The 144179-nt window shown below is 43.2% G+C and overlaps 1 protein-coding gene and 1 long non-coding RNA gene across 5 annotated transcripts; one reads left to right on the top strand and one right to left on the bottom strand.

The window, feature by feature from the left end:
- Positions 1-31632: 31632 nt before the first annotated feature.
- On the bottom strand, positions 31633-39430 carry LOC125129804 (uncharacterized). Its single transcript, XR_007135562.1, has 4 exons — positions 39336-39430; positions 35870-35967; positions 35524-35673; positions 31633-31825 (listed from the first exon to the last, which is right to left on the bottom strand). It is a non-coding gene; the product is annotated as an uncharacterized LOC125129804 (long non-coding RNA).
- SLC22A15 (solute carrier family 22 member 15) lies at positions 39111-131199 on the top strand. 4 transcript variants are annotated; one of them, XR_007135561.1, is made up of 12 exons: positions 39112-39365; positions 56609-56821; positions 87245-87377; positions 88538-88702; positions 95419-95548; positions 100322-100537; positions 104825-104965; positions 108800-108885; positions 124455-124575; positions 126585-126661; positions 129527-129715; positions 130036-131199. XR_007135561.1 is itself a non-coding variant. In XM_047784924.1 (12 exons), the coding sequence occupies exons 1-12, from the start codon at positions 39279-39281 to the stop codon at positions 130123-130125; spliced, it is 1527 nt and encodes a 508-aa protein (XP_047640880.1). In that variant the 5' UTR covers positions 39114-39278; the 3' UTR covers positions 130126-131199. The 4 variants fall into 4 exon arrangements, 3 of the variants coding, with proteins under 3 accessions (XP_047640881.1, XP_047640880.1, XP_047640879.1); XM_047784924.1 differs by having other exon boundaries at positions 39114-39365; positions 100322-100420; positions 126585-126657; XM_047784923.1 differs by having other exon boundaries at positions 39115-39365; positions 126585-126657.
- Positions 131200-144179: the final 12980 nt, after the last annotated feature.

Raw genomic sequence — 144179 nt, 5'->3', positions numbered from 1 at the left:
TAAGCAAAATAACCCTTCTTAATGCAAAAAGGTGCTGGGGCATGACGGGTCTATAATGCGTTAATGCACAGGAGCTGGCCAATCTGGGCCTCATCATAATAGAATACGACGGCGTTGACGGCCCAGGTCTGGTTGAAAGAGACATGAGAAAGGGCTTGGTAAGAAGGATGTATAACTAATGGAACAAAAAGTAGATTTTTTGAGAAACTCAGAAGACAACAACCAATCTTCATCTCTTTAAATAACGTTAAAACTGCAAGTGGAAGAGTGTCTTTGATTTATTCACACACCTTTAAAGCTAGACACAGATGACTTGGGGCTATAGGCTGGTTTACTTTCTCTCCTGGTAATATTTTATGCTTCATAACACTTATTAGAAATTCTGCTCTTTTTTTATCTTTGTCAGAGAAAACTAAACTTAAAATTATGACACAGGTCCAAGGCCTGTAAGTAATTATTTTTCATTTAAAGGAAAAACATCCCTGTGACTGATGGGCAGTGCCTTCTCTCCTCTTTCCTTTGTCTCCCATGTGCTTTCAGACCGCCTCCATCTCCTCGGTACAGTATCTTAGTCAGATTCAGATATATTCATCTGTAGTGCCTGTGGCTGTTAAGCAAATATCACACTGATATTTGAAATAGAAATGATGCCATCAATTGGAGGAGAGACTTTAATATAAAGGGAAAATAATTTCTCATGAACATGACCCCTCTTATTTCCTTCGCACCTCTGTGTCTTTGCTAAAGCCTGCCTCTCTTGCCTCTCTGCGGTTCTTCCCACCCTCCCCCTCTTTCCCTGGGATCTCTGTAGGATGGCCAGGGGACATGGTTTTGTTCTAAGTTCCATCTCCTCAGAAGAGCTCTCCCCCCGATTCCCTATGACACAGAGACCTGAACTCCTCACATCCTTATTATGGTCTACACTTAGGACTTAGCCTGCACTGCCTTATATGTGAGACGTTGAGGCCTCTCCAAGGAGATAAAACTCAAAAAACCTCTGGCTGAGATAAGAATTACCAGACCCTTATCGCCTTACCTGTCTCATTGTAATGGCTGCAAAATTCTCAAGCCCCCTCCCCCTTGAGCAACCTGGCCAACTCCTTCCTGCCCCCTACTGGGAAAAGTATGTGGCCCACTCCTGGCTCTGTCCCTCTGGGGGCCTTAGACACCTCCAACCAAACAGCACGTGTATCATAAGACCCCTCTTTCCCTAACCAATCAGTAAGTCAGCAGGTGTATCCTAAGACCTCTCCTCTCTCCCCGGGTTATAAAAACAGATATGACCATGTGCTGGGGGTCAGCTCTCCCTGATCATCGGGAAGTCATCCTGCTGCCTGTCTCTTATCTCAATAAACTTATCTCCCCCGCCCCTGCTCTGAGTCTGGAAATTCTTTTTCCAACCCACACACAGACCACAACATTATATCCTTGCTGATATATTTGTTATGTCTTTCTCTATCATTTCTGTCATAAGTTCCAGTGGGGAGAGCCTATTTCCCCTGCTTCTGGGCTCTTCCATTTTTACCTAAGGTTTGGCGAAGATGATTGCAGCCTGTTGTGTCTACCATAGCTGGCTTTCCTTTTTAAGGCCTTGGATCTCAGCATCTCTTGATGTGCTGTGATTTTTGTATCAGCCAGGAACCCATCCCTGCGTTTTGCCTCCCATACTCTGGTGCACAAGCCTGCTGCTCAGAGAAGGTGGCTTCCACCTTGGGATGAAATGAGTCGTTTGCTTCCATCAGAACAACTGCCACAGCATGGTGTCAACTCACTCCTGCCTTTGGTAAATTGAGTTTGTCAGCGCTCAGCCACACAGCTGAGTGAAATGTTGTGTGATGCGGGGCTGTCTCCTGGGAGAAAGAAACTGGCATAAACCACATCCTAATGGGATCCAGAAACAAAGAAGCGTGAATGAAGTGTTAATTGCATTCATAAAGACATTAACAAAGGAATTAAAATGGCAGCAGCTTCCGTCCTGACTCAAGATTTACAGGAAAACATGTGACCCCAAAGAATGTTTTAACAATAATCATCAAAGTTTATTGCTTGCCCACTGCAGAGATGACTCTCAATAAATATTAACTTTTCAAAGAACAAACATTTTTTGTTCATTATCTTGAGTACATTAACTAGCAGACAGTTTAATCCATCCCACCTCCAGCTCTCTTCTCGCTCCTTGCTGCCTTTATATGATTTAAGTTTCCAAAGAATCAAGAGGCATTTTCAATGCTGCTTCATTAACCATAAGGATGTCTGTTAACAGTTTGAGCCTAATCAATCCTACAGTTCTTATTAGAGCAAAATGCTCATTATCTGGGAGATTTTTTTTTTTTTCTTTTTGAAGTAAAATTACAAGACTGGAGATTTTTACAGTCCTTGAATATTCCTGATATCATCAGCCATGTAGGCAACCTGGGGCACTCTCCCCCTGCCCTTTGGCAGGATCCCCAGCTGCTGGCAGCAGGGCTAAACTGGCAATAGGGCAGAGGGCTGCTTTTGACTAAAGATGGGTCCCACTGATGAATATCGCACCCGCTTAATGAAGTCAAGGCCACGGACTCACGGCCTTTTATGGTTCATCTCCTCTCACTCAATTTCACCCTCAGAGACCACACCACTAATCCTAGCCAGTCATATTCTATGTATGCAACTGGTGACTCAGGGACTAGATAAAAGTACATGAATCTCGTCTAGAAAACAGTGGCCAGAAATCTCTGTATACAGCGGGCTCAGAGCTAAAAAATATGTTCACAGAGCATCTCCTGTAGTATAAGCAGCAACTCCAGGAGATACATAGAGCAGATAATTCCACTGTCATCCTCCACATAAGGAAAAAAAAAAAAACAAAAAAAAACTGCAGGAAATTAAGGAAAGTCCTGGGATTAGAATTCAGGTATTTTTGATCATCAGACTGCTCTTTCACCACCGGAGGCTAACCCTCTTGGGATCTCATTTGATTCTCATCTGAATCCTGTAAAATAAGGCAGGCTGTATAAACAAGTGAGTCGATTTGCCAGGAGCCAGTGGAGCAGGTGCTCTTAAGCCCCTGCCTTGAATTTGGCTGAACCCCCAATTACCTAAACAACTGTATTTTTCAGTCTAGCCTAGATCGTTGATATTCATGGATGGTGGCAGATTTCAAAGTGATAAAATTCTAGTCTGTTGTAAGGGTCTGGGCTGATCCACCCAGGTCAGTCAGAGGAAGGGGACTTAGAAATGCAGTGAACATCTCAGGAGTGCTCACTTTCCGGTCATAAGAATCAGACCCACTAATTCTCTGGTTGCTTCTGATTTTGTTGAATATATTGGGAGCATTTCCTTTTGGACATGACCTCAACATTAAATTTTGGAATATCTCAAAATTCCTAAAATAAAAATTCTTGGGTTATATGTTGCTTTGTGTTTGTTATACTTAGTCTCATATCTATACTACAAACACTCAGAAGACGATTGTCTTTATTTCTCATTAGAACACATCACCAATAATACTTGGTGCCATAATCTTTACGCCAGTTTAGTGCCAGTGTAGACCTGCCACCAAGTTGGTTATGAGTCTAATCCAAATAGTATCTTCAATTATCTAGAAGTAATTAGTAGTATTGTTTGCATTTACTTTATTTGTATTTTTGTAATTTTTGTCTTGATTATAGGGCTCTATTATACCTTTACATTGCTCCTAAGATAAAAGACTATAATCAAATGCAATCTTGTCTAAGGTGAAGAATGGATGCAAAGATTTATAATAAATGGGAAAAAATCAAAATGAGCAGTTGGTCAGTTGTGGATTCAGTCTAGGCAATTGAGGTTAAAGCCTTGCTTTTAATTTTTTCATCAATAGCAGAGGGGCTGAATATTTTTCGTTGGAACTTCTTGCATCAGAATGTATCACTTTCATTTGCCTAAAGATGTTGACCAAGGATATGAAGGAGTCTGATGCTGTAATTATCTACTGGTGTTCACCTAGGTAATCATCTGGTAAAACATTTAGTTTTTAAAATTATTTGCATCTTCTTGTTTGAATACTGAAGAGACCCACCATGATGCTACCTAAATACTGGGCTGGGGTAGAGGTGTGGGGGGTGGAGTTTCAGGCTTTTATTCATTCTATTTATGTCAAAGTTAAGAGAATTAGCTCATGCTCACAAGTCAGTTGTGCTGTTATCATTGGGTAATCATTCTGATCATTCATTATTTTTCATTCTTGGAGATCCAAATGGATGAAGTCATTTTATAGGGCTGTACTCTTCATTATGGTAGCTATTAGCCAAATTAAAATTAATTAAAATCAAAAACTAAGGGAGTTCCTTGGTGGCCTAGTGGTTAAGGATCTGGCATTGTCACTGCTGCGACTTGGGTCACTGCTATGGTGTGGGTTCAGTCCCTGGCCTGGGAACTTCTGCATGCCACAGGTATGGCCAAAAAAAGGTAAAAATTAAGTTCCATGGTTCCAAATTAAGTTGACCAACAACGCTGGTCACCTACGTAAACACATTTTGTGGTGTAGCTTTCTGGGTTATGTATCTTCAAATCATCATGACTACATTTGTGGTTAGTGGCTACTGCACTGGACAGTGCCAATTTATAGAACATTTCTGTCACCATAAAAATTTCTCTTGGACAAAGTTCTTCTAAAGTAAAAGACTGAAATCCAAGACAAGCCATAGAAATGCATCCTATATCCAATTATTTATTTGTAGAACAATATAATCTAAGTTACAGAGGCTTGTAGGATGAGGCTGCTGGGGCCTGGGCATGGGGGAGGAGGTGGCCTGAATCTTCCTTCTCAAAGCATGAACTGGCCCTTTGTGTCATGAGAGAGGATGAGCCAAATCTCTAGAGAAAGGGCAGGTGCAGATAAGCCATTTCCATTTTCCACTCCTGCAACTCCCAGAACCTTGAGTCCAGACCTGCCGCCAAGTCCTGCTTGCACAGAAGCCCAAACCAAAGAGTGTTTTGGACTAATTTTCTGGACGTTATTTCTTTGCAAAATCTAGCTTATGGCTTTGATTAAGGACTTCTTTTTTTTTTGCCATGAATTTAAATGAATCTGAACCTAGCAGTGTTCCCTACCAGCCATGGCATTTAGCATAGGCATTAACCAAAAGAAATAAGGCTTTGGGCAAGTAAGGATTATCACAGAGACTGAGCAGTGCAGTTCAATGTTCCCGGACTGGATGTCTTTAAGTGAATATCATTCATTGTCTCCTTGTCATTGCCGCTGTGCAAGTAAACCTATTCATAGACCGAAGTTCTTCCTCTGAGTTGGAAAAGGTAAGGACAGTCTCCAGTGTTTCTTGCAGAAGCCACTTTTAAACTTGTAAAAACTTAAACTTAATAAATCACCAATCCCATCCTTTTCTCCATTATATCTTACTAGAACAATCTCTACTATATCAAGAAAGAGACTGAGTCAGAATGTTTTCATAAGATTGTTTAGTCATTCGCAAAAAACACATGGGAGACAATTCTCATTACTTTTATCACATACTTCTTCAAAGCGGGCTTTGGGGAAACATGTTTTATATTCTTAGTAGATTGTAAGTCCCCTAAAACTGCTAATAATACATATTTGCATCCCATACGGTACCTGATTCGGCAGGAGATGCTCAGCCCCTTGCTTCAACTCCAAATATTTATGGAACAAATATTTGTTTCCATCAACAAATATTTATGGAACATACTGAGGAATGAATAAGGAGTTTATGGGTGACAAATTTGTCTAGCTTGGTAGCTTTCAGCTGATATCTATAAAAATTTGGGGGGCAGATGGGGAAGAGGTGCAAAATTTGGGAACAAACACAGATTGTGAGCTGATTGAAAGTGTATCACTTTGAAGCTTCCTTTGAATTTCCATAGGGTTATGATGGGACAGAAGACTTTTTTCAAGGGCAACTGTGTCTCAATTGAGGTTCAGAGATGTGCATTCAGTCTTTCATCTCCTTTACAGAACTTCCTTTCTGACATTCTTCCTGGAAGTAGGAAACCTAAAATACTGCATAAATTTGTATCATAGTGTTTTGGGTTGATGGCTGAGGGGCATAATAATGGAGTTGGCTGACACTGAAAATTATTTACAGAAAAACCTTGAAATCCATCCTCATCTTCAACATTTCCAAGATAAGAGAATTGTAGATATATGCTGAAGAACCATAAAAGGGAGTTTAGAAAGTAGAACCTCTTTGGGGTTTTACCAATACCGATCACCTACGTAAACACATTTTGTGATGTAGCTTTCTAGGTCATGTATCTTTAAATCGCCGTGATTATATTTGTCTCTTGTCCCAACAGTTTTTCTGGTGTCTCTCTTGCCGAAAAGGTTTCAATTAGAGCCTGGAAAGGGTTGATACAGAACTCTTGCATGGTGCTTGCCAACATGGGAATTGGTTTTAAACATGGCTGTTTTTCATCCAAAAAAAAAAAATCCCCCTTCCTGCCCTGGAGTTAGAAGAGATTAGTCTCAGACAGGCGGTTAGCTGATTTTTAATGTCAAAGAAACTTAATTTGCAAACTCGTTAGAAACTCTTTAGTAAAAGCTGCCTAGTAAAACAGATGATTAATATTGGTAAGCTCCTCATTTGCATATTAATTAGTCTCCATACTCAACTAATTAAAACTGCACTGCCTTTTTGAGGACTTCCTTCTACACTGCTGATCTTGTTTCTATGTATAAGCATGTATTTTAATGAAAATAAGGGTTAGTGATTATGTCTGTACTTTTCTAATGTACTAATTTTTTTCATCTGCGACCCTTAGGATCCCTTGAGAAGTTATAGGACCATCTCTAGGTAGCCATTTCATTGGCCCACAGAGCACTTTTTTCCCCAGGATATATGTCCTCCTTCAATTTTCGAGGGAGGAAAATAGTTGGATTATCCATGACTGGTAACAATCGGAAATAGGAAAGGCAGAAAATTGTATTTCGGTATTTGTTTTCAATATTTGTATTTCTCTGTAATATTTCAATATTTTGTTTTCCATATTTGTCTGGCTCTATAAAAGTACACTTCTGGTACGGTATTTTTTACATTTAACCTTAGCTGCTCTAAAATTTAGTCTACTTTTTAACTAAAAAAGTTAATTAGAAAATTACTGAGTAGGAAAGTAGGCTAATCTAGTTCCTAAAATCATGCACAGAAAACCAAGTTATTGGGCGTAAGACCTTAGCTTGTATTGGTGAGAGCCTATTTCCATTGTGGGCAAAACAAAACCAACTAAACAAATAAAAATACCTATGAAAATAAACAATCTTTGAGTACAGTGCTCTCAAATGAGATTCAAGAGAAATTATATTAGTCCCAATCAGGCAACATTGGCCAAACTGCTAGACTTTTCTCTCAGCTACAAGAACCAAAACCAAAATGCAGTGAGTGCCTGTCTCAGGCATTTTCTCATGACACCTATCCCCAAATTGAGTTAGATGTCATTTTAAGGTTCTTCCAGAGCACTGTTGATTACGCTTCTAATAGACCACATATTATAGTACTATCATCATATCTTCACTTACACTCTTTACTGGATGATTCTCCATAGCAAGGCCTCTATATTGTTCATTATTATATCCCCCAAGAGCTTATCACAGTGCTTGTGATATAGTACGTACTAATTAAGTAATTTCTGGATAAATGGGTAAACAAATAACACATGGATTTAACAATAAACACATTATGTGTTTTATCTATTACTACGTAACAATAACCCCCAAACTTAGAGACTAAAAACAATGTTATTTCTCATGATTCTGAGAGTTGGCTGGACTCTTCTGCTCTCTCATGGTGAACACCATTGTTCCCTCATGGTGCTGCATTCAGTTGTGGGTCTTCAGGGGTTACACTCAGCTGGGATGGCCAAGAATCTGGAATTCTCTCTCCATATGTCTTTCATCCTCAAGTCAGCTCCTAGGCGCTCCTACCATGGTAGCAGTAGTGTTCTAATCTATCCAGTGTCTTATGCCTCCTTTGCAGAACTTCCTTTCTGACATTCTTCCTGGCAGTAGGAAACCTAAAGGCATTGTATGAATTTGCACTGTATTTGTTGTAACCTCCTTCTAATATGACTTCCCCTTCTGCAGAGACTTAAAATGATAAAATCTATATTTATCAGACTCCCTTGCAGCTAAGGTCCCTGACGGCTTAGCTTCACCCCATCAGATGAACAGTATGAGAACTTGGAAACTAAGTCTAGTGGGAAACTAAGTCAAGTGGGAGCTTGAAGGGCATTAAAGGGCATCAGCTTTTGCTAGCATGGATAACAGCAGCTGGAGCATGGCTTTGGGGACAACAGTCGTGGTTGGAGTCATGTCCCAAGTGCATGGCTTTGATGATATGATCTCAGAGTCTGCAGCAGGTGTGGCACCTTCTGGACTCTTAGCATGTAAACTGTAGCAGAGGGAGCGGTTCCCTTGGTGGGCTGCTTCAAAGGTGATGTTTGAGAGGCATTTTTTGTGAAGATATTGCCTAATGCTCACCTATCTAGCCCTTTCAGTACTTTTGCAGGCACCAAAGTCCTTTTCTGTTTAAAATAGCCAGCATAGTTTCTGTTTTCTGCACCGAACCCTGATAGGTAGATTTCCTTCCAAAATTATAATGAGGTTTCCATGAAACATTTTATGTAAGAGTGATTGGCACATAGTAAGGACTCATTTTCTTCTCTTATAATTTGTATATACAAAGTCACAGATGAAACATCCAAATGTTTTGAAAGATTTTGATGACTGACTTTTTCCTCTGTGTCTCTTTCACTTAGTTTTCAGTTGGCCTGTAAATACAATCTTTAATCAAAAACCTAGAGTCACACCATGTACAAACAGAAATGTAGAGATGCAAAATACATCCTTCTCTTAGTCCTTTAACAAAGGTTTATTGGCTATATAATAAGATTAAGTGTCTGATCCTGACCTTGGGCAAATCATTTTAGCTCCCTGAGCCTCAGTTTTCTCATTTAAAAAAAAAAATCAAAGAATTGGACTATATCATTTCTAAGTTTTCTTTCTTCCTTTCTTCAGAATTGTTTGTTCTTTATATCACTAAAAAATTAACTCCCAATTTTGATCTGCACACATGCAATTTCAGTTTGTCTCAGGGCTCTAGGCTCCTCTAGTGGTTTGGAATTTTGTGAGAAGAATTGACCATGTGTTTTTATGTACTCGTTATTTCTCAAAGCAGCCAGGACCACCACTCCCTTATCAATAATAATATGTTTTCTTGACCCAGAGAATCATGGATCTAAGACTCCTACACATAATTCTTCCTTCATTTTCACATTTAAGAAAGCACTAGCTTCATCACTGGCAACATTTAGTGAACATCTATTTATTATATACTTTGTATTTTCTTATGCACAAAGTATTGCATACTTATTTTCTTAGTGCTCATTTTAACATCTGCAATGCTCTATGTACTCTTCTGAGATGAGGAAACTAAGGCAAGAGAGAAGATAAGCAGGTTGCCTAGGGCCACAGAACTAGGAAGTAGCAGCACTAGACTTGACTAGGCTTATTTGAACTGAAAGCCTCTTAATCACTGTAGTAGATGGCCTCTCAATAATAATAGTGATGCTAATAATAACAAGAATTTTGAAAAGTGTCGTTTTAGATAACTTTTATTGAGCACTTACTATATGCCAAGTACTCTATTTTTTTATTCTTATTCTGAATTCAGTCTCAGAATTTATAGCCTAAATCCCATTGTAACCTCCGTTTTATAGAGGAAGAAATGGAAGAATCTCTTTTTTTTTTTTTGGTCTTTTTTTGTCTTTTTAGGGCCACACCCATGGCATACGGAGGTTCCTAGGCTAGGGGTCCAACTGGAGCTGTAGCCGCTGGCCTACACCACAGCCATAGCAACGATGGATCTGAGCCATGTCTGCAACCTATACCACAGCTCATGGCAATGCTAGATCCTTAACCCACTGAGCAAGGCCAGGGATCAAACCCGCGTCCTCATGGATGCTAGTCGGGTTTGCTAACCACTGAGCCACGACAGGAACTCCTGGCGTTAAGAATCTTAACCAAAGTTGTTCAGCCAGTCATTGGTGGGGCTGGGCTGTGAGCTTATGGAGCCAGAGTGGTCCTACATGTCATGCCTCCTGTTTCCTAAAATAGAGATGGTATTGAGGGGAACATCTTGACTCTGCCTTAATTTGTGGAAAAAATCAATTGTTGGCATAATTAAAAGTCATGTAAGTAACAAGCACATGACTCACAACTGCTTCTGCCCATCACTGTGCCATGACACCAGGACTGGGAACCACTACCAGAGGCTTGTGAGCTCAGAGGGACTGTGTATGTGGTGTGGACACACAGGCTCCTCTTCACACTGGTGCATGAGGACTGAAACCACCCTCTTCATCATCCTCCCAGAGCTACAGAGTTTCTGACCCTCTTCCTTGCAAGGCGGTGGTGGTTCTGGGAGACCACTTTATATTTTTGTTTTCAACATAATTTGTTAATGCTATGTAGTTGTGGGTTTCAAATTTATTTTGGGGGGAAAAAAGTAGGGCCAGTAAAGGATCTGAATCAATCTTCTAAGTGAAGTAGATGCTGGCTCGAATGGATACAGAGAAAAATTATAAATCCAAGCAATTAATTATTAAACACCAACAGCCAAGGATAGTACCTGTGGGCAGAGAGGCCCTCTCCTTTGAGGAGGTAAAAAATAATTGCAAGCACAGAGTCACTGAGATGTCACACTGGGAAGCATGGGGTGCACAGAGCAGTTGTTGTTTTCCGTTGGCTGAGCCACACTGAAAGAAAGGTGGAGATCTAAGAAGAAAGTATTTAAAAAACCCCCTTGGGGAATTTCTTTAATAACTATGCATGAAAGGGAATAAGTGATAATGAGAGCCAGGGAGAAAGGCAGTAAAGGATGTTTACTCTGGGCTGCAGGGAGCTCCATGAGTCCCAAGGCTTTCAGGCCCTGAAAGAGCACTGGTATGGCACATAGTAGGTGCTCAAAAATTATTGAAATAACCAGAAGTCAATGACTGTTTGAGAAAAGAGGAAACTTTATAAATATTATTGAAATTGTATCTGTTATAGATGGAGTGCTTATGAGTGCCACCCCCACCCCCTGTCACGTTCATATGTTGAAGTCCTAACCCCTGCAGTGTGATGGTATTTAGAGATGTGGGCTTTGGGGGGGTAATGAGATGACATCACAGGTGTGGGGCCCTGGTCCAATGGGATTAGTGCCCTTATAAGAAGGACACTGGAGAGCGTGGGTTTACTCTCCCTCTCCCTCTCCCTCCTCTCTCTTTCTCTCTCCCTCCCTCATTCTTCCTCTCCCTCTCCCCCTTTCTCATCTTCTTCCTCTTCTTCTCCCTCTCCCCAGCTACACAAAGAAGAAGTTATGTGAGGACATAGAAAGAAGAGGGCCATCTGCAAGCCAGGCAAAAGGTCCTTCCCAGAAACCAAAAAGCCTGGCACCTTGGTTTGGGACTTCTCAGCCTCCAGATCTGTTAGAAATAAATATCTGGTGTTTAAACCACTCGGCTCTGGTATTTGGTTATAGCAACCTTAGCAGACTAAGACAGTCCCTATACCCATACCCGAGTCCTTATATATCTTCGAATTGTGTTCTACCTGGGAATAATTATACCATAGTATCCACATTATACATTACATATACATTTATATGTATACATTAGTCTTTTTAGTGTTTTGTTTTTAAATAAATAGTTAACTCTGAATGTAAAATAACTTCCCAGTTGAATGAATATCATACTATTTTCTATGACTCAGAAGTCCATGTCCAAGAAGAAGTTGGTATTCAAATTTGGGGCCATGCATATGCACCCTGTGATATATGGACAATTGGCTGAAGGGGATTTGCTGTATAGCACAGGGAGCTCTACTCAATATTCTCTGATAATCTGTATGGGGAAAGAGTCTGAAAAAGAATGAATATGTGTATGTGTATAACTGAATCAGTTGTACAGCAGAAATGACCACAACACTGTCAACCAACCATACCTCAATAAGACTTTAAAAAACAAAGAACAAGAATACCAGAGGAGTTTCCTGGTGGCATAGTGAGGTAAGAATCCAGCATTGTCCCTGCTGTGGCTTGGATCTCTGCTGTGGTGTGGGTTTGATCCCTGTTCCCGGGACTTCCACATCATGCAGGTGTGGCAAAAAAGGAGGGAAGGAAGGAAGGAAGAAAGAAAAATAGAAGGAAGGAGGGAAAGGAAGGAAGGAAGAAAAGACTAGAAAGAGGGGAAAACAAAACAAACCAAAACATGGGAACATCACCAGGGGCCTGCCGTCAATGTGGAGGTACAACACGTAGGCCGCGTACCAAAGAACTTCTGGTTTCTACAGTATGGGTAAGGCACAAACCCATACTTTGCAGCTCACTTTCTCTTGTTTTCTCTCTCTTTCTTTCTTCCTCGTACTGGGCCTCTGGGACACATAATAGATTGAAAAGCAAACAGAGGCCACGTGGCCCCAAGATGGGGTGTGCTGGCCATAGGACGGGGCTTCCATAATAAGCACTTTTCAGAGGAGGTTCCCGTCCCCAGGGACCTGCTTCCTGAGGTTGAGTTTCTGGGTTGCAGAGCATCTGCAGATATATTTCTCTCTCCCACCGTCCTCCTCGCAGCGAATACAAATCGTTTCTGAACGTCAGATAGAGGAAGTACTAGCAAGTCCCAGCTATGAGAGGTCTTGCTTCACCTGTGGGAGCAGTCCTTTCTGTGGGAACACACAGCCAAGAGATGATAGCTTTTTCCAAACTCTATCCTAAGGGTTAGTGTCTCCTTGGGAAAAAGGTATCATAATCAAGTCGCTGAATTCTGGAGACAAGGGTCAATCTAATCTCTACTTACTGACTGTGATCCTCAGGACCTCCTGAGACTTTCCCCTGTTCTGTCAAATGGGACTAAGACTTTCCTCCCTACCTGCCGTGGTGAGTTGATCTCTGAAATGAATGAGGCACCTTCAGACATACAAAATCCTTCCGTAAGACATAATATTCTACACCAGTGGTGGGCAAACTCTGGTCCACAGGCCAAATCCATCCCTCTGCTTGTTTGGTATGGTCTTCAAGCTAAGAATGGTTTTTACATTTTTTCTTTTTCTTTTAGGGCCACACCTGCAGCATATGGAAGGTTCCAGGCTAGGGGTCAAATTGGAGCTATAGCTGCCGGCCACAGCCACAGCCACAGCCATGCCAGATCCAAGCCGAGTCTCTGACCTACACCACAGCTCACAGCAGTGCCAGATCCTTAACCAACTGAGCAGAGCCAGGGAGAGAACCTACATCCTCATGGATACTAGTTGGGTTTGTTTCTGCTGAGCCACAATGAGAACGCCTACAGTTTTAAATGGCTGAGAAGAAGACTTTATGACATGAAAACTGCATGAGATCCATATTTCAGTGGCCACATGAATGAGTGTAAATGCTCATTTGCTTATGCATTATGGGTGGCTAATTTGACACTACCATGTCAAAGCTGTATGGCCCCCAAAGCCCAAAACTTTTGCCATCAAGCTCTTTACAGGAAAAGTCTAGCAATACCTGCTCCACCCAGTTTAAGGGATCCTTCTCTTTTTATTAAATGGATGCACTTTAACTTACATGATTCTTAATGAGCAACTGGGCCTGCCACTGAGGCCAAGAAGGATGAGAGCTGCCCTGGCCATAGTGTTGGGCATGCCCAGGAGCTCCATATCATCTGGCAGAAGTGGTGTAACATAGAGCACAGGCTGGACAAGCCCTCGAGATGTAATAGTCACACGAGCAGGTCCTTCTCCATGGCTGATCTTCTTCGCTCCATTCCTATGGTCTTAGGTCAGGAGAGAGGAAAAGCAAGCCTTGTTTAGAGGTGGCTCTGTGTGATTTAGTGATACCAGTGGAAGTGGATGGCACAGGATTACAGCCCCTGCTCAGGGTGGCCCTGAGGGACAGTCAGGAAAGAAAATGAACTCTGGAAAGTGAACTTTGACGGAGACACTAGTGTCCTTTTCTTAGGAGAGATGGCCTGAAGTTAGACTCTATTCTTTTTCATAAGCAGTAACTGATCCTTTGGTTGGATGCTCAGGGGACAGGGAAGGCACAAGATTGGAGGGTTGATTGCAAGAAGGTTTGGAGCGGTAGGTGGAGGACCCCTGAGAGTAGTCTAGAAATGTGAGACTATCAGTGTCTCATGTACATGTCTACCCAGAAGAGAAAGATTTTAAGCATGGAGAGGAGATTACCTACTCTATGAATTGTCACCCTCCTCCCCCAGATACCCCCAGGCTTGTTCAAAAGGCTCATGAACAACCATCACTGGTCATGATGGTAAAGTCAAGAATTTTGCTAGACTTAACATCGGAGACTTCTCTTCTGTTCTGATGTTGGCTTTTGCCATCTCTGAGTGCCTAACTTGCTCTGTGTTAACCAACTTGGGATCCTAATACGGTACCATCTTCCTCAGGGGCCTGGCCAACCTCTAGTAACACTGGACTCTTGCCTTCATGTGGGAAGGCAGAACTTTGTCCTCCCTGGAGTAGATCTGTGCTCTAGGTTGAGACATGTTTTCCGTGCCCACCATGCTTCTAACTCCTAGTTTTCGGTGGACGTAATGGCACCCAACTCATTGTCAGGGCATCCCACACAGCCCTGGTTCTGACCAAGGAACTCCACTGAAGGAAAGCAGTGGGATTCGCAGGACTTATTCCTTATTATCCTGAAGCAGCTGGCCTTAGAGAATAGTGATGACAACTAACATTTGCATGCCAGGCACTAGTCTAAGAACCTCACATATGCCAGCTCATTTCACCCTTGTAACAGCTTCCTGAGATAATTACCATTATTATATCAATCCCTAACAAGAGGACACTGAAGCAAGAATGGCTAATAAACTGCCTCTGGTCAATCTGTTAGTGAAGGGGGGACTGAGCTTTGAATCCAGATGGTAACCAGCACTGTACACTGCCTACAACAGAGGCGGAGAACAGTTCACCAAAGGCTTAGGATGGAGCCTCACTAGAAGCAAAGCAGGAGAGGTTGCAGCATGGTCCTAGGAGGTAAACTTTATTCTCTGAACCAATGGACAACTTATGGTACCATTTCTGTCATAGAAAGAGTGTACCTCAGGGAACTATATTCAATGTCTTGTAATAACCTATAATGCAAACGAATGGATATACGTATGTATAACTGAATCACTTTGCCGCATGCTTGAAACATTATAAATCCACTATACTGCAATTAAAAAATTTTAAATAAAAAATGAAAAAAAAAAAAAAAGAATCTACCTATCTGGGAATCAAGAAGGTGGAAGTAGGAGTTATGCCTCACTCCCACTTAGGAAACTCTGCTTACGTTCCCCATAGCTCAGGGCCCTGCTGACACAGAGGAGATATAATCTAAGGGAGGAACAGTGTGGGGGATAAAGCAGTAGTCCCACTGAATTTAAAGCTGAGTCTGTCACCTGGCCATTCATGGATTCCTCATGTCAAAGGAACAGGCAATGGTGGCGGGGCGGGGGGGAATGTGTTCTGATGTAGTCAGGGCTTTTGAGCTCCACTATTTAAGGGGGATATATCAGTTAAGGTGCATTTGGCCTTAAATGACTACTGCAGCAATGCATTTCAAAGTGACCTAAGTCGTAACAGCCTAAATCGTGGAAAGTCTGAAGGAAGGAAATCTCAGGGTGGAGTTAGTGGCCCAACAGTGTCATCCAAAAGCCTGGCTCTCCAACCCCTCATTCCTTCCTCTTCAGCTGCTTGGTAATGTGTCCCCACATGGTGCCAAAATGGCTGCTGCAGAGCCCAGAGGGAGGGAATGAGGGAGGCAAAGAGCCAGGGATGAAGAGGCAGAGCACAGAGGATTTGTAGGGCAGTGAGAACACTCTGTATGGTACAATGATGCTGTCATTTTACATTTGTCCAAACCCATAGAAGGCCCAGCATCCAGAGTGACCCCTAAGGTGTAGGCAGTTCCGTTGGTGTGATCTTGGTGTGACTCTATCTCACTTCCATTTGTTCCCGGTCATTTTCTGACCCTGACTTTCCAGCTTTCCCAGTGAGTCAATGAGCTTCAAAATACCTCTTCAATAGATCTTTCTTTTCTATTTAGATTTGCAAGAATCGACTTTCCTTGTTTGTGGTTAAGAAATCTGATGGATAGCCTGGCTGTTGCATTTGTTCATTGAACATGAGGTTTTCTCTCTTTCTGTTGTTGCTCTCTTTTGGGGGTTCTCAGAGGGTTTCAAAAGATGGCCAGAGAGTAAGTATACTGTTACTAGAATGTAAGCCATATATACCAAATCTCTGCATTGTTTTAATAGCCTTCCCTCAGTAAAATTCAGGGCAGACAAGTCCTGAAAGGTATCCTGGGAAAAGGGATAGAGCCGCTCACAAATACCATTTATCGAGAGCTTCAGAGGAGCCAGGTGCTCTGAAAATACTTTAGTATGGATTCAATTCTCACATCTTCCCGAGAGGAAGACATTACTGGTTGTCTGTGTCCTGCAGATAAGGCAGCTGGTTTGAAACTTGGTCACACAGGGGACAAATGACCCCTGTCTACCTGACTGGGTTTCTCCAGTGTTGCAGGTCATGATTTTCATTTTCTTAGGCTGTCAGAAATGAACGTGACAGACTTGACCCTACCACACCTCCAGAGTCAAAGTTAATATCAAAAGCATCTATCTTGGAGTGCATCCAAAGGATTTTGTTCTGGAAGGACCGCAAAGACATTGATCACTTTTTAATGTAGAGTAAGGTCAGTGGCACAAATGCTGAGGTGACCTGTAAAGTGTGTCTCCGGGCAATGAAGTCATTTTAACTGAACTTCACCTGCCTTGCCCTGGACTCATTTACGGTGCTTGTCCACCCACACGCCCTCTGAGAGAAAGTGCCACCTCCTCCCAGCCCCTGTAGCTGAAGCTGACACTTGTTATACGAATTGCTGATGGGCCGTGGACAACGTGCCCAAAGGTCACCAGTTTGTAGACTAGCCTGTGGCTTAGGCAGCCAGTCTTGAAAAGATGGGCCATTCCAATAGCTCTCCTGGAAACTGGGAACTGGGAACCAGAGAGATTGCGTGATTTAGCCATGCAGCTGAAGGAAGAAGGATGCTCTGATGTCAAACTGCTTAAAATATCACCCGAGGAGTTCCCGTCGTGGCGCAGTGGTTACTGAATCCGACTAGGAACCATGAGGTTGCGGGTTCGATCCCTGGCCTTGCTCAGTGGGTTAACGATCCGGCATTGCCATGAGCTGTGGTGTGGGTTGCAGACGTGGCTCGGATCCTGCGTTGCTGTGGCTCTGGCGTAGGCTGGCAGCTACAGCTCCGATTCGACCCCTAGCCTGGGAACCTCCATATGCTGCAGGAGCAGCCCTAGAAAAGGCAAAAAGACAACAACAACAACAACAAAATAAATAAAATAAAATATCACCCTAAAGCTAATGTCATGAGGAGGCAAAGTCTATGCTCTGTAAAATAGAGGACAAGGACGTTGGTTGGTGGGAAGAAGAAGAGTATGTGGACACAGACACAGAGATATTCAGAGAGAGAGGGAAAGAAAGGGGACGAGCTAAGGGGAGGCAGAGGAAGGAAGCAGAGATGCTGTGAAAGAAACCTGGCCCTGGGGCTTCTGGGATTTTCTGAATTTCCCTGGAAACTTTGGTGGATCTCTGTTCCTTACAATTGCATGGGCCTGTTTGAAACTTTGTCATCAACGTTTAAAAAGGAAGTTTATGAACTAATTTATCTCTCATCTTTTTAGTTTTATCCCTCTTGTGACCTAACAAATCCAAAAGCTGGAACTAAGAGAAAAGTGAAATGGAAAGTGAGAAGTTGGGGGACCCCACAAACATAAAAACCAGACTCTGAATGAGAAAATTTGATTATGCTGTGCTGAGACCTGGGCTTTTATAACCTCTCTGTTCCCCTCTGTGGATAAAGTCAGAACTGAGAGCATTATTCATCTCATAAATTCTGAAAGCAGAAGGAACAAGAAATTCTTTCTTTTCCTCCTTCCATTTCTTGACTATGAACCAAACACATCAATCCACTTCTTTACAAAAGATTTCTATTTCTTTTTTTTTTTTTTTAAAGATTTCCTTGGAGTTCCCATCGTGGTGCAGTGGAAATGAATCCGAATAGAAACCATGAGGTTGCCAGTTCGATCCCTGGCCTTTCTCGGTGGGTTAAGGATCTACCGTTGCCGTGAGCTGTGGTGTAGGTTGCAGAGGCGGCTCGGATCCCGTGTTGCTTTGGCTCTGGTGTAGGCCGGCGGCTACAGCTCCGATTCGACCCCTAGCCTGGGAAACTCCATATGCCGGGGGAGCAACCCTCAAAAGATAAAAAGACAAAAAAAAAAAAAAAAGATTTTCTTTCTCTGATTCAACAACCTGCTACCTGCTCTACTTAAGTCCAAGGTACTCTGGACACTTGAATCCTTCCTCTAAAATGACAGGCAGGTGGTTTGAATGAGAAAACCCAGAGTGGGAGTTCCCTGGTGGTTTCAGCTGGTTAAGGATCTGGCATTGTCATTGCTGTGGTGTGAGTTTGATCCCCGGCCTGGGACCTTCTACAGGCTTCAGAGGCAAATAAATAAGGGGAGAAAAAAAAAAAAGAGCCGAGTGGCACTTTGCTGTATCATCTAACCCCCACATTTCTCCTTCACACTAATTTGCTTCCGACCAAAGCCGTGTCAGTTAACAAAGACTGAGGGTCCCTCTCCCTTTCTGAGCACATGATACTGATGCCCTGGAACAGCCCAGCTGATGGAGGCACTGAAGATGGTTTCATCTTAGGCCGTTTGGCTTTCAAAGCTCCTTCAGCCAATCCACAGAGAAGAGTCTTCCAGGCTCCTCCCTGTTTCTCTAGCCTCTTCTACGCTGTTGTTTTAATTTGCTTAGCAGAGCATGAATCATGAGTTAGCAAAAGACTGTAGTGCAGTGCCCACGCCCCTGCCCTCTTGACACAAACTTCTAGGGTTCAAGTCTTGCCTGTGTTCCTTACAAATAGATAGAACTCTCTGAGCCTCAGTCTCCTCATCTGTCAGATGCGGATGATATTAGTTTCAACTGTAGGACTGAGTTAATATCTACAACCGGTCCAGGATATGCTCCAAGTGTTTGCTACATCAGTAAACGCACATGCTCCAAGGAAAGGAGACGCCTCCTCCTCAAAGGAACAGAGCTTTGCTTAAAAAGAACTGAATTGTGTTTCTGGTTATAAAGGGAATTTGTTTCCTTGCAGGAAATTTCCACTTGCTAATTCATCTTTACTAGGCTACAGAATATTTTAGAGAAAGTGTTTCGAATTATAGGTAACTTGTTTTTTACAGGAACAAAAAGAAAATATGGAAATGTACCATTTAAGTTGAGGTTAATTAACTGGCAATTTGGAGGATGGAAATCCGTAACAACAACAACAACAACAACAACAACAAAGACTTTGAGGCAGTTGTGCCAAAAGACCTTAGCTGAATCCCAGCTCTGCAAGCTTTTAACTATTTGACCCTTGGAAGGGCCTTCCTGTCCTTGAACGCCAGTTACTGCATCACAGGGACACTTTTCCCCAGTCCCCAGGGTACTCGTGAGAATGGAGTAAGATGCAGGACATAGCGTGTGGCACTGAATGATGCAATCAGTGTATGAACATGAACTTCAAAGTCGTTTCCACCGAGTTCAGACACAGAGCTCTTTGGTGTTGGGCTCAGGACCTAATGACATCTTCTTTAGGCAAATGTCTACTCAGCTGGCTCATCTGATGGCCTACGAAGGGAGAAAGTCACTGACAAGTGATAAAAAGAGGGCTAAAGAAGGAGAGCATAGAAAATCGTATAGGAATAAGACAGTTTCAAAGTTTAGTAGTCCGGGGTCTTTAGATAAAAATACCCTTGCAGACCTAAGTCACCTCTGAGGGCCTCACTACCTTACAGCCTAACATGACGACTGTCATTCACATGGCCCAAGACTCCTGGCATGTGCAAAGATCCACAGAGAAGACATCCGAAAGATCCCATTAGGGCCACAGGGGGAAGGGACTTGGAGGAGAGAGTCACCATATTGTCTCAGGTCATTTGAAAAATGAGTCTTAAGACTATGAAGGAGAATAGCAGAAATAGACAAAACATTGTAAATCAACTGTAATAAAAATTTTTTTTTGAAAAGACCAGAAAGGAGGACCTTAAAAGATTTGAAAGCAGATTGGGGTTCAGTGGGTGAAGAACCCGACATACTTTGATCCCTGGCTTTGCTCAGTGGGTTAAGGATCTGGTGTTGCCGAAAGCTGCAGCATAGGTCACAGATGTGGCTCAGAACTGGTGTGGCTGTGGCTGTGGCTGTGGTGTAGGCTGACAGCTGCAGCTCTGGACCCCTAGCCTGGGAACGTCCATACGCTGCAGGTCCAGTTCTAAAAAAAAAAAAAAAAAAAAAAAAAAAAAAAAAAAAAATTTCAAAGGCCTGGGGGACACCCTTCACTAACTATATGGGGCGAGGCGGGATCATTTGGATCCTAGTTAATGTCTGCTCCTGTCTGCTGGGCAGAGTACAGTCTCCCCTTAGGCAGGAGAAGAGGGCCCGTGACAGAAACGACAGGCTGGGAAAGGTGAGAATGGTCCCAGCTCAGGGAAGGTCTCCGGTAGAGACACACAGGACCGAAGGCAGGCAGCCCCTCACCACAGGTGGTTCAGTGCTTGGCTGCTGGAGCCAGATGTCTGGGTTCCAACCCACGTTGTCATCTTATTTGCATGACCTCCTGGTTGATCTGACTTAAACTCTTCTGTGTAAAATAAATACCTTACAGCATTGTTGTGAGGGCAATTATGCTGACACACATAAAGCACTTAAAAGGCTGCCTGGCACACGACAAGAATTTGACCAAGGTTAGCTATTGTCACAGCCACGCTTCACATACGTGTTAGTTTCCTGTGCTTCTAACAATGGATGACTGGTTGCCTCAACTCTACTTAGCAAAAACAGTGTTGTGATGGACACGTTCAGACTTTCACTCGATGTGCATTTCTTGAGCACCTAGTACATGCTGGGCAATGCTGTTCTTTGGGCCTGTGCAAGAGTTCGGTTCCCAGACACGTACACTCAAAGAATATGTATACTTGGTTACTTGGGAGTTCCCATCGTGACTTGACGGTAATGAACCTGACTAGTATCCATGAGGCTAAGGGTTCAATACCTGGCCTTGATTAATAGATTAAGGATCCGGCATTGCCATGAGCTGTGTAGGTCGCAGACATGGCTTGGATCCTGCGTTGCTGTTGCTGTGGTGTAGGCCGGTAGCTATAGCTCCAATTTTTTTTTTTTTTTTGTCTTTTTACCATTTCTTGGGACATTCCCGCGGCACATGGAGGTTCCCAGGCTAGGGGTTGAATCGGAGCTGTAGCCTCCAGCCTACACCAGAGCCACAGAAATGCAGGATCCGAGCCGCGTCTGCAACCTACACCACAGCTCACGGCAACGCCGGATCCTTAACCCACTGAGCAAGGGCAGGGATCAAACCCGCAACCTCATGGTTCCTAGTCAGATTTGCTAACCACTGCAGCACGATGGGAACGCCTACAGCTCCAATTTGATCCCTTAGTCTGGGAACCTCCTTATGCTGCGGGAGCAGCCCTAAAAAAAGACAAACCAAAAGAATGGCTTACTTGCTTAAATTCACTGAATGTTGGACCTACTCACAAGTTTCTGTGTTTGCTAGTAGCCTGGGAGGACTCTTGTTTCTCCTCACCTTTGTCAACGCCCCGTGTCATCCAAATGTTTAAAAATTTTCCAATCTGGTGAACGTAGTATTTTAATTTTCACTTCTGTGGGAGAGTGAGATTGAGCATGTCTTCATATACTTGTTAGCCTCTCCTATATCTTTTCAGAGAATTGTCTAGATGTATATTTTGACTGTTTTTCTATTGGGTATCCTGTCTTGCTGTTGTTGTAGATTTGAAGTTGTTCCTTGTACATTCTCGGTATGTAGCACTTGCTAATGTTGGATATTGGAAATATTTTCTCCCAATTCATCATCTTTTTATCATCTATGTTTAGGAGAAGTCCTGTGGTACACTCGGTTCCGTTCCCTACTAGACTGACTTAACCCTCCATGTAATAGATATGGCTGGTCAGGAAAAGAAGTATACCTATTTCTGGACATAAATACTATTTATCTCAGTCTCAACTGTTCTTCTACACACAATGTGCAGCATCCATTAAAAAGTTACAGGACATGTAAAAATCAAGAGGAAAAAAACAGTGCCAAAACACAAAGCAAGCAGAGAATCTGTTCCTAGATATTCAGATGACCAGACCAGACTTTCAATAACTCTGATTCATATGCTAAAGCATGTAATGGGAAGGAGGACACGAAGCAGGAAGGAATTTCAGCAGCGATGGAAACCATAATAATGAGTCCAAAAGTTATACTTTTTTTTCCTTTTTTTTTTTAGGGTTGCGTTGGCAGCTCATGGAGGTTCCTAGGCTAGGGGTCGATAGGAGCTATAGCTGCCAGCCTACACCACAACCACAGCCAGGCCAGATCTGAGCCGAGTCTGTAGCCTACACCACAAGTCACGGCAACACCAGATCCTTAACCCACTGGGCGAGGCCGGGGATCCAACCCGCTTCCTCATGGATGCTAGTCAGATTTGTTTCCTCTGTGCCATGACAGGACCTCCCATACATTCTATTTTTAATTCTTCCAGCTATTTCCCTAAAATTTTAGAGATCTTTTCTTATGTTCATTCCCCCCCACCCCTTGCTCTTGCTCTCTTGCCTTCTCTCTCTCTGTTAGTTTGTTTGCTTTTGTGTCTCTCTTGATTTTGCTGTTTGAGAGTTTGGCAGTTCATCAACCTCTCTCTCACTTCCCTGGCACCCCTAGGGCTCAGACGGAGGGACAAAATGGTTTGCCATCTTGTCGGGAAAAGGAAACTTTCCCCCATTCACGGCTTGACGATCTTTAAGCAGTGAATGCTTTGAGAGAAGTGACCTTCCGGAAAAATATCAAGAAATCACTACAAGCCTTAGTTAAATGCAGCATCTATATGGGCTTAAGAAAAGGGTTAATTTGTTCTTTGTTCAAGTAGATTATTTTATTTTCAGGGGTCTCTTCCTGGCACAGCAGGTTAAATATCTGGCATTGTCACCACAGTGGCTTGGGTCACTGCTCTGGCTCAGGTTCAGTCCTTGTCTTGGGAACTTCAACATGCTGAGGGTATAGCCAAATTAAAAAAAAAAAAAAAAAAAAGAAGGAGTTCCAGTTGTGGCTCAGCAGGTTAAGGACCCAATGTTGTCTCTGCAAGGATGAGGGTTTGATCCCTGGCCTTACTCAGTGAGTTAAGGTTCTGGCCTTGCCACCAGCAGTGGCGTCAATCACAGATGTGTTTAAGATCTAGTGTTGCCATGGTGGTGGTGCAGCTGCAGCTCCAATTTGACCCCTCGCCTGGGAGCTTCCATATGCCTCAGGTACGGTCCTAAAAAGCAAAAAAAGAATATTGCATTCTCTGATAAGGCTACAAAACAAAATGTTGCCTACACTTAAACAACACTGTTACTAACAGGCAGTCATATTAGCATATTAGAAAAACAAAACAAAATAACAGAAGTTCATCGCCTACAGAAGTTGTCACAGCACTGTAAATCAAGCATACTTCAAGAAAATTTTTAAAAAATGAAAAAATGGAACGAGTTTCTAGACACTAAAAAGTTCATCATCTAATATATTATTTGTCATCTAATATATTATAGGTGTAATAATATAATTAGGTATCTTTTTCACTCATTAATATCAAAGTCACACATTATTATGTCGATAGTCACATCCCCTGAAATACTCAGGTTCAGATCAGATATTTTCCATATATATAGATATATCTATATATATATAGTCTTTTTAGGGCTGCACCTGTGGCATACAGACGTTCCCAGGCTAGGGGTCAAACTGAAGCTGGAGCTGCCAGCCTCCACCATACCTAGGGCAGTGTAGGATCCAAGCTGCATCTGTGACCTACACCACAGCTTATGGCCTCGCCGGATCCTTAACCCACTGAGCAAGGCCAGGGATCGAACCTGCATCATTATGGTTCATTAACTGCTGAGCTACAACAGGAACTCCCAGATCAGATATTTTCATATTTACTGAGCTTCAGTTCTACTGCAGTTTTTTCATAGCTCACATTTCCCTTCATTCATTGGCTCATGGTTTTGATATCCTACTCTGGCTCCTTTTATATTCTAGTTGCAAGTTAGGAATTCTTTGAGGCTAGAGAAGAGTTGGTGAAGGAAACGGAGAACTGTACACTGTGGCCACTTCTGCTCTATCATGTTGCATAACTGGAAATAAAGAAACCTGGGCCTGTGGCAACATGACACTGACATAACTTCCTCTGTGTTATTTATCCAGCAGGCACAGAAGGTACCGTACCTTTAGGGCTATACTCGTGGCATATGGAAGTTTCCAGGCTAGGGGTTGAATTGGAGCTGCTGCTGACAGCCTAAACCACAGCCACAGCAACATGGGATCTGAGCCTCGTCTGTGACCTACACCACAGCTCACAGCAACACCAGATCCCTGACCCACTGAGCAAGGCCAGGGATTGAACCCACACCCTCATGGACACTAGTCAGATTCCTTCCCGCTGCACACAATGGGAACTCCTTAACTGCATTTCTGTGATTACTAATAAATTTGAGCTTTTGTTCCTAAAAAAAAAAAAAAAAAAGGAGGTACCATACTTTCAGCCTGTAAGCTTTTTATAAGGACTTTCACAAATACTTGAGACCTGAAAAAAGTTGTCTTTCCAAATGAAAATTACGTGTTCGATATGCTATGGGATAGGGTAGCAGGGCTCCAAAGGGAAAATACATAGAAAGTACTTAGAATGGATACAAATCCTAAAGCCAGCCTTGAACTTCCTGCGAATGATCTGCCACCCACTTTGTTCTTACTCGATAGCTTGTTAACCAGGAGCGCTGGCTGATATGGTGCAATGGAAAATAACAGAGAATTAGAATGTTGAATGCTGAAAGCTGTGGTGGAGACCCTCTATTCAGGTTTTTAAACTGTGCCTCAGATGCAAAAGGCAGGCTGAGGCAGTGGGGCTCTGGTCCATCCTGCCTCTGCTTCTCCTCCAGCTCCCTGCCCTGACTGCTCTCAGAGCAGCCCCACTTGCATCTGTTTAATGTGTTGGGATTGGTAAAGTTTTGCTTGGAAAGGGAGTTCACGGCTTCTGTAAGAAAACCACTGATCTATTCTGACTTCATCATTTTACTAATGAGTGCCTTGAGGTGCAGAGAATTAGAATTACCTAAGGTCTCCCAACTAGCTGAGAAAGCCAGCTTTCCTGAGTCCCAGTTCAGGGCTATTTCTTTAGGCAGAAACAGAGGAGTCCCAGATATAAGGAAACAAATCTATTCCAAAATCTGCCCCTGACCTTGTGCAGAGAAGGTGTTATGCTGTCCTGGGAGGCACGTGGGCTTTGCTAGAGCACTTGTGAGGTGGTTCCATCACCGTTTCCCATGAGCATCTTTCAGGCCAAGGTCACATTCTGGGAGGTGGAGGAGATCTTTTATGAAGGGCTCAGAGAGCACCTGTGAAGCTAACCAGGGGAATACAAATCACCTCATCTCATGTTGCATGGGTTATCCTCTGAGTTTCAGCCCCGAAGAGAAAGTTCTTGTTTCTCATTGAAGAAAAACAAAGATTTCTTAAATCTTTGAAAATGAAAATGTATTGGAGTTCCCACGGTGGTGCAGTGGAAATGAATCTGACTAGTAACCACGAGGTTGCATGTTTGATCCCTGGCCTTGCTCAGTGGGTTAAGGATTGCTATGAGCTGTTGCTATGAGCTGTTGTGTAGGTCACAGACATGGCTCGGATCCTGCATTGCTCTGGCTGTGGGGTCGGCCAGAAGCTGTAACTCTGACTTGACCCCTAGTCTGGGAACCTCCATATGCCTCAAACGAGGCCCTCAAAACAAAACAAAACAAAACAAAACCCCAAAGATTTATTTAAAGAAAAAAAAGCAAAGATTTATAGCTAACAAGAAAACTAAAAAGCAAAAATACAACAAAACCAGAAAGTATATAAAGGTATATAAAGGAGTAAAAAAATGCATCCATGATGGCAAAGGACCACTATTGACTAAGTCAAGTTTTGTTAATCCCCCAAAAGGACCTATAACCCATACAGTAGCCATAAGCCACATGTGGCCACTAAGCACTGGAAACAGGACCGGTTCAAACTGAGATGTGCTGGAGTTGTAATGATACACCAGAATCAAGATTTAATAGGAACATTTTTTTAAAAGAATGTAAAATCTCTCAATAATTATTAATTTTACTGATTTGTGTTAATGACACTATCTCGGGTCTACTGGATTAAGTGAACTACATCATTAACACTAATCTCACTTTTTTGGCTGTTCTTAACATGCCTGCTAAAAATGTTAATTATGGGTAGAGCTTCCTTACCTACCCACTTGCATCTCTAACAAGCATCCTATCCTAATAAATCTGTTTCTTGCCTATCAAAATAAATAAATAGAAATGTTCATTACATATTTAAATACAATGCTTGTATATATTTCTACCCGGACAGCACAGCATGGGGCTGGAAGTAACCAACCCACGCCCACGGCACCCGAGCTGAGAAGGCCGGGGTTCTTTCCAGCAATAGCTTCTTCCCTGCATGTGGTCCTGGCCGAAGACCAAGGTCTCCCTCAAAGAGCAGCTCCAGGCCCTGCACTCATGCTCTCAAATTATGTGCCTTCAGGGTGCAGTCATTTAAAGTCCTTTCCAGGAGTTCCCGTTGTGGCGCAGTGGTTAACGAATCCGACTAGGAACCATGAAGTTGCGGGTTCGGTCCCTGCCCTTGCTCAGTGGGTTAACGATCCGGTGTTGCCGAGAGCTGTGGTGTAGGTTGCAGACGCGGCTCGGATCCCGCGTTGCTGTGGCTCTGGCGTAGGCCGGTGGCTACAGCTCCGATTCAACACCTAGCCTGGGAACCTCCATATGCCGCGGGAGCAGCCCAAGAAATAGCAACAACAACAACAACAAAAAGACAAAAAAGACAAAAAAAAATAAAAATAAAAATAAAGTCCTTTCCAACAGAAGCTGGATTTAACCTGGGGAGATGCAGTTTAGCAGGTTTTCAGGTATTATTATGAAATAATAGTCTAAAGGGCAAACTCCGTGGAAGTTGACCAGTACCACAGAGTCAAAGCAGAAAAGCACAAAAGTCTCACAGTGAATTTCTACTTCCTAAATTGGCAGGACTAGAACTGTGAAGAGTAGAAACATATTAAAACATAGGTCGCTCAGGATTTTTCCTAACAGAAATCTCTGGAAGTTTTTTTTTTTTCCTCTGTCATCTCTAAAACGAACCTTTAATCAGATATTTATTTAAGTTCAGTGTCACTGGAGGTGTCTTGCAAAAGAAACCCCCGACATAGAACAAAACTGAAGTGTTTTGTTGGCTTAGGATATTATTTCTTTTTCTTAGAAACAAAGCGTTGGCCTGTGAGAAATGAGAGGCACTGCATTCAGAGCTGAGTTTGGTTAGCTGTGAAAATTGCCAGTGCTCTGCAAAAAAGAGCAGTTACCAAGAACCTGTTAGAATTCTAAAAACAGGAGTTCCCGTCGTGGCGCAGTGGAAACAAATCGAACTAGTACATGAGGTTGAGGGTTTGATCCCTGGCCTCGATCAGCGGGTTAAGGATCCGGCGTTGCTGTGAGTTGCAGTGTAGGTTGCAGATGCATCTTGGATCTGGCGTTGCTGTGGCTCTGGCGTAGGCTGGTGGCAATAGCTCTGATTAGACCCCGAGCCTGGGAACCTCCATATGCTGAGAGTGTGGGCCTAAAAAGACAAAAGGCCAAAAAATAAAAACAATAAAAACTGAAAACAAACCATACCCAATACAAAAAAATAAAGCACCTTTTTTTTTTTTTTTCTGGTCTTTTTAGGGTCCCACATGCAGCATACAAAAGTTCCCAGGCCAAGGGTCAAATGGGAGTTACAGCTGCAGGCCTACACCACAGCCACAGCAATGCAAGATCTGAGCCATGTCTGTGACCTACACCACAGCTCACAGCAATACTGCATCCTTAACCCACTGAGCAAGGAGGCCAGGGATTAAACCTGCGTCCTCATGGGAATCTCGTTTCTGCTGAGCTGCAATGGGAATTCCAGCACTTGCTTTTTTAAAGAGATGACATGACAGAAATTCAGTTTTGAAATGGACCCATGGTAGGCCGAGTAATGGCCGGAAAGATACAAACACTCTAATCCCCGGAGGCTGGAAATACTCCATTATGTTGCAAAAGGGGCTTTGCAGGTGTGCTTAAGTAAGGATCCTGACATAGGAAGATTATCCTGCATTATCCAGGCAGGCCCTAAATATAGTCACAAGTATAAGAGAAAAGGAGAGGGAGATCTGATTACAGAAGAGAAGGCAACGCGACACAGAAGCAGAAACTGGAGGGATGTAACACGAGCCAAGGAATGCAGGCAGCCACCGAAGCCGGGAGGCACAGGGAACACATTCTCCCCTGGAGCCTTGAGAAGGAACAAGCCCTGCTGACACCTGGATTTTAGTCCCATAAGGCTCACTGCTGGCCTCCAGGACTGTAAGACAGTAAACTTCTAATTCCAGCCACTCCATTTGTGGCAATGTATAATGGCAACAATAGGACCCTCATCCAGGACCCTGGTGTCGTCATAAAATTAACTTAGAGGCCAAATTTTTTTCCTTTCAATCACATTAGTTTTTATAGGCCTCATGCATGGAAAATAGAGATCTCCAAGATAAAAGTCGTGGGAGAATACACATCGAAGGGTTAAGTGTTTTAAGTGGCATTTGCTCCCCCTTCCCCACACACCTTCCTTAGCTTTTATCACACTCTCCATCCTTGGAGTCTCCATCCCCTTGTCCTTCCTTGCACACCCTCTCCCAATATCCTCTACCCCGAGAGTAGCAACACATCCAGGTGCAACTTCAGATGTACTTTTCTGTATGACTTGCCAAACCTCCATAATATTAACCAAAATGATCCCAATTTTCCTTATGAAACCACATATGGTATAATAAATATAACTATCATGGTTTATTATAAATAGTAATTCATTTATTCAACACATACTTATTGAGGACCAGCTATGCCCTAGGCACTGTATTTGACCCTGGCAGAATAGAGTGAACAAGGCAGTGGTCCCTGCCTTCATTTATAGATGAGTAAAGGAGATGGACTAAAGCAAGTAAACATATAAATGCTTAAAAGGACCAACTGTGGTTAAATGCTGTGACAGAGACAAAGAGTACGGTGACAGTGAATAACAGAGCTGACCTCCCTTAGGGTGTGGTGCTTGTGTTGTATAAGGACTCACCTTGTAAAGAGCAAGGTGAGGGTGAAGAGAGCATCCCACAAAGAGAGATGTAGTATACACAGACACAGACACACACACACACACACACACACACACATATATGTGCACATAATGGAATGCTACGCAACCATAAAAAAGAATGATGCTAAGTGAAGTCAGATATCATATGATATTACTTATATGTAGAATTTAAAAAAATGATGCAAATGAATTTATTTAAAAAACAAAAGGACTCATAGAACAGACCTAGAAAACAAACTATGGTTACCAAAGGGGGAAGAGGTAGGGCTAAATTAGGAGTTTGGGAATAACAGACACATACTCCTATATGTAAAATAGGTAACCAACAAGGACCCACTGTATATAGCACTGGGAACTATATCGAGTATCTATTAATATCCTATAGTGAAAAAGAATCTGAAAAAAATATGTATTATACATTATTATGCATATATTCTATATTTAATATAATATAGGAAATAAGAATATATTTAGAAATGTATACAATTGAATTACTTTGCTGTACACCTGAAGCATTGTAAATCAGCTATACTTCAGTATTAAAAAAAAAAAAAAAACGCTATGTATAAGAAGCAAGAAATTGGGACTTATAACAAGGAGAAAAATCAGTCAAGAGAAACAAACCCAGAAAAGAAGAGATAAAAGAACTAGCAGATTAGCAGTCAAGGACTTCAAAATAGGAAGTTCCCCATGTGGGAAAGTGGGTTAAGGATCTGGCGTTGCCACAGCTGTAGTGCAGCTCGAAACTGTGGCACAGGTTCGACCCCTGGCCCAGGAACTTCCACACGCTGAGATTGCAACCAAAACCAAAAGAAAACAAACAACAAAAAAACCCAAAAATTAGAAAAAAAGGACTTCAAAATAGTTATTAGAAATATGCCCATTCATGCATTTAAAGGAAAATATGACTATAGTGAGAGGTGAAGATATAAAAAAAGAAAATACAGCAATCATATCAAGATGTCTTTGTCAGTAAGCACCACCCTCTCACCAAGAAAAGCTATAACCAGCTCTCTGGCCTCTTTTCTGTAAACAATTTTGTTTCATGTAACTTTGTACTTAAAAGGACTTTGTACTTTTTTCCCTGTATGGAAGTATTTTTAAATGGATTTGGGGACCATATCACATATAATTTTTAAAGGAAGTTTAAAGTGACCTTGACAGGGGCTGGGGAAGGAGGGAGGTGGGATTGTGATAGAATTCAAGATGCACTTCTGCCTTGAAGTTACACTGTAGAAGGTACAGGACTTCCTGACCTGTGAGCACAGAGCTGCTGGCCAGGGCTGAAGGGGTGACCAGGTTTGTGTGCCCTGAGCAATGCTGTCTCGGGTCCACCTGCCTGTTGGGCCATCTGAACCTAAGGTCTTGAGCCTTATTGTGGCAGAACTCTCAAAATTGTGGCCATATTGTCTTTTCGCCACTTCTTTTAATCATCCTTTGGGAGCTTTAATGGTGTTTGAAAGGTATGATTGAAGTAAAAAATTAATTAATTCAAAGGAAATTGTTACAGTTCAGGAGCTCACCTAATAGATTGGTAAGCATCTTTTATCAGAGCTATGCCAAGCTGGGGTCACATGAAGCAATTAGGGTGACAGGAGAAAGGCTAGATTCTTAGTTACTGAGCCTGTATTCCCATTAGGGGGGTACAGGTCTCCTGTAAGGTCTCCATCCCTTAAACACTGATCTCAAAGCTGAACTTTCAAATTTGAAATCTCCCATATTATCAGCTTTTCCAAAGTTCATAGATCACTTAATTCCTAAAACACTAGTACCAAGCTTCAACTTTAAAGTTATAAATGATTGGGCATGTTTTTATGCTCTTTAACTGAAAACTTATTTCTGCACAGTCCGTGCCAATAAGGAAATTAGAAATTGTGTTTTTAGCTATTCCCTGGATGAAGGAAAAGAGAAATGAGAGTCTCAGTGGAGGCCACTGAGCTGTCATGCTTCTATTTGGTGCCAGCTGGTCACCTGTTGGCAGGGCCAGAAGGGAGCCCAGGACTAAATCCATCCTTACGCTCTACCCCCAGCTTCAAATAAAACACCTCCACAAGAATATCTCCCCGTGCAAACCACTTTCCTGAAAAGAAACCTTCTCTGCTTAAGTGATGTCTAGTTATCAGCGTGTATGTTGATATCCAACAAATTAAACTTTCAGCTTGAAGCAGTAACTTTCGTTTATATGTTATTTCGAGAGACACCCCATTGCCTTGCAACGAGTGTGTTTTTATCTCACGAACACACAGCTGAAAAGAGCAATGATAAAAATAAAAACATCAACACAAAATGACTCAAATATCTTTATTCAAACACCTTCATGATCAGTTATCTTAATTTATTTTATGCCATAGACATGGCGCTCCTAAAATCTCATTATCTTTCACTTACTTTAGTTCTTCATTTTATCCTCAACGGGCATGTCTCATGTCTCCACCTCGGGAAGAAGATGGTGACGCAAGGGCAACCCGGTCACCGGGACGCTGTCAATGGCAATGACACATCATTAGGAACACAGTCATATAACAGACCAGGCCGAGAATATATCATTAAGAACCCAGACAGCAGATCGTCTTCTTGCAATATCATTTGAAATTAACAAGTACCTCCAAAGGAACTGTTTACTGCTTTGTCTGCAAAAAGTGCTCGGAACAGTAAACCAAAGAGACAAAACATCCTTTAGTGGATTGTTAGGGCACTTAAGGAGGTGTAAATTGTAATTAGCCATATGCCAGACTTTCACAGCCCAATAAGAAAGACGCCTGATGGTGCAGGATCTCCGTGGCCCAGTTTTTCAGGTCAAAAGCAGAACGGCTGTTGAGTAAGGACTAATCCACAAAGGAAAGCGACAATGCTATTCCATTCTCCAGCTTCAAACACAACAGAGGAGAACTCCTCCTGCACGCGTTTGCGATGGCAGTCACGTCGCTGAGTTATTATATACGCCCACCTAGAGTTTCTGGCTTGGGAGACAGGGAGGGAGGGCTCTATTCAGCTGAAGCCCTGTTCTTAAAAATCATGGACGGGGGACACACTCTGTTTACGAAGGAATCAGAGTGAAAATGTGGTACAAAGATAATGTTCCATATTAATATTTCCAGATAAGAAGAAAAGGTTCAGAGATGGAGCCTAAGCCAGAGAGTGGCCTCAGGTAGTAAAAAATAAATAAAACATAAAAAATAAAAACAACAACCAAAAAATAAAAACAAAACCCACAAACTTTGGAGAACTTTGTTTTATGTACTGCTGTGCCAACCAGCTATGTGACTTTCAGTAAGTCTCCGAATCCTCTTAAACATAATATCTAATCCCCTGTAGCCTTAATTTAACATTCTTAGAATGTGGGGATTAGACTCAGTGATTTCTTAAAAATGGCACCCTTTCCAGGACCCTCATTTTCCTGAGATGAGTCATTAACTTGCATTCGGTTTGCCAAAGGTCCTGTGACTAACAAAAAAAATGTGAAGGAAAAAAGAATGAAATAAGGCCATTTGCAGCAGCATCTGGAAGGACCTAGAGATTATCATACTAAGTGAAGTAGGTCAGACAGAAAGACAAATACCATATGATATCACTTACATGTGGAATCTAAAATATGGCACAAGTGAACTTATTTACAAAACAGAAACTGACTCACAGACAAAGAGAACAAATGTATGGTTATCGAAGGGGAAAGGGGGCAGAGGGATAAACTAGGAGTTTTGGATGAACAGATACATGCTACTTTATATAAACTAGATAAACAACAAGGACCCACTGTATAGTACAGAGAGCTATGTCCAATATCTTGGAATAGCCTATAATGGAAAAGAATCCGAAAAAGAATGTAGGAGTTCTCGTCGTGGTGCAGCAGAAACGAATCCGACTAGGAACCATGAGGTTGCGGGTTCAATTCCTGGCCTGGCTTAGTGGGTTGAGATTCCAGCATTGCCGTGGCTCAGATCTGGCATTGCTGTGGCTGTGGTGTAGGCCAGCAGCTGTAGCTCCGATTCGACCCCTAGCCTGGGAACCTCCACATGCTGCAGGTGCAGCTCTGAAAAGACAAAAAAATGAATCCTCATACTTAACAATTTCCAGAATGGTTCTGGGATTGGTGATTTCTCCTTTCTGAGACTGATCCAGTGGACCCAACTTAATTCTCTGAAATCTACTTCAGCTTCCTATTTTCCTAAGGCGGTGGAGATTGCTGGTTTTAATGTAGAAAGCCCAGCTGGAGTTAAGACTCTGGATATGCGGGTTGTCAACATCTTTGTGTAATACTCAACCAGCTCAAGTGGTTCAGGCAATTGCAACAGCATCCAGATTTTCATTCTGGGGAACTTTGAGGCATTTGTCCTTGGATAGGGCAAACTTTTATCCATACTACTGAAGCACAGCCTCAACAGATCGACCCCCATGATCACAGCAAATTCATCATTTCAGTCTGTATTCCCTCGTTGTAGAATTCTCCCATGTAAGAAACAGCAGCAGCAAGCAGCAGTCACAGCAACAACAACTCTGACATTTTCATTAAAGTTGGGCACTCAGGAATGAATTTGTTGAATTAAATGAATGTCCTATTATCTAAGCTCAGTGCCTCTTGGGACAACATGTAAAATCGGACTCTTAGCAAGCAAAACACTCTACTATCTAAATTCAAACATAATTAATGGCTCATTTCCCCCATATTTCATCTCTCCCTGCTGCAACCTCCTGAATTTTAGACCTAACTCTATTCATACTCTTTGGTTTTATTGCTAAGGTCTGAGACATGGAAATAGCCAGTTTTCTTCATCTTTAATTTAGTGCTTCCACCCACTTCAGGGTGGTTTTTGAATGACAGTTGTTGGTTTGGGAGGACAGATGATGGAAAGATGTCCGTCTCACTGCTAATTCCATTTTCTTTTTGCATTTTCTCCCTTTGTTGTCTTGGTCCTTACTCCCGGACATCTGCCCTCAAAATCTAACTTCCTTGTGATCCGGTCGCTCCCATCACATTGGCTGTGTTTGTATCAACTTATTGTTGATGGGGCTATTTGTACGTCGGCTGTCTTTATTCAGATATGTTGCTGTGACATACTAACAATAAATAAGGAGTTATCTCAGCATGAAGGTTCAGGAGGAGGGAAAAATGTTCTTCTGATTTTTCAAAGAGACTAGCTCTGGGTACATTTAGGCTGGTATACAACTCTGATTTCCAAGGGTTTGAAACAACACTTAATATATGTGAAGTCTATTATCATGCATACCAAATTTCAGTAGCCTTCTGGGACATCAAATTATCAATGAAGCAAAAGGCATGACACAGTGGTTAGGTGTGCAGGTTTTATAATAAAGGAAAGAAGATGATAATGATTTGGGTATATTTGCTTCAAAGCTTTATGTAATTTACCAGATCAAGTTAACTTTTCTTCTTCTCATAGCCCCAAAAGTGTGTAATTGCTGGCCATCCCATTTTAGACATTATTTTAATTTCTTGTTATTAAAAAAGCCCCAGATGTTCATTACTCGAGTTATAACATGAAATACACGTACTATAAAATTATGGTAGGAAAGGACTTAAGAAAACCAAAAATGAGTAAAGAATGGTCAGATGGGGAAAATATGCTCTCAAAATGGAACTCTTTGCTAAGAGCCACAGATGCAATACCTTGAGCCTCAGGAGAGCTTTAATTAGCCCAGCTCTTCCTCCAGCGCAGGCTCAGAAGCTCTGGCACAGGCTGTAAATTAGGGCAAGGAAATCCAGCAGGGGCCTGGGTGGGTTAAGGGGGAAGGGCAGGATCTTAAAGGGGCAACGACCATTTAAAAGAGCAATACCTCTCTGCCCCACCATTCCTGTTTTAGGCCCTTCCACCTATTACCACCCACCTATTCCACCATCTGTGTTGCCCACTTCAGTTCATAGTACTACCTCTATTTTCCCAGTTATTGAAACCATAAACAAAGGAATCATTGCTAATCTCTCTCTTATCTCAGCTAATGCAAAATGAATCCCTATCACTTTTTTGAAGATTTTACCTTAGATTTGACTTAACTTCTCCATCCCTATTATTGCCCTGGTTTAAGCCCTCAGGACCTCATTGGGCTCTGCCTGGGCTCTTACAACAGTCTCAACGGGTGTTATGTGCATTCCCCACTGCTGCCAAACCATCTTTTAAAAATCACAGCTCCCCTGAAAAAACACTGCAGTAGTCCCCATTACCTGTAGGAAAAAGTTGAAGCTCCTCAGTACTGCACACCTGGCCTCTATCAACCCGTAGACCTCATTTCTGACACTCCAAGGTTGCATTTGCTGTCCGCACAATCACCAACTGCTTTTAGTATGTATGTTCCAAGATAATGTAAATTAACACTGAAGATAGAGAAAAGTTTCTGGCCCATTTAAAATACATAAACAGTGGGGGCAAGATGAAAAAACCCTATCTCTACTGAGCACTTCATTTATTCATTTAGTATATATATCATAAAATATTGATTTATACTTTTTCACTTCCACACATCATAATATCAAAGAAAAATTTCAAAAATTAAAAATATGACTCTCTTACCAATATAGAATGAACCCTTGTTGATTTTATTTTAATTGATGAAGGAACCAGTAGGGTGGAAAAGCTGGTTCTAAGAACATTTGAGGGACTGGTAATTTCTAGGGAAAAAAAATAAAGATTGCTAGATTAGACACAAAATGAATTAATGTTTAATAGGGCAATGAAGTAATATATTATCTTTCCTGTTAAACAATCATTTATATCTCTACCAAACAAAATCTACAAATTTACATGTAACTACACAGTATTTGGACTCTAATTCATAGCAAATAGTCAAGTCAAACACACTAAATTTTTCCTCCTGAATCAAATAATTAAATATTACCACATTGAAAGGACATACAATTCTCTTCTTGCTTTCTTACTATTTTCAAGTGCAGGATAATTTTTCTTAACAATGAAAGTTTTTTATTAAAACACTTGACATTAATCTTCTTCATCGGTGTTTTGACACCACAAAACACTTCTTGAGTCACCGAACAAGGTTTTCCAGAACATAACACTATGTCCTCCTATGTTTTCTCAGATAAACCATTCTTGGAATCTCATGTAGTTTGAAAAGAGAATAGATAAAAGTTCCAGCTGTGGCACAGTGGATTAAGAATCCAACTACAGCAGCTCGGGTTGCTGTGGAGGTGTGGTTGTTCTACTACAAACTTTGTAGAAAGTGTACAGTTATGTGGACATTAAAACATAGAGTAACTACTAAAATAACGATAATGCAACCTGTACCTCCCAAAATTGCAAAAAGAAATAAGGGCAATATATAAAGGGCCTTAAGACTCCAACGGATAGTCAGGAAGGAAAATAAAAGAAGATGCTAAATGCAAAATGTGAAATGGTAGAAATGATTCCAAATTTATCATTCACAATAAACATAAATGGATTTATTTCACCCATTAAAAGACAGAGACTACAAAATTGGATACACCAAAAAGAAACAAAAATAAAAACAAAAACCTCCTCCCATAACCATTCCTAAAGCACAACAAAAATTAAAGGATGAAAATAAAGGGATTATAAGGAAATAACAAAAAACAGATGCAGCAATACTAACATTAGACAAAATAAAAATTAAGGCAAAAACATTAGAGGAGCTCCTGTTGTGGCACAGTGAAAATGAATCTGACTAGGAACCATGAGGTTTTGGGTTTGATCCCTGGCCTCGCTCAGTGGGTTAAGGATCTGGCATTGCCGTGAGCAGTGGTGTAGGTCGCTGACATGGCTCGGATCTGGCGTGGCCGTGGTGTAGGCCAGCAGCTGTAGCTCTGATTTGACCCCTAGCCTGGGAACCTCTATATGCGGCAGGTGCGGCCCTCAAAAAAAAAAAATCAACAACAACAACAAAAAACAACTTCAAAAAGATAATCATTTTGGAAAATTTTGACTCATTTATTAAAAATTCATATATTCAACAGAGAAAATTCTAGAAATATTATAGACTACTTTAATAAAATTAACAAGGTTGCTCAAATATTTAGAGGATCTTGTACCCAAATAGAGTATTTTCAATACTTTCAGTACACTTTTCTAAAATGACCATGTACTAGGTGCAAGAAAATTCAATTACCAAGATTTAATATCACCTCTGTTCACAAAGCATTTAAATTAGCAATCCATAATAAGTCATAACAACCTTTATTTGGAAAATTTAAAAAATGCACTAACAAATGGCTCACTGGTTAAAGAGGGCATTACAATGTTATGGAATATTTAAAACTGAAGACAACAAAACCACCACATGACAAAACTCATGAGACTGAGCAAAGTAGTTACCTAGAGAGAAATGCATAGCCTTGAATATAATTAGTCTTATAAAAGGAAAATTAAAAGCAAAAATCTAAACTTTGAAGTTATGTAGGTAGTAAAAGAATTATAGACTAGCAAAAATAAGTAAAGAAAATAATTCATATAATCCATAAAATAGAAAACAAAGACATACAAAAAGAAAAATCACAAGTAAAAACTGGTTCTTTAAAAAGTAATCAACTGATAAGAATGAATAATATTAAGAATAAAAAATGAGGCATAAATACAGCTAAAACATGATTTTAAAAACCCTAAAAGAACAAGATGAACAAGTTTATTCCCAAAACAACAGAAAAATTAGATAAAATAGAAACATTTCTTGGAAAAACTAATTCAAGAACAAAAAGCCATAAAAATATGACATGTCTATCTATCTATCTCTCTCTCTATCTATCTATCTCTGTAATAACAAGGCTCATCTTGCAAAATAAGCCAAGTCCAGATGGTTTCAACAGGTTTACCAGGGTTCCCTTGTGCCTCATAGGCTTGGGTTGCTGTGGCACAGGTTCCGTCTCTGGCCAGGGTAACTTCCACAGGTTGTGGTCAGAGCCAAAAAGAAAAAAAAAAGAAAAAAGAAAAAAAAAGGAGTTTTACCAAATAGTTCCAACTCATTTTACTAAACTTCTATAATCTTACAGCCAAATCCAGACAAGAACAGTTACAAGAAAATTAGAGGTCCTTCTCCCTCTCCTAGAGGTAAAATCCTGGATAAGGCATTATGGCTGTTCATCTCTTCTGTTAACTATTGTATTGAGGGCCACAGTCTGGACAGTGGACTACTATGCAGCTGTTAAAATCGACCTAAGCAGGTTCAGAAAAGTGGGGACTTAAAGCAGGCAACCAGCGTCCCTAGTTCCTGTTGCATCTTTTTCCATTTCCAGCCGGGCACACTGCTGTTTATCCTTCAATCACCTTGGCAGCCATCACGTCCTGTCCCACAAATTAATCTTTCAGTTTTTTTGTATTTCCTTCGTACCTCGTGCGTATATCTATAACCAAATACATCTCATGGTTTTGCAAGGATTTGACTACCTGTGACCTGACCACATAGGGTAGCACTGGAAAAAAATGTTGAACACCACTCATCTCTGAAAGATCTAGAACCCATTCCCTCTCCCCTCATTAAACTGATTTGTACAAAACAAATAATGCTGAGCGGTCCCCAGGTCACCCAGCACTCATCGCCGAAGCCGGGGCCGTGGCAGCTGCCCTTTTCGTGGTTCTCCATCAGAGAGATGCCTAAGCCCGAGCCCACTTCCACTTCCTCTTTCCTTTAAGCGCCGCAGACACTCATCCTTCTCAGAAAAAAAAAAAATCTTTAACAGGAAGCGCAGAGGCCCGGGTACCCGGCCTCCCGCCCCGGACTCGCAAGCCCGCGCGGCCCCCGGCCCCGCCCGCGCAGACGCGCGGCCCGCCGCCCCGCCCGCGCACCCACGCCGCGCCGGGCTGGGAGCCGGCGGGGCCGAGCCGGTGCCGGGCGCCGTGGGGCTCGCGCGCTGGGCCCGCCGCGGAGGGCCGCGCCGGAGCAGGGGCGGTAGAAGGGCAGGCCGGGGCCGGGCTCCTGCTGGCGGCGGGGCCGAGGCGGAGCGCGCGGCCCGCCATGGAGGTGGAGGAGGCGTTCCAGGCAGTGGGCGAGATGGGCATCTACCAGATGTACCTGTGCTTCCTGCTGGCGGTGCTGCTGCAGGTGAGTCCCCTGCCGCTCCGACGGTCCCCCATCCCCAGCTCCTGCCCGCCCGGCCTGGGACGAGGCGTACCCCACCCCAACGCCAAAACGCCCCAACGCCCGGCCCGTACGCCGAGGCTCTGCAACCCGCCGAGGTGTGGCGAGCCTATCCAGCCTCCACCTCCACCCCGCGCGGGGGCGGCCCTGGGCGGGCGAGGCGTCTCGCGTTAGCCTGGGCCCCCGAAAGCCAAGGGCGCCGGCCCGCCTGTCAAGGTTTGTGCCTGCCCAAGCCTCAGATCCTTAGGCGCCTGCACCCCTCACCTCGGGTGTGGGTGTATGTGTGGGAGGTACTTAAGCGGAAGAGCTGGTTAGTAAGAGATGCAAAATTCCATTGTTACCAGTCATACGCCGTGAATACGAAAGGGAATTTCTAACCTGTGGCACCGTCACCTTGGAATCTGGAACACAGAGAGGGCCCTTGATCATTGGCTGACAAAAGGGCTGATCTAGAGCGGCCACCTTCAGCTCCGGGTATCTACTTACCTTCTTTTCCTGGATTTGAAGGTGCTTCCTATGCTGGGGACGTTCAATGCTTAGGGTTTATTTCTCTCTGGCTTAAGGTGGGCTGGGACATTCTGCCCAGAGCCTCCTTGGGCTGAGTCTTTTATATGTCGATAGTGCCATTTACAACGTGCGGTATAAAATGGAATCACTTCTTCATTGTACAGGATTCTCAGAGACTTCGTGCACACCCCAGCCTAAAAATGTGGCTTCCATATGCTCAAGGTCGCTACAAACACACTTTGCCAGGCAAGAGTTACTCCTCCTTTGCCAGCTTAAATGGCCCAGTTGGCATCAATTCATTTATTCTAAAGGCCTTTCATTCACAAATGCTTTATTCGTATCTACCCTGCTAGCATAGCATTTCTGCTATGCGTGGGCCCTTTAACTCCTTCCTGCATTTAACAGTTTAACTAGTGTCTACTGTGTGCTTAGCAGGGACTGCAGTCAAAGCCCTTTTCCTGTGAGGTTTGCCTTTCTGGTGGGGTCAGGTGAAGCAGGCAGGCAGTTAAATAATTACAGTTCACATGTGATGATAGTTTTTCTGAGGGAAGGGCAGGGTGGTGTATGGACATAATCGCCAATCCACCAGTTGCTTAAACCTTGTGCAAGTCAACTGCTTAACAGGAAGATGGGGGCCAGGGAGGTAAGGATAGACTAAGTGATTCTCTTTGCCATTACAATGTTTGAAAGTAAAAAAAAAAAAATTAAAAAAAAAAAAGGAATTCCCGTTGTGGCTCAGTGGTTAACGAATCCAACTAGGAACCATGAGGTTGTGGGTTCGATCCCTGGCCTCGCTCAGTGGGTTAAGGATCCGGCGCTGCCCTGAGCTATGGTGTAGGTCGCAGGCGTGGCTCGGATCCCGAGTTGCTGTGTCTCTGGTGTAGGCCAGTGGCTACAGCTCCGATTCGACCCCTAGCCTGGGAACCTCCATATGCCATAGGAGCGGCCGTAGAAAAGGCAAAAAGACCAAAAAAAAAATTGTTTAATAAAAGTTCAGTTGATTTCAACACCAGCCATAAGAATCATTCAAAACAACGCACTGATAGATGAAGTCTCTTCTTTCTCTAGCAAAACAAATTCTCAGTTCACAAATATGTAATATTCTGAAGTTCTTAAAGTGTGTGGTTTTAGCTCTAAGTGTACTCTCCCATGGGGAAAGTATCTGTGCTAAATCACAGAAGAGTACTTAATGCAGAGAAAACAGAATTGTAACCATGATCCCTGATGTTCATATAGAATACTTTTTCTTTGCGAAAATTCTTTTCCTGTTCTAACCAAAATTTCGGCCACATGACTTCCTCTCTGAGTAATCCTTCCTCCTCATTCCTACACTTTGCCGCCTCTGTCATTTTCTCACTTGCCTCGCTAGGTATGCACCGGCATTTATAAGTTTGTTTTGAGTGGAGTGTGGCAGTAAAAAAGGCCACAGTTCTGGGTTCAAGACCTGTTCAATTTCTGTCACTTGCTTTTCCTTATGGTTGACCCATTTGGTTAGAGTTTGGTACCACAGAGATCTAAACCCATGGCCTTGGCTGTTCATTGCACCCTGCCTGACACATGGTCAGTGTTCATCAGAGAAGAATTAGCTCTTAGGGTGTTGGGACTGAATGATTGACTGTTATCTCGTAGGTGTGAACTGAGGAGGTGCCCTGTAGCTGTGCTGATCCCCAAAGAGTAGATGCCCAGATCCAGGCAGAAGTGAATTCTTCCCAGCTGTTAACTGGTTACGAGAACTCAAACTGCCAAAAGGTCCTAAGGTCACCCAAAGCTATCCTGGATATGAGAGTGTGGTGCCCCAAGGACCATACTACCCGGTCTGCTATCGGACCTGGCTTAGACCAGGGGAGCTGGCCTGCAGGGTGAGGGTGCTGGAGCATCCCATCACGTAGTTGTGACATGTCACAGGATGCTTTCATCATTCTCGTGGGCCCTGTTTCCTCCAACAGAGGCAAAGTAAGAAGCCTTCTTCAGAGTTGCCTCGAATGGAAGGAGGTTGGTGTTTGCTTTTAAACCAAAGCACTTGTTTACCAGCACCCAAGGAAGGTATAGACCAATTGTATAGCAGCCCTGCCAGAGAGTCCTATATATGCCACCACCAGGGAGAGGGAGCCTGTGCCTCAGCAGGAGCCTTTTTTGCATCTATGGTTTGGTGATGCCCAACCCCAGCCAAGAAACACAAAACTAGAGGGATAGAGATGCAAACTCTACAGGTGCTTCTGCATTCTCTTCCTTCCAGGACCGTCAGTATTTTTTTAAAAAATGGTTTTAACTCCCTTTACTTCAAATTCATCCAAGTTCAGACTAAGAGGATGAAACCAGATTATAAGCCGACTCAAAAGGTCTTCAGATGAATTCTTTTCTTGAGTTATTGATACCATGGTGTAGCCCCTCCCTCCTTACCTCATTATCCAGTTTCCTTTGGGGAGGAGACCTACCCTCCCACTCCCTGCAAACACAATTTTGGGAATCTCCATAGGGTCAACTTTCAGATGGAAAGAATAGATGCAGATTTTGTAGATTTCTCTCTAGTATAAGATCCAAGTGCGCTGATGATCGTAACGCTTCATGTTAAGGTACATAAACGAAAAGCTAGAGGAGAAAAATTGCCTTCGATAAAACTGCTCATCTCATGAACAAGCAATAAGAGTTACAATTTTGCGGTTAGAAAAATTCTTATCCCCTCCCAAATACGCATGGCCTCTTTTGGGTAAGAGCTATTTGACATATTTAAATAATTCTATTTTCCCTTTACTGTTTCCATTTAACGATCATGATTCAGAGTTGACATCTTCATCACTCTTTTGTGTTTGTTTATGTGTGTGCTTGTTTGCCGGGCTGTTTGGAGGACGGTTGGGATATAATTATTTGTTTCTTGATCCCTTTAGACATAAAGTGGAAATGGACTGTGCTTCTTCGTTCTAAGCCAGAGACTCCAGCTCCTTTATTTTCCACAGGATCATGAATTATAGGTTGTACTATAATTTGCACAGCATTTAAAACATCCATTAACCAACAGGACCATGTAACCTGTAATAAGCATTAGTTTCACCAGCAGAATTGTGATGCTGCTGTGAACCTCAGCTTGAGGTGTAGTCGTCTGGTGTTTCAGAATGCATTATTTTTTATGTAAACTCTTAATAACCCCAACCTGTTTTTCCGATCCTAGAACTACCAGTGTATTCACATCATCCATGCAATAAATATCTTTTCATGGTATTTTAGAAAGTGGAATGATTTGAACAGGTATTTTGCAGAAGAGGAAACTATAAGAGTCAACCCATGAAGAGATGTTTACTTTCAGTGGGCACCTGGGACGGGCATATTAAAATGACTATGAAATGTCATTTCACACTTATTAGATTAGCAAACATTAAATAGTCTAACAGTACAAGTGTGATGAAAATGAGAAGTAGAGGGAGTTCCCGTTGTAGCTCAGTGGTTAACGAACCCAACTGGTATCCATGAGGTTGCAGGTTCGATCCTTGGCCTCACTCAGTGGGTTAAGGATCCGGTGTTGCCGTGAGCTGTGGTGTAGGTCACAGACGCGGCTCAGATCTGGCATTGCTGTAACTGTGGGCACAGGCCGGTGGCTACAGCTCCAATTCGACCCCTAGCCTAGGAACCTTCATATGCCATGAGTTCTGCCCTAAAAAGACCAAAAAAAAAAAAAGAAAAAGAAAAGAAAAGAAAGAAAAATGAGAAGTAGAAACTACATCTGGAGAACAATTTGGCACTAATAAAATTATAGTCAGCACTGGACTCCTAGGTATATATCCCACAATAGCTCTGAACATGTGTGTAAGCAGGAACATACAGGATAGTTATTGCAGCAGTATTTGTAAAAACAAAAATTAGCAACCATCTCAATGACACTCAAAAAGGGACTGGATAATTAAAATATGATGTAAATTTGATAGAATATTTCAGTTAAAATGAACAAACTAGATCTATACACAGCCACATGGATGAATCTCTTATAACATTAAATGAAAAAACAAAACAAAACCAGTGTGATATGTATATATATATATATATATATATATGTAATGTGAAACATACTTTCATTACAAATATTTAAAAATTAAGAAACAGTACTGTGTGTGGCTTACGGATGTATAGGAACAATGCAGAAGTATAAACACATGGGGTAGAAGGACCCACACCCCCATTCATGAGATCGGCTGCCTCTTGGGAAGGGTGGGAGGGGGCGGGACAGGGAAGGGGGGCGAAGAAAATTTCCTCTGTGTCTATAATATTGTATTTGAAAAACCTGAAGCAGATCTGATGAAATACAGTGAAGGGTTCTGATAAATTGTGGTGATGGGTTCATGAATCTTACTTGTTTTGCTTTTCTGTGTAACTTTTTAAAAAATTTAAAACGATAAGATGTGCATACCTAGGAGACAATACTACAGTTCACCCTTTGAGAATAACAGTTCATTCTTTTATTGCTATTCCTCTGGCTGGTTATGACTGTGAGTTCTGGTCATTTACCATGCAGGAGGGTGAGGAAGGGTGAGTCTTGTTCAGGAGGCTTTATTAAACTTTGCGAGGGACTTCATCACAGCTAATGGCTCCTGCCTGCTTGCATTTGTCTCCGTGTCCGTTCTCCCCAGGAGCTTCATAGGAAGACTGCCCTTTGATGAGGTGTCCCTGAGATGATAGCTGGAGCTTCTAATCACTCAACCGTTAAGTGAGTGATGAAGTCCACACCATAAACCTTAGGAAGACCTCATTGTACCACAGTTGTTGAGACCAGCCCTCATGCCCCAAGGGCTTCTCACCACCACCAGTGGTTCAGCCATGATGGCAGCCTGTGGCATTAGCAGGAGCTTCTGCCATGACTCCAAAACATGTGACCATCTACCAGTGTCTCTGGTCTGAGCAAGTTTTCTGCCAAACCTACCCTCAAATTTAGTTCTGTCTGCCTTCTAGACAATGGCTGAGAGTTTGCATGATAAACTGGGGAGCCTTTGCCTGATGCTCCTTCCATCAGTTTAGGTGAGTGGGGGCACCATAGGCCATAGCTACTCTTGTCCCCAGCATGGCCTCAGGAAAACTGTTGTCCATAGACAGACACTGCCCCCTGGTGTAAAGCAGATGAAGCTGCAAATCTATCAGCCCCTCAGATTTTCATCTGGGAAGCATGTAGAAATCCAGGAAGCCTCAGGAAGGTTTAGGGAGGTCCTTTGGGCCATGAAACATCTCAAGAGCTGGGAGCCACTGGCCTGACCACACCCAAGCTCCCAGCAGCATGCCACCCACTGCTGCTTGACATGTGCCCTAAGAGAAGGTATTCCCCTCCAGCAAAAAAAAAAAAAAAAGTCATTAAAAATGTGCAGCCAAGCAATGTGAATATGGCAGTATGAGCACTAGACTTGAATGCTGTGACATTCTGCTGTGAGGTGGCTGAGTGAACTCTTGCTGATAACCGCCGCCCCCCAGTCCTCACTGTGCTCTTGGAAATTAAATCATGAATATTTAATTCATGTGTTTTGCACGTTCAGGATCTCTTAAAGTCACCCAGTGCCCAGCAGTTAGTTGGCATGAGGTCAGTGTTGACTTTGGGGCTTTAGAATACTGGCTCCACAATGAGAGGCTGCCTTAGAAGGAAGAGCCATCCAATCCAGAGACACACACACAGCTTGCAAATCTCCCCTCTCACTCCCTTGACCAAAAGCTCAAACAGGAACTACCATCTGCATTCGTGGCAATTGTATGATACCCAACAAACAGTATATGGTGGTTATAGAAAAAAGAGAAGATGTAGAGAAGAAAAAGAAATCTCTGGAACTTCTACCACCCAGGAGTAAAACGTGCCCAAAGTGTATAGCCTTCCAGACTTTGTATTATACAGATGCGTACATTCGCCTTTTTTGGAGAAAATCTGTATTGCACCTTGCTTTTGTCTCTCAACAGTCCTCTGAGTGCCTTGCTCTGCGCCCTGATGAGCAACCACATGTTTTTCAACAGCTGTAGCACCGTTGTTGGAAGGTATCGCCGTATCATAACTTCCTCGTGCAGTTCTCTCTTGTTGCACGAGTGGGTGGGTTGGGTCTTTTTCCCTGGGCCGGAACTCACCCGGCCCATGCTCCCCGGCCCTTCTTTGGCCTGGGCCTTCACGTCTCCCAGGTGATTGTTTACACCCCTCTCAGGCCCAGACGGCTAATGCCTCGCTTCCTCTCATTCCCCCCAGATGTTCTTTGTTCCAGCTTTGCGGATGAGATGGAGGTCACTGGACCTCCTTTCCTTTTTCCCCATATTTAATTTTTCAGCCTCAGCAGTCCTTATGTTTCTCTCTGGCATCCAAGAGGAAATCACATCTCCACCATCTTTCCAGGGATCTCCTTTCACTTTTCTTTTTTTTTTTTTTTGTTTTTGTTTTTTATTTTTGATTTTTATTTTTTTAGGGCCACACCTGCAGCATATGGAGGTTCCCAGGCTAGGGGTCGAATCAGAGCTGTTGCCACCGGCCTACACCACAGCCACAGCAACGCAGGATCCAAGCTGAATCTGCAACCTACACTACAGCTCACGGCAACACCGGATCCTTAACCCACTGAGCGAGGTCAGGGATCGAACCCACAACCTCACGGTTCCTAGTCGGAGTTGTTTCCACTGCGCCATGACGGGAACTCCCTCTCCTTTCACTTTTGTTCTTGATTCCATATGACTCTCTGTCAGTCATTGCTGATCCTCTATCTCTCCGAGTTCTCCAGCATCCCACAGAGTGGCCTGTGTGGTACATTTAGCTGGTGTATGAAAATAGCATTAAATAGCATTAACTCGTAAAGTGAGAGGGTTATTCCCTTTTCAGTTTTTCTTTACTCTTGCTGTTTATCTAAGAAGAAGGGTCTCCTTTGGTGCTAACACTTCTCAAAACATTTGCAAATATTTCTCTCTTAACAAAAGAAATGACCCAGAATTAAAGAAGGTTCAGGCTTTGGCAGAAAACATTACCTCGTTAGAAATGACTAACGTTACTCTGTTTTTATCGTATTCATTATTTGTTTTCTTTTGAAATGCCTTTGAATTATGAACATTTCAAAGAAAATACAGAGAACAATATCACAAATACACAAGTACCTTCTTCCAGGCTTCATAAATGCTAATGTTTTGCCATGTTTGTTTAAGGTAGTCTGGTCATGGTTCAGCCAGAGAACCTGGAAGCCGAACTCCTAGGATGGAGATGTGTGTGTGTGTGTGTGTACGTATAGATCTGTATGCATGCATTATCTTTATAATATATATATGTGGTTATGTATGTAATCAGTGAATCATTTCTTATGAGGATTTGACCATGTACAATTGTGGGAGCCGGTCCGACAGTCCCTGTCAGGCTGTTGCCTCTGTGTCTGATGTTGGAGCTTGAACTTGCCCGCGAAGGCAGCCTGGAACCCAACAGAATCGACTGGAATCTGTGTCATTCTCACTCCTGCAGCCTTGATGAAGCAAATGCCTTTCATCATGGAACTAAACACACACCTGGCCCAGGAGTCAGAGCAGCTGAAGGAGGGACCAGGGGACTGTGGGTCATTAGCAGGTCCAGCTGCAGGTGCCCGGACAAGGTGAGGCAGCAAAGACGTGACACTGGAGGTGAGGCACCAAAGCACGGGTCCCAGCCTTCCAAGCATAGAAACCAATGGCTGCTCCTTTGCTCTCACCCCTTCCCCCCACACTTACCCAAAAGTATCTCTGGTGGAAAACCTTAAATAAAAACGTACCAGCCAACTCTTAGCATTGTAGTAGGGTGTTTATTTGTATAGTGCCATCGGGCTGGTTGTATTTGTATTGATTCACAATTTTATTTCTCTGTAAATTTACTTAAGTTTAAAATTGTTGAGTCAATTTAAAAGCAGACCCTTAAGCAAATAATAGAAAATAGAGGAGTTCCCGTCATGGCTCAGTGGAAACAAATCTGACTAACATCCATGAGGATGCAGGTTTGATCCCTGGCCTTGATCAGTGGGTTAGGGATCTGGCATTGCCATGAGCTGTGGTGTAGGTCTCAGACAGGGTTTGGATCTGGCATTGCTGTGGCTGAGGCGTAGGCTGCCAGCTGCAGCTCTGATTTGACCCCTAGCCTGGGAACCTCCATATGCCGTGGGTGCGGCCCTAAAAAGACAAAGAAAAAAAAAACAACAAAAGAAAGAAAATAGAAATGAGCATGTGACATTCTTGCAAGGGGTATGCAGAAGACTGGAGTTTGGGCAAAGCTGAGCCTGCCCTGTAATAAATACTTCTTTGAAGAACACTAAAAATATATTCTTTACTTTTTGACCCTGCTTGGCCTCTGTCTTTTTTTTTTTTTTTTAGGCCACACCCATGGCATATGGAGGTTCCCAGGCTAGGGGTCGAATTGGAGCTACAGCTGCTGGCCCATGCCAGAGCCACAGCAACACCAGATCCGAGCCGTGCCTGTTACCACAGCTCATGGCAACGCCGGATCCTTAACCCACTGAGCGTGGCCATGGATTGAATCTGCATCCTCATGGATGCCAGGTGGGTTTGTTTCCACTGAGCCACAACAGGAACTCCTTGGACTCTTTCTTTGGCCTAAGAATTCCTTCTGATTTTTGTTTTGATTATACCGCAGCAGTCTTTCACCAGGTAGCTCAGGTGTCACATTCGACCGTATCCTTATTCCCCTTGGTTGGAACCCACTGCTTCCTTTGTGCTCTCATTAACTTCATTCCTACTCTGGCTAATAGAGCAGTTGTCCAGATCTGCCTTATATTTGTAGCTTTGGATATATTTGTCGTCCTCACTTAAATGTACGTGCCGAGAAGGAAACCATGGTTTCTTATCCATTGTTGTTATCACATGAGGCTCAGAATACTCTTGTGTTCCAAAGTGTTGGTACTCACTAAATTTTTTTTTAAAAAATTAAACATATAGCAGAAGGAAGGTGATCAGGTGGTGTCATTCCCATTGTATTTGGGAAATTGAAAGAGAAACAGCTGCAGGTCAGCTAATGTGTCCAAGGTCTTAATTAGTGGTTGAAACCAAAATTCCCAGAATCACTGGTTTTTGATCCATCATCATTTTTTTTTTGCCACGTCCTTATGCAAGGAATTAGTTAACAAAATGTATCATAGGCTATTACTGACACAAGGATATGGTGGGTTTCTTAAAAGGATACAGAAGTATGGGAGTTCCCATCGTGGCGCAGTGGTTAAGAATCGACTAGGAACCATGAGGTTGCGGGTTCGATCCCTGGCCTCGCTCAGTGGGTTGAGGATCCGGCGTTGCTGTGAGCTTCGGTGTAGGTCGCAGATGCGGCTTGGATCCTGCATTGCTGTGGCTGTGGCGTAGGCCGGCAGCTACAGCTGTGATTCGACCCCTAGCCTGGGAACCTCCATATGCCATGAGAGCAGCTCAAGAAATGGCAAAAAAAAAAAAAAAAAAAAAAAAGGATGCAGAAGTATGAGTTAGGGTTTCTTTTCTTCAAGATATGACAAATCATTAGAAGAGAAAAATTTATATCTCTACTGTTAAATAATGACACAAAGTAATGTTTCCTCATACTTTAATAATACAACCCTTGAATGCTTTGGAAATTAAGAAGGTAGACACTAGCGTGGTCCAGAGAGGTTTGTTGAAACCTCAGGAAGAGGGCTGAGGAGTTCCCACAGTGGCACAGTGGGGTAAGGATTTGAATGCAGTGGCTCAGGTCACTGTAGAGGCACAGGTACAACCCCCAGCCTGGCCAAGTGGATTAAAGGACCAAGTGTTGCTGCAGCTATGGCGTTGGTCACGTCTGTGGCTGGGATTCAGTCCCTGGCCCGAGAACATCCTTATGCTGGGGGTGAGGCCATGTACAATTAAAATAAAGAAGATGAAAAAAAAAAGAAAGAGGACTGAACTTGGTCTAAGCTTGGGCTTAGACAGAAGTGGGAGGGTCATTTCAGGTGGAAAAACATAATATTGGAGAAAGTACAGGAGAAAGCGTGACCTAGACCCTTGCTGCACAAAGTGTGGCTCAGATCATCAGCACTGACCTCACCAGAGCTTGTTAGAAATGCAGAAGTTCAGGTCCCACCTCTGCCTACAGAATCATACTCTGCACATTAAAGCTTGAGAGGCACTGATGGATGCTATTTGGATGGTGCTGTATGATTTACTGTGTGATATAGCTAAAGAAATAGCCCCTTTGACCTTCAGAATAGGTTAATTAGATAGGAATGAATGAGATAAAGATGCACTGCTAGAATCCAGTGTTACTGGAAGAAAACATGAAGTTTAGAAAGGTTTTGATTTGCCGGGAGTTTACTAGAGCTGAGGTTCAGACTCAAGTGTACAGATGCCAAGTGCTTTTCATGGCACACAGTGAAAAGTCATGTTTCGGGAATGGAGTAGGCCAGTCCACAAAGCTTGAATGCAGATAAGGTCGCCGTTGGCCATGTGCTGGAGCTCTGAATGCCAGGACATTTATCATTTATCCATTAATATGTTTTGACCAGAAGAGTTTGATGAAGAATGTCTCAGGGAGACTGACCTGGCAGCATGATGTGGATAAATTAGAGTCAGAGAAAAACTGGGACATAGAGACATTTATTCAGGGCATAATAACTAAATTTTTCTTTTCTTTTTTTTTTCTTTTTAGAGCTGCAGGTGCGGCATGTGGAAGTTCCCAGGCTAGGGGTCCCATCAGAGCTGCAGTTGCTGGCCCACGCCATAGCCACAGCAACACCAACACCAGATCCTTAAACCTACTGAGGCCAGGGATCGAACCTGCATCCTCATGGATACTAGCCAGGTTCATTTCTGCTGAGCCACAACAGGAACTCCAATAACTAATTTTTTTAAACACACAAAAATAGTGTCAGTGAGTCACCCCACAAATATTTATTGAATGCCCACTTTGTGCCAGGCACTGGGCATCAGTGCTACCTTCATGATGTGGTCATGCTCGTGTAATGCTTTTGGTTGAATCAATAGCTGAATACCAAGTGCGTAAATACTAACAGTAATGACAACAATAAAATCGTCTTTGACTCCCCCCCCCACTTTTTCTCTGAAAAAAAAGCTTTGGCTCCAAAGTTAGTTGGCCCCAGTCTCATCCTGGTTTTCCCATTAGTGTCTCACGTACCCTTGACCGCTTCACTTAACCGCCCTGTGGCTCATCTTTCCTGCTTCCAACATAAACGTTGTATTTACCATGACTTCACAAGATATTGTGATGAGATAATTTATGGGAGACGTTTTTGGTTTCCTGAGTAGTATAAAAGCTTATAATGCTGTTAGTATAAAATTACTTTTAAAACGTTCCCTTTTCGAAACTTTAAAAATTTCAATCCCCCAGTGCATTTTAGTCACTTTTCTGATTATAATTACATTGAAAGGGAAAAAACAATCCCGCCATCTGTGGCACTCCTTCCCCTTCCCTGGAGGTAGCACTAGAGAGGATAATGACTGGTTTGAGGTGGTGTTGGTCCTCCTCTGAAGGAGAGAGTGGATGGTGGTTTCTCATTGCGGCTTTAAAGCCCTTCTGCTGATGGGTGCCGTTCCCTAGATGAGGTTGCGGGGTGAATGTGTGTACCGGGTAGCAACCGGGGGGAGCGTGGGAGTGGGTTGCTCCTCTGGGGAAGAAGCAGGATGTGAGCTCTGTGACATTGCCACAGCCCAAGAAAGCAAACTGAGGAAAAGCACCCCCCCCCGCCCCGATTCCTCGTGCAGGTGGCACATCCCTGACGAGCCAAGAGCGGAAACCATCTTTGACTTCATAGGTCCACGTGACCCAGGGCTGTCGCTCCGGTGTAAAGGACCTAGCCATGATCTGTATGCCCTTTAAGCAGCAAGATGCGTCTACCTGGTCCTCATGGTGCTCCTTTCACCTTTCGCAGTTGGCATGTGTCACGTGGTATCACAGCCGCCTGCCCGCTCTGTGGCCATTTGTGTCAAACACTGTGCTATGGAGGCTGGTGTCACAAGGAAGAGCTGTGTGTTGCTGACTCCTCTGGTGACACAAAGCCATGGCCCTGAATGTTCTGATAAGGTGTGTGTGTGTGTGTGTGTGTGTGTGTGTGAGAGAGAGAGAGAGAGAGCTCGTGGGGTGGGTACTGGAAACATTGTGAGAGGTGGGAGGAGGGCAGAAAAAGGAGGAAGAAGGAAAGTGCTTATTTAACCTACAGGTTGCTAGGAATAATACGGAGTAATACAGATACTATTGATTATTGTTATTATTATTATATATAATAGGTTTCACTGCTCCCTGCATTATAAATAAGGGTGTGTATCAGCACCACCTCTTTGCTTTTTTAACTTCTTCCTACACTCTGTAGTTTCTTCCAAGCATGGTAGCCTCCACAGTGAAATACACCCCATATGAGAGGACCCTTTGTTTGGTTGTTTCGTTTTTGTCTTTTTGCCTTTTCTATGCTCCTGCGGCGTTTGGAGGTTCTCAGGCTAGGGGTCGAATCACAGCTGTAGCCGCAGGCCTGCACCACAGCCACAGCAATGTCAGATCCAAGCTGCATCTGTGACCTACACCACAGCTCACGGCAATGCCAGACCCTTAACCCACTGAGCAAGGCCAGGGATCGAACCCGCTACTTCATGGTTCCTAGTCGGATTCGTTAAGCCCTGAGCCACGACAGGAACGCCAATGAGAGGACCCTTTGGAGCGCTTCCTCCTTTGCCTAGAATATTGCTTATCCTAGGATAATCCAAATAAAAATAACATTCGTCACTATGTTTTCAACAAGCTCGTAGAACAGGTGCCTGGCATATAGTTGGTGTTAGAGAAGTGCTTGCTGCTATTACGAGTGTTCTCTTCTGGTCATTCATTCATCCATTGACTTGAGGAATGTGTGTTATCATCTGTCTAGGCCCTGAGTTGTTTGTCTTGGGAGGCTTCAGGTGAATCAGACAGAGATCCTGCCCTCAGAGAGAGGATATTTCAATAGAAAAAATAAGACCAGCACATCCATCAATATAATGCTGTGAAGGAAATGATACAGGTTCTAAGAAAGGTCCAGATGGAACTTTTGGGGGTGAGCTGGAGCAAGAGAGGGCTTCTGGAGGGGTTGGAGGGAAGGCAGGATGGTGGGAGGGGCCATCTGAGTTGCATCTTGGAGGATGGAGAACATTCACAGCAGGAGAAAGTGCTTTCCAGGTGAAGAAAAGCAGAAAAGAGCATGTTCAGAGAGAAAATACAACTAGTTTGCTTTGCTAGATTGAAGGCTGTGCGTTTACCAGAATATGCGCTATGCGTCATTTCCTGAATTCTTTGTGCTCCTTTTTTTTTTTTTTTTTCATTTCTTTACTCATCAATTGAATTTCAGCAGATTGTAATCAGGAAGGGCAGTTTCTAAAATGGGTGCAAGTGGCTCTGTAATTATAGCTGCTGCTAAATATGTAATCTATCTGTTCTTGTAATTATTAAGGTTTGCATTTTCGGAAGCTGATTGCCTCCTGTTCTAAAACTTCCCTGATTGTATGCAAATAGGGGCCAGGAAGCAATATAAATCTAGAAACATGTTTTCCTTTGCATCTGACAATAAATCACCCACCCAGACTGACCTGTGGCGGCTTTGTGCGTCTCCAGAGGCCCACAGTCGTCCGACGCACAATAGATCGGGGCTGGCTCACATCCTCGCAGCCTTGGTGGAGAGGGAAGATCACATCTTGGGTTTTACATTAGCTTTCTGTTATGACACACACGATGTCATGACTTCTTTTCTCTTTCCTTGACAGTAATTCCATCATCTACTTGTGATAAATTGCTCTGCCTCTGGGGCTTTAGCCTCTCCACTTAACAGCTGCCTGTGCTCCTCCTGAGTGGTGTGGAAGATGCTGGGAGTTCCCTGACAATGGAGATAATGCAGTGGGCAAGCCTCTCCACCCTTTTATGCCTCAGTCATTCATCCATCCAGTGGGGTGTTACTATGTGCTATAGAGAAAGCACATGCTTTGTGTTTTTTAAACACTCTGTTTAAAGGTATTTTTTTAAATTTTAATTTTTATTTCTTTATATATATACTTTTTCTACTGCACAGCATGGTGACCCCGTTACACATACATGTATACATTCTTTTTTCTCACATTATGTGTTCCATTATAATTGGCTAGACAGAGTTCCCAGTGCTACACAGCAGGATCCCATTGCTAAGCCATCCCGAAGGCAACATTTTGCATCTGTTTACCCCAAGCTCCCAGTCCTTCCCACTTCCTCCCCTTCCCCCTTGGCAACCATAAGTCTCTTCTCCAAGTCCATGATTTTCTTTTCTGTGGAAAGGTTCCTTTGTGCCATATGTTAGATTCCAGATATAAGTGATATCATATGGTATTTGTCTTTCTCTTTCTGACATACTTCACTAAGGATGAGCGGTCTCTAGTTCCATCCATGTTGCTGCAAATGGCATTATTTTGTTCTTTTTTATGGCCGAGTAGTATTCCACTGTGTATATATATACCACATCTTCCTGATCCAATCATCCATTGATGGACGTTTGGGTTGATTCCATGTCTTGGCTGCCGTGAATAGTGCTGCAATGAACATGCGGGTGCATGTGCCTTTTTAAAGTAGAGTTTTGTCCGGATATATGCCCAAGAGTGGGATTGCTGGGTCATAAGTATAATTTTCTAAGGTATCCCCATACTGTTCTCCATAGTGGTTGTACCAGCTTACATTGCCACCAACAGTGCAAGAGGGTTCCCTTTTCTCCACACCCGCTCCAGCATTTGTTATTTGTGGACTTATTAATGATGGCCATTCTGACTGGTATGAGGTAGTATTTCATGGTAGTTTTGATCTGCATTTCTCTAATAATCAGTGATGTTGAGCATTGTTTCAAGTGCTTGTTGACCATCTGTATATCTTCCTTCGAGAAATGTCTATTCAAGTCCTTTGCCCATCTTTCAATTGGGTTGTTGGCTTTTTTGCTGTTGAGCTGTATAAGTTGTTTGTATATTTTAGAGATTAGGCCCTTGTCAGTTGCATCATTTGAAACTATTTTCTCCCATTCTTTAAGTTGTCTTTTTGTTTTCTTTTTGGTTTCCTTTGCTGTGCAAAAGCTTGTCAGTTTGATGAGGTCCCACTGGTTTATTTTTGCTCTTAATTCTGTTACTTAGGGAGACTGACCTGAGAAAACATTTGTAAGGTTGATGTCAGAGAATGTTTTGCCTATATTCTCTTCCAGGAGTTTGATGGTGTCTTGTTGTATTTAAGTCTTTCAGTCATTTTGAGTTTATTTTGGTGCATGGTGTGAGGGTGTGTTCTAGTTTCATTGATTTGCATGCAGCTGTCCAGGTTTCCCAGGATTACTTGCCGAAAAGACTGTCTTTTTCCCATTTTATATTCTTGCATCCCTTGTCAAAGATTAAGTGACCATAGCTGTCAGGGTCTATTTTTGGGTTCTCTATTCTGTTCCATTGGTCTATCTGTCTGTTTTGGTACCAGTACCATACTGTCTTGATTACTGTGGCTTTGTAATACTGCCTGAAGTTTAAAGGTATTTTAAGACCTTAAGTTCTAATAGTGATGGTTTCTTAAAATAAGATCATCTCATTATGGAACAGACTATCTCTGTGTTTTCCTAATATATTTTAAGCTGTAAATAATCATCCAACAAGAAGAATATAAATAGATCCACAGCATAAAAAGGCTTCACAGGCCTCGGCAGCTTGTAAACCCAATTGTGAGTAGCCTGTGAAGTCCAAAATAGTCAGTGACAAATGATATGTGCTCAATAAATATTTCTTTCTTTTTTTTTTTTTGTCTTTTGTTGTTGTCGTTGTTGCTATTTCTTGGGCCGCTCCCACGGCATATGGAGGTTCCCAGGCTAGGGGTTGAATCGGAGCTGTAGCCACCGGCCTACGCCAGAGCCACAGCAACGCGGGATCCGAGCCGCGTCCGCAACGTACACCACAGCTCACGGCAACGCCGGATCGTTAACCCACTGAGCAAGGGCAGGGACCGAACCCGCAACCTCATGGTTCCTAGTCGGATTCGTTAACCACTGCACCACGACGGGAACTCCCAATAAATATTTCTTGAATGGAGTATTTTTTCTTTAGAGGGACAACTGTGTTTAGATTAAGCAGTGATTACAGGTTGTACAGTGAATGAATATCTGTTCCGGGGATTTTGAATGTTTTACCTCTTATAAGCTGTATGCAATATTTTAGTACCTCCTCAAGTGCGTATAATGCTTCCTTACTTTAATGGAAAGTGGGTCCTTCCTCCATCCCCATCCCTCTGTGTGTGTGTGTGTGTGTGTGTGTACACACTGTTTTTGGAAACATTTATGCCACAAAATATTTTCTTGTTTCGATCATGAATCCCAGACAGACTTTGAGTCCTGGACCCTGGTGACTCCTTATCTGAACTGAGGTGTAGTATTGGGGTGAAAATAGCTGGAATGTTAACCTTCTGAATCAGAGCCAGTAATATCCTTCCCACTTCCTGCTCCCTGCCAGTGTGGAACCTTTATCCACAGTGTCCTCTGCATCAGATGGATCTCCAGCATCCAGCATAGGAGAAAACCCTGGGAGGAAGTATCAGGTGCTCTGCAGATAGGATTGCCGATGGCTCCGTTAGTGATAGATCAGGAGGCTGCTTTTAACTGCCCTCTCTTTCTGAGGTGTCTCATTCCTGTAGCTCACAGAAACACAAAAGAAAGAGCCAATCTTTCAAGGTTTGCAGGCTTACTCATCGCATTTCCAGCATAGATGGTTCTGTGCGTTTCCTCTTTCAGCTCTACGTGGCCACGGAAGCCATCCTCATTGCGCTGGTCGGGGCCACGCCGTCCTACCACTGGGACCTGGCAGAGCTCCTGCCCAACCAGAGCCACAGCAACCAGTCGGTCCGGGAAGAGCAGGCGCTGGGGGCCTGGCTCCTGACGGCCAACGGCAGCGAGATCCACAAGCACGTGCACTTCAGCGGCAGCTTCACCTCCATTGCCTCTGAGGTACCTCAGGGGTGGGGGATGAGGGGGTACCCAGCCCTTCCAGCCACCGAGTGATCTGTGTGGAACTACTCTTTGGTCCTGGTGATGTAAATTTCAGCCCATCTTCAGATCACTTTTGAGTCAATTTGAGAGTTAAAGGAGAATATTCTATGAACACAGACTCTTTTTCCTTCTTACCGCAAATGGGAGAAGCATGAGTCTTACCAAACTAATTAGATGAAGTAATATAAACTCCAGAGGCGTTGTAATAGTTTACAGCCCTTCATTTAACCTTCAACATAATGGTAATAGCTTCCTTTTAGAAGGTGAATTAAATCTTGCACATCTTTTTCTTTTATCCGCAAACATTAACAGAGAGAAGTGCAATGAGCATCCATAATATCCACAGTTCATGTGTGAGTCCAGTTCTGTGTATAGATCCCAGGAGGCACCTTGACTGCACAACATAAAATACAAGTAGTACTGTCCAGTGTGGGCAGGAAGCCTTACTTTCCAGGGGACTTTTTGGGCCAGGAAGGTTCTGGTAAGGACAGCACCTTCTGAGCCAGCCTGAGGTGGGTAAGCTGAGGATAGGTAGCCTGGTGAAGAGAAACCCTGGGGTGAGAACTCCAGGGCTCATGCAGAGCTGCAAAGCATGGGTCCTGGTTGTTAAAATGTTGACATATTCTGTAGTCTTTGCCTCCTCCCCACAAGCTATCCATTTGCCCGCTGATGCCCAGTGGTATTTTCATGACAACAATCCAGTCCTATCCAGCCTCACTCAGACGCCTGCACGGATTGTCCCATGGCACACACAGCACACTGACGTCCTGTGTGTCACGTTCAAGGCCCTTCACCCTTCCCAGCTTGGTCCTGGGTGTACCATTATGCACTTCTTTCTGCCTCCCCTGCTTCCCACACATGTCCTGAGCCCTTGACTTGCACTGGTCACCTTGGTTGGGGACAGCTCCAACCACTCACCCTTGCCTCTGCCCAGTGCCATCCTAGCCTGTCCCCTCCCCCTCACTTGACTGTCACCTTCCCGGAGAAGCCCCTCTGAGCCCACTCCCCAGAAGAGGTAAGTATACTTTTGTTTTTGCCTCAGTAACAGTTTATTTGTACCTACACTACACACTGTAGTTTGTGGTTCATCTCTGGTTTTATAAGTCCTTTGAGGTCAGAAACCCATTTTGGCCATCTTTGCATCCCAGTGTCATACCAGCAACACCAGCAATAACCTCCATCACCGCAGGTATCACCACTCCTCACCTGTAAAACTACGAAGTCGCACCGAGGCATGGTGATGAAACACCTGGCATTGTAATAGTTTACAGCCCTGCTTTTAACCTTCAACGTAGTTTTAGGAGATTAAGTATTATTTTCCCCGTTTTACAGATGAGAAGGTGGAGACTTCTTGAGGTCAAGGCCAGCTAATAAGTGCAGAGCTAGGATTTGAGCCCAAATTTGTCTTAACTCCGAAGCCCATGCTCTTATTCCTGTCCTGGTTAGGGACCTATCTAATCCAGTTCAGTATCCGCATCTCGTAGTTCTTTTTGATAGGTTAACAGCAGCCGAAGAACTTTAAAAATCATTTCATTTGGAAATAATTTCAAACTGACGGGACTTTCAAGAATAGCTCGAAACTTACCCTTCTATCCTTTGGTTTCATCTGTTGTTAGTATCTTACCTTATTCGTGTTACTATCTCACAGCTTTTTAAAGCCATATGCAAGTTGCATCTACTGGTGATCTTTTACACCCAAATGCTTCCGTGCGCATTTCCTAAAAATAAGGACCTTCTCTTATGTAACCACGGGACCATTATCAACGTCAAGAAATTCCACAGAGATGCTGCACAGATTTGTCCAATCTACCACCCACAGCCAGTTTTGCCCCTTGTCCCAGTCATGTCCTTGGTGGCACTGATTTTTCCCCTCTCGCACTGAATTCCACTGAGAACCACATGTTACACTGAGTTGTCATGGCTCTTTAGGGTCTTTTCACCTTCAGCCTTTTTCTTTTATGATGTTGATACGTTTGAAGGATACATAACCCCTCCCTTTGTGAAACTAAAAATGTTTTTCGTTTTGGATCTGTCAGTGATTCCCCATTCAGGTTATGCATCCACGGTCAGAATTGTATATAAGCAATGCTGTGTCCTCAGGGGATCCTGTGTGGAGATGCACAATATTCATCTGCCCTCTTGGGGTGATGCCAATTTTGACCATCCATGCCAGGTAGTGCCTGATTTCTCTCCTGTGCACTTGCTGTTTTGTTTTGTTTTGCTTTTTGCTTTTTAGGGCGGCATCTGCGGCATATGGGAGTTCTAAGAGTAGGGCTCTAATTGGCAGCTGCTGGCCTACACCACAGCCACTGCAATGTGAGACCAGAGCCCCATCTGTGCCCTCCACCACAGCTCACGGCAACACCGGATCCTTAACCCACTGAGCAAGGCCGGGGATCAAACCTGCATCTTCATGGATACTAGTTGGGTTCTGAACCTGCTGAGCCACAGTGGGAACTCCACTCGTTTTTTCTTTTTTTCCTGTCAAGGAGTAAGTAGTCTGTGGGGAGTCCTCACTTTAAGATTATGCTAATATACTATTCTTTATCAGAACCCCTCCCCGCAATGTAGCATCCTTGGATGATTCTTTCATAAACCAAGCTAGACTATGATGGTTTTGAAATGATGAATTCTTAACTCTCGTGCTTCTTCCATATTTGCCAATTGGGCTTCTTTTTTTTAATTGAGGTATAATTTATATACAGCATTATATTAGTCTCAGGTGTACAGCGTAATGATTTGCTATTTCTATCATTGTGAAAAGATTACCACAAGTCTAGTTAACGTTTTTCAGCATACGTGGTTACACACTTTTTTTTCTTATGATGAGAACTTTTAAGATCTGCTTGCTCTCTTAGCAGCTTTCGAATGTACGATACAGTATTATCTATGATCACCATGCTGCACATTATATCCCACAACTTGTGTATTTTTACAGCTGGACTTGGTACCTTTTGACCCTCTTCACGCATTTCATCCACCCCCTCACCTCCCAACTCTTGCACACTCCAGTCCGTTCTCCATGAGCTTCAGTTGGTTTTTTGTTTTTTGTCTTTTTAGCTTCTGCGGTAAGCAAGGGCCCTTTTTCCTTCCGTGGCTATCTGTTGGCCTGTCTGTCTGTCTGTCTGTCTCTTTCTTCTTCTCCCCCATCTTATTTTCCCTGTCTGTCTGTCTGTCTACCTATCTGTCTGTCTGTCTGTCTGATCTATCATTATATGTACTGGTAGATTCCTGGTCTTTTCAATTATTTATAATTTATTGTACCCTTTAATTATGTCGATGCTCTAATTATCCCTCATTTACCAGTGGGAAACTCTTCACGCTGGCTCTTGTCTACTTTTTTTTTTTAATTAAAGTTTTTCTTTTGAGATAATTGAAGATTGACATACAGTCGCAACAAATAATACAAAGAAGTTCTGTGAACCCTTTGCCTCGTTTTTCCAAATGGTAGCATCTTGTAAGATCATAATAGAATATCACAGCCAGGATAATGGCCTTGATATGGCTAAGTCACAGAAGATTCCTATCACCACAAGGATCTGTTGCCATGCGCATTTGTCTAGAGCTACACCCACATTCTTCCCTCCCCAAGGCTGTCCAGTTTCCCTGGTAACTTCTAATCTGTTTTCCTATACTTTACTGTCACCATTTCGAGAGTATTATAAAATGGAATCATCCATGTAGCCTTTGGGAATTAGCTTTTTTCACTCAGCATAATTCTCTGCAGGTTCATCTAGTTTTAGTTGTATTACTTTAGTTATACAGCAAGTCCTGTACACAGGCAGAATGTTTTCTCTCACTTGATCCTTTTTTTTTTTGTCTTTTGTTTGTTTAGGGCTGTACCTGCCGCATATGGAATTTCCCAGGCTAGGGGTCGAATCAGAACTGTAGCTGTTAGCCTGCACCACAGCCACAGCAACACAGGATCCAAGCTGTGTCTGCGACCTACACCACAGCTCATGGCAACGTTGGGTCCTTAACCCACTGAGCAAGGCCAGGGATCAAACCCACGTCGTCATGGATACTGGTCGGTTTGTTAACCACTAAGCCATGATGGGAACTCCTCACTTTATCCTTTTTCAAGATTGTTTTGGCTGTTTTAGTTCCTTTTGGCTTTCCATATAAATTTTATTTTATTTTTTCTTTTTACAGCTGCACTTGTGGCATATGGACGTTCCCAGGCGAGGGGTCAAATTGGAGTTGCAGCTCTTGGGCCTAGACTGCAGCCACAGCAACACCAGATCCAGGTTGCATCTGCAACCTGTGCCACAGCTTGCAGCGACACTGGATCCTTAACCCAGTGATCAAGGCCAGGGATTGAACCCACATCTTCACTGACACTGTGTCAGGTTCTTAATCCACTGAGCCACTATGGGAACTCCACATAAATTTTAGAATTTCTTTATCCACAGAAAATCCATGAACACTGTGTGTTATTTAGGGATTCTTTGATTTCAGTGTTTTGTAGTCTTACTAATACACTAGTATAAGTCCTGTACATGTTTTGCTAGATTTATACCTTAATATTTCTCTTTTTTGAGTAATCGTAAATAATATTGTATGTTAAATTTTGATATCCACATGTTCATTGTTAGTATGTAGAAATACAGTTGATTTTTGCGTGCTAATCTTGTAGGCTGTGATCTTGCTGAACTCATTAATTCTAGGGATATTTTGAAGATTCTTTGGGAGCTTCTAGATAATTATGTCAAAAACAGGGACAGCTTTATTTCTCCCTTTGCAATCTGCATGCTTTTTTTTTTTTTTTCATTTTGTTGCTTTATTGGTCCAGCTAAAAACTCCAGCACTATGTTGAATAGATGCTGAGAACTGACGTCCATGCAATTATTCCCAATCTTAGCGGGAAGGCTGCACTATGTAACATTAGCTATAGGTGGTTGTAGATTTTTTTTTTCTTTTTTTACTACATTGAGGAAATTCTTTCATTACAACATTGTTTTAGAGTTTTTTCTTTTTTTTCTTTTTCTTTTTTAGGGCTGCACCCGTGGCATATGAAAGTTCCCGGGCTAGGGGTCGAATCAGAGTTACAGCTGTTGGCCTACCCAGAGCCACGGCAACTCCAGATCTGAGCTGTTTCTTCAACCTAGACCACATCTCACAGCAACGCCAGATCCTTAACCCACTGAGTGGAGCCAGGGATCAAACCCGCATCCTCATAGATACTAGTTGGGTTCATTTCTGCTGAGGCAAACAGGAACTCCTTGTTTTTAGTTTTTATCATGGCTGTGTACCGGATGTGTCAAATGCATCATTTTGCAATTTTCTACATCAATTTCAATGAAGATGTGATTTTTCTTCTTTACCTTCTAATGTGGTGGATTACACTGATTTTCAAATACTGACCCAACCTTACAGCTCTGGATGGCATGTGCTTCTTTTTGTATTTTGCTGAATTTTATCGACTAATAATTTGTTAATGGTCTTTGCTTCTATATTTATCAGAAATATTTGTCTCTAGTCTTCTTTTTATTTGGTATTACCTTTGTCTGGTGTTGGCATCAGGGTAATACTAGGTTTATAAAGTGAGTTGAGAAGTGTCCTCTCCTTTTCTGTTTTTTGGAAGGGATGATGTAGAATCGGTGTTAGTCCTCTAAACATTTGGGAGAATTCTCCAGTGAAGTCATCTGGGTCTTTAGGTTTCTTTTTTTTGGAGTTTTAAAATGATGAATTCAATTTCCTCAAAAGTTATAAGACTATTTAAATGATTTATTTTGTATTGTGACTCGGGGCAGTTTGGGATTTTTGAAGAATTGGTCCATTTCATCTAAGTTTTGAAATTAATGTGTGTAGAGTTGTCCATTGTATCACTTTATCGTCCCTTGGATGTCCTCAGAATCTGAAATATCCTCTCTTCTATTATCTGATATTGGTGATTTCTATCCTTTCTTATTGAATTACTTGTCAGTCATGATAGAGGTTTGTCAATTACTGATATTTTAAAGAAACAACATTTTGTTTCATTGATTTTTTTTCTCTATTGTTTTTCTATTTTCAATTTTATTCATTTCTGCTCTTTACTATTTCCATCCTTCTGTTTGTTTTGGGGTTTCTTTCTCTTTTTCTCTCTTTTAGATTTTAGAGGTGGTGTCTAGAATATTGATGAGAGTCTCCCTCTTTGAAAATATAAGCATTTAGTGATAAAAATTCTCTCTGGGGACTTCTTTAGCTGTGTCCCACAAGTTTTGATACATTGTATTTTCATTTATATCCAGCTCAATGTGTTATTTGGCCTCCTTGAGACTTCCTCTTTGATCCAGTGATTATTTGGAAGTATTCTGTTTAGTTCCTAGTGTTTGGCGATTGTCCTGTTAGCCTTCTATTTTCAATTTCTAGCTTGATTCCATTGTGGTCAGAGGACACTCTGTATAATTTATGTTCTTTTAAATTTGTTGAGGTTTCTTTTGTGGCCTAGGATGTGGTCTCTCTTGGCCGTGTGTCTCATTGCCACTTGAACCAAATGTGTATTCTGCTTCCTTTGGGTGAAGTGTTTTATAGATCTTGTTTACAAATTTTATAAGCAAGATTTATAAAACACTGTTGGTTGATGGGTGTTGTTAAGTTCTTTGTGTTTTTGCTGATTTTCTACAGACTATTGAGGGAGGAGTGTTTACATCTTCAATTATAATGAGAGATGTATTGAGGTCTCTTTTACTACTCTCAGGTTTTGCTTCATATATTTTATAGGTCTGTTGTTTGGCGTATATACATTTATGGTGGCTCTGTCTTGTTGGTGGAATGACCTTTTTATCATCTTATAATGTCCCTCCCTGTCCCCACTCATTTTCTTGTTCTGCATGTGGTTTATTTGATAATAATATAGCCACTCCTACTTTCTTTGATTAGTATTAGGACGATATTTATTTTTTCCTTGTTTTACTTTCAATTTACTTGTATCATGATATGTAAAATTGTTTTCTTATAGACAGCATATAATTGGATTGTCTTAAAATTCATACTATCAGTCTCTGTCTTTATTTGTGTATTAAATAATTTACATTTAATGCAATTCTTTATGTGTTAGAGCTTACCTCTTTCACTTTATTATTTTTTTGGTTCTTCTGTTTTTTGCTTTTCACTTTTATGTTTTCTGCCTTCCTGTAGGTTACTTGAACATTTTTTAGAATTCTATTTTGACTTACCCATAGTATTTTTGAGTATATTTCTTTGTATACCTATTTTGGGATTGCTCTTGGTCTTAAATTATATATACGTAACTTATCATAGTCTATTAATGTCAGATCACCAGTTTGAGTGACAAACTGTACCTCACTTTATATTCCTTCGCTTTCCCCTGTTTATAATTGTCTTAAATATTTTTCTACATACCTTTAGAACCACATTATACAGTATTATAATTTTTGCTTCAACCATCAAACTAATTTTGAAAACTCAAGAGGAGAAGGAAAGTCTGTTGTATTTACCCCAATTTTTTTTCTTTCTTTCTTTTCTTTCTCTCTCTCTCTCTCTTTTTTTTTTTTTTTTGGTCTTTTGTCCTTACAGGGCCCCACCAGTGGCATATGGAGTTTCCCAGGCTAGGGGTCTAATCAGAGCTATAGCTGCCAGCCTATGCCACAGCCACAGCAACACCAGATCTGAGCCGAATCTGTGACCTACACCACAGCTCACAGCAACGCCGGATCCTTAACCCACTGAGCAAGGCCAGGGATCGAACCTGCAACCTCATGGTTCCTAGTCAGATTCGTTTCCGCTGCACCACAATGGGAACTCCCCCAGTTTTTTCTTAACTTGTTCTTTCTTTCTTCCTGATGTTCCGAAATCCCTTCTTTAATGTTTTCTTCTTTTAAGAGAACTTCCATTAGACATTGTTTTAGGGTAGTTCTGATGGCAACAAAAATTTAGTTTTCCTTTGAGAACATCTTGATTTCTCCTTCATCCCTTCTCTTTATTGGTTATAAAATTCTTGGCTGACAGTTCTTTTCCTTCAGCATTTAAAAACTCCCCTGCCACTTCTTTTTGGCCTTTACGGTTTGCGATGAAAAATATGGTGTTATTTGAATTTTTTTTTTTCCTATGGAGAAGGTGTCATTTTTCTCTTGCTACTTTTAAGATTTTAAAGTTTTCTAGTCTTTAGTTTTTAGGCGTTAGACTGTGATGTTACTTGGTATGAATTTTTTCAGGTTTATCTTATTTGTGGTTTACTGAGCTTCTTGGACCATCAGGTTTATATCTCTTGACAAATTGGGAGATTTTCAGCTGTTATTTATTCATGAACTTTTTTTAAAAGCACTTCCCTCTTTCTCCTTTCCTTCTAGAACTCCAGGAACAGAAATATTCTTTAGTTCTAGCCCCACAGATCCCTTTGTTCACTTTTTTTTTTCAGTCTATTTTGTATTTGTTTTCCGGTTGGGTATTTCCTATTGTTGTATTTTCAAGTTCACTGATTCTTCTCTCTCCTTTATTCTGATGTTGAATCCATTCATTGTTTCTTTCCCTTCTAAAATTTTTATTTTGTTATATATATATATATATATTCTTTTTTGCTGAGACTTTCTATTTTGTCATCCATTTAAGTGTTTACAAGTGCTTATGAGGGCAGCTTTAAAATCTTTGTCAGTTATTTCTCTGATCTCTGTCATCTCAGAAATTGTCTGTTTTCATGTCTTTTTTCATTTGAGATTTTTCTAGTTGTTGGTAGGACAAGTTAGTTTTGTTTGAAACTTAAAGTGTGGGAGATTATGTTAAGAGATATTAGGTATTATTTAAGCCTTCCATTTTATCTGGCTTTCTGTGACACTGCTCAGGCACAGAATAAAAGGGAGAGGTACGTCATTACTACTGGATGGGAGATCCAGTCTCCCCCAGTGGTCTCCACTGACACTTGTGGTGGGATTGGGGTGGGAGGGAGCAAGACTTTGGCAGGAACAAAAGTGCTGACTCATCCTTGTCTCTTTCTGACATCACGGGGCTGGAGTCGGGTGGGGTGACTCATCACTACCTGGCCAGAGGGAAGCCTGGGTTCTCCACTCAGCCTTTGCTGGTGTGGATGGGGTTGGAGCCACAGTTGGTTTTTTTGGGGTTTTGTTTCTGTGGTGATGATTGGCTGGAATAAAGCAGTGATTGCCTAAAAGGCTTCTGTCTTGCTGGGCTGCCCCTCTCTGGGCCTCACTGGGGCTTCTTTGTCACTCCTTTTAGCATTTCTGAGTTTCTGGCTTCTCCAATGTCCAGTCTGATGTGTGAGGCAAAGAGAAACCTAGGGAACCTGGCACTGTGCCATTCTTTCCTTCCCAGGGTCTTTAGCTCCTCTTTCTCCACGTTTAAAGTTGTCTTGTGTTTGTTTTATCTATGATGTTCAGGATTTTTAGCAGTACATAGTAGGAGAAACAGGGGAAGGTACATAGAAAAATGTTCCTGGACCCAATTCAAACAAGCACTTCTCAGGTGCTAGCGGTGTATGTGCCACTTCAACTCAATTCTGACACTATCTAGCCAGAGATAGAATCAAATTCCACAGGTAAAGGGCTCAGTCCCACAAGACTTCCCTCCACGTCAAATGTTCTTACCTGTGCTTCTGACCAGCGGGCTACAAATTGGAGGTTCCAGGGACCCCCCTCCAACTCAGGATGCCAATCCAAGTTTTTAGGTTGTTCCCTGTACTTCTAACCAAGGGACCGTAAATCAGATGTTCCCATGACCTCCTCTTCAGGCTCAGTTAATTTACTAGAATGGCCCACAGAACTCAGGAAGAAAACACTTACTTACTAGATGGCCAGTTTATTCTAAAAAGATATTAAAGGATACAGAACAACAGCCAGATGAAGAGATACATGGGGCAAAGCATAGGGAAACAGTGTGGAGCCTCCATGCCCTCAAAGCACCAGTCTCCCCAGTCTCCAAGTGGTTACCAACCCAGAAGCTCTTCAAACCCTGTCCCTTTGTGTTTCTATGGAGGCTTCATTGCTTAGGCACGATTGATTAAATTACTGGCCATTGGCAATCGATTTAAATTTTAGCCCCTCTCCTCTCCCTGGAGTTTGGAGAGAGAAAAGGGTTGGGACTGAAAGAGCTAACCCTCTAATCACATGGTTGGTTCTCTTGGCGACCAGCCTCTGCCCTTGGGTGGGACCCCAGAGTCACCTTCCCTGAAGCATTTTTTAGGAACTGAGGACAGGAGACCAAATATTATCCCATTGCTCTTAACCTAAGCTCAGGAAGTTCCAAGGGTCTTGGGAGCCATGAGCCAGGACCTGTGGATGAGGATGAAACACATACAACAAATATATCTGAGTTTGGCCATCTGAATGACCAAATATATGTTTTTTGAATAAATCCCAGTATTGCAGTATGTTTACGCCATCTTCCTGGAGTTGAAAGTCCTCATGTGCCCTTTTGATGGGCCCATCTTTTTTTTTTTTTTTTTCAAGCACTTTATAAATTTTTGACAGGACAAGACATTTCAGGTTTATCTTGATCTCCCTACTCCAACTATGGAGTTAGCCATTTCTTCAAAAAGCTTTCATTCTGTTTATTGCCCCCATAGGATTTTGAAATGGGTAAGAGTCTATGCATAGGTCAGCTCTCCAATACATTCATCAACCACATTATAATAAGAGTGGATCTCACACCAAATTTTGCCACATATATAAACAACTTATTAATTTATTGACTAGATTCTTATCAAAGAAGTACAAAATAAGCTATCTTGCATGCTTGAGAGTTCGATTATATAATAGCTCTGATTATATAGTAGCTCTGACTTTATAGGTGTTCTGCATATTGCTTGCATGACAGGTCCATAGAGTACTGACACTCCCCTTTCTGCCAACATCAAGTACAAAGAACCTTCCAGAGTTCCCACTGGCTCAGTACCAAGGAGGGTTTTGTTTTGTTTTTATTTTTTTTAGGGCCACACCTATGGCATATGAAAGTTCCCAGGCTAGGGTTGAATTGGAGCTACAGCTGCCAGCCTACACCACACCCACAGCAACAACAGATCCAAGCCACGTCTGCGACCTACACCACAGCTCACAGCAATGCCGGATCCTTAACTCACTGGGCAAGGTCAGGGGTCAAACCCAAATCCTCATGGATACTAGTTGGATTCATTAGCACTGAGCCACAATGGGAACTCCCCCTGAGGAGGGGTTTTAATCTAGGGCATCTCCTAGAGATAGAGTATAGATACATTGGATTGTTTTTAAAATTCATGAAAGAGTAGCGAGTGTCTCTGAACTGTGTTGAGCTCATCCATGTATCTTGAATGTCTTTAATTTCACCAGGGATAGCATACTTTTTATGTTCCTCATTGCCAGTCAACAGGCCACTATTTTAATCAAGAGTAAGCAAAGCACCCATTGTTGATAGAGACAATGATTACAGAAGCCCTCGTGGTAGCTCCCTCTGGAGAATAGGCTTTCTGAAGGGAAGGCCAGCTGACCACCACTGGACAATGCAACCTTGATTCGGATGCTCATGGTACCAGGGGGAAAGCTTGACCTAAGGCATATTGATGCAGAATGTCCCACTGAATATGCTTAATACATTAAAGTGAATTAGATAACCTCTCAGCACTGTGCTTCAGCACCGCCAACACTCGACAGATTTCAGTGGAATTGAATTAAATGAATACTTATGAAAACTGTAATTCAGAGCCATTATAGATATCAGCAGAGGGACACCATTCTTAGCAGACATCATTGAACAATTACAACTTACCTGCTGCCAGAGAAAGCCTTGATACGGGGAAGGAGGGGGAAGGAGAGCCCTGTTACACCCTATGCTTTGTGGACACCCTGGTCACCAGCGCATCACCTCTGCTGGCACCTGGGGGGCCCACCCTTAACACTGCTTGACTGGAGACTGAATGTGCAGGGAAGAGAGCCCTAGAGCTGTGACTCCCATGACAAAGAGTTGGTTGGTTGTCGCAGGAGAAATGGAATTAAATAGCTTCCCCGGCAAGTGCCGAAGGTCTTAAAGCAGCTCTGAGATGAAGGAGAGGAAGGGCTAATCAAGATGCCCTTTACCTGACCTACCTGTGATAGTTGCCACAGGTCCTTCTTCTTACTACTGGGTGTGTCTGTGAGTCACCGTCTCTCTGGCCATCTGTCTTTGTCAGACTGTAACTCTGCGTCTGCCTCCCTGCTCTCCTTCCTTCCCTCCTTTTTCCATCTCTCCTTGTTTCCTATACTCCAGTGTCTCTATCATTTTGTTTTTCTGAGTATTTCTCCCCATCCACACGTCTCTGCATCTCAGTTTCTCTCTCCCTCTCTTTATCCTGTTTCTTTACCTCTGTCTCTCTCCGTGTCTCTGTCTCACTGGCTGTCTCTGTCTCGCCTTTTGTGTCTTTCTTTGAGGTTTATGTCTATCCCTCGGTATCTCCGTTTGTCTTTCTCTTTTTTGTTCTCTCTTCCCCACCCTCTCTCCCTCTCCTGGTGCTTGTCTGTCCTCTTTCTCATTCCCACCCGTGTAGCTCCACCGAGATGCACATAGTTGGAGGTATCATCCATCTTGAGTACACATACATCATTGTAGGTTTATAAATATACCTTATCCCCCCCCCCCATGGTATAGACGCTCCCAGTATGTTCCCATCCCATCAGAAGGTCATACAGTTATCCACCTCAGAGCTGTATCTCAAGGCACAAATATCCTATCCATCTCCAGCAGGTACTCCGGAACCATAGGTGGGGTGGGAGTGGGGCTGCCCAGCTTCACAGCTGGTTGATATCAAGATGCAGCTCCACGGGGACTCTGGGGTCACAGTTGAGGATGAATTATCTTTGGAGCATCCCAGATGCCCAACTGGCTGCTCCCAGCCTGAGTGGGTCTGTGGAGGGCTGTGTCCCGCCCTGCCCTGGTGATGGAGGAGCATGGGTGGCATCGCTGGCTGCTTATAGTGTGGACAGAAGTCTCTGTTCCCCACAGGCTCTTCGGCTGCCATGGGATGGTTCCATGATTTTAGAGTTTGTGGGTGAGATGATGAGTCTTACAATGGTTGGTGGGTAGAGGAGAGTGACATCTTCCAGTGCCTTCTTGTGGGAGAGGCTCTGTGCCTCCCCGTGAGCTGCTCATTTACTCCTGCCAACAACCCTAACCTGTAGATTAAACAGCTAACATGTAGGGAATTCTTACAGTGTGCCCTAAATCACATATTTAATAAGCCGCTGGTCTGTGATTCATTGAGCTCATATTCTTCTTCCCGCTATACCAGTGAGTGTCAAGCCTTTTTTTTTTTTTTTCCCATAATGAACAGAGAAGCCTTTAGTTTTGAATGGTACCTGGGTTGGCATTTCAGTGTTGAAAAGAGCAGAGTGCTATGTTGTGGTCATTGAAGAGGAGTGGCGTCCAGGACCCAGCCCTCTGCCAGCATCCCTGGCAGCTGCAGAAGCCCTCTCACAGGGGGGCCGGGAGGGGGGTGGCGCTCAGCTCTGCCTGGGAGGAGTGGATGGGAGTGTGGGCTGGTCGATCCAGGAGATGAGGGCTAGCAAGTGACTGGCGTGATGGCGCATGGCACACACATGGTGGGTTGAAAGCTGAGCAACATGGATGCTCACCTTCCCTGGCTGCCAGTCGCTTGATATTGCCCCCAAGGAAGTGAATTCTCAGGAAGAAGGGCAAACTGTCATGACATTTGCATCGTGGCTTGCAAATGAAAAATGTAAAAATGGGAGTTCTGGTTGTGACGCAGCAGAAACAAATAAAAATCTGCATTCTGATCAGGACGCAGATTCGATCCCTGGCCTTGCTCGGTGGGTTAAGGATCCAGCAGTGCTGTGAGCTGTGGTTTAGGTCACAGGTGTGGTTCGGATCCCAGGTTGCTGTGGCTGTGGCATAGGGCGCAGCTACAGCTCTGATTTGACCCCTACCTTGGAAACCTCCATATGTCACAGGTGCGGCTGTAAAAAGGAAATATATATACACGCACACACACGCCCATATATATATACACATATATATAAATGCACAGGTTCAGAGTAGCTGGGCGACTCACTCAAGTGTCATACGGTTGGTTAATGGAGGACCATGACCACTGGTTTCCGTGGCCTTTCTTCAGTGGCGTGGGACAGAGGCAACAGAGGGCCCACTAAGGAATCTGTCATGGGCTTGTCTGCCCTAAAGTGATGTGACTCTCAGGCTATTTGTACCTGACTCATGAGGATCCTAGCTCACAGTCCCACACGGATAAATCCCATAAATGCTACAGAAGTAGTAAGGATTCACTGAAGCTTTCATAATTTTCAAGCCCAAGTATACTTCCAGGTGTCCTGATCTAACGACAACAACAAAATCACAAAGAATCAAATAAAATGAGCCGCAGCTCCCATGGTCCCTGGCGGTTCAAACCTGCACGTGAGAACTTGGCAGCCTGAGTTCTGCCGAGTAGGGTCACCACATCTCTGCATGTCTGCACGTAGACCCAAGACCGGGCTCGTCTGCTTTCTGTGTTTAGTGCAGAATCTCATTTTCCCTGAAGTCATTGTAGTTCAAGGTGCACATAAAAGGGTCGCCCACACGTGCCCTCATTTCCAGCGCTCAGTGTGTGTGAGTTCCCCGTTGGCTCAGGCATTTCCCTTCCACCTTGAACACTAGAGCCCTAGCTGAGTGGGGCTCCAAGTCCTGGAGTGGTTTCGTGCAGGTGGCATGGGTGGCATCCAGGTTTCCTGTGGCCACTACCAGAATGACAAGAGTTAGAGGAGGACAGCAGCAGAGGGAAGGGTGATGAGATGATGGTCAAGGGGCAGCCATTCCTGGAGGGATGGCAGCCTTGGCCACTCTTCAGCCAGTGTCCTTTGGGGGCTGTTCTCGCTAAACTCCCAGCTGCCTTCATCTTTGTTAGGTGGAATGCAGTCCCAAACCAAACCCCCCACTTAACTGTGTAGCATGAATCTAATTTTGATTACTGCTCTGGCTTTTTAGTTCCTCCAAATTTCCACCATGGTCATATTAAAATCAGCATCTAAACTTTGCCAGTAAGTTGGTAAATATGCTTAATATTTGACTTGTATGTGTAGATAATAAGTCAAAATAACAAGCATAGGTTTTGATTTGCATTTCTCTAATAATTAGTGATGCTGAGCATTTTTTCACGTGCCTGCTGGCCATCTGCATGTCTTCTTTGGAGAAATATCTATTTAGGTCTTATGACCATTTTTTCGATTGGGTTATTTTTTTTTTCTGTTGAATTGTATGAGTTGTTTGTATATTTTGGAGATTAAGCCCTTGTTGATTGCATCATTTGCATCATTTGCAACTCTTTTCTCCCATTCTATAGGTTATTTTTCATTTTTTTTAATGCTTTCCTTTGCTGTGCTGTGCAAAAGCTTCTAAGTTCTATTAGATCCCATTGGTTTATTTTTGTTTTCACACATTGGTCAGAATGGCTATCATTAATTAGTCTACAAATAAATGCAGGGGAGGGTGTGGAGAAGAGGAAACCCTCCTACATTGTTGGTAGGAATGGAAATTGGTATGACCACCATGGAAAACAGTATGGAGTTTCCTCAGAAAACTAAATATAGAATTACCATATGATCCAACAATCCCAATCCCGGGCATATATCTAGACAAAACTTTCATTCGAAAAGATACATATACTCTTATGTTCATTGCAGCACTATTCACAAAAGCCAAGACATGGAAAACCTAAATGTCCATCACCAGATGAATAGACAAAGAAGATGCGGTACATATACGCAGTGGAGTACTACTCATATAAAAAGAACCAAATAAAAAAGAACAAAATAATGCTTTTGCAGCAACATGGATGGAACTAGAGAGTCTCATACTAAGTGAAGTAAATCAGAAAGAGAAAGACAAATACCATATGATATCACATATATGTGAAACCTAAAATATGGCACAGAGGAACCTATCTTCAAAACAGACTCACAGGAGTTCCCGTCGTGGCGCAGTGGTTAACGAATCCGACTAGGAACCATGAGGTTGCGGGTTCGGTCCCTGCCCTTGCTCAGTGGGTTGACGATCCGGCGTTGCCGTGAGCTGTGGTGTAGGTTGCAGACGTGGCTCGGATCCCGCGTTGCTGTGGCTCTGGCGTAGGCTGGTGGCTACAGCTCCGATTCAACCCCTAGCCTGGGAACCTCCATATGCCGCGGGAGTGGCCCAAGAAATAGCAACAACAACAACAACAACAAAAAAAGACAAAAGACAAAACAGACTCACAGACATGGAGAACAGACTCATGGTTTCCAAGAGGGAGGGGGAGGGAGAGGGATGGACTGGGAGTTTGGGGTTAGTAGATGCAAACTATTACATTTCGAATGGATAAGCAATGAGGTCCTACTGTATAGCACAGGGACCTATATTCAATCACTTGTGGTAGAACGTGATAGAAAATATGAGAAGAATGTGTGTGTGTGTATATGTCTCCGTCACTTTGCTGTACAGCAGAAATTGACAGAACATATAAATCAACTATGATAAAAAAATTTTTTAAATAAGTATAGGAGTTCCCACTGTGGCCCATTGGGTTAAGAACCTGATTGCAGCAGCTCAGGCCCCTGTGGAGGTGTGAGTTCAATCACGGTCTGGCCCAGTGAGTTAAAGGTCTGGCATTGCCACAGCTGTGGCATAGGTCTCAGCTGCAGCTCAGACCATATGGGAACTTCCATATGCCATGAATGTAGCCAAAACAACTACAGCAACAACAGTGAATTTTAGAGTCTTGTTTACTTCTCATATCAAATTCCTGAAAATAAATATCAGGATAAAGTCTGCAAAACTCTGTAGTTTGAGACTGTGCTAACAATACACATTAGGAAACTCCCACCCTGGACTTTATTACATTCAGGTCAGGCCTCGAAGAAGTTATTCATGGGTTTGGGGAAGGGTGAATCAAAGGTTATATAGTTGTGATTAACTTGGTATTAATGCAAAAAACCCCTCTAATCTAGGAGTCTTGACTATTTTAAAATGAGCTAATAGCCATTGGGGTGAATTTATGTAGCAAATTGCTGTCTGCTGTATTCAAATTATTCCCTGAGCTCCGACTCATTCAGGAAGCACCAAATATCACGGAGACACACAATTATCATGCTTAATTAATGTTTGCAACCAGAAAGAGTAAGGTTGGAATCTTTAATATCATTGTGGATATTGAAGAACTGAAATTGACTGATTATTATCTTGAGATTAATATATTTTCCCCAAGCCATACCCTGGGGTCAAAAGGCAGGGTATTAAAACTATTTGAAAAATTCACTGCAATAATTGCTTGAGGGGCTAATTTTTTTTTAATGTCTTGCTTCCTTACGCCTGGACCACTGATTGTTATAGGCTGCACACTTCACCCATTAAGTGGTAATTCAGAGTGACAACTACATTGAGATGAAGCAAGTTAGTTAATCACCATGAAACTGTTCCTGCGCTACCCTGTCTAAGGACTCCCTGATCATAGGAGGCTTCTGATTACCTGATTTTCTACTGAAGGGACAGTTCCCTGTACAAAGCCATAAATATTTTTCTGGGATGTACAGGACAACAGAGGGCTGAAGTTCGGTGGGACTTGTTACCAGAACAATTCGGAATTTTCCATGAAATGGTACCCAGCTTCCTGGTTGGGGGGAGCCCTTGGGGACATGCTGCAGGGCTGTGGAGGAGCTTCTGTCTCTTCCAGCCCTACCGCCTGAAATACTGACAAGTGAGGACTCGGTCTGGGTAGGGCTGTGGCGCTTGTAATCTGTCTTGGTTTTCATCAGAGCAGGACTTCGGGCGACAGGGAGCTCGACTAATAACACATGACCAGTCTTGTTGGCCCATTTGAGTTGGCCAGCCTGGACAGCCCCCGAAACTGCTTTGGTCTTTGTTTTTCTTTATGATCAGGCAGGCTCTGCCCCCCCCCCCCCCCAAATCGCCATGGAGTCTGTCCCCCTTCTGGGGACGTCTGCACCGGGACTAGTGACCTCCTCTGGGCTTGTGAGCAAGTGCACCTCTTGGAAGAGACGTGGCTGCCAGGTGGGGGGCTGAGGTGCCCTCCTGCACCTGCCGCAGTCCCCGCCTGGCGTGCCGGCTCCATGATGTTCTGTGCATTGTCCACAGCAAAGGTCGAACGCCTGTGTGATCCCTGTGCTCACCTCATCGGGGTGTCTGTGGGCCACGGAAAGTGCTTCCAGGGCTTTGGTCCCTTGGCACTGGGATGTAGATGTTTTAGTGGCACCGATTTTTGCCTTTACAGCTTTTTCAGCCAGGGTTCCAAAAAAATTGCCAGAGTTATGTTTCTCCTTCGTTCTCTTTTTCATTACTGTGGGGCTAAAGATGAAACCAAAGTGCTCAGACTGGCTCTAGGAGAAAGGAAACCCCCTTAAATTCCAAATCTCCCTCCCACTGCCTTTCATGAGAAAGCCATTCAGTGGTTCCAAGGAAAAGATGGCAGGTTAGGTAGTTCCCGGTGTGTCCATAAACTTGTAAGTTGATGCTTGAAGTCATGACATTGAGATAGTGACTGTGAAGATGCCTGTCAGACTATAGCATTCATTCTTATTGTGTAGATAATTCAGCAAATATTTAATTTCTGCTGGCACTCTCAAGTATGCAATTGAGATACAAATATGCCCTTAAGAGCCTCACAGCACCTTAGGGGAGAAACAAGTAAACACGTGTAATTCACCACGCATCTCATTAGAAGCAAAACTAGGAAAGAGATGGCAGGAAGGATAGTGGTCAGCCCTGCCCCAGTGAGTCAGGAGGGGAGGAAGGATGACCAGGAGCTCCCCAGGGGACAAGGTGGGGTTGGGGTAGGCGTGGGGGGGCAGGGTCATAGCCCAGACAAAGAGTAGTAGGGTTTCTGTAAGGGAGCAGGCAGGCTTCTTGGCAGAAGTGGCATGAGCCATGTTTGTTTTCCTTTGGGGAGCTGTGCCCTCCCTGGGAGGCTGCAAAGCATGGTCCTGCATTATTCATGTGTGGCTAATGCGAAGTCATTCGCATGCTGTGGGCCAAAGCCAGGAGGACAGGACCGGACACAGCCCCCTCGGGGGAGGGAAATGACCCACGCTTGAGAAAGCTTAGGGGAAAGGGCTTTTATTTACCACGTGCTGCCCCTCCCATTAGAGGGGTCTGTGGTTATAGCGTGTTTTTCAACCCCTGTTCCCTGAAATGTCACCATTCATTACTGGAGGGTGGGGAACAGGCAGTTCAGGTCACAGGGAAAAACCGAAGCGGAGACGGGCAAAGATGGACACTGACAGCCCATGAGAAGGTGCTCAGAGCAGAGGCTGGGTGTGTCTAAGGGGCTTTCTTGCTCTTTCGTTTTCCTGATATTCATGACCAACTTAAGAAGCATCTCTTATAATCTGTGTTCTAGGCCAGTGGGGAAGGATGGGGCAGCACAGCGCTCTCCAGCGGAGGTAAGAGGAGAAGCAACATAGGGATGCTTTATCTGTGTCCATGTGGCTACACCAGGATGTCAGGCAGACAGTGAGTAAAAGATAAAAGTTCAGTTAAAAGACAAATTAAGTATTTGTATTTAAACCCTATATTTTGAGATAAACCTTCTCCAAAAAGAAATAAAATCACTTGGAGGTTTATTTTTTCTTTTCTTGGTTGTGCCCATGGATCGAACCCACGCCACAGCAGTGACCTGAGCCTCTGCAGTGACAATGCCAGATCTTTAACCTGCTGAGCCACATGAGAACTCTGGAAGTTGCTTTAAAATGAATTATTCCCGTCTCTTCCCCCCGCCCCCAGCCTTCTCCGTATCATTTCCTAGGCACCAAGGCCTTGAAACCTAACTTCGCATTTAATATGCAGTTTTCATTCTCTGCCTTTCCCCTGTCCTTTCCACAACCCCTGGTTCTGTTACCGTAGCCACAAGGACCCACTTATTTCTAGTATCCGCCTAATATTCTATTGATCTTCTTCACAACTTCTGGGATGGAACACATGCTGAAAGGTAGCATCACCCAGCGTAGTGTAAGTTCTGTGCTTTTGGTTTAACATGCCTGAATATAGTTATATTACTTATCAGTTCCAGAATGTCAAGACTTAACCTAATTTGAGCGTGTAGTGCTCAGAGAGGACTGTGAGACACATGTCCTGGTGTCAGGGCCAGGATCCTCTGCTAACTCTAGAGCTGTTGTGTCTGAGCTGCAGTTGTATAAGATGGGAATAATAAATACCTATTCCAAAAGGTGGTTGTTTGGGGTTAGAGGAGGATATTATGTGAAAGTTAAATTTTTTTTCGTCTGTTTATGGCCGCTCCTGTGGCATATGGAGGTTCCCAGGCTAGGGGTCATATGGGAGCTGTTAGCTGCTGGCCTACATACACCACAGCCACAGCAACACAGGATCTGAGCCGCGTCTGCATATACCACAGCTCAGTGGTGGTGGCGGATCCTTAACCCACTGAGCGAGGCCAGGGATCGAACCTGCGTCCTCATGGATGCTAGTCAGATTCGTTTCCGCTGAGCCATGATGGGAACTCCCTTTAAACGGTTATCTGGTTTTAAGTGCATGTTCTTGTTTAACATCTTTGTTGATTGAAGTATAGTTGATTTACAATGTGTTAATTTCTGCTACATAGCAGAGTACTTCAGTTATACATATGTATATATGTATGTGTTCTTTTTCATAGTCTTCCTTGGTTTATTACAGAATATTGACTGTGTCCCCTGTGCTGTACAGTAGGACCTTGCTGTTTATCTATTTTATATGTAATGGTTTGCATCTGCTAATCCCAAGCTCCCAATCCATCCCTCCCCACCGCACCCTTTTGGTAATTACAACGTCTCTGTGTCTCTAAGTTTGTTTCTGTTTCATAGACAAGTTCACTTGTGCTGTGTTTAGATTCTGTATGTAAGTGATTTCATATGGTATTTGACGTGTCTTTCAAATTGAGATATAATTGACATTCAACATTATCTCAGTTTCAGGTGTACAACATAGTGATTCTCTATTTGTATATATTGTGGGAAGATCACAATAAGTCTCACTTACATCCCTCGCCATATATAATTACATTTTTTTTTTCTTGTGGGGAGCACTTCTCAGATCTACCCTGTTCACAGCTTTCAAATATGCGATACGGTATTAACGCTGGTCACCACGATGTGCCTCACAGCTGCATGACTTGCTGTTTTATAACTGGAAGTCTGAACGTTTTGACTCCCTTCACCCGTTTTGTGCCCTTCCTACCTTCCATCGCACAACCACTGGTCTTTTCTCTGTATCTGTGAGCTTTTTGTGTTTTAATGGTTTAATTTTTTTTCCTTTCTTTTTTAGAGTCCACATATAAATAAGATCATACAGTATTTGTCCACCTGTCTTTGTCTGACTTATTTCACTTAGCACAGTGGCCTCAAGTCCCAACCATGCTGTTGCAAATAGCAGGATTTCCTTCTTTCTTATAGCTGAATAGTGTTCATGTATGTATGTATGTATATGGACATATATGTTCATGTATGTACATAGGTATGGATATCTCACATTTTCTCTATTCATCTATTGTTAGGCTGTTTCCATATCTTGGCTATTGCAAATAATGCTGCAGTGAATATGGGGGTGGACATGTCTTTTCTAGTTAGTGTTTTCATTTTCTTAGGTAAATACTTAGAATTACTGGATTGTAGGATAGTTTTTAATTTTTTGAGGAACCGCCTTACTGTCTTCTACAGTGACTGGACCACTTTAAATGCCTGCCTCCCAGCAGTGCGCAAGGGTGTCCTTTCTCCCATCCTCACCAGCACTTGGTCCTTGGCTTTTGGATGCCAGCCATTCCAACAGGTGTGAAATGATACCTCATCATGGTTTGAATATGCGTTTCCCTGATGAGTGGTGATGCTGAGCACCTTTTTGTGTACCTGTCGGCCATGTGTATGTCTTCCTTGGAAAAATGTCTAAACAGATCCTCTGCCCATTTTGTAATCGGATTGTTTGTTTGTTTTTTGCTATTGAGCTGTGTTGCGTGCTTGATGCATTTTAGAGGTTGACCCTTATCAGAGATATGATTTGCAGATGTTTTCTCCCACACAATAGGGTGCTTTTTCATTTTGTTGTTGGCTTCCTTTGCTATGTAAAAGCTTTTTAGTTTGATGTAGTCCTTTTTTTTTTTTTTTTTTTTTCCTGCTTCAGTTACCTCTGCTTTTGATGTCAGTCCAAAAAGTATTGCCAAGACTCATGTCAAGGAGCTTACTACCTATGTTCTAGAAGGAGTTTTATGGTTTCATGTCTTACATTCAAGTCTTTAATCCATTTTGAGTTAATCATTATGCATGGTATAAGATAGGAGTCCAGTTTCATTCTTTTGTATCTGATTTTCTCAACACCATTCATTGAAGACACTGTCCTTTCCCCATTGTATGTTCTTGGCTCCTTTTTCTTAAATTAATTGACCATATATGCGTGAGTTTATTTCTGGGCTCTTTCCTCTGTTCCATTGATCTGTGTTTCTGTGACATATCTTTTATTATTTAGACATTAATTTTTCATTTTCTTTTTTTGGCTGCCCCCAAGGCTTGTGGCGTTCCTGGGCCAGGGATCAGATCTAAGCCACAGTTGAGACCTACGCCACAGCTGCAGCAACACCAGATTCTTAACGCACTGTGCCTGGCTGGGGATCGAACCTATGTCCCAGTGCTGCAGAGATGCCGCCACTCCTGTTGCCTCTAGTGGGAACTCCACAGGTTAATTTTGGTTTTAGGGTTATATAAAAATACAGTCCATTTTAAAGAAATTGTTTATTTTTTCAAATTATGTATCTGCCATCTCAGAAAAAATGATTGATATGACTTGTGACACTTCCATGAAGCCTCAGGTTTAATGATTTCAAAGGAGATGCTTCAAATGTATTTTGTTACCACTTTCAAAACTTACCTCCAGCTTCACTCAATCTATGGTTGATCTCACCCATGCCAGTGGTGTCAGATAATACCTATTCACGGATGAGTCAGCCCAAGTCTCAACCTGAATCTGTTCTCTTATCTGAGGTCTCCACCTTGTCCAGCCTGGCCTGGGTCACGGTCATGGCCTTGACAGGTCTTCCCACACTCCCGATTACCATCAGTCTTGCAGCTGGAGCAGCTTTTCTTGACACACACTAGCACTTTATCCCTTTTTGAGAGGTGCCATTTGTTCTCAGCCTCTGAGCACCAAGAATAAAAATATTAAATTAAAAACCTCCCAGATGCTTCACTGATACCTAGTCAGTAGTTACTGTCTCAACACTCTTCACTTCTGCTTACCTGCCTTTTTTTTTTTTCTTTAAAAGCTGGAAGACCTTGCATAGCACCTGGCTCTGTACTCAGACCCATGTTTGCTGTGTTTATGTTCCTTTCATCTTTTCTTTTCAAGGCACCTGCTGCAGGTGTCTCTCTCCAGGTGTGCCCGGTTTTCTCTCAGGTCTGCTTCCTTTAGATGAGTGAATAATTGTACCAGGACTTTGAATGCTAGGCCCCTCAAATCCTTTTTGAAAATACAGTATAATAAATGAACTTAATTTAGTGATTGGGGTAAGCATAGGAACAAAAATACTGATGTTGGTTATGAAACAAAAATAAATTTAGCTGTAGAGCAAGGTCAAACGGAGAGGCTGAAAATATTTTCTCTTTGTATTCTTCCTTTTCTGTTAATGTTTGGGAAAAGAAAAGTAGACTTCCTGCTTTTTCGCCTTGCAAGTGATTTTTCAGTTTGAAATGAATTAGTATAAAAAGGAACATTCATTCTGTAGCTTTAAAATTAGACTTCTCGTTAAAAAATAATAGGAGAGTCATCAGTTTAATAATTTCTAGCCAATTAAGGGTTTGAGTGTCTTATAAAGTCATGATTTTTAAAATTTAAAGCCTAGCCAATTAAGGGTTTGAGTGTCTTGTAAATTCATGATTTTTAAAATTTAAAGCCTCATCAAGAACATATTTTTCAAGGATGTCATGGTCATCATCTTTAGGTTTCTCATAGTTTAATTGCTGGTGTCCTGGTGACATCCTGGTTTGGATTTTACCTTGGTACTAAGTACTGACCAAAGGGGCAAGAAAATAAGCTAGTAATTGAGTCTAGTCTGGGGGGTAACCTCTTTCTGAAATTTTAAAAATAGGTCATACTCCAAAACATTTTCTCAGATACTCTAGGGGGTCACTCGCCTAGTGCATGTTGTCTGAGCTTTGACAAAATAAAACTCTTTAGATCACGTAGGAGGTATGTGAAAAGGATGTAAATGCTATTGGAAGTTTTAAAAGTTGAAAACAAGGCAAAACATTTAAATCAAAATCACATAAGATTCGGGGACAAGGGCTGTAGAAAGCGGGCTGTAAACACGTTGTACATTCTTGACTCAGCGTTCTTGAGTCCGCCGTCTCCGTGCATCTGGATCTGTTGGCGAGATCGCCTGGGTTCCAGTTTCACATTCCCTAATTTGCTTTGTTTGTTTGTTTGTTTGTTTGTTTGTTTGTTTTTGTCTTTTTGCCTTTACTAGGGCCGCTCCCACGGCATATGGAGGTTCCCAGGCTAGGGGTCTAATCGGATCTACAGCTGCCGACCTACACCACAGCCACAGCAATGCCAGATCCGAGCCGTGTCTGGGACCTATACCACAGCTCACGGCAATGCCAGATCCTTAACCCCCTGGGAGAGGCCAGGGATCGAACCCGCAACCTCATGGTTCCTAGTCAGAGTCATTAACCACTGAGCCACGATGGGAATTCCTTCCCTAATTTGCTTTGAAAAAAATCTGGCTGTGCTTTCTTAATTTTTCTATCAGTTCCTGAATATATTCCAGGAGAAAGAGGGAGAAGCACTATCCCAGCTAGTGCTGACATGCATAAAAATTACTAGAATTACTTTGACACTTAGAACTGAGAGCTTGAGAACTAGAATTTGAAATTTGCAGGTGTGACGTCCCTTAGGCTGTATCTTCCTCAAACCGCCATAGCACTTGATAGTTATCCAGTTCTTAGAAGGATGCTGCTACGGTCTTTGTAAGATGGGTTTAAGAAGTTCCGTAATGTGGTCCACAGAGTAGCTGAGGATGGAGCAGCTGCATTAGCCTCTCCTTATGGATTAAACACAGAGCAGTGTCATCCTGAACATCTTGGCCATACAAAAAGTCCAGCAGAATTGAGGTGCAGGGAATTCCTGTTGTGGCGCAGCCGAAATGAACCTGACTAGTATCCATGAGGATGCGGGTTTGATCCCCGACCTCCTTCATTGCGTTCAGGCTCCATTGCTGTGAGCTGTGGCATAGGCTCCCGTGTTGCTGTGGCTGTGGTGTAGGCAGGCAGCTGCATCTCTAATTCGACCCCTAGGCCGGGAACTTCCATAAAGAAAAAAAGAAAGAAACAAACAAACAAGGGTTAAGGTGCAGAATAATCAAAGCTAAAGCTACAGGCCAGGAAATTCCCTGGTGGTTCAGCACTTCAAGGATCCAGCACTGTCACAGCTGTGACATGGGCTTGGTCCCTGGCCTGGGGCTGTGGGTGCGACCAAAACACTTAAAAATACATACATACATAAACTTTCAGGCCAGATTTTCAAGTCATGAAAACAGCACAACCAACCCTGAGAATTTAAAAACCATAAAAGCAAGTGTTTGAACTCCAAGGTGTTCAAAACAAGTCCCGTTAACCCTTTATTGCCCGTGGTGAGAGACGGGATATAGTCCTGTGACAAATACAGCCCTGCCTTCTCTAGGCCAACCTCATAGTTAATATTTGATTCATTTTTCAACCTGAAAAAAAATGTCACCAAACACATTCCTACCACAGAAGTATCCATGCATCCAAAGCAAGTTAATTTTTCACCAAACACAGTTTCTCCTTCAAATTCTAGAATTCTTTTAATGACTTATGTGAAACGTTAAAATGTATTTTTACCCTTTCCTTTACGGGTCCTTAAATCAGGACTTCTTAACATGAGTTAATCTTTTCTGGCAACGCAGGCCATACGTGCCATAGTGTTTGGTAACTGGAGGTCTCGGAGAGGTTGAAGAATGTTGGGAGTGGAGGTTCCAGAGGAAGTGAGTGGAAATCTAGGGGCCAGTGATCTGAAAGTGGGGTGTGCAGCATCAGGATTTTAGAGGTGATGTGCTTATAGAGGATGACAAGGTCCAGGACAGGGGTTCTTAACCTGATTGCCTCTGAGAATCTTCTAGAACACTTAAAAATATACAGTGCCTGGCCCTACCCCAGTGTTGTTGGGGACCCAGCTTTTGACCTCACCATCCCTAATATGTGGCCCTTTTCATCATGGCCCCAGGTAGAGCTCTGGCTTTCAAGTGGACATTGTAAGCAGCAGGAGAGTAGAGATAAAGAAGTGACAGAGGGAAGATCAGCCATCTCTTAAGACAAATTCCTGGAAGCTGCCACATGATGCTTCTGCTTCCATGCATTGGGCAGAACTGGAAAATGTGGCTGTCCTGATTGTGAGGGACATTGGGAAGTTTAGGCTTTCTGGGTAGCTGTACGCCCAGCTAAACATTCTATTGCTATGGAAGAAAGAAAGAGTGGGTATTTCAGAACGGGCTAGATCCTCTGCCACAGAGAGGGAGTAAGTTACATAGTCCAATGGTGTGATCTTCAGACGAGCTGACCGTTTGGAAAGCTGCTTATCTGCTCCCATCTCAGGTTCTCAGGTCTGTGGGTATAAAAGGAAGGGCAGCCTGCAGATGAGAGGGGTCTGGTTCAGTGGGTGATTTCCTTCAACGATAATCAACTTTCAATTAGGGCAAGAATAGAAAGTACATTGGAGTTCAGAAAATAGGGGAATTTCCGAATGGTGACATTATTTCCCTCCCCTCCCCCCCATGTCTTCCATTGCTCCTTCACCAGCATCCATTCTATTATCATGAACACACCCCTTTGCAGGTTCCCACAACCCCCTGGTGCCTTTCGCCCTGTGTCGTACTCCTGGAAAATCCTCGCATCTGTGTAAGCCTAACTCCCCACCTTCTGCTCACACCACGCACAAGCACAAAGCTCAGGTGCGCTCAGTGTGGCCTGGCCGTCTTGTGACACTTTCCATGTCCCATTCTGAGAGGGGGCCGGCTGGCTGCTTCCTCCTTAGACTTCTAGGTCCCCCTCCACTTCCGCTCCCTTCACCCTTCGACCACACTTGAAATTTCAGTGAATAAGAAATGAACCCGTCCGGCAGGAGCTCCCTCTGAACCCCCATCCTGCCTTCCGGTTACAGCAGAACCCCCCTTCTGTGAAAGGCTGCCCTTACTACTTTGTACCCGCTCCTTCTAGCTTCCCAAGTACTTTTGTCCTGCGAGGATTTCTCTTCTACTAGAGTGCAGTTATCAACAGGCACACATGCTAAAAAATACGCTGATAATCCTTCACCCCGCCTACCTGATCACATGCTGTCCCACTTCTGGGCTCCTCTTCACAGCAAAACTTAAGGAACCCATTCTGTGCCCTTCTGCTGCCTGAAATTTCTTAACCTCATCCAGTTCTTCAACCTTCTCCAATCGGCACTCTACTGAAACTGCTATTTTTTTTAAGTGTCTGGTTCATTTCCATATATAATTGCATATCTCTGACCTCATCTTACCTTGACCTCCGAAGCAGCATTTGATATACTTGATCACCCCTTCCTCGCTGAATCACACCCCCTCTCATAGTGTTCATGACCCCACACCTCACTGCCTCCCGTTTTCCTGTTCTCTCGGGCTCCAGATTCCTCCATGTGAGGAGTCTTCAGGCTTCTCTTCTGCTCAGCGTCTGAATGTGGGTGGCTTCTGGGCCCCTGTCCTGAGCCGTCTTCCTTGTCTCGAGGTTCCTAAGCCCCCGGCTCCTCTGCCTCGAGCTTAAGCCTCACATCCAAAGGTTCGTTTGGTGTTTCCACTTGGACATTTTATAAGCATCTCAACCTTCACGTGTCTAAACCGAACTCTGACTTTCCTGCCTCATACCTGATACCCCCTCGCCGCTTCCTCCATTCCAGTGTCACCACCATCCACCGAGTGGCTATGGGTGAAAACATAGTTCAGATCCTTGCCTCTCCCTCTCTCCCCTCCCTGCCCCACATTTCATTCATCAGCAACTCCTGCTAGTCCTGCCTTCAAGATCAGTCCCATGATCACAGAATTCTCTCTATTGCCGTTGCTTTCATCCTGGTCCAGGCCACGCTTAACTCCTGAACTATTGCAGGAGCCCTGCCTGCTCCCACGTTTCCCTGTTGCAGCGCGTTCTCTAAGTGTGGCCGGGCCCATCTCTAGAGACGTAAATCCAGTCATGGACTGCCTTCCCTTTGCACTGGAATGAAATCCTAGCTCCTTACCGTGCCTCAGAGCCCTGCATGCCCCCACCCCCGCCCCCTCCACCTCCTTTCATACCACCCCCACTGGAGGCACCCCGACACGTCTTCACCTTAGGGCTGTCGCACTTATTCTCATGCTCCCCAAACAGCTTTTTGGGGGTTGGTCACTGGCTCATCATTCAGGTCACCACGTCACCTCCCCAGTGAGCCTTCCCTGAATACCTGATTTAAAGAGATGTTCCCCTAGTCTCTCCCTTTGTGCTTACGTGTTGAGTATCTAGTTTCCTCCAGCGGAACTTATACTCCATGAGGGCAGGGACTGTGTCGATTTCGTTTGCATCTGTACTCCTGGTGTCAAGCATAGTTATAAATCCCGAGTAGAAACCAGCCCAATAGGTACTGAACGCTGAGTGACAGAAGCCTGGAATGTCGTTCAGCCTTGTGTCCTCTTGCTGCCATCACGCTCTGATTTAAATTATGACTGCCACCCAGAACAGTAACTGCTCGATGACTATTTCTAAGGCAATTCTAATGCTACCGTAGACTACTTTTTCTAACCCACCAAGGGCCAGAAGAAGCAGTTAATTAATCTTATTAAGAACTGCAGGGACAGACAGGAGAATTTAAAAGCACAGCATTAATGAAGGGTATCGTCCTCTGTTGATTTTTCCAGGAGCTAAGTTTGTGTGTGTGTGTGTGTGTGTGTGTGTGTTGTGGCATTCAAGATGTACGGAAGCTGTCTTGTCAAAAGCCTTAGCAATCTCGTCTCACAGGAAATACAAGAGGAGAGAAGTTGGTTGTGCTTTGGGCCAGAATGACTGGCTGTCCAGGTGCGGGACAGGAATGGTTTGAAAGCTGGAGAGCCGACAGCTAAGGGTGCCTCCGTGCAAGTATTAGAGAAGCGTCTTTCCGAACCCTGTCATTGCTGAGCCTAGGAAGGTGGCTGTGCAGGGGAGATGACCGTTCTTTTGGTTTTCTGAGGTTACCTCTGAGGCCCAGGTTGGCTTTTATCTTTATAACCAGAGATCATAGTGACATATCACTAGGCAGGGCTTTAGGTAATGGCATTTTAAGCAGAGGAAAATGACTTTCTCTTTGAGTTTATAAATTCCCCTAAAATAGAAGATAAGAGTACTCAAGGGATTACTTTCGTGGCAGTGACATACACATAACATAAAACGTATCATTTTAAAGTACACAGTACAGGCGCATTAAGCACATGCGCATCATCACGCAACCATCACCACCATCCATCTTCTGCGCCTCTTTCATTCTCCCAAACTGAAACTCTGCTTTCTTTTTTTTTTCCCCCCCGACCAGTTGATTTTATTTATTTATTTATTTATTTATTTTATTTTCCCACTGTACAGCAAGGGGGTCAGGTTATCCTTACATGTATACATTACAGTTACATTTTCCCCCCACCCTTTCTTCTGTTGCAACATGAGTATCTAGACAAAGTTCTCAATGCTATTCAGCAGGATCTCCTTGTAAATCTCTTCTAAGTTGTGTCTGATAAGCCCAAGCTCCCGATCCCTCCCACTCCCTCCCCCTCCCATCAGGCAGCCACAAAACTCTGCTTTCTTGAAACCGTGACCACTCCTTCTCCCACCGCCTGGTAACCACTGTGCTCCTTTCTGTCCCTGTGGATTTGCCGCGCCCTCCTCTGTTGACCATCAACTGCTTCACCTCATGACACTCCCGTCACCCAGTGTGTGGGTCTGGGGTGGGGTGCCCACATAAAGCAATGTACCAAGAGTTAGCATCAGATCCTGCAGATTTAGTTCAGTCCCAGAGGACTGCCCCTGCCACCCCCTTCAGGGATGTTGTCCAGGATGCAGGGGAGAAGTTCCAGTATACAAATTTTTGTTGTACATTTGTTTTTTCTTTTCAGGCCCATGGCATTTGGAAATTCCTGGGCTAGGGGTCACATCCGAGCTGCAGCTGCCGGCCTACACCACAGCCACAGCAACACAGGATCTGAGCCATGTCTGCAATGTACACGGCAGCTTGCAGCAACCCTGGATCCTTAACCCACTGAGCGAGGCCAAGGATCAAATCCGCATCCTTATGGATACCAGTCGGATTCTTAATCCGCTGAGCCACAAGGGGAACTCCCCCCCCCACCTTTTTTAATAGCTGACTCCATCCATCCATCTTTTCTGTGGCCTAAATGTCTCTCATTCGTTTTTTTTCTTCCTCTAGTGGTTTTTAATTGCCAACAGATCCTACAAAGTCAGTGCAGCAAGCTCCTTTTTCTTCAGCGGTGTGTTCGTGGGAGTTATCTCTTTTGGGCAACTCTCAGATCGCTTTGGAAGGAAAAAAGTCTATCTCACAGGTAATCTGTTCCTATTCATGAACTGAATGAGACGGTTTACTTCTGTTAAGTTTCCCAGGGAAACAATGAGGGGACCACTCCCTAAAGTTTCTCAGGGAGTTGCCCTGTGGACACAGAACTGAGTTTTATTACACTGGCAAGACGCCGAGTTGATGCTGGCCAAACATTTTAAAGTGACCAGCACAGCTAATGAAGATATTTGCACTGTAAGCTTTTCACAGTCGTGCTTTCCACAACCCCCGCATTCTAACTCGTGCTGTGTTGCTGAGGAGGACAGTGACCGAGACAGTCCGCTCGATCTGGCTCCTTAAACCTTGTGTGTTGATTTGTTTCAGAGGAGCTCCACGGGACTCAGCATAGTTGTTCTGACAAGCCGAGCATGAGCTAGGATTTTTCAGTTTCCACTATTATTGTAAATAACTGAAAACTGCATGTGATAGACAGGAATCACCTTGTAACAAAGAAGACCTATTTTTCTTGATAGTTTTTAAGAGGCACCGCTTATTGTCATTTATTTTAATTTTTCATTTTTTTAATGGCTGTACCCACGGCTTATAGAAGTTTCCAGGCCAAGGATTGAACCTGAGCTGTAGCTGGAACCTACACCACAGCTATGGCAGTGCTAAATCCTTTAATCTACTGTACTGGGCCAGGGATTGAACTCACAGCTCTGCAGTGAGCCAAGCTGCTACAGTTGGATTCTCTCTCTCTCTCTCTATCTCTCTCTCTTTTATTTTCTTTTTAGGGCCGCCCTTGTAGCATATGGAAGTTCCCAGGCTCGGGGTCAAATCTGAGCCACAGCCACCGGCCTATACCATGGCTCACAGCAATGCAGGATCCAAGCCATGTCTGTGACCTACACCAAAGCTCACGGCAATGCCAGATCCTTAACCTGCTGAGCGAGGCCAGGGATCAAACCCACAACCTCATGTACTAGTTGGATTCGTTTCCACTATGCCATAACGGGAACTCCTGCAGTTGGATCCTTAACCTACTGTACCACAGCAGGAACTCCAAGAGAAACTGTTTAAAAAAAAAAAATAGCTCAGAAAATTTAAATTCATCAAAAATTATCTTCACACAGTAACAAATGTAATGTATTACGTTCATCAAATGCTGTTTTGCCTCTGGATTACTGAATATTCTTCTTCTCTTTCTAGGTTTTGCTCTCGACATCTTATTTGCTATCGCAAATGGGTTCTCCCCCACATATGAGTTCTTTGCAATAACTCGCTTCCTGGTGGGCGTGATGAATGGAGGGATGTCCCTGGTGGCCTTTGTCCTGCTGAACGAATGTGTGGGCACCGCCTACTGGGCACTGGCAGGTACTGCTTAAATCCACGCACACATGGAGATGGTGAGCCGCTCCAGAAAATTGGTAGGGAACCGGTTTAACCCTCCAGCCAAAAAACGCACTCGGACTTGGGGTGCTCTATCCACCTGTAAGATTTGCTTTCTGAGTTTGTTCTGTATGACCTCAGACGAGTCATTAGTCATTGTGTTTGTATCCCTCTGTAGACGTCTCCCCTGGGGCCTGCCTCACAGATGGCCTAGCGATTATTGTAAGAGCATCTCTTTCCTCAGAAGGGCATTACCTGCTTTTTACCTTCAACTGAAAAATAGTGCAGAGATAGGCAGTGCTAGAAACTCCTTTCTCTGCGCCTTTGTACTGTGTCTTCCTAAATCTTTCTTACATAGGTCTTTCTGGTTGTTGCTCTTCTCTTCGAGTCAGCAAGTGCTGTTCTTGCAGGATTTCCTTGCTGATGTTGAAGTTCCAAACGAAGGCCATCGTCTGTCTTATGTTTAACCATCCCAGCATCTTCTCAGGAACTACACTGTCGTAAGATCAGTGATTTTAGAAGCTTACTTGACTTAAGGTCTTGGGAGAGTGACTCTACCAAGACTGCCTCGTGGACTCGTAGGTTTGCAGCGAGAATTTTTGTTTGCTTTGCTTTCCATTCATTTGACAGCCATTGAGTACTGTTGATGCTCTTGTACTAATATGGGAACAGGTTGATTGTGCCACTGTAGAAATGTGTCTCCGTGAGGATGGAGATGAGAGAGTGGCAGCTCCCATCTGCTGAGCATCTGTTATATGTCAGGTACCACACTAGGCATCTGACCCCTACCTGTAATAGTCCCAGAGCCCACAAGTTAAGAATTTCTACCTTCATTTTATGGATGAAGACACTTGGCCTCTGAAAGGTGGGGTGATATGCCCATTTTCACATAGCTCATGACTGACAGGACCAGGATGACGCCAAGCTCGCAGCATCCCACTGTTCCCTGAGGCTTCTCCTCCTGGACCCTCAGTGCGTCACCACATATGAATGCTGACCTGCTCAGCCTGTTTTCTCACTGGTGGTGTTTTGGAAGTTGGTGAGGGCTAATGTGTTGAGCTGAAAGACAGGCTGAAAAAGCAAACTCTGCTCTTTGTGAACGTTCACCAAACTGGTGCCCAAACTGAGGGACACAGAAGGTTGGAACGTTAGAACCAAGCTGGGGAGCAGAGACACCAGCTCCTCCCCTAGCAGGACAGGCTTCTTGCTTGTCTCTCACCCACGCGGCTTTATGATTCACTTTGTCTGTGACAGCTTTCAAAGGCTTTAGAGATGGGCTTCTTTTGTCTCTAGCCCAGCTGCTATGCTAGGATCAGTGAGAAGTCTTCCTCTGAGTCTTCAGTTTGCGTTGAAACTCGAAGGTCTCTTTTTCATGGTGGGTTCAGACAAGCTGGGGCTTTCCAGGAAGTGCATCACGACCGTGAACACGGCCAGCGCATTAGCCAGGAAAGACACGGATGCCCCTCTCCCGGGGTTTTGGTTTTCTGCAGTCCAGAGTCCTGCTCGTATACAGTATTATGAGGACATATTTTTCATGTACCCAACACGTTCCTCTTTTAAAATATTCACATTTGACTTGAGTTGTTCTATGAAGAAGATGCTGCCCCCACCCTGCCAGATTCTCTAGGATTAGTCCTGTCCTCTTGCATATTTTGGTTAAAAAGAAAGACCTCCTGGTCTCTTGCTCCCTTGCCAGGCATCTAAAGCCAGTGAAAAGATTGCTATTAAAGTGCTTTAACCTTCCATTCTTGTCCTGGAAGCTGAGTTAAGATGACGGGATTAAAATTTCTACAGCAAAGGAAAAAGGGAGAAAGGAAAAAACAAAAAACAAAAAACCACCCCGCACGAGTGGTACCAGATGGTTGCCCAATTCATTGTGAAATTCAGAAGAAGGGAGCTCCCTTTGTAGCTTAGTGGTAATGAGTCTGACTAGTATCCCTGAGGACGTAGGTTTGATCCCCGGCCTCACTCAGTGGGTTAAAGGATCTGGCATTACCATGAGCGAGCTGTGGTGTAGGTCACAGATAGAGCTCGGATCCAGTGTTGACATGGCTGTGGTGTAGGCCAGCAGCCATAGCTCCCATTCAACCCCTGGCCTGGGAGCTTCCATATGCTGCATCTGTGGCCCTAAAAAGCAAAAAAAAAAAAAAAAAAAAAAAAAAAAGGAGAAGAAGACGAAGAGGAAGAAGACATTCAGAAGGAGCATGAGTGGGTTTGCTGAAGGCTGGTGCAGTTGACCTGCATCTGGGACAGAAGCAAGATGCTAATGCACCTGGAACTCTTGAGAGGTGCTTCCTTCGTCCCCTTTCCACCAGCCCAGTCTTCCCCAGAGTTCTGTCCTTGGCCTTTCTTTTCAGGCTGTTTTCTCTCCAGCACAAGTTTATACACTCCTAAGGCTTTAGATATGCTCATGAGCTGCAAGAAACTGGGGGAAAAAAATACAAATGGTTGTCTATAGGGGATTAGTTGGAAGTAGCCTAATTGTTTATTAATAAAAAAATAATTTGAAAAATTGTGCTTACTTACAAAAGAATATTTGCAGCATGTATAAAACACTATGTAAAGTATGTACAGAAATGTCTAAGTACAAACGGCAAACATCCGTTTTTCAGGATAATTCTTAGCAAGAAGAATGAGGGTAACTGCAATTCCCATCATGGCTCAGCGGGTTAAGAACACAACTAGTCTCCGTGAGGATGCAGGTTTGATGGCTGGCCTTGCTCACTGGATTAAGGATCTGGCATTGCCACAAGCTGGGGTGTAGACTGCAGATGCAGCTAGGATCCAGCATTGATGCGGCTGTGGCACAGGCCAGCAGCTGCAGCTTGGATTCAACCCCCAACCTGGGAACTCCCATATGCTGCAAGTGAGACCCTAAAAAGAAAATGAATAAATAAATAATGAGGATAATTGGTTAAAATTATTAAGGATAGAAAAAGTGAAATACTAAAGCCACTAAAATGTCATATTAGTATAATTATTTAGGAAGTTTTCCTCTTTTGGCTCAGCAGTAATGAGCCCGACTAGTATCCATCAGGATGCAGGTTCAACCCTGGCCTTACTCAGTGGGTTAGGGATCCAGCATTGCGGTGAGCTGAGGCGGAGGTCACAGATGTGGCTTGGATCCTGTGTTGCTGTGGCTGTGGCGTAGGCCGGCAGCTGCAGCTCTGATCCAACCCCTAGCCTGGAAACTTCCATATGCCACAGGTATGGCCCTAAAAAGCAAAAAAAAAAAAAAAATTATTATTATTTATTTTTTCTTACATAAATATAACAAAAGGAATTGATGTTCACTGTACAAAATAAGAAATACATAGAAGTGAAATATTAAGGATACATATAGTCCCACCCCCCTAAGTCTGCATTTTACAAAAATGAATCATCATTATACACGATTTTCTAACCTGCTGAAATTTGGTTTATACTAGTGCAAATGGCACAGGAACTGCAGACCTGAAATTAATCTAAAATAAGCAGAAAAGAAATCTGAAAATAAATACCCAAAGGCCCATAAACAGGTTCAAAACCACCTATGGTATACCCCAGCATTATAGTATGCAAAAGTGGTGATTTGAAATGTTCACATTTTAAAATTAAATGTTTTAGCCAGATAACCCTAGAGTCTCACCACATCTGTATCTCCTCATCTTATCCCTGTTGGCATTTCCAGGTGTGAATGTGCAGCTTCCTGATGGATATTAGATATGAATGTCTCTTGGCCCCTCAAGTAAAAAGTATTGCTGTCTTTTTTTTTTTTTTGTCTTTTTGCCATTTCTTGGGCCACTCCCATGGCATGTGGAGGTTCCTAGGCTAGGGGTCTTATCGGAGCTGTAGCCACTGGCCTACGCCAGAGCCACAGCAATGCGGGATCCGAGCCAAGTCTGCAACCTACACCACAGCTCACGGCAACGCCGGATCGTTAACCCACTGAGCAAGGGCAGGGACCGAACCCGCAACCTCATGGTTCCTAGTCAGATTCGTTAACCACTGCGCCACGACAGGAACTCCCAAGTACTGCTTTCTTTCAAATAAAATCTCCATGCCTTTCTGGGACATCTATCTATGGTAACACCATCACAGTATTCAAAGTCATTAAACTAGAAGCTTTGGGTCATTTCCTCCTGTCTGTCGTATCCAGTTGATACCAGGTCTTACTGATTATGGTGGAGCTTCGCCTGTGATGAGCTTGGGGGAAAAAGGAAATCATCCGGTTAATCTCATCAAAGCCCAGGAGAGCCAGGCCTGGGGATGCCTGGAAACAGGAGGTCAGATGCTTCCCATCTCTGTTTCCCATCCTCTCTGAGAAGCTTCCTCTGCTCAGGCAAGGATGGGGCCCAGCAGCTCTCAGGGTTCACCACCAAGTCTAGCGTTTAAAATTCTTGGTAGGGAGTTCCCAACATGGCTCAGTGGAAACGAATCTGGCGAGTAACCATGAGGACCCAGGTTTGATCCCTGGCCTCGTTCAGTGGGTAAGTGATCTGGCATTGCTGTGAGATGTGGTGTAGGTCACAGATGCGGCTTGGATCTGGCTTTGCAGTGGCTGTGGCGTAGACCAGCGGCTACAGCTCTGATTCAACCCCTAGCCTGGGAACCTCCATATGTCACAGGTGTGGCCCTAAAAAGACAACATAAATAAATAGATAGATAAATAAATAAAATAAAATTCTTGGTAGGAGCTCTGATTGGCCCAACTAAGGGAGCCATGATTGGCAGCCCCTACTTGAACCACAAGGATGAAGTAAGGGGAGGTCATTTCTCCAGAAAAGCCAGGGTATGTTCTTGGCATTAGAAAGGAGCACCGGGTAGACAATACTTTCTAAGAGATACTCACCAGAGTGGCCAAACTCAGCACATGGCTCTTCTGGGGAGATTAATAGATAGAAGGGGCTCTACCTATTTGACAGTAGGATGATGTAACTAACATTTTTACAGCATGCGTTTTTCATTTGGGGGAATGAATTAACCGGATGATTTCCTTTTTCCCCATACAGTATTTCATTTGAAATAGCACCTTTTGGAGTTCCCATCGTGGCTTGGTGGTTAACAAATCCGACTAGGAACCATGAGGTTGCGGGTTCAATCCCTGCCCTTGCAGTGGGTTAAGGATCTGGCATTGCCGTGAGCTGTGGTGTAGGTTGCAGACTCGGCTCAGATCCTGCGTTGCTGTGGCTCTGGCATAGGCTGGTGGCTGCAGCTCCGATTAGACCCCTAGCCTGGGAACCTCCATATACCTCGGGAGTGGCCCAAGAAATGGCAAAAAGACAAAAAAAAAAAAAAAGAAAGAAAGAAATAGCACCTTTTGCCGTAGATATTATTACTTGTCTTTCATCAGTGAGGAAGCTGAGGCTCGGAGATATTTAGTGATTTGCCCAAAGTCACCCAGCAGCATGTGGCAGAACTGGGGTCTGAATTTGGTCCCTCTGACGTGGCCCCATCCTATGGGTTCTCTCTCTCGCTCTCTCTCTTTTTTTTTTTTTTTGCCTACATTGTTATCAGTGGATACGAGGACTTGGAACTGCTCTAAGCCATGACAAAAGGCCTTGTTCTTGGAAACCAGGTGCTATCTCATGCACCGTAATGCACCTGTAATAGCTATTGATTATCTTAAGTTTCCAGGGAAATCAGAGGGAATGGAAATCCCCATCCCCTTACTTAGAGGACCCCATGTTCCGATTGGTTTTCTGCACACGCTGAACTTTCTGTCACGTCACCTCTCCTTTCTGCTTCTCCCTTCTCCTCACCAGGGCAGACAGCATACACATCAGTGTTTTCCCTTAGAGGTTGGCAAATCTATGGACAAGAAGGCAAGAAACATTTGCTGTATAGGATTGTTGTAGAAAATTCTTATTATGGAAAATTCAAGATCAGCCAAGTCCTATTGGAGTTCCTGTTGTGGCTCCGTGGGATCAGAACCTGACTAATATCCATGAGGATGCGGGTTTCATCCCTAGCTCCGGGGGTTAAGGATCCAGCATTGCCATGAGCTGTGGTGTAGGTCGCAGACACGGCTCTGATTGGGTGTGGCTGAGGCTGTGGTGTAGGCAGACAGCTGGAGCTCCGATTCGACCTCTAGCCTGGGAACCTCCACATGCCACGGGTGCGGCCCTAAAAAGACAAAAAACAAAAACAAACAAAAAACATAGGTTCCTTAACAACCCCATGGTTGTTGTCCGTGTGCTTCATGCTTCGTGGAACTCACATTCCACTTGGGAGAGACAGATAAGAAACAAATATAAAATGTTATATATCTGATGGTGATAAATTAAGTGGGGAAGGACAGTCGGGAGAACTGGGGGTGATTTAAGACAAGGATTTCAGGGGCAGCCTCTGTGACAGAGATGCAGTCCCCGCACTGCCATGGTCTCATGATGGAAACAACCTTCCCGCCATGTAGCGAACGGTATTTCCAAACCTCATCCATGACCTCACACAGATGCCAGTATAATATCAATGCTAGAAGCATTTGAGCAGACCCGTGAAATGTCTCTTGACCACATGTGGTTTGTATTTGACATCTGTCCTTCCTTCTCTTCCACTCCTTTGCGGGCCTCTCTTCTCGATGTATCATCTGACAGTGGTATTTGTAAAGGTTTCTCTCTCTGCTGACATCACACAAGGGAGGAATGGGCACCAAGGCCTGGGTTTGAAATGGGGCTGTACGTGGTCCTTTCTCCAGTAACAGGTCTCTTTTCCTGAATTAGGGTCCATCGGTGGCCTCTTCTTCGCAGTTGGCATTGCCCAGTATGCCCTGTTGGGATATTTCATCCGCTCCTGGAGGACCCTCGCCGTTCTGGTTAACCTGCAGGGAACCGTGGTGTTTCTCTTATCTTTGTAAGTAGTTCTTCCTCTTCGAGTTTCCCTTTAATAAGCAGAAGGACTGTCTTAAGAGGATGCGGGTCAATGAGCGGCGTTATTCCCTTTCAGGAGTTTGCCTGAACTGACTTTGGTGAAGAACTAAATTCCGCAAGCCCTCCAATGCTTGGCAGCTCCTGGGAAGAGAGATGCTTAATTAATTCAGAAAGCAGGTATCCCTTGTTTCAAGTATCCTCTCGATAGACTGCATTTTTAACCTTCAAATTGTGGATGGAGGGTACCACTTTCTTTTTTAACCTAATGCCTCAGGCTTAAAGATCTTCAGGCTGGATCAGATCAGATCTTCAGGGGCTGGGGGTGTGACTGCGGTATGATATTATAGAGCAGTGGATGCACATTGAATACGTGGTGGCACCTCTTCGTCCCACAGATCAGAATCATCTCAGGGCCTCTGCATGTGGACGTGGGAAGAGGCACAGATAGAGGAGGAAGCTGTAGAGGGCATGAGCTCACAGCAGTAATGGGTGATGCCCTGGCCAGGGCGGGGTCCTGCAGACAGCTCATCCCACGTGTCACACCATGGTGCTCTAAAGCCCGTAAGATGAGCCACAACTTAGGCTTGTTTTACCAGAAGTTTTAATGTGCTCGTAAAAGGTTTTCTTCCCTTGGGTATCAGACCTCTAATTTTAATCATTAAAAGCTTCGGGATAAAATTTTCAGCCAGCATTACCAGCTTTATTCTGGATAAGGGACACCTAGAATGGAGTGTTCATTCAGAGAGCGATTTGGATTCGTAAATCTTTGTGCAGATGCTGCTAATTGAGATTTGGTGGGCATTGAACTGAAATCTGTTTGGATTCTCTCGTTGGAAGTATGGGAATTGTTGCAAAAATGAATATAGGAGAAAGAGCCTATATTTAAAAAGACAGAATTTATGAAATGCATTTAGGGATGTCAATTAGAGTGAGGTAATTTTATTAGGAGGGAAAACTAACCATATTTTATTAGCTTGTGTATTGTAAATTTGGGGAATAAATGGTGCCTAATATAGTTCCTTGAATTAAGAAGCATTCATGGAAATACCAGTACATAAATGAATTTTCTTTTTAAGTATTTAATAAATCACATGCTTTTCTCAATCCAGGCTGGCTTTCCCTTCTCCTTCATTAGAAGAGCAGCCTCCCTGGATGATCTGAGCCATTCTTTTTGTTTTCAGAATGTGTTGTCTAAGTTTGTTACTGCTCAGGGCTAGGTGGAGCCACTAACTCACTGGGAAATTAACTCAGGTCATGGGAGTCCCACTGTGGCTCAGCAGGTGAAGAACCTGACTAGCATCCTTGAGGATGCAGATTCGCTCCCTGGCCTCACTCAGTGGGTTAAGGATCTGGCGTTGCCGTGAGCTGTGGAGTAGGTTGCAGATGTGGCTCGGATTCTGTGTTGCTGTGGCTGTGGTGTAGGCCTCAGCTGCCGCTCTGATTTGAATCTTAGCCTGGGAACTTGCATATGCTGCAGGTGTGGCCATAAAAAGAAAAAAAAAAAAAATTTCAGGGCATGGAAAATAGCCAACAGAGAAAAGAGCATGTAATATTGAAATACATGTTTATTCCGTTTGGTCTTGAAAGTAAGGTTTGCCCCCCTCAGCCTCCAGTTTATCTCCTGCTTTTCTCGCATCCCATCTCCCATACACTGTCCCAGGCACACCACGCTGCTCATTGTTGCTTCTGTGCCTCCTATTCAGTGCTATTGCCTGAACCTCCAATGCCCTTCTCCTCAGTCCTCATATTTATTAGTTCACAGCGCTCCCAAGTTTGCTTGAACCCCACTCCCTCCGAGCTTTTCCTGGTCATACCGCCTCTCATTCGCTTTCCTCTCTGAAGGTTACAGCACTTAACCTACACCTTTTGAGGGGCCCCGTATTTCTGCCTCCCACGGAGCGTATCCTCTTTATAAAGCAGGTGCTCTGACCAGCACAGGCTCTTTGCTCAGTTGCATTCCCACCAGCACCAAAGCCTTCTGCACAATAGATGCTTCATATCCATTGGACAGATGTTGGCACAAAAACCTTTGGAATTAAGCCTTCGTTAGCCATCAGCAACATAAGAAAAAGTCATGTTATTTTAGAGTCATACCTTATTTGTTTTACTAGAGATATTATTACTTAGCTTAAAAGTTCCTTATTTTCACAGTACTTGAACTTGAGTGGTTTTATATTAAAAATCAGTGCCCCCTTAATTTGCAAAGGTTGTCCGCTTTTAAAGAAATGCCCAGGACATCTTTGAGCAGAGGCCTCACTATTAAATTAGCATTATAGTTTCTCAGGGTGACCACAGCGCTACGTAGAGGGCAGCGTGTTCAAGGCCTGCTTTTCCTTCTAAAAACACATCTTAATGTTTGTATGCATCAGCAGCAGGTGTTAAACTCATATTCCCAAATCTGTCCGTTGTCTAACTAGGTGAGGCTTTCTTAGTGAGAAGCTTATTGGTTTCTCAAACTGTGGAGAAATATCAGGCCCTAAATTTATATAATCCAGAAAAATCCTTTCCCAAGTAGAAATAGTTGGGATTAACTCAGAATCAAGTTCCCACAGCCTCTTTCACAAATATCATCTTTAAAAATGATTTTTAAAGTTTTAAAAGTTTTTGTTTTTGTTTTGTTTTTGTTTATAAACATTCTAGGGCATTTCCATCGTGGTGCCGCAGAAACGAATCTGACTAGGAACCATGAGGTTGTGAGTTCAACCCCTGGCCTCGCTCAGTGGGTTAAGGATCCAGCATTGCCTCGAGCTGTGGTATAGGTTGAAGATGCTGCTGTAGCTCCCATTAGACCCCTAGCCTGGGAATCTCCATATGCCTCGGGTGTGGCCCTAAAAAGCAAAAAAAAAAAAAAAAAAAAGATTCTGAAAACACAGAAAGCTTAAGAAGAAGGGGGGAAATGATTTAAATTACCCAGAGATAATAATGACTGCCAATATTTTGGCTACTTCCTTGTCGGTCCTTTTTCACTCCTCTTTGACTGCCCCAATTTTAATTTTTACCACTGTAGACTTTCCAGCACTTCACCTATTTTTCTGTCCCAACTATCATCTCTATATTCACTCCACTAATCTTCTTTTATATTCTTTTTATTTGTATTTAGTCTTGATCAGGTAGTTTTTTTGTTTCTTCATTTTTGTCTTTTTAGGGCCACCCCTGCAACATAAGGAAGTTCCCAGACTAGGGGTCTAATGGGAGCTGCAGCCGCTGGCCTGTGCCACAGCTACAGCAATGCCAGATTTGTCTTCGACCTACACCACAGCTCACGGCAATGCCAGATCCTTAACCCACTGAGTGAGGCCAGGGATGGAACCCATGTCCCTCATGGATATTAATTGGGTTTGTTACTACTGAGCCACAATGGAACTCTGCAATTAGGTAGTGTTACCTAGTCCTGCATATGTGGGCCTGTGGATATGGCCAGTGAAGCCAGTGATGATCAGCAGACCTCACTTCCAATAAAAATAGTATTTTACTTGATTATTTACCTGTGTATTATTAGTAACAGTAATCAGATGGCAAGGAAGAAGTAAATAAAGGAATTTTCCAGGATGTTATAGAGGCCTTTAGTCCTGCTTTTGTTGATGACCAAAGGCTGTGCATAAATAATCTCTCCCCATAGCAAAACTCCTGGGAAAATGCCTGCCTTTTTGTAACCGTTGTCTTCCCCTCCACACCTGTTACATTGCTGGGTACAAAATAAAAGTGCTCACTAAATGGTTATTGATGGAATTGCTATCCGTGAAGTTTCAAGTTCTGAGATGTTTGTTGCCAATTCACTGTCCTTACTGAAAGGCATGAACTGTTCTAGAAGACATCTTAAATAGCCAGTCATTCATACACATTTCCTTTCAGGCAAATAATGTCCAATTAGATCAGAAGGTACTTGCTGTGTTTCATACACAAGGCTTCCATGTTCCTGCCACAGTCTGGTTTTTGAAAAGTCCTCTAAAAGTTTATGCAGAACTTTGAAGAGGAGAGAAGATGCGGTATCTAAGTCTTGAAAGAAGATATCACTGTTGGTAGAAATGTTCAATACTTTGTAGTTAGAGTAGAAAATAACTGTGGTTTTGCAATTGGAAGTTAACCCAGAAAATAACGTTTATTCTTGAAGGCCTTGGGGGATCAGGAAACATCCTCAGGACATATTAGAGTGTGTCAGCTGATTGAGGTATTTTGAGGCTTTTAAGCTGGAAAGTAGCTAAAGTGTGATACACCAGTTTCATTTTTATGTGTCATCTTAAAATCATCTCTGCCTTTTCAGTAACATATCACTATGTTAAAAACATTACAATTTTTTTTTTTCCTAATGGATAATAGAGACTTTTATCTTCTTCCTGAGGCTTTTCCCGAACTTTAAAAATCCGCTCTCTGGTATTATTCCAACACTTGGCTATGATTTAGAGTCCTATCTCTGACACGTATTTTATAAACACTTTGCATTATTGAATATTATAGACTTAACTTGCCACTCACATATTGAAATGTACATAAAAGTAAATGCATACTGTTTACTTTTTTTACCTTGACTTTGGAGGCATGGTTTTGGTCTCCATTCATGAGGGCAGCCACCCTGTCATGCTGGCAGCCGTTGGACGTCGCCTTCTCTCTCCTCCACGTGTCACTGGGAGAGTGAGGCTTTAAACCTAACATGGACTCGGTTGTGGTGCGGGGACGCCCGCCCTGCGTGGGTACTTTGTCTCCTTCCGATGCGCACGTGCCTATACGAATATACAGCCTTTAATGACGTCTCTTTCAGATTCATTCCTGAATCACCCCGTTGGTTATACTCCCAGGGTCGACTGCGAGAGGCCGAAGCAGCCCTGTACCTCATTGCCAGGAGGAACCGCCAGCTCAGGTGCACCTTCTCTCTAACACACCCGGCCAACAGGAGCTGCAAGGAAACCGGAAGTTTCCTGGACCTGTTCCGCTACCGGGTCCTCTTGGGGCACACGCTGACCCTCATGTTCATCTGGTAATTCTCAGGGCTGTTCTGTCCATCTGCAACTCAGGCTGCTGAAGGGCTCTTCCGGGTTACAGAAAACTCCCGCTTTCCCAAGAACAGGCCCCTCCCTCCCCCACCCCATCCCTTCCCTTAGGCAGCGGGCTCACCTCTGCTTTCTCCGCACCCTCCCTTTCCTGGAGGAAATGCTGGTGCGTGGTGGCAGGTTACGGAACTTGTATAAGTAGACTTTAGAAACACAGCTCCACTTAAATGAGGTATTGAATGTAAATGCTCACGCTCCCTCACCCCCCGCCCCGCCCCCCCAAAAGAGGAAAGCAGGCAAGCACACCTGGCAGGGAGGCAGAAGAGTTTCTGAGGAGGACATTGAAAGCACCTCCCCATGGTTTGGCATCAGGCAATTAGATGGCACAGTCTGATTGCAGTGCCTTGGGCTGCATTTTGTGTGGCATTTCCACTCAGTCCGGTGGACTGAACGTAATTCCTGGTACAGATAAGATCCTGGGAGTGTGACATGACAGCTTCCAAGCCACATGTGCACATCAGTGAATGAATGGATTAGCACTCACTGAACCTGATTTTCTAGTTTGGCTGATTCTGACCTGCCCTCAAAATGCACTGAATGATTCAATATGGTTCCATTTAAAGGATATAATTGTGGAAAGGGGAGAAGTGGATGAGCAATACATACAATTTGTGGAGTACACATGTGTTTTAATATTGTTCATTCTGCTGAAGTGCCATAATGTAATTTGGTCCAGTATTGGACGTGGCCATCATGTTTACTGTTGTGCTGCAGTTTGCATGTGTTTGCCAAGAAGGCTGCATAAAAACCTACATTTTCACACAGAGATAGAGGAGAGGCATTTTTCATGAAAGCAATCGTATAAATAAGGCTAAAAAAAGAACCAGCAGATTGAGAAAAAAGCTGCAAAGATTGTTTTCCATATCATGATTCTCTTTTCTTACCCAACCAAACCCTGGCTACCACCTGCATGGTTAGGGGCGAGGTCATGCCAGCTGCTTTCCCCACCAAGCCAGTATAGTGCTAGAGTATCACAGATCCATGAGAAGTATTGAATGAAGGACACAAGCTTGAAAGCATAGAGATAAGGGAGCCTTTAAAAGCCAAAACTGACTATACCGCCAAGGAGCCACTAACTTGAGCTTCTCCCAATTGTAAATACTTACAAAGTATGTTTAGATACCTAAGGCTCCAAAAAAAAAAAAAAAAAAAAAAACAAAAAACTGCATTTGTGTGTCATGTAAGACAATCAGTCAAACCCTCTGCCTTGAAGGAAGCATCTACTTCTTAGGGATTATTTATTTCTTGTTTTTACATTTTTCCCCCCCAGGAATAATAACTTTGGGTTTCTGGCCTCCAGGGGATAAAAAACAGACAGACAAAGAAACAAACTAGACTTAGAGCCAGGGAGAATGTTCCTGTTTATTGTACATCTTACACAGCCAAAGGAGCTCTTCTCAGATAAACTTCTTCCCCCCGGGCTCAGAATGTGAAAATACACGATAACTGAGACAGCGTCATTCCACATACTGTCCTTCTTTTTGAAGATGCTATAAAATTCTCAAATCCTTTCCATGGATCAGTCAGTGAAGAAAGGCTTAACTGGGGAATAAAATTATTCCTCTGAGTTTAACATCTGTTCCTTTGGTTATTTCCCATGGTCGTGCCTTTTTAAATAGTTCTTGGATGCCCTAAATATACTGTTAAATATTATGCAAGCATTTTAAATTTTGCTTGGGGCCCATAAAGAGGATTGAGATGATTTCAACAGCTGTAAATATGTACCCCTACGACCCAGCCTACCATCCAGGACATTTGTAAGCAGAGTCCCCGCCTTGGGACCACAAGTCCTCCTTGCCCACGTTTTGCCCATCCCATCTCACCACCAGCTGATAATGAAATTCCTCTGGTGTCTTGAACCGGCTTTGTTTATTTGTGCCCTACCTGCTACCATCACAACTTGGCTTGAATATGTATGTATGTTTCCATGGCTGAAATGACTTCACTGGCAGTTCTGTTTTCCATGTGGAGTAGATGCACACCAACACACACAACACACTAGGAATAGCATTATGTTAAGAGGAGGGGCTCCACTGCAGAGGGAAAGGATTTTTTAGATACTTTAGGAAAATATTTCAGTCTTCCTAGTGCGCTGCTTCTAGGCAGCGCGCTAGGGGACAGGGAAAACAGACCGCTTAGGGTCACTTTGCCTTCTTACCCGTGGTGTCCCAGCTACAGCTCTACTCATCGTCCTTAGAAGATGAGTGACAGCTCCACCCAGGAAGAAGTAATGGGAAGTAGCTGCTGCCTGGGCTCATTTGCCAGAGAGGGATGAGTCACTAAGCAGGCCAGCTCCAGGGGTTCCTCGGTCCCTTGCTACTGCTCCCCTTGGTTCCCGTGGCCCATTCTTCATAGCCCAGGGCCCTTGGCCCATTTCCTTGTTGTGGCAGAGATGGGAGGAAAGCTTTCCCTTTTCTGTTGGTCTCATCATAGTCACAGCTCATTGGACTTTTTCTAAGGAAAAGGGAAGTTAATGGGAATTTCCCCGTAATAAATGCTTGTCAAAATGAATTGTGAAAACATAAAAACTGATGAACTTCTGAAGCCCAGGTATTTTACTCTTTGTATAGAAATGTATGGCTTGCAAAATGTATGCGTATACTAGCAAAGCCCAGTTTTAGGGTTTATTTTTGTTTGTTCTACTCTAGTTTTATTTATTTATTTTTTTGAGAATTCTTAAAAGTTTATTGACTTAAATAATTTTGTCTGTTACACACAGTTAAAAAAAAAACACCTTTTACACTTAGTATAGCATATATTTTTGGCTCAAAGTTTCTCTAGAGTTTTCTTAGGAAATTTTTTTGCCCTTGCTCTGTTTTGGGCATATGCATCTTGCTTTGCTTTCTCCTCCTTTTGATGTTTCTCTTCAGGTAACTGATGGTATAATCTTAGAGCTCTTGGGTGCGCATGGTCTAGTTTTATTTTTAATAATGTGTTTTCCTAAATACAAAAGTTCCTATTACAGTAGTTTCCCTGTTATCTGCATTTTTGCTTTCTGTGGTTTCAGTGACCCAATGTCAGCAGCAGTCTGAAAGTATTAAATGGAACCAGGAGGGAGGGAAAAAATACATTAAATGGAAAATTCCAAAAAGAAACAACTCAGCAGTTTTAAATTGTGCACCTCTCTAAGTAACGTGATAAACTCTCACGCCGTATTGATCCCTCCCTTCTGGGATGTGACCCATCCCTGTGCCCAGTGGATCCTGCCCCATAGTCACTTAGCAGCCATCTGGGTTGTCAGATCAACTGTGGAGGTCCAGTCACCCTTATTTAATAATGATCCAGATCTCAAGAGTAGTGATGCTGGCAATTAGAATGTTCTCTTACTGCACCTAATTTATAAATTAAACTTTATCATAGGTGTATGTCTAGGAAAAAAATGTAGTATATATAGGGTTGGGTACCATCTGTGGTTTCAGACATCCACTGGGGCTCTTGAGACATATCCCCTGAGGAAAAGCGGAAACGACTGTATTCCCTTCACTCTGGAAGAAGTTCCTATTATTCCACAACCTGGAGTTTCAGGATGGCCCATTGTCCGGCTTAGCTCCTGGGCTGTGGGGTGTAGGCTCCATGCCTGGCAAAATGCCTGCCACCCAGAAGGCGCTCCCTCAGTGTTTCAGCAGTGGTGCGCAGAAACAGGTGAATGGCTTGGATCCTCCTAGAGGGTCCTGCCTGTGCCACGGCCCTCATCTTCTCTTTCCTGTTCTGGGCGTCCGCAGCATGTGCACCTGCTGAATGCCAGGGCAGCTTGAGAGGCCCCGTCAGCACCCACTGGCAAGCCGGGCACTCATCAGCATGGGTTCACAGTGCTGTCCTCTGTTGGCTCGCTCTCCATGGGAGTTCTTTTCTAGAGTCATTTCAATTATATCACAACAGTTACCTAGGGCAAGTAGTCTATAAATTGTCGAGTTAAAAAAAAGTTAAGAATAGAGTCATTGTCGTCTCTTAGATGCAGAACGTGTGATGAAAGCACCAACAGCGTCTCCTCTGTCAGGTGCTGGCCAGTCATTTTCTTTATAGAGCATCTCAAATCATTTCTAAGGCCCCTTTATTTGTTTTATTTTGTCCTGGTATAGAAGTTATAGGTTAGAAAGCCTGGCGGGAGAGTTAAGCTTACTGCTTGACATTGTTTGAACCAGTGTCTGAATCTTCTCTGGCGGATTGTAATGAGTTTTTCCATTGTCTTTCTTGTCTTTCCCCCCAAATTGCAGGTTTGTGTGCAGTTTGGTGTATTATGGCCTAACTCTGAGCGCAGGAGATCTAGGTGGAAATATTTATGCCAACTTGGCCCTGTCTGGCCTCATAGAGATTCCATCTTACCCCATCTGCATCTACTTGATTAACCAAAAATGGTGAGTATGGATGGCTGTAAGGTGTACCATAGAGAGGACAGCCCTACACGCTCACACACAGTAGTACCAAAATATTATTCCATATTTGTCCGAAGGCAGTATCCGCTAATTACTTACTTCAGGATGATTAGCATTCTTTTCAGAACAAACACAGTGTTATTTCTTGGGTTTCCTGTTCATGAGTTTTTGGTGTAGGTTTTTTTTTTTTTTTTAATTGAAGTATATTTGATTTATAACATTGTGTTCGTTTCTGGTGTACAGCAAAGTGATGCAGTTGTACCTATATATATTCTTTTCCATAATCTTTTCCGTTACAGTTTATTACAAGATATGGAACATGGTTAGTTCCCTGTGCTAGACAGTAGGACCTTGTGGTTATCTATTTTGTATGTAGTCGTTTGTATTTGCTAATTCCAAACTCCCAGTTTATCCCTCCCCACCCCATTTTCCCCTTTTCTATGTCTGCGAGTCTGTTTTACAAATAAATTTATTTGTATCCAGTTTTCCACATGTAAGTAATATCATAATATTTGTCTTTATCTGACTTACTTCACTGAGTATAATAATCTTTAGGTCCGTCCATGTTGCTGCAGATGGCATTATTTCATTCTTTTTTATGGCTGAGCAATATTCCGTGTGTGATGTATATGGTATATGTACGTGTGTGTGTGTATGTGTGTGTGTGTGTATGCTATCTCTTCTTTATCTATTCATCTGTTGATGGACATTTAGATTATTTCCATGTATTGGCTGTTATAAATTGTACTGCTATGAACATTGGGGTAAATGTATCTTTTCAAATCAGAGTTTTCTCTGGATATTTATGAAGTAGGGGGATTGCTGGATCATATGGTAGCTCTATATTTAGTTGTTTTTTTGTTTGTTTGTTTTTTGTCTTTTTGCCTTTTCTAGGGCTGCTCCCGCAGCATATGGAGGTTCCCAGGCTAGGGGTCGAATCGGAGCTGTAGCCACCGGCCTACACCAGAGCCGCAGCAACGCGGGATCCGAGCCGCGTCTGCAACCTACACCACAGCTCACGGTAACTCGGGATCGTTAACCCACTGAGCAAGGCCAAGGCCAGGGACCGAACCCGCAACCTCATGGTTCCTAGTCGGATTCGTTAACCACTGCGCCACGACAGGAACTCCCTATGTTTAGTTTTTAAGGAACCTCCCATACTATTTTCCATAGTGGTTACACCAGCTTACATTGCTACCCCGTGTGGGAGGATTCCCTTCCCTTCAAACCCTCTCGAGCATTTATTATTTATAGACCTTTTGCTGTTGTCTATTCTGACAGGTACCATCTGTGGATGGTGAGATGATACCATATTAAAGTTTTGATTTGCGTTTCTCTGATCATTAGCTGTGTTGAGCATCTTTTCATTGGCCATCTGTATGTCTTCTTTGGAGAAATGTCTCTTTAGGTCTTTGTAGATTTTTAATCCAATATTAAAAAGACATTACCCCCTGATTGTGAGTGGTCTGTGTGTGATTTGTTAATTCCATCAGATGGGATTATTGGCTCTGGGCAGATAGAAACTCCATGATCCAATCACTATCACTTAGAAGCTATTACACAAGACAAAGAACTGGAACTACAACAGCTTTTCTCTCCCCTTAAGATCCACTGACTTTGCTGAGGGGAAGGATAGATCCTACTTTTGTTGCTCACTGTCTGTGAACACAGTTTAGAAATATATATTTTTTAATTCTTTTAGAGAGCACCCTTTTTTCAGCTTGCTCACATCCCTTCTGTTACTGAAGCCCTGACTAGGGCCGTTGAAAATCCTCTTCTATCGAAGCTAGGAATCAGTTGGATTATGCCATTTCTCATTTTCCAGAAATCATCATTTTTACCGAGAATGACATTCCTTTAGCATTGCACTGGGTGCTGTTGTCATGGATATTGAGGTCAAAGCATTTTAAAGAGCAGTTTTGGATTCTGCTCAATCGAAGGCTGGGAGGGGGCGGGGGCAGGTGCCTCTGCTGACCCTCCTCTCAGTGACTGAGTGTGTGCTCATCACGGTCCAAAAGCCGAGTCAGGCAGCATATTCAGAAATCTGTGTCTGTGCCAGACTCCCCTCGTGTGTGCTTCCTGTTACAGCTTCCTGGTTCCCTTCCGACAGCTACGTAAAGGGCTACAGGGTTTACAAGGACACCGGTCCGTGGGGGTGTCCTGTATGTCTCTGCATCTCTAGTGTTTGCCTAGCATGATGCCTCCCACTTGACAGGCAGTCCATACTAATTGCTAAATTAAGCGCAATAACCTGGAGACTTCCCCACTGCCACCACCAGAGTCAGGATTAAAATCTGAAGCAAAGGGAAGGAGCACCACCTTGGGGATCAGGCAGACCTGAGTCCAAATATAGTCTTAGCCACATGACTTATGACCTTGAGAAGTGACTTCGCTAAGCCTCCATGTAGTTATCCTTAAACCAGAGATTATAAAGTTTCCCTGGCAAAATTGTTATAAAAATTGCAAGTAACATTGACAAGAGTTCCCTGGTGGTCTAGTGGTTAGGATTGGGCACTTCCACCGCTCCAGCCCAGGTTCGATCCCTGGTCTGGGAATTAAGCTCCCACATCAAGCTGTTCACACTGCAACCAAAAAAGAAAAAGAAAAAAAAAAAAAGAAAAAAAAATGACTAGTAACCCTGAAGCTTCTAATAGAGGAACCTAGCATATCGCTGGCCTCTAGTAAAGGAAGGCTTATTAACGTTCATATCTTCCTTCCAAGTCTAGGGCTTTTATTTCAAAATTATTTCTCCCAATAAAATGTGCAATAAATTTCACTAATTCTGACATATTAACAAGAAATTTCTCAGAGTTCCCATCATGGCACAGTGGAAACGAATCAGACTAGGAACCATGAGGTTGTGGGTTCAATCCCTGGCCTCGCTCAGTAGGTCAAGGATCCAGCGTTGCCATGAGCTGTGGTGTAGGTCGCAGACGTGGCTCGGATCCCCAGTTGCTGTGGCTGTGGCATAGGCCGGCGGCTACAGCTCTGATTAGACCCCTAGCCTGGGAACCTCCATATGCCACAGGTGTGGCCCTAAAAAGGCAAAAAAAAAAAAAAGGAATTTCTTTTTTGTATTTTTAGGGGGGGGGGAGGATGTTTAAACATTTAATTGCTTAAGGTACAAGTAACCAGAAGATAAAAGCCAGAAGACTCTATTCTCCTCGTTTCAGTGTTATTCTCCAGAAGATGGAGAATAGAACAGCGCATGCCTCACAGGTAGATGTATTATTAGCGTTGACAGAAAGCATTTCAGACAGTGCCTGGAACCTAGGAAACACTCACGGAAGTAGGTAGAATGATCCTGTTCTCTTCCTGCACACATCATTTAATCCTGCCATCCAGCACGTTTTCCGTTGCTTTGTATTGGTTACGGATCTTAGGTCCTGGTCAGTCACATTTGCCATCTACTCCTTAAGAAAAGATGAACCTATAACAAACGGGAGGACATTTAAAAAGAAAGACTGGGGGAAGTTCCCGTCGTGGCTCAGCAGCAGCAAACCCGACTAGGATCCATGAGGATAGGGGTTTGATCCCTGGCCTCCATCAGTGGGTTAAGGCGCGAGCTAGGGTGTAAGTCGCAGACACGGCTCAGACCCTGTGTGGCTGTGGCTGTGGAGTAGACTGGCAGTCTCAGCTCCGATTCACCCCCTAGCCTGGGGAATTTCCATATGCTGCAGTTTGGCCCTAAAAAGCAAAAAAAAAAAAAAAAAAAAAAAAAAAAAAAAAGGAGAAAGAAAAAGAAAGGTTGGGGGGATGAAGGGGATGAATTTACAAGATTCTCAAGAGAAATGTGCATTTCTTTGTATTCTTTAGGTTTGGTCGGAAGCGGACATTAGCAGCATTTCTGTGCCTGGGAGGACTGGCTTGTCTTATTGTCATGTTTCTTCCAGAAAAAAAAGGTATGCCTTTCCAATTTCTACATGAGGGTTTTGAACAGCACTTTTATTACAATGAATCTCAATATAGTGGCGAGATTACCATATGCCATGCTTCATTTCTGTGATTGCATATTACTTAGCAATTGTATGGGGTATAATGGGCCAGATTCTTTCCATTGCCTTAACTATTCTCTGGGTGAATAATGTGCTTAGAGGTGCACTATTAATTCTTTCAGGCGATTAAGCTACCATCTGGGGTGTCTGGACTGCAGTACTGGTGATGTTAGGGCTGTTTATTCGAGGAGGAGGAGGACCATTTAGTTCTGCACAGAAGGCAACTCCGTCCAAAGCTGCAGATTGCTCTCCTCATTCCAGCCAATCCCGAGACTGGAGATGAGAGGCACTGGTTCTCAGAGGTGGCTTTGGCACCCTCGGTACCTCCATCGGTACTCCTGGGGCACCCTGATAATAGCAACAGCAACCATGAGCATAATATTCACTGCTGGCGGCAAGTTACCTTTGCTTCGTCTTATGTAAAGTATGAATAAAACATCCTCAGGCACTGTTGCTGTTTTTCTGTTTGTAGCTTTGCTGTGCAAACACAGCTCCAAAAAGGTCCCTTTGGCCTCTTTCTCTAACATGATTTCTGCTCCTTTATAGAAGTTCTGTTGGAGTTCCCGTCGTGGCACAGTGGTTAATGAATCCGACTAGGAACCATGAGGTTGCGGGTTCGGTCCCTGCCCTTGCTCAGTGGGTTAACAATCCGGCGTTGCCGTGAGCTGTGGTGTAGGTTGCAGACGCGGCTCAGATCCTGCGTTGCTGTGGCTCTGGCGTAGGCCAGTGGCTACAGCTCCGATTGGACCCCTAGCCTGGGAACCTCCATATGCCGCGGGAGCGGCCCAAAGAAATAGCAAAAAAAAAAAAGAAGTTCTGTAGATAGTGCTTGTTCTCAACTTTCTTTCTGTCTGTCTGTCTTTCTTCCTTCCTTTCTTCCTTTTTTTCTTTTCTTTTCCTTTTTCTAACACATTTGAGGCATGCCAGATCCTGCATCAAGAACTGTGGCTTTACCCACAATTTTCAACAGTAGGGAGTGGGTCATAACAAGGTCCCTGCTGCTGGAACATATGGAGTAACCAAAGCCGTGTTCGGAGGGCTTTGGGATTGATGGGCTCCATTAAGGGGCTTGTTCCTTTGAGAGGGTGCGGGTGGAATCCTCGTGAGATGGTTGAGCTTGAAGGTTTCGGTAACTGCTAAAAATGCAGCTGAGGAATTCATTTCCTGTTAGAGCATATCATGTATTTAGTGTTCCTTTGGTGGTCACATCTCCTTGAGGCTCTGCTGTACCAAGGTCTCACGGAGGGCTCCAAGGCCATGTGCTCCAGCTCGCTAGCCCTCCCGCACACCTGCTGCCTGAAGTTCGCTGCCTTAAATCCAAGTGCCGTTGGTTCACCCATTAGGACTTAACATTTAGAACAGCCTTATAGTGATATTCATGGAATCCTGGAAACTAGAGAATTTACTAAGTTTGCCTGTTTCTTACATCTAAGAAAATCATTGCCTGTGCTAGTGTCAGGAAAAGGAGAAACTCCTCAGCCATTGCCCTGCTGTGGGCTTGTAGAATCAAGTGCCCAGCGCTGTTGGGCTGGGACGTGACATTCACGGGCTTCGAGTCACTGCAGCTCTCAGTTTGGCAGATTCTGTTTGTCGTAGACAACCTGGAAATGCAGTTGTTTTCTCTCTGTACGAGTCCAGTGTTCTCTTCGTCACCTTTTTCCTTGTTACTCTGAGCGCACCTGTAAGCTGTCGCACCTCAGCAAGCCATGTGGATCATGTCTCTCCTTGCTCCCACACGTCTGTCCCCTCCAGGTAACTCACACCCTGGGACTGCACACATGGTCCTTTTACACAGACCCAAAGGGAAAGCAGATTTGTGATCTCGCATCCAGACCCGCCAGCCCTCTCTGTCACCTCCAGCCTCTCCCTAAGAGACAGCTGGAGCCCGTTGTCAGCTGTGCGCTTGGAGGACACTGAGCAAGAAATGTAGCAAAACAGAGTGTGTCGCAATGTGCCTTGGGGACGTGGTTCCTCTGTCATACTTAGAAACGTGGCGTGTAGTCTATTTTTGAAGACTTCTAGGGAAAGAAATTCCATCATACGCCTTAGCAAATTGTTTCTGTTTTAACAGCCGTTAGAATGGGAGGATGATCCTCTTCCACAACTGAGCCCATTTCCTTTCGCTTTAATCATCACTAGAGAGAGAGAACAGATGGTCCCCCTCTCTTTTTGCATAATCCTGTCTCTGTTTGCAGGGAGCCATCTAGCTATTCCTGAATCTTCTTCGAGCTGAACATATTTGTTCTTTAAACTTTCTTTGAACCTTTCATATTTACTCTCCAAAATATTTTGATGGCTTTCTTTTTTAAATCTCAATTTTTTCTAAGTGCTCAGCTTTAAGCTACCTGTTCGGAAAGTTCCGATCAAAAGATGTTAAGAGCGAGCAGTCGTTCGAAAACTTCTCTTAACATCTTGTGTGAGCTTGGCCTCCCCTCATTCATTTTCTCACTGCTTTTGATGCTCATCTGCCCTCCCTTCTTCACCAAGCACACACTCGCTCTCTCCTTTCGGCCAACTTAGATGTCCTCTACCCACCAACTCTCTTTTAACAAATATGTATGATTTGTGGTCCTCTGTGTCCGAGTCATGATACGAAGGTACAACTGGAAGAGACAGTAGGCTAGAAACCAGATTGCTCGGCATCCCCCAGCCTATGGTTGATAATTACTGGACAAAAGTGTCCTCCTGTTCAGTACATATTTGTAAAGTAAATGTCCTCCGGGGGCAGTGTCACCACGTGGTCCCTCATTTTTTCCGCAGACTGATTGTCATGCATTTTACCTAACGTCTCTCTCTACTTGAAGGATCCTAATTAAGCTACACTATTGGTGAGCATTTATTAAATGTTGACTCTGTGCTGGCTTCTCTTCATACGTAGAGCTGTGTATTATCACCATATATATTTTCCCCATTTCCTAAGGAAACTAAAGCTCAGGCAGGTCAAGCAACTTGTCCAAGGTTGCACAGCGAGGAAGCAGCACACCTGGGATTCAGATTTCAGCTTCTGTCTCACTCTTAAGTCGGTGCTCTTTTGGGAATGCTGGCCTGCTCTCTTAGCATTTTCGGAGCCAGGTACTCATTGCACAGGACGAAGCCGTAGCCTTAGAGGACTCATGCGGCCTGATCAGGACCCATTCTTAACTCTTCAGTGGGCAGGCCTGATGGGGACCGGGCAGGGTTCAGGAACCCAGCTTGTCAGAGTGGCACTGGGCAAGGAGGGTGGCAAGGAGGTTTCTGGTGGCTTTGATCCTGCCAGAGGATCTGAATACTGGGGAGTCACAGCCCATGACAAGATAAACAAGTCTCACTGTTGAAGGGTGTGTCCTCAGACTCAGCTCTAGCAGAACCTTTATATCTCATTTCTTTATTCAACCTCAGCCTGCCCATTCTTTGTTTATTTAACTTCTGTAGGGCCTGCCTTTAGACAGGACACCCTTCAAAGCAAGGATCTAGCTCCTGGCCTCAAAGAATATACAATCTAGTGAGAAAAGTGAGTGATTCATAAAAACAGAAACAAAAAGCAATAAAAAGCAGAAGGTGCCGTGTGAGAATTGACAACAGAATGCTATAGGAACTTTAGTAGGCTGTGATGGTAAATGGAGACCAGCTATCCTCCTGTTATAAACAAATATCAAACCAGACAAATGATGGGAAGCACGGCTTTTCAGACATTGGACAACAGGCTGCAGAGGACGGAAGTGATCCTTGAGAGATAGGACCTAAGATGTGCCCTAAGAGTGCGCCAGCTCAGATCTCCAGCCTCAGTGCATGGAGAGGGCACCCAGAAAACTCTTGTTCTCTTGCTGAATGGAGAAAACAGATAGCACAGCTTGGGGAGGCCAATGTAGCTAGAATTTGCTGGGCAAAATATTGGAGAGGCAGAAGATACACAGAGGAAGAGCTCCGGAGATCTGCAGGAGGGGGCCTCGGAATCTTTGGTTTTTTTGTTTCTCTTTTTCCCTGTGGAAAAGATACTTTTTTTTTTTTTTTAAATTACAGTATAGTTGATTTACAAAGCTGTGTTAATTTTTTGCTGTATAGCAAAATGATTCAGATGTATACACACACACACACACACATTATTTTTTAATATGCTTTTCCATTATGGTTTAACATAGGACACTGAATATCGTTCTCTGTGCTATGCCCTGGGACTTTGTTTTTTTCCCCTCCGCAGGTAATAGCTGACATCTGCTCTCCCCAACCTCCCACTCCATCCCTCCCCTAGCCCCCTCCCCTTTGGCAACCACAAGTCTGTTCTTGCCCATGAGTCTGTTTCTGTGTTGTAGATAGGTTCATTTGTGTCATATCTTAGATTCCACATATAAGTGATATCATTATGGCATTAGTCTTTTGTCTTTCTGACGCACTTCACCTGGTATGATAATCTCTAGTTGCATGCCTCTGAGTCTTTGGTTACTTGCTGATCTGGGCATGCATTTGAGGAAGCTACTGAGGCTGAGGAGGTGGCCATCAGAAAGGGGCAGGTGGAACAATTCTCGGAACCTAGGGCTATGCCTGGTTTACATTCTCTTTAGCCAGATGTGGGAGCATTGGGTAGAGACCTCCTGGGTCAAAGTAACCCAGCCACAGAGGCTGTTCTCTGCTTGCTCTAAAAGTGCTTCAAAAATCCAGAGGCCCAAGTGATTCCAAGTAACTTAACTGCATTCTGGGAAAATGAACAACAACATATAAAAGAATACAATAAAATCCAGCACCTAACAGTGGAATATTCACAACCTATGGCACCCAGTCATATTACTAGGCATGCAAATAAGCAGGAAAATACCTTCCACAACCAAGAGAAGTGTCAATAGAAACAAAACCAAAAATGACACAGATAATAGAATGAGAAGGCTGGAGCCTTAAAACATTTCTTACAAATACACTCAGTATGTTTAAGAAGGTAGAGGAAAGCATGAGCATAATGAGCAGAGAAATAAGACGGAAAAAGAGACACCTAGAGATGAAAGACACATTATGTGAAAAGAAAAGTGCAGTGGATAAAATTACAGAAGAAAAGATCAGTGAGGAAGCCATGACAAAAGAAACTCCAGAATGAGACAAACAAAAGTTGTGGGACAACTCCAAGTCCAGCCTGTGTTCAGCTGGAACCTAAGAAGGGGGAAGTGAAGATATTTGCAGAAATGATGGTCAGCTGGAGTTCCCGCCATGGCTCAGCAGTAGGGACCCCACCTAGTATCCATGAGGATGCAAATTCAATCCCTGGCCTCTCTCAGTGGGTTGAGGATCTGGCGTTGCCATGAGCTGTGGTGTAGGTCACAGACATGGCTCGGATCCCAGATCCTGCGTTGCTGTGACTCTGGCGTAGGCCAGCAGCTACAGCTCAGACTGAACCCCTAGCCTGGGAACTTCCATATGCAGTGGGTGCAGCCCTAAGAAGACAAAAAAAAAAAAAGTGGTCAACTACTTTCCAGATTTGATAAAAACTATAAACACATATGATAAAGTGGTTAGTTTATCCGAAGATACCACAGTCCTGATTGTGTGTGCATTTGATAACATATTCAAAGTACGGGGAGCAAAATGGACAGAACTGAAAGGAGAAATAGACAAATCCAGCATTATAGTTGAATATTTCAGGAGTCTCTCTCCCTAATTGATGGACAGAGTAGACAGAAAAGAATTAGGATATGGAGACTTGAACAGCCAACATGACCTGATTGACACTTGTCGAACACACTGCCTTAAAGCAGCAGAAAATTGTTCTGTCTGAAGAGTGCCCAGAACATTTACCAAAAGACACCTTGTTCTGAGGCATAAAACAAATTTCAGTAAATTTAAAAGGATTGAAATCTTACAAAAATAAGTTCTTTTGGAGTTCCCTCTGTGGTGCAGTGGGTTAAGAATCTGACTGCAGCAGCTTGGATCGTTTTGGAGGTGCAGGTTTGATCCTCAGTCCAGTGCAGGGGGTTAAAGGATGCAGCGTTGCTGCACCTGTGGCATACATAGGCCACAGCTGTGGCTCGGATTCAAACCCTGGCTTGGGAACTTCCATTTGCTACACATATGGCCATAAAAAACGTTCTTTGACCAGAATGGAATTAAACTGGAAATCAATAACAGAAAGATATCAGGATGGCCTCAAATATTTGAATTTTTAAAAACATTCTTCTAAAAACACATGGATCAAAGAACAAAGCACAAAGGAAATTAGAAAATATTTTTAATTAAGCAATAATTAAAGTGTAATAGATCGAGTTTGTGGGATGTGGTACAACAGTACTTAGAGGGATATTTGTATAATTAACAAATATATCAGAAACAAGGAAGTTTTCAAGTCAATGATTAAGTGTCTCCCTTAAGAGACAATTAAAAAAAAAAAAAGACTGACAAACACAAAGTAAGCAAAAGAATAAACATAAGAGCAAAACACAGTAACATAAAAATAGGAAAATAATAGAAATCAATGAAACCAATAGCAGGTTGTTTGAGTTCAATAAAATCAGTAAACCTCTAGCCCAACTAATATAGCAAAAAGAAGGCACAAATTACCAACATCAGGAATGAAAGCGGGACATCGCTATAGGAACTTTAGGCATCTATAAGGGACTATTATGAACATTTTCATGCCAATTTATCCTCAGGCAAAAAGGATAAATTCCTTGAAAGACACAAACTACCAAACTGTACTCAAAAACATGGGTAAGCTGAATAGCCTTTTATCCAGTAAAGAAATTTAATTTGTAGTTTAAAACATTCCCACAAAGAGAATTCTAAGTCCAGATGGCTTCACTGTCACGTTATTAAAAACAATATAATTCTATACGTTCTTGTAGAAAGTAAAAAAAAAAAAAAAAAAAAAAAGAAGGAATACTCTCCCAACCCAGTCTGTGAGGCCAGCAATTAGCCTGATACTAAAACCAAACAAAGATCTTGTAAGAAAACTACAGACTCATTAATATAAATGTAAAAATCCTTAACTAAATATTAACAGATTCAGTTCAGCCATGAATAAAAAGGATATACATCATGAGCAAGCAGGGTTTATCCCCAAATTGCAAGGTGGTTTTAACATTCAAAAGCTAATCAGTTATTCACAGTATTGAAAGACCAAAAAGGAAAAAATAAATCCTATGATCATTTCAACACACATAGGAAAAAACGCGTGTCAGGATTTTAATACCCATTCTTTACAAAAACTAACAGCAACTAGAGGTAGAAGTTTTATTACTCTGATAAAGGGAAACCTGTAGCTTACGTCACAGTTAATAGTGAAAAACCAAATGCTTGTTTAGTTTCGGGGGAGTGGTTGTTTAGTTTTTGTTTAGTTTTAGTTTTTTTGGTTTAAAGGCAAGGATATGCATTCTTGCCACTTCTGTGGGGCATTGTACTGAAATTACAATGTGAATTCAAATTACTAGTGAATACAGTAAGACAGTAAAAAGAAATTAGGAGTTCCCATTGTGGCGCAGCGGGGAACCAAAACAGTGTCTGGAGGATGTGGATTTGATTCCTGGCCTTGCTCAGAGGGTTAAGGATTCAGGCATTGCTGCAAGCTGCGGTATAAACTGTCGATGAGGCTTGGATCTGGTGTTGCTGGCTGTGGTGTAGGGCTTAGCTGAAGCTCCTATTTAGCCCTTAGCGCCGGAACTTCCATATGCTGCAGATATGGCCCTACAAAGAAAAAATAAATAAATGAGATTATTAGAGAAAAGCAAATGAAAATGACAACAAAGTACCACCTCACACTAGTCAGCATGGCCATCACTAAAAAGTCTTCAGATAACACGCCAGAGGGGCTGTGGAGAAAAGGGAACCCTCGTACCTTGGTGGAAATATAAGTTGGTATAGCCACTATGGAAAACAATATGAAATTTCCTCCAAAAAAACTAAAAACGGAATTACCGTATGACCCAGAAATCCCACTCCTAGACATATATCCAGACAAAACTTGTAATTCAAAATGATGCATGTGGAGTTCGTGTCGTGGTGCAGTGGAAACGAATCCAAGTAGGAACCATGAGGTTGCGGGTTCCATCCCTGGCCTTGCTCAGTGGGTTAAGGATCCGGCGTTGCCCTGAGCTGTGGAGTAGGTTGCAGATGCGGCTCAGATCTGGTGCGGCTGTGGCATAGGCCGGCAGTTGTACCTCCAATTCGACCCCTAGCCTGGAAACTTCCATATGCCACGGTTGTGGCCCTAAATGAAGACAAAAAATAAAAGTAAAAAACAAAATGACACATACCCCCTAATGTTCACAGCAGCACTATTTACAATAGCCAAGACATGGAAACAACCTTAGCAACCTAAATGTCCAAACAGATGAATGGGTAAAGATGTGGTACTCACACACACACACACATACAGAAATATTACTCAGCTATAAAAAACAAAGTAGGGAGTTCCTGTCGTGGCACAGCCGAAATGAATCCCACTAGGAACCATGAGGTTGCGGATTTGATCCCTGGCCTCGCTCGGTGGGTTAAGGATCCAGAGTTGCTGTGCATTGTGGTGTAGGTCGCAGATATGATTCGGATCTGGCATAGGCTGGCTGCTGCAGCTCTGATTCAGCCCATAAGCCTGGGAACTTCCATATGCTGAGGGTGCAGCCCTCAAAAGAAAAAAGAACTTATCTACAGAATAGAAACAGACTCACAGATGTAAAGAGACTTGTGGTTGCCAAAGGGGATAGGAGGTAGGGGAGAGATGGACCGGGAGTTTGGGGTTAGCAGATGCAAATTATTATATACAGAATGGATAAACAAGGTCCTATGTATAGCACAGGGAACTATATTCAATATCCTGAAATAAACCATAATGAAAAAGAACATAGAAAGGAAAAAGTGTGTGTGTGTTTGTGTCTGAATCACTTTGCTGTATAGCAGAAATTAATACAATATTATAAATCAACTATACTCCAATAAAAATAATTTTCAAAAAGAAGAAATTAGAGGGATCCAAATTGAAAAGGAAGAAGTAAAACTATCTTTATTCACAAGGCCTCATGATTGTCTGCATAGTAAATCCTAAGGAATATATTTTAAAAACCTATTTAAAAATTAATAGATGAGTTTACCAGAGTCATGCGATACATAATTTTATTTATGTATATTAGCAACAAACAATTTAGAATGTAAATAAAACAATGCCTAAGCAATGAGATCCTGCTGTATAGAACTGGGAACTAGTTCTATACAGTAGTCACTTGTGATGGAGCATGGGGGAGGATAATGTGAGAAAAAGAATAAATAAATATATTTATTTATTTATAGTGACTGGGTCATTTTGCTGTACAGTAGAAAGTCAAGAGAACACTAAACCAACTATAATAGAAAAAATAAAAATCATTATAAAAAATAAAACAATGCCATTTATAGAAAATTTAAAATATAAAATATTTTGGGATAAATTTTATAAAATATGTATAAGACCTATAGAAAACCATAAAATATGAAACTGATGAAATTAAAGAAGACTAAATAAACAAATTGGTGGGAATAATAATAAAAAGCTTACCAAGCTTACATGCTCAAGGATCAGAAAATATTAAGATGTGTACAGCAGAAATTGGCACAACATTGTTAATTAACTATACCTTCACAAAAAAAAATTGTTTTAAAAAGAAAAAAGAAAACATTAAGATGTCAGTTCTCCCCAAATCAATCTATCTGCTACACAATTCCAGTAAAATTTCTGGCAGGCTAATTTTTGCAGGTAGGTAATGATGAGTTAATACTAAAATTTCTATGGAAATGCAAAGGATCTAGAATAGCCAAAAAAAAATTTTATCAAGAAAAAGTAAGTTACAGAGTTCCCGTCGTGGCGCAGCAGAAGCAAATCCGACTAGGAACCACGAGGTTGTGGGTTCGATCCCTGGCCTTGCTCAGTGGGTTAAGGATCCAGTGTTACTGGGAGCTATGGTGTAGGTCACAGGTGTGGTTCAGATCTGGCGTTGCTGTGGCTGGGGTATGGGTTGGCAGTTACAGTCCATACCAGTGCAATAGTTTTGTTAAACATCTGCCAACGTTTACTAGTTTATGGTAAATAGTTTTACCCTGACTGATCTGATTGAAGCTAGGGCTAGTTTATTTTGGATGACTCAACTGGAAGTTATACTGCTTCCAAGACAGAAAAGGGTACTATGTCTGTTTTACGTCTCCCTGCCTATTCAATAACATGTAGCATGTGCCAAATAGTTTAGAAGGTACAGCAAATGTATATTGAATGCTCTAAAAAAAAGAAAAAGAAAAAGTAAGTCGAAGGACTTTATCCTACCTGATTTTAAAACTTACTACAAAATTATATTAATCTAGACAGCATGATATTGACACGAGTAGATACATAGGTAGTAAAACATAAGTGAGTATGAAATAGACCCATATATATAGTCAATTGATTTTCATTTTTTTTTCAGGGGGACTGAGATTTTATTCACCTTTTAAAGATGTTTTCTTCAATCATAGCACACAAAGAATAATACACATGGTCAGTTGATTTTTGATGACATGTCAGTTCAATTAGGAAAAGACAATCTTTTCAACAAATGGTGCTGAAATAATTGGATATCCAGATGTAAAAAATTTATCTTCCACCTCCCCATTATATCCTATGCAGTAATTGACTTGAAGTGGCTGATAAACCTAAGTGTTGTGGGTAAAGGGTGTTACCTGCCATATCAGTAAACAAAAGATGTTACAGCCATGTCGGTAAACAAAAGATCTTGCAGCCATCCAGTCATCGTCAGCCACCCCCCCTCGCCCCCACAAGGCACCCTCAGGGGATTCAGGATGGAGAAAACAAGATACTAGCTCTAGATAGTTAAGGTGCATATCAAAATGATTTCAGGGAGTCTGGATCCTTGCGTCCTCCCATACGTAGAAACGTGCTAAATTCATTAACTGAGATGTCTGGTTTTTCTTTAATTGACAGTAATCTTTTGATGTTCTGACTCCCTGGTTTTTTAGGGATTTTTTTTTTTTTTTTTTTTTTTGCGAAAATTCCTATATAGCCTGGTTCCTCCCTTACGTTATGGGAACAATCCCTTAGAGCTATCTGAGAAGCTATCTCCCAGGCTTAAGTTCTCATTATGTCTGTGGAATAAAACATAATTGTCACCTTTTAGGTTGTGCTTTTTTTTTTTTTTTTTTTCCATCAACAGTATAAAGGCTGAAACTACACAGCTTCTAAAACAGAGCATGGAAGAAAATGTCAGTGACTTTGGTTAGGCAGAGATTTCTTAAATATGACAAAAAGCACCAAGAAAACGTCATGACTTAGACTTCATCAAAATTAAAATGTTTCCTTTTCAAAGGACATTATTATCAAGGAAGGGAAAAGCAAGGGACAGACTAGGAAAAATATTTGTAAAACATCTACTTGATAAAGGGCTTGTACCCAGAAGGTAGAATGGACTCTGACAGTTCAGTGATGAGAAAGCATTAGGAAAAGGTTTGAACAGACACTTCTCCAAAATGATATAAACATGGAAAATAAGCATGGGAAAAGATGTTCAACATCATTAGACACTAGGAAATGGAAATTAAAACCACTATGAGATGCATCCCCCTGTTCACTGCAGCACGATTTACATTGCATCCAAGACATGGAAACAACCTAAATGTCCATCAACAGAGGAGTGGATCCAGAAGATGTGGTACATACATACAATGCAATATCACTCAGCTATAAAAAAAAGAATGAAATAATGCCATTTGCAGAAACACGGATGGACCTAGAAACTGTCATGCTAAGTGACAGACAATGAAAGACAAACACCGTATGACATCACTTGTATGTGGAATCTAAAAAAAGGATACAAATGAACTTACTTGCAGAATAGAAACAGACTCACAGACCTTGGACAACTTATGATTACCAAAGGGGACAAGTGGCGGGGTGGGAGGGATGGACTGGGGTTTGAGACTGGCATAGGCACATTGAGGTGAAATATGGAATGACTGGCCAACGGGGACCTGCTGTATAGCACAGAGAACTCTACCCAGTCTTCTGTGACAATCTACATGGGAAAAGAATCTGAGAGAGAATGGATATGTGTATATGCATGACTTGTTGTACAGCAGAAATGATCACAGCCTTGTAAATTAACTATACTTCAGTAAAACTTAGGGAAAAAAACCACCGTGAGATACCATTACACGCCTGTTAGAATAGCTATGATTAACGAGATTGACCATACTAAATGTTGGCAGTGATAAGAACTGGAATTCTCATATACTGCTGATATAACTGTAAAGTGGTACAGACACTCTGGAAACCATTAGCAGCCTATTTTTAAAGTGAAACATACATTTATCATCCAATTCAACTTTACCCAGGAGAAGCATAAGCATAGATCCATACAAGGTCTTTGATGCAGATGTTCATAATAACTTTATTAATAATAGCCCCAAACTGGCAGGAACCCAGATGCCCCTCACCTGAGGAATGGATAAATAAATTACGTTACATCCATACAATGAATTACTCAACAAAAATAAAGGAATGAGCTATGACCTACCGATACCTGCAGCAATGTGGAAAAACGTCACACGTGTTATATTAACTAGACTTCACAGAAGTCTGCAAACAGAATTATTTCATTCATGTGAAATTCCAGAAATAGTGAAACCTTAGTGACAGAATTTTCTGCACATGTGATCATCTTTTGTCGGAAAAAAAAAAAAAAAAAAAGCCAAAGGGAAGCAAGATGAATTGTGGTTCTTTGCCCAACTTATGTATTATAGTAGAGGACCTACAGCTGTCTTAAAATTTTAACATATGCATAAAGTTACTGTAATCACCCAGTGAATGAAGTGGATGATTAATTTGTACTCTTTTGGATCAGTGAAACGTGACTGTAAGGTACTGAGACGTTTTGTTCTGATGACCCCAGTGGACTCATATAATTAGATTTCAAAAGAATTATATGAAGTTCCAAAACTTTATATAATTAGTTCCCAAAATGACGTTCTTAGTAGCTGCATCATCGAAATCAATGATAACTTCTTAAGTTCAATACTTCAAAGGATACAAGTATGTTGAAAATCCCCTCCTTTTCCCCAAAAATAAGTGAGCTTAATTTTCCTTTTAGTCACTCTTTTTTTTTTTTTATCTAAGCAGTCACTCTCCTCATTTATTGGTAATAGCCAATAATATCTGATTTCATTTTCTGATAAAGAACCAAGGTCAGAAATCAGCTTAGTGGTCGCAAAGCCTTCCTAAACATTAACTCGTGGCAAACAACAGCCCAGAACCTCCACAGGCAGGCTAAGAAGTAATTGCCTTATAAGTAGAACAGTTTCACCTTGACACACGGGCTACCTTGGGAGAAAGTGAGTTCCGCCAAGTTTAAATGGCCACTGCAGACTGTTGACAGGTAGGAGAGAAGTTTCAGGCATCGGATGAAGTGTCAGGCTGGTGGAAGCACTTTGTCACCTGGATACAGCCAGGCTCCCCAGGCCTGGGCCACGACTGGAAGTGTCCTGAGCCTGGCAGGGGTCACAGCTTCCAGCCTTGGATCTTGTGGGTATTTAGATGATAAACCTTTTCTGACATGTTAATTGAACTTCATTTTCAGGATGGCAATCCCCTAACCAGTTTTAAAGATGTTGTAGTGCCTCCAAAATGGTTCTGAAAGATGCCACCTGAAAGATGGGTTGAAAACAATCCTAAAGATCATTTGCAGTCAAGCAAACATGCACATTTCTGTTTGCTTCAGTGCCACCCAAGACCTCTTCCTGCCTCGCTCGCTTTTTTGGAAGATACTCGATGAATTTGATTTGCTGTCATTATTGGTTTAATTGAAGTTGTTAGATATCAAAAGTCCAGACCTATATCTCGGTCACGATTCTTTTTCCAGAAGCACTTCATGGCTTAAAATAACATATTCAGAACTTAAAATTGCCGACACATTCTTCCAAATAGCCTGGCAGAAGAGAAGAAGGCCCCAGATGGTCGAGGTTGGCAGTGCCTGGGCCACTGCGTTCAGAACGCCATCTTTAAAGTAGATGAAGATTTATTTCATAGTCAGGCTGGGAATATGAACCTTGTATTTTGGAATGGAGTGTCTCATGTGCCTCCCTCCTCAGACGCTGAGAGCATGAACACAGCTTCTTTTCACGTAAATGAATCCCTGTTGTAGTCCTCACACTTACTCGTTCAGTAAATATTTCGTGAGCATCACTGTGCCTCCGACTATGGGAGATGTTGGGAGGAAAACAGACACAAACAAGGCCTTAGCCAGAGACATCTCCAAACATGTTGGGGGCAAACAAGATGGAAAAGGACGTTGCCCCCAGAGAGTGTCTGAAGCATGCCAGTTGCATGAATTGGGAAATAGGGGCCACGGAAGTCGAGGGAAGGAGAAGAGACTGCATTGGAGTTACTGAAGGGAAGAGGGGTTTACAGGAGCCGAGCATCAGCTCTGTCCCAGGGAGGGGACAGGCGTGTTCTATTAGGCAGAAATGTCAAGGAGAATGAGAGGAAATGACTTTGGTGATTAGGACACTGCTGTTGACCTTCAGAAAGAGGAGTTTCAGGAGGGGATGGGACGGGAACCACATTGTCGTGAGTTACAGGGCAGATGCATTTGCGGAAACAGAGAGCTGGTTGCTCATTGGAGATGTTTGATCGTGAAGGGCGGACAGCACCATAGAGTCGATGAGAATTATTGCATTTTCTTTAGAAGGAGAAAACGGTTATTTTGATGGTAGAGGCTGGTGGGTTGCCGAAAGGAAGAGATTAAATATGTTTGAAAGGGAGTAATTAAATTGTACGCTCTCAGAGAAGATAGTATCGATAAAGGAAAGACCCACTGGACAATTGATAGCATTTTTTTGAAAAGAAAGTGAACTGGCATAAGCTGTATTTTTGCATTTCATGTAATTGCAGTTACATTATGAAAGTCAAATATCCTTATGGATGAGAAACCCAAGTAAGACGCTGGGGAGGAGGAAGGGTGAAAAGTAGTCCCATAGTTAGTGTCTTGTTCTTTAGAACACATGCATGTTTTTTATCCTCCGGTAGTAGTTTAATGGGTCTGTTTCTTACCTTTGCACTGGAGCGTCAAAGAATGCAAACTGAAGACAGGAGTTTTTCTGGACTTTCTCCTCTCACTGCTAGGACTCATCATTACGTCATTGATTGTTGAATGGGTTGGGTAGACAGGGAAGGGAAGTAACACCCTTTGACAGGTGAAATTTACAATTTCCATGAAGCTTAGCCTGACTCCAGGACAGAAGGTTTCAGGGAGCTCTGTCTTTTGGGAGCGAGCGCAGGTCTAATCATGCATCGTGACAGCCACTGTGTAAGACTTCCTGGGATAGCCAAAACCCTGAGAAATAGCTGCCGCATGCTGTGTGTGCCGATTAAACCTTCTGAATGTGTGTTCGGTTACCCTGCCTCTTTGCTGTCTGGATCAATATGGACGCCTCTCGCTCCTTCAGCATTAAACGTGTCCCTTAAAGAAGTTTTTCTCCACTGAGGACCTCACAGGTGTGGCACTTGTCCTCCTCAGACACAGGTGTGTTCGCCGTGGTGAACAGCCATTCCTTGTCCCTGCTGGGGAAGCTGACCATCAGTGCTGCCTTCAACGTGGTCTATATCTACACCTCGGAGCTATACCCCACTGTCATCAGGTATGCCTTGTGCACAGCCCTCTCCCCACAGCATCCTGCGTTTTGTGGTAGGTTTCTTGCACTGATGGAGATGTGGTCCTCACTTCCCCTGGAGCACAGTGTGATTGTGGGTCAGCAGCAACTCGGCAAGCCGTTGTGAGCCAGACACTCTGGACGTTGCTCTATGCCCTCTTGGCCAAGGAAGATACATCTTTGTCATGGGCTGAATTTCCTCGTGTCGGTCGTGAGGGAAGTACTGTACACTAAACATACCCCATCAGCCAAATAGTGCTCAGATGTCGTTTTTATTTCAGTGAACTTGAGTTATTCAATCACCTTCCTGGGTCAGGCATATGATGGACCAGGGGACAAGGTCCTTGTTATCAGAGAGCCTATATTTTAGCATAAAATATGCACCTTAAAAAAAAATAATGCTGGCGTTCGCATTGTGGCTCAGTGGCAATGAACCTGACTAGTATCCATGAGGATGCAGGTTTGATCCCTGGCATAGCTCAGTGGGCTAAGGATCCAGTGTTGCTGTGGCTGTGGCATAGACCAGCAGCTGCAGCTCTGATTCTACCCCTAGCCTGGGAACTTCTGTGTGCCGCAGGTGTGGCCCTAAAAAGCAAAATAATAATAATAATAATTCCATATAGTTATGTGAATATTATATTTACAAATCATCTGTTAAGGGTGTTTTTTAAAGAGTAGGACATGCTTCCGTCAAAAACTACATATTCAAAAACATCCTCCCCCAAAATACTCCATCCTAAGGTTCTCCTCATAAAATAGGTCTGAAAACAAAGAAAAACCCCTAAATTTGAAGGCAGGAATGCAGCCCAGTCTTAGAACTGCCTGTGTGGCCTGGGCTGTATTCCCCAGTTGGCACCTTCCCAGTGTTTTTTGAGGATCATTCCCAGCAGATCCTTCTGTTTCCCTTATCCATGCAAGAAGCTTAGTGGTTCCATCTGCCTGTATCCCAGTAAGAGATCAGGTTGTCTGTGATTGACCGGTCACTTCCTGACTGTCCCCAGAACCTGCTTTCTCTGGCTATTGGCTGTAAGATTAAGATGACTGTTTCATTTAAACTGGGGCACTTTTGAGAGCAAATATGGTCATTATTAAGGATTCAGCAGAGGGAATTCCATTGTGGCTCAGTGGTAACGAACCCGACTAGTATCCATGAGGATGCAGGTTTGATTCCTGGCCTCGCTCAGTGGAGTTGGGGATCGGCATTGCCGTGATGATAACAGGTTGCAGGTATGGCTCAGATCCTGCGTTGCTGTGGCTGTGATTGTGGCGGCAGCTGCCGCTCCGATTTGACCCCTAGCCTGGGAACATCCGTATGTCTCAGGTGTGGCTCTAAAAAGCAAAAAAAAAAAAAAAAGAATTTGGCTGAGATAATGGGGTGATCTGTGGTCACTCTACCTATAACCCTTATCATTCTCACTTCCTCTCCCCTCTTTGATACCTAGACTCCTCAGGAAGGCAGTATTCTCACCTTTCTGAGAATATATGTTGTCGGCTTCTATTTATATGCCTGATCCTTTCGTAGTTTATTAGGTGAGTTTAAAGAAATGGGCAGACTTTTCAGATCACAAAATCCTGGATCCTCTATGGCTATTTTAACCAATAGGAGCCCTAAGACACAAAAATCTGTAAGAACATTTAACAACAAATATTTATGTGCCCATCTCCACACCACTTCTATACTCTCACTCATCCAATATTGCACATAGGTATTTTGGTTTAAATTCATTAAAATGAAATGCATTAATACTTCAGTTCCTCATTTTTAGTCTCCTTGAACATTCAGCAGCTGCCTGTGCCTGGTGGCTTCCATATTGGACAAGGTAATTACAGAACATTTGCAGCATCACAGAAAGTTCTAGTAGGGAGTTCTTGATAGCATCCTGTGCTTCCACTTTGGGATATGTTATTATGGGCCCACCATCTCCCATCATCTTTAAATTGTTCCCCTAGAACTTACTGATCATTTTTTTTTTGTAACTTTTTCTTGTGCCTTTCAGGAACGTCGGGCTTGGAACTTGTTCCATGTTCTCCCGAGTTGGTGGGATTATCGCTCCCTTCATCCCCTCACTGGTTGGTTTGTACCTCCTAGTTTTGTTTTTCTTGATTCTCTGCTGTGGAAACGTTTATGCTTTTGAGTAGAGAGAGGTAACCGACAGCTGCCGTTAAGATCAGCTGACACAAGAGTTCCCGTCATGGCGCAGCGGAAACGAGTCCCACTAGGAACCATGAGGTTGAGGATTTGATCCCTGGCCTCACTCAATGGGTTAAGGATCCGGCGTTGCCGTGAGATGTGGTGTAGGTTCCAGATGTGGCTCAGTTCCTACGTGGCTGTGGCTGTGGTGTAGGCCGACAGCTACAACTCCGACTGGACCCCTAGCCTGGGAACCTCCATATGCTGCGGGTGTGGCCCTAAAAAGACCCCCCCCCCCCCAAAAAAAAAATAAGCCTGATACAAATGTATTTTGTGAACCTTATGCCTTTTAGAGTAAGGATTCATCAGGGCAGGTGGATCCTGCCCAGGGATCTCCTGTAGTCATTAGAGAGGCAGCCAATCAGCTTGCCCCTTCTTGCCCTCATTTAAGTTCGTCGAGTAGTGAACAGTTCCTACGTGTCTGCTGTGTGCCCGGCTCTGTGCCAAGCTCTTTACATACGTCGCTCATGCCGTCTTCACCATAACCATACAAGGCAGGTCCTGTTAAATGGAGTCCTCCTTGTGGCTCAGCCAGTTAAGGACATGACATTGTGTCCATGAGGATGCAGGTTCGATCCCTGGCTTCGCTCAGTAGGTTATGGATCTGGCATTGCCATGAGCTCTGATGTAGGTCACGGATGTGGCTCAGATCCAGTGTGGCTGTGGCTGTGGCCCGGCAGCTTGCAGCTCCGATTCAACCCCTCACCTGGGAACTTCCGTGTACCACAGGTGCAGCCCTAAAAAGAAGAAAAAGTAAATGAATAAGTATGTTAAGTATGTTAACTAGGAGTTCCCGTCATGGCGCAGCAGAGTCGAATCTGACTAGGAACCATAAGGTGGCAGGTTCGATCCCTGGCCTCACTCAGGGGGTTAAGGATATAGCATTGCCGTGAGCTGTGGTGTAGGTTGCAGATGCGGCTCGGATCCTGCGTTGCTATGGCTGTGGCATAGCCAGCGGCTACAGCTCCAATTCAACCCCTAGCCTGGGAACCTCCATATGCCATGGGCACGGCCCTAAAAAGACAAAAAAAAAGCATATATATATATATATATATATATATATATATATATATATATACTAAATTTGTTCAATAGTGAGGAGAACTCAGCACACCACTTGGAAAAGAAAATTAGAAGAGAACTAGTAAAATGGCAACCCTAGCATCCATCAGTCAGGTTCTAAGGAAGATCCCAAGGTGCCTCTGAGCACCTCTGCCTGGCCTCCTCTAGGTCTTTTCCAGCTGAGACTCACTGAGGTGGGACTAGGTGCGGCCTGGGGCTCTGAGCCTGTTCTGTGGACAGCTGCTCCTCACTCTGGCGACTGCTCCCCATGTCCTAGTACAGACATTTCTAAATGTCAGGGTAACCTTTTCTTTTCTTGAGGACGTGGGATCCACTTCCTCTTTCTGGATAGTTCTCCATGTAAATCATGCTCAATTTTAGGTCACAATACACGTCTTAGGAAGGGTCATATTAGTTCTGTTCTGCAAAATGTGCCCAACTTCAAGTGTTTACCATGAAAGATACCCAGCTTTGGGTGGTTGCCTTAGAATATTATCTTACCCAGCCCTGTGTCTTCACTGCTGAGTCCCACTGAGAAGAGGTCCAACCACATGCTCACAGTGCTGGGGCAGGTGTTGTTTTATCCGAAAGGACTTCCTAACTCATAGGGGGCTGCCCCACAGAATTTTGGAGCCCAAACCAGAAGATGATAAAGCTGGGTGGCTCCCGTGCAGGAATTCAAGAATGGTCATCAGCTCAGAAATCTCCCAGAGCCAGGTCCTGCAAGGACTGTGGTCTTATCTTTGAAATAGTTTGTATGTAAATAAACGATTTACAGGTTCCTGAGGCGGTCTTTTGGACAGGCCCTCTACCACGTTCAACACAGGTCATTTCCAAACCGTGTGTATGGCTTTCTCTAGGCCTTTCTCTTCCCTTTCAGGGTAGTGATACGTTTAACCCCCGAGCCTCTCAGTTCCCTTGCTTAGTGAGCCAGCACAGGTATATGGGACCGTTTGGCCAATCCCAGGGTTGAGAACGTTGAAGTCCGTCACCGGCATCTGTCTGGGGTGTGTGAAGAGTGTGTGGAGATCACTGTATAGCCCTTGCCTGGAGTGGGAGCTGGGTATCAGACTCGCCCCACATTCTGGCCGTGTCTGCCCTGCTCAGACAGCCAAGGCCCCTTCCCTTCCCCTCCCCACGGTCCCCACCCCATGCATGGGAATCCTGCCTACGTCCACCTCTGATCCACATGTTGTGCTGACCTTTTTTTTTTTTTTTTTGTCTTTTTAGGGCTGCATCTGTGGCATATGGAAGTTTCCAGGATAGGGGTCGAATTGGAGCTGCAGCTGCGGGCCACAGCCACAGCCACATTGGGATCCAAACCGCATCTGCAGCCTACACCACAGCTCCTGGCAATGCCAGATCCTTAACCCACTGAGTGGGGCCAGAGATGGAACCCATGTCCTCCTGGATCCTAGTCGGGTTCATGACGGCTGAGCCATGACGGGAACTCCCATGCTATTCTTTTTATTTGCTCCCTCCCATCTCTGCAGCTGACTCCCTCTGGTTTCCCTGGGGTCATTCTCTAAGGGATGGAGAAGAAGGGCTTTCTAGTGTCTTCTCCTGGGAAGGCCTGACCTGGAGGGTAACCATGGTGGGTCCTGGGTCACAAGACTGCTGATGTCACCTGCTGGGAAACTCACACTGAGGTTTTGTTTATTTCCATTCCACTCCCTGCCCCCACAGAAGTACGTGCAGTGGTCTTTACCCTTCATCGTCTTTGGCGCCACAGGGCTGACCTCAGGCCTCCTGAGTTTATTATTACCCGAAACCCTTAACAGTCCGTTGCTGGAGACGTTTTCTGACCTTCAGGTGTATTCCTATCGGAGGCTGGGGGAGGAGGCGTTATCTTTGCAGACCTTGGATCCCCCTCAGGTATGGCGGAATTTTTCTCATCGTTCACAGTTACCACTTGGATGATGATAGGTTTTGGGGGGCGGGGGAAGGGCGGAGAGGAAGTTAGATTAAATGGAACTGAGCAAAACTGATGGAAAAACCAAAGTAGGATCTACTAAAAGCTGATTTTCAGAGACATAAAGATGATGTCGTTAGTTTTCCTAGACCCCTTCTGGGGCCGATTCGTAGCGGAACAAATGTCATCGAAGTGCATTCGGCCCTTGAACTGCGGGACAGTGGTTTACGTTGGGAACGTCATGACGTCATCTCACTGCCCTTTTCTCCGTTTCGTCCCTTAGTCTGCGGGCAAGGACAGCCCTTTAGGGAGCGAGAGTGAGGAAGAAGAAGAGTTTTACGACGCGGATGAAGAGACTCAGATGATCAAGTGAAAAGCCCCAGACTCCCTCTCGGAAGCAGAGGACCAGCGCCCCCGGTGAGAACCCCTTCTCCCAGGAGCCTGGAGGGGGCTGTGGAAAGATTGGCTTGAACAAACGCAGACGGTGCTCCGCGTGGCCTGATGTCTTTGAGGCACCGAGGAAGCTGGAGAAGCGACTTCATGAACGAGGACAACCCTGCCTCCAGTGAAGAGCTGTTCCTTTGCCCCCAGTTCTGCTTTAGCTCAGAATCATGACCGCTGGCCAGACAACTGTCATCCACATGCCAGGGTCAGTAAGCTAATGTGTTTCCAGAAGTTGGATTGGTTTTCAGTTTCATCGTGACCTGAAGGCAAATATGTAAAACGTCTTCTCACCATGAAGATGTAACCTGTGCACCATATCTGACGTCCGCCCCTCTCACTTGCTCCTCACCAGGAATCCTTGGAGGCAAGTTGGTGTTCGCGTTTCATTTTTGTGCCGGAGGAGAAGCTCAGAGAGGTCATTTGTGTGGCCCGTGGGTTTCCAGCGTCTCCCTAACTGATGGGATTGGGGCCCTCAACACAAAGGCTTGAGTGCCTTGTGCTTTGGGTCCCCCCCCAGGGGACCTGCTAGGAAAAGCCAGCTGTTCCAAAGTGATGTTCTCAGAGTCCAAAGCGCGGCTGCATTTCCCTGTGTGATTTTGTCACGTCCCACCTGTGTGCGCGCCTCTAGAAAAAGTTCCATCTCAGACTCTAGTACCAGCAATAACTTCCAAACTATGCCTGGTGAATGATCAAGCTTTATAAGGGGGGTGGGCTGTTAAAAAGTGGCTTGTTGAGCACATTTCCATGTTAAAAAAGGGAAAAAAATGTGCTGTTTTTAATAAGGAAGAAAAGGAATTACCTTTCCCAGTTTTCTGTTTTGTTGTCAGTGTGGTGCAGGGAGCGACTTGAGCAGCATTTCAGAACTCTTCTAGTCCTAGATCGGCCCCCGGCCTGTTTAGTTAGCTTGAATGGAAGGCACAGTGACGTCATAGGAAATACTAGTTTTCATTAAGACTTACCAGCCTTCAAATAAATGGAAATCATACTCAGTTTCCTAAAATCATGTGCTGAAAATGTTTCCCTGCGAAGCCCAAGGGTTGTCTCAAATAGGCGTGTTAACCTGGAGTGAACCAGTTTGGACAATGTTGCTTGAGGTCCTTTTCCCAACTGGGAAAATTTCTGTTTTCAGAATTTGCTTTCTACTAATCTCTTGGAGAAAGAAATTTCATTAGCGATAAAGAGACGTCAGTACTGTGTCTGCTTCTGGAAATCTTAGAGGCCTCACTCTGAATAGGCTCCAACACCCACCTGACCTCTTCCATTGACCTCTTGGTTTGCACCATATCAGCCTCTATCTTTGTTTTTGTTCATATATATATTTTTTTTTTCTTTTTTCTGGCTGCACCTGTCGCATGCAGACGTACCTGGGCCAGGAATCGAATCTGCACCATGGCAGTGACCCAAGCCACAGCAGTGACAATGCCACATCCTTAACCCACTGAATTACCAGGGAGCTCCTGTCACAGTACTTTTATGTCCTTCATGACCATGATTAGGTATTGGGCTCTTTAGAAATAGGAGCCGGAGTTCCCGTCATGGTGCAGCAGAAACAAATCTGACTCGGAACCATGAGGTTGCAGGTTTGATCCCTGGCCTCGCTCAGTGGGTTGAGAGTCCGGCATTGCCATGAGCTGTGGTGTAGGTCGAAAACGCAGCTCGGATCTGGTGCAGCTGTGGCATAGGCCAGCAGCTGTGGCTCCAATTCGACCCCTAGTCTGGGAACCTCCATGTGCCATGGGTGTGGCCCTGAAAAGACAAAAAGACAAAAAAGACCAAAAAAAAAAAAAAAGATATAGGGGCCATCTCTACCGCTGTTTATTTATCTCATGCCCAGAGCATGTGTCTAGTCGTAGTCCAGACCTACTAAGAATTACTCTTTCTGGCTGTCAGGGAAATTGTAAATCCCAGGCAAAGCTGACCCAACCCCCCAAATTGTGGAATCTTGCTGTCTTTTCTCTGGAAAATGGAGACCCTGTCCACCATCAAGAGAGAAAGAAATGAAGAATTTACAAGGACACTAAGAAGCTCTTCTGTGTTCCTGGAGTTAAACATAAAGCAACAAACGTATTGATGATTGTTGGTTGTTTGGTTGGAGCTGCCTTTGCATTTTAAGAGTATTATTTCCCATTGTAAAAAAATGTGAAAACTAAAAGTTAAAAAATGGCATTCTTGCAGGTCCAACACCCAGGGGCAACCAGTGTTGTAGCTTTGTTCCATCTAAGGACCAGTAGGGTATCCATCTCTCACGGCACTGGGGTTCCCTCTGCCTCTGGCTGGATAAGTGAGGTTTCCATTAATTCTGTCCCTGGGTTTTCTCTTTTCTAGCTTTAGGGTGGGGGAAGGGGGGAAGGATACACAGGTTGAACATATGTTGCCAAGGCTGCACTGACGGTCAGCTGCTCATGTCAGACGCCTCAATAAATTTTGTTTTCTTTCTAGGTGATCTTTTGCAAAGTTTAATAGTTACTGTTTTTGTTCATCCCTTGCCTTTTATAAAAACATCTTTTCCTTTTTTTCTTAACTGTTGAAGAATATTAACTGTAGAGAATATGCATGAGTATCTTTGTGTTGATTAAATTATTGGAAAACTCTTAATTGATAGGTAACACGTTTTGTTTGTGTAAATGACTTATAAAAGGTATCCATTTAAACTTTTTATTAGATTCAGAATTGAATTTCTTTTCTCCTAAAAAGCAGCAAGAAAAGCGTCAGAAATCCCAGAGTTTTCAGGGTCAAAGTTCTTTTCAACAGCTTACCAAGAACCTTGACACTACACGGATGGATTGAAAGAAATTGTGTTGTTTCCTGATTTGGTGAGTTAAAACCATTGCTCATTGAAAATGCACTATTTGTCATTTGGCTGATTTCAAGCAATGTAGATATTCTTTAGTATTTAAAAATGAACAAATAAATAAAATACAACAAATAAGCAGATGAAAGTTTCTGGGACATTGCCTAAGTAAAGGTAATCTGGACAGGTATTTTTAAGGAGGTCAAATTGATGAAGGTACCTTTTATTTTTAATGGCCACACCCACGGCATATGGAAGTTCCCAGGCCAGGGATTGAATCCAAGCCTCAGCTGAAACCTACACCTCAACCATGGCAACTCCAGATACTTTAACCCACTGAGTGGGGCCAGGGATGGAACCTGTACCTTCACAGCAACCCAAGCCACTGTGCCACAGTGGAAACTCCTATGAAAGTACTTTACTATTCTTAACCCACTGTGCCACAGTGGGAACTCCTATGAAGGTACTTTACTATTAATAGAGTTATTCTCTTAACCCACTGTGCCACAGTGGGAACTTCTGTGAAGGTACTTTACTATTAATAGAGTTATATTCTTAACAAAGACATATTGAAATAAATCTCTCTACTAAATCAGAATGAAAATGCAGCTTTTTTTTTTTTTTTTTGGTCTTTTTGCCTTTTCTAGGGCCGCTCCCACGGCATATGGACGTTCCCAGGCTAGGGGGTCTAATCGGAGCTATAGCCATTGGCCTACACCAGAGCCACAGCAACTCAGGATCCGAGCCACGTCTGCAACCTACACCACAACTCATGGCAACGTCAGATTCTTAACCCACTGAGCAAGGCCAGGGATCGAACCTGAAACCTCGTGGTTCCTAATTGGATTCGTTAGCTACTGTGCCATGACAGGAACTCCAAAATGCAGCTTTCTAATAGGACTTATTCCTCCATTTTTATTAAATCTTACAAATTCCTGTTAGAACATTAGTTCTTAAATTGGACACCTCTAAAGGGTTGTTTTAGCTAGATGAAATGAAAGTATGTTGGTTTCTTGTGAATTTAATAAAGAATTGTGAAACATAGACCTTTCCTCTGTCCTTAGAGAACATGTCAGGATGTATAGCAGCTTCTTTGACACACTGAGCAAATATAGAATCTGCTAGAAATTATGGGTGGTATGCGGGAGAAGGGCTGCAGCAAAGGTAGGGAGTCAGTGGATACAAGAGATAACTATATTTTTAGAGAAATGCAAGGATAATGTATTGTTGGAAAATCCATCTGTGTAGTGTATTAAAGGAGAAAGACCTTATCATTATCTCAATAGATACATGAAGACTGTTTGACAGAACTCAACATCTGTTTAAAGTGAAAAGCTATTAGCAAACAAGGAATAAAAGGAAACTTCCTAAGCAAGAGAAGGAGTATTACAGTAGGCCAGGTGAATTGGCACACAGGGTCTCTTCACCTCCCTGGGACCTTGGCCTTCAGACTTTCTTGATCATGACCCCCAAAAGAAACATTTTTAATGTATTCTCTCTCCTCCCTTGCCCCCTACCTCTTTCTGTCTTTATCTCTGTCTCTGTCTCTTTCTCTACCTCCCTTTCTCCTCACCTTACAAATATATACTAGATATATATGTATAAAACTTTCTTGAAACAATGCTTATTCTTGCTCATTACAGTGATGGTTTATATTCTGTTTGTGTGTGTGTGTGTGTGCGCACGTGTGTGCGTGTGTCTGTGTTTTGACATGCCTGTGGCATGCAGAAATTCCCAGGCCAGGGACTGAACTGGAGCCACAGCACTAAATCCCTAACCACTAGGCCACCAGGGAGCTCTTATTTTTTTTTTTATTTTTTTTTGTCTTTTGTCTTTGTTGTTGTTGTTGTTGTTGCTATTTCTTGGGCCGCTCCCGTGGCATATGGAGGTTCCCAGGCTAGGGGTCCAATCGGAGCTGTAGCCACCGGCCTACGCCAGAGCCACAGCAACGCGGGATCTGAGCCTCGTCTGCAACCTACACCACAGCTCACGGCAACGCTGGATCGTTAACCCACTGAGCAAGGGCAGGGACCGAACCCGCAACCTCATGGTTCCTAGTTGGATTCGTTAATCACTGCGCCACAACGGGAACTCCTTATTTTGTTTTTAAATGGCATTTGTGACCTAGACTGATATCTTGACCTGCTATAGTTTAGAATCCATGGTTCTACCCTGTCTTCTTATACTGCAGAGGCATTAAGGCTAAGATGTGCATTTCCCAAACGCCCTTTGTAGCTAGGCATCCAGCTGCAGTTAAGGTTCCATCCATCAGATTCAGATGGAATTTGAAATATGGAAGTGAGGTGGAGGCTGTATTTGTGATGCATCTTTTTTTTTTTTTTTTCCTGCTGGAGTCTACAGGGATGGAAGCATTTGTTTTTGCTGAGGCAGTTTCAGCAGAAGTGTTGACAGTCAGAAGAGATATTGATTAGAATCTTAACAAAATTTTTTACATAGAACCTGTGAAAATCTAGTACTCAGACGTAAAAGCAAAGATCCAAAAGTACTCAACAATCCCCTAGAATAAGAGTGAGCAGAAGGGACTCAACTTCCTAGATATTGAAACTTTTGAAGCTGTAGTGTCAGCCCAACAATAGACAAATAGATCAATAGAATGTAATAAAGATCCCAGAACAAGACCAAGCATATATAAAAATTTGGCATTTTTTGAAGACAGCATAACAAATTAGTGGGAAAGGAATGAACAATTAAATTATTGATGTGGGAACTGTTGGGTTTCCATTTCAAAGAAAATTAAATGAGGACTTTTCTTCTTATCATAACAAAAATAAATTCTAAATGAATCGAAGACCTAAATGGAAAAAGCAAAATTTTAAAACAATTATAAATTGATATAGCAGAATGTTCTTATGACCTTGAGGGACAGATGGATTTTTCAGATAAGTAAACACCACAGATCATTTTTAAAAAGATTGATATGTTTCAGTAATCTAAGTTTAAAACTTCTTTCTATATGACTAGACACACCACAGACTTAAAACCAGTAGATTACAAAAAAACATTTGCAACTTCTGTAAGAGGCAAAGATCAATATCCAGAATATAGAAAGAATTCGTGCACATCAGAAAGAAAAATAATAGGAAAGTTTACAAAAAATATGGTTAGGCAATTCACAGATGAAAAGTTGCTCAACCTTGCTAGAGGATCAGAGAAATTGAAACAACATTAAGTTATTCAAAATCCATTAGGTTGGAGGAAAAGAGTCCTAATGCCAAATTTTGAAGATAATGAGAAAAAGGAACTTACGTCATGATAAAAGTATAAATTTATTCATCAGCTAGGTTGTCAATGGCCATAAGGTTGAACATGTAAATGTTCTATGACACAGAAATTCTGCTTCTACAGAATATATATATGTCATGGAAGAGTTTTCATATATTTTGACTATAACCCATTGTAAGAAGAATGCTTCAAACTGTGCCACACAGTACACACACCTACCTACATACATATCCACATATGTATAATCACCAAAAGAAGTTTAAAAAAATAATGCTTACCCTTACTATATACGTTGCATGGTATTTTTATTTTTACTTTATTTTATTTTGTTTTATTGTAGTCTTTTTAGGGCCACACCTGTGGCATATGGAAGTTTCCAGGCCAGGGCTCAAATTGGAGCTGTAGCCGCTGGCCTCCACCACAGCCACAGCAACGCCTGGTCTGAGCCACGTCTGCAACCTACACCACAGCTCACAGCAACTTTGGATCCTTAACCCACCGAGCGAGGTCAGGGATCAGACCTGCGTCCTTAGGGATACTAGTCAGATTCATTTCCGCTGAGCCACGCACGACAGGAACTCCACTGTGTACCTTGCGTGGTATTTCATATGCTATTGTATGTTAATGTAAAATGAAAAGAACGTTGGTGAGGACACACGAAAGTGACTTCAGGATTCATAAGCACATAAAACCATGGGGGAAAAGTGAAACAATACCTTCCGTATTTGCCTTGGTACTTGCCGAGTGTACGAGTGTGCAGGTAGGTGTGTACAGAGATGTCCACTGTAGCAGCCAAACAATGAATGAAATGTCTTTGGTAGGGAAATCGATAGGTACCATTTTATAGTCATAGAATGGAGTAAAACCTAGATGTTCTATGTGTTGAGGTGGGTGGATGTCCAGTGCTGAACAAAGTGTTAGCAAGTTTTTGCTAGATCAGTCATTTCGTGATTAAATTTTTTAGTGACAAGAGTAGTTTCCCATTAAAGAGATTCAAATTCAGAGTTCCCGTCATGGCTCAGCAGTTAACAAACCTGACTAGAATCCATGAGAATGCGGGTTCGATCCCTGGCCTTGCTCAGTGGGTTAAGGATCTAGCATTGCCGTGAGCTGTGGTGTAGGTCACAGGCGCAGCTCAGATCCAGCATTGCTGTGGCCGTGGCGTAGGCCAGCACCTGTAGCTCCGATTGGACCCCTAGCCTGGGCACCTCCATAAGCAAAAACAGAAAAAGATTCAAATGCTTTTTGGGCCGCACTTTATAGTCAAGACTATTGATGTCCTGTGGCAGTAATATAAGTCTCACTGTTATTCTCACCCAGATAAAGAGTTATCCCTCTTCCTTTAAATTTCTCTTGAAAAAGAGCTTTGTATCTGCAGGAACATTTAGACAACTTCTCAGCTGAGACTCTAGAGCTCTGGAATATAAAGCTTATAAGAGATTCTTTATTGATTGAAAAATGTCAAGGACAGATGTAGCCAACTTAGTATTAAAATAACTTCAGTATAGAGTTTGCAGAACAATTGATTTTGAATAGACTAAGATCCAATGGAATTTCTTCGCTTCAAAACATAACTTCAGGAGTTCCCCTCGTGGCGCAGTGGTTAACGAATCCGACTGGGAACCGTGAGGTTGCGGGTTCGATCCCTGCCCTTGCTCAGTGGGTTGACGATCCGGCGTTGCCGTGAGCTGTGGTGTAGGTTGCAGAAGCGGCTCGGATCCCGCGTTGCTGTGGCTCTGACATAGGCTTGGCGGCTACAGCTCCGATTCGACCCTTAGCCTGGGAACCTCCATATGCTGCAGAAGCTGACCAAGAAATGGGAAAAAGACAAAAAATAAACAAATAAATAACTTCAAGGACTTGAGTGAAATGATTGTGTAAGATGGGCAAAAATACACACTTGACTGGAGGTGAGTTTAATACATGAGTAATTTGCCAATATGTGGACAGAGCTTCCCGAAACCGCAGAACAGAAGGCAGTATGTGGAAGGAAGCCCACTGATAAAGTCCACAGAGGTCAGCCTCTTCAGGCAGAGAACAGGGTAAGGAATCGATCCAGAGACAAACTATTCAGCTCGGGGAAGCGCTTGAAAGTCAGGTTAGGGTGTTTAGATTGTTGAAGCTACGATAGGCTTGCTGGGGATAATTCAATAGATTCCTTTGCTTCTTAGAGCCACTTTAATTATTTTAGATGCCTTCCACCAAATGTAGGATAGTTGCTTTTCTCTTTGCTATTGCAGATGGCCTGCTTCCATTTAATTGTGTAGTGGGATCAAGTCATACCTATAAAAATGTAGAAGAGGAGGGAGTCTAGCACATTTTGCATTGCCCACAACTGGAGTGTGACCTGCCAAACGACCTCCCTCACCCAGGCTGATTCTTCCAGTGCGTACTGAGAAAATGCTAATACCATCAAGGGCAGCATTTTCACCACATTGATGATCTTTTTTTTTTAATTTTTTTTAGGGCTGCACCCACAGCGTATGGAAGTTCCCAGACTAGGGGTTGGATCGGAGCTGCAGCTGCCAGCCTACACCACAGCCACAGCCACGCCAGATCGGAGCTGCATCTGTCACATACACTGCAGCACACGGCAACACTGGGTCCTTCACCCACTGAGCGAGGCCAGGGATTGAACCCACATCCTCATGGATACTAGTTGGGTTCTTAACCTGCTGAGCCACACTGGGAATTTTGATATTGATGATCATTTTTGATTGATGATGATCATCCAATATTTTAAAGTCTCACATATGCCCCACCACATAGAATAATGGGGAACTGAAATGAATTATTATGTCTACAATATGCTTGCCCCTGATGGAGCATAGTTAGGTTGGGAAACTTAATTCTGAAGTTAATCGGAAAGAAAATTAGTAGAGGGCAGAAGTTCACTTTCAAATCATTTTCTTCCTGTACTATTTGTTTTCAGTAAGTTTCCCATCATAGTTTTTTCTTGAATGGCTGCTATAACCAAGGGAGAGGAGGACAAAGAAGAGTATTTTGCTTTTATGGTCAGAATGGCAGTAGAAGAGTCTAGGGGTTAAGGAATGCCAGCCAAACTGACTTTTCCACAAAGACTCCCAAGACCCTTTTTAGTTTACATGAATCGTAGGGTGTTGCATCAGTTTCCTGTTGCTCCTGTAATAAATCATTGCAAACTTTACACAACACAGATTTATTCTATTACAATTTGGGGGGTCAGACTACAAAATGAATCTTAGGGGGTTAAAATGAAGATGTGGAGTTCCCGCTGTGGTGCAAGGGGATCAGCAGGGTCTCCGAAGTGTTGGGACACAGGTTCGATCCCAGCCCTGGCACACTGAGTTAGGGATCCAGCATTGATGAAGCCTCACAACTGTGGCTCCAATCTGATCCCTGGGCCGGGAACTCCATATGCCATGGGGTGGCCAAAAAAAGAAACAGCAACAACAAGCAATGCTAGATGGGTCTTCAACATGCTGGGGGGAGGGGGGAAGGATGTCAGCGGGGCTGTTTTTTTTTGCGTTCTTTGAGGGATGGGGGAATCCATTCCTTTGACTCTTCCAGCTTCTCTTGCAGCTTCCAGAGGTGACAGCTTTCCCGGGTCCTGGCCACAGATCTCCAAGCTCTGGTTCTGTTGTCTAACATGGCCCTCTGCTCCCTCTGATCTCCTACCTCCCTCTTAAAAGGACCCTCGTGGCTGTATCAGGCCCACCCTAATAATTTAGGCTCATCTCCCCATTTCAAGATCCTTAATTACATCTGCAAAGTCCCTTTTGTCATAAAAGGTAACAGTCACATGTTCAGGTGATTAGAATGTGGTTATCTTTGGGGGCCAATATTCAGCTTATCATGGGTGTCTTAAGTGTGGGTTATTAAAGTTTCCTAAGTAGACCGGACATGCTGGAGCGATCCGTGTTTAAGTGTAAGTTTTATTGGAAAGCCTAGTCATCACCAAGAGAAGGTAACAGCCAGACTGTGAGTAACAGCCTCAAATCTGCTTTTATTGTTGCGTTTATAGATCCAGTTAGCTAAGCCTGAAGTCTCCCACTTAGTGTTGGAAAGAATGAACTGCTTACAAAAGAATTTAAACCTATTGACTTTGTTTCTGAGATTTTTTTTGTTTGTTTGTGTTTGTTTGTTTGCCGTGGTGTGCAGCAGCTTGATGTGGGATTCCAGTCCCCAGGCCAGAGATTGAACCCAGGACACAGCAGTGAAAGTGCTGAGCCCTAACCACTAGACCACCAGGGAACTCCCTGTTTCTGAGTTTTATTTGTTGCTGTATCTTAACAATTTCTAGTAATTTTTTTATCAAAATCATTTGTTATTATTTCTGCCTTTGCTGTGTGCTCTTAGGCATCCTATACTTTTCCATAATTATTGTGTAATTTAATAAGTGATGTGTCTTCCCTACTAAGCCATAAGCTCTGTGAAAACGGGTGTATGTCTTTCTTTTTTCCTACTGCATTCCAGCCAATAGCATTGGACCCAGTATGTTACTAGGCATTCAGAGTCTTATTGAATCCCTCACCACTCTTTCATGTGGGCTCAACTGCTATATCGAAATCAAAAGCAAACAAGGGCTGCATCTTACTCATCTTAGTAACTCTAAGAGCTAGCACAGTACTTGAGACGTGGTAAGCATTTACTAAATTTTTAAATGAATTAATACCTAAATACAGGGCCATTAAGACTGGCTTAACTGAGTTATCAAGTACTCAAACAGGATACGCTGCCTCAAGTTCAGTTTGAGAGGAGGGTCTATGGGTTATTTAGCTCTGAGAAGGATACAGGAAGCTAGAAGAACATTCATTCCATGTGAATTAGCAGTTATCCCAAAATAACTTCTAGTAAGAAGTTATTACCTAGTCTCACCATGTGGAATTTCTTGGTGGCACAGCAGGATAAGGATCAGGCATTGTCACTGCTGTGGCTTGGGTCGCTGCCATAGCGCAGGTTTGATCCCTGGCCCGGGAACTTCTGCAGGCCACAGGAGCAGCCAAAAAAAGAAAACAAACAAATAAACAAAACACCCTTTTTCACAAAGTTAGAATACATTCAAGAGAGAAACGATCCCTTTTAACAAGGTCTAAAATGTCTACCTTGAAAATAAAAGTAAGCAAAGAAGGATTTTTATAAAACTTTTTTCAGTTTTACTGAAGTATAGTTCATTTACAGTGTTGTGTTCATTTCTGCTGTACAGCAAAGTGATTCAGTTATGCATACATATATTCTTTCCCATATTTTTTACATTAGGGTTTATCACAGGCTATTGAATGTAGTTCCCTGAGCTATACAGTAGGACTCGTTGTTTATCCATCCCACATACACTAGTTTGCATCTGCTGATCCCCAACTCCCAGTCCTTCTCTCCCCCATGCCCCCTCCCCTGGCAATCACAAGTCTGTTCTCTCCACCTCCGAGTCTATTTCTCCTTCATAGATATAGTCATTCATGTCATATTTTAGATTTGACATAGAAGTAATGTCAAATAAGAATTATTAAATAATGATCTTGTCCAAGTATTTATAGACTTGTTACTAAAATGCCATTCATCCACCTGAGTTGTAAATTAACTTGGCGATTCTTTTCACTGAGACATCTCCCTGTCCCCAGAGAGAGGCATTCTACCTTATGCAGGTATTCCTAGGAAGAATTTTTGGTATAACCATCAGTGTTGTAATAGCCAGATCTCCCAAAATAATTCATCTAATGGAAACAACACGTAAAAATTTCAAAAATGCCGTCAACTCGATTCCAGGCATTTGAGGGATCAGCATATTAAGAAAAAAAGTCATTAGGTGTTAGATCGATGCCTAGATTTTCCTGTTTGCTAGGTGATTCAGATGCTGGCTCCCATAGGTTGACTAAAATATGTTACCCTTGATTTGTCAGAGGAATGCTTAGTCTGAGGAATGAGTAAATACCTAGAAACAACCCAGAGTAAAGCCTAAGGGGAAATTTGGGCAGTGAGATGAGTTGTATTTACTTCTCCATCTTGCCATGTCCAGAAGCTGTTTACTAATTGATTAGGTTCCAAACTGTCTTCAAAGCCAGAAAACGCACTCAGATGCTGTTGAGCTATAGAATTAATTAGCTACAGAATTCTGTAGTGATTGATTTGCCAGCAACGTCAGAGCATAGCAAACACATTTCTCACAGTGGAAGAATTTATTATCTTCCCAGTCCAGTCCAGCAGGAGAGAGATGAGACTTGATAAGGATTTAGCTGATAAAGAATGACCAGGTGAAAGTTGAAGACCTGGACAGCAGCAGAGAATTGGGGGCGGGGGGAATCAAAGAGCAAAAGTAGTATTTTGTCTCATGGAACAAAGCGTTTGAGTTAAGCAGAGGTATAGAATCATTAACACATTTCGTTGACAAAGGGGTCAGAAAATGACACCCGAGGAGAAACAGAATGACCGCCTAGGCTTTGAATGTTTAAAATTTCTTTCAAACCATCCCAGATAGCTTCGAGTTTTCCTAGGAAGATGTGCACAAAAGATCAAAAGTTTTCCTGAATTAGTTTATTGTATTCAAGAGATTATTTCAGGGGAAAATCATGTGTTTATTCATTAACTGTTTAGAAGACCTACTATGGGTTGTGTCCTATTCTTGTTCAGAAGAGGCAGCATGTATCAAACCTCATTCTAAAGGGTTTTTATTGGAGTTCCTGTCGTGGTGCAGCCGAAACGAATCTGACTAGGAACCATGAAGTGGTGGGTTCAATCCCTGGCCTTGCTTAATGGGTTAAGGATCTGGCATGGCTGTGGCTGTGGTGAAGGCCAGCATCTGTAGCTCTGATTAGACCCCTAGCCTGGGAACCTCCATATGCCTCGGGTGTGGCCCTTTAAAAAAAAAAGAAAAAAGAAAGAAAAGAAAAATAATTTATTTCTTAGCACATTCAATCCTTAGACGGAAACTCTGAAATGTATTCCATGGGTTCCATTTTATGAATGGGAAAACTGAGGCCCCAGTGAAGTCCCCTTCCCAAGTCAGGCAACTAATAGTTGGCGGAGCCTGGGTTATCTGACTCCAGAAGTCACTTCTTAAGTGACGACGCCATACTGCTGCAATTCTGGAAGGGTTCTCGAATTTTAGCCAGGTCTTATTTTTCCCTTGGGCTGTTTGATGGTGGTGAAGATGACGACGGCGAGTACCGTCCCCTGAGTACCTGGCGCCAGGTCACCACGTGCATGCATTCCATGGTTACGTCTCACAATGCTCACGACAGTTCTTTCAGGTCGATGTATAATCCCTGCTCTGCTGGTGAAAACAGTGAAATTAGGGGCATTGCGTAACTTTCTCAAAGTCGCAATTAGTAAGAGGCAGTGCTCGGTCTGGATCCCATTTTGTCTGATGCCAAAGCCTGGACATTTTGATTAGGCTCTTTCTGGAGGCAGAGCATTTGAAGGACTCTAATTAATTAATGATTCTCCCAGTATTTTAGAACCATTGAAATCTTCAACCCCCCCACCCCCCGCAGAATTAAATCTGTAAAGGAATGCATTTGTCCGTCAAAAATCTGGATTGAGATTTTTGATTCAGATTCATTAAGATACAGACACCTCATTAATAGGCCAAATCCAGTTATGATCTCATGGAGAAGATGGAAAAATTTTCCATATCTCTGGAGTACCTTTTGGGGTTACTTTCATTATTCACTTTAGGGCGACTCTTAACCCGCCATTCCACCAAATATTTTCAAGAAAAGTTCACTGAGAACTTACTATGTACCAGGCATTGTTGGAGGCTTGGAGTTGCCAAAGATCAGGGAAGGGGGTTTAGCAAGATGTGAGCCTGCCCAGAGTCGTAAGGGGATTTAAGTACAACATGGATGGAAGTTCCTGGTGAAATGAGAGCCTCTGGGATCCAAGTTTGGGAAACTGGCTAGTGTCAGAAATGGATTTTTCAACAAAAGAATTTCTCAAGGAGTGAGGTTTCCAGCTGAGACTTGAGTGATTTCAAG

The sequence above is a fragment of the Phacochoerus africanus genome, chromosome 6 (genome assembly GCF_016906955.1).
Source record: "Phacochoerus africanus isolate WHEZ1 chromosome 6, ROS_Pafr_v1, whole genome shotgun sequence".
Classification (NCBI taxonomy): domain Eukaryota; kingdom Metazoa; phylum Chordata; class Mammalia; order Artiodactyla; family Suidae; genus Phacochoerus; species Phacochoerus africanus.
The sequence above is the reverse complement of the archived record's forward strand: the minus strand, read 5'-3'. Positions and strand labels throughout refer to the sequence as shown.

Bases quoted from the DNA above. Each gene is read 5' to 3' on its own strand.
- SLC22A15 (XM_047784923.1), top strand. From the start codon at position 39,279: ATGGAGGTGGAGGAGGCGTTCCAGGCAGTGGGCGAGATGGGCATCTAC. The intron at 95,549-100,321 runs GTAAGTAGTTCT...CGTCTCTTTCAG, and splicing joins GTGGTGTTTCTCTTATCTTT to ATTCATTCCTGAATCACCCC. The intron at 129,716-130,035 runs GTATGGCGGAAT...TTCGTCCCTTAG, and splicing joins AGACCTTGGATCCCCCTCAG to TCTGCGGGCAAGGACAGCCC.